Consider the following 143,686-nt stretch of genomic DNA (forward strand, 5'->3'; position numbering starts at 1 on the left):
AGTGTAGCAATATAAGATGGGTTTCTTTTACAAGCCCTCAGGGTTTTTTCTTCCCTCCTGTGATTTTCATGTTACTGTATATTTCTTCTTGTTTTTGTTTTATTAAATGCAAAAATAAAGAAAATAAAGAAAACAAAGAAAACAGAAAATGTCATCCTTTGAAATAAATACTGGAACACTATGTCATATGCACTCACCATTAAATGGTATGGGTAATTATTAGCAGACCAATGTACATTTGATAATATAATGATTTAGTTGGTCTAGTCCAAATAATTTTTGAGGAATTCAGAGAAATGCAAAACTTTTTTCAACCGACCCTAGTCTCCCCTATATTATCACTCACATAACCTTTATTAGACTAATAAAAGCCCCAAATTAAAAGGGGGTGTTTATTGTAATTACCGTGTCATCAAAACAGTCTGATATATTTAACAAAAAATGTATAATAATTTATAGTCATATTTATAAAAAGCCTGACATCTTAAATAAAGGAGCACAATTTGTATTTTTAAAAACTAAAATCACTGAAAAAAAACTAAGGACTGTAGAATAATGCTCCTTGGTTGTTGCAATATTTTGGCCAAAGCCTTTACTTTAAGTATGTAAGTTGTACAAAACGACCAGCGGAGGGCGCTACTTGACCACAGTTTTGAAATGAGACGTGTTGCTTTTTCGCCCAGGCATGAACCTGAAAACAATGCTGGCAACTGTTTGGGGCAGGAACACAAATCTGGCAGCACTCAACGAAAACAAAAGTGGCTAATCATCCAACTTCCCCACACTTTAGAAGATCAATAGGTGTTAAAAAGCTAAACCCGCAGACTAAGTTTACTTCTCAGAGGCGATAAGAGAGAGAGCTGCAAACAGCTGCTGTGGATTACCTGAACAGATACGGTGGTAAAAAAAAAAAGTTAACGAGATTATCCAGAAAATCCCTTTAATCTTTTTTTGTTTCATCAGACATGCATTTGAGTTTATGAAGACTAAATTTTATTCTTTTTTTTTCTTTTTTTTGATTACTCAACAAAATCATAATCTAATTTTTATTATTTTATGATCAAATTTGTTGAGATAACCAATTCCAAGTGCTTTAGACTATTTTCTTGCATGACTTCTGCAATGTGTACCATTGTTTATAATGGTGAGTATTCAGTGACCACCTCGCTGTGGTATTTTTAATTTCCTATATGGAATATCTATAATGTCCCAGCAGGCACTTGGAGGATTTTTATTTGAGAACAAAGGTGACATGTCCGGATTTGAAATCAGGGATCCGGAGAAGACGGGAAAAGAATAGAGAAGAGGAGGAGGAGGGGGGGGTCATTTATCAAGGGCCCCTACGGCTTGCAGCCATCGTGGGCCCTCCACCAAAATGTAGACCGACGTCACCGCTTCCGCCCTGCACCCCCTCCTCCTCCTCCTCCTCCTCCTCCTCCCTCTCCCTCCCCCGGCGTCGTTGGAGCAGCTCGACTCGCCTGCAATCCAACATGGAGTAGAGAGAGATGGGGCTCTAGCGGGGCCACCCCTCGGTAACAACAGCGACGACGCGCTTTTTTTTTTACGCACAACTGGAACCGGAGTCGTCGGAGAAAACATGCGCCTTAGGACTTAAAAACCAAGTGTGTGTGCCTTGCGTGTCTGTGTGTGTGTGAGAGAGCGTGTGTGTGTGTGTGTGTTTGGGGAGGTGGTGGGGGGGAGCGAAGCGAAGAGAAGAGCTGGATTCGGCTACTAAACTGTCCGTATAGAGGGGCTACTTCACCTCCTGAAGGCGATGGGGGGATTAAAGTTCTAGAGGAGAGCAGCGTTTTGCGATCCAGGAGGAACTGGGTGGCTCCGGAGGGGGGGAAAGTGAGGAAAAAGAAGACGGAGGAGGAACAGCCAGTCGAGGGCAAAGCCAAAGAGCCGACACTCGCACAAAGGCGCAGGGGGGATTTATGCGGAATTGGAGACAGAATCGGAGGAGCCGCGGCGAAAGAATGACGAGCGAAAAGTATGCAACCGCCGCGGTACATTACCTGAGGTGAAACGAGAAAATGATAGAAGAAACACACCCAAACGAGTAAGTACAAATGTTTCTTTCCGTCTTTTTTCTCGCTTTCCCTGCGCCTACAAGTTGGAGATAATTAGAGCAACTTGGTGGAATGTGCAGCCTTAAACTCCCCGCACAAAGCTGGTTTCTTGTGCGGTTTTTTTTTTTGCATGTTTTTATTGCGTGAACTCGATAGGATTTGGTGCTTGAAGAATGCATTGACACTGCTCGTAGCAGAGGGGTTTTTTCGGGCCCCCACCTTGGTTGTAGACTAGTCTTGAGAGGGCGAGAGAGAAAGAAGAGGAGTAAGAGGAGGAGGGGAATAAGCGTGGGTGGATCGGAAACATTTTCTGAAAGGATCTGAAGCGAGAGAGCAGGCCCTGTTGCAGCGTAACTTAGAAACTCAAACACGCCCCGAAGTTACACCTTTTCTAAACACACAAACAGCGGCGAGCCTCACGCACCTCTTGTTTGTGCCTCGTCGAGCCCGACGGCGCTTACAGAGGCTGTTTGGCCTCGTTATTTGGCCACATCTGTATGTTTGCTTCCAACCGAAGGGGGAAGTCTCACAGGATATGAGATATCCGATATGCCTCATCCGCCATCTCTTTCTCAATCGCCCTCATTTGCATAGCCTACCGCGCTCCATTCATAAAAAAATACCGATTGTAAACGACGACTTGCGCTGGAAAAAAAAAAAAAAAAAAAATACGCGTCCGTGTCTCTTCGAGTCGAGCTCTTGTGTTTGACAGACAACCCGCTGGTCGGGCTGTTGCGTCTTGCGAAATGTTGCCAATATAGAGCCGTACAATGTGTAGGCCCACAGACCTGTTTATACGGCACCCATAGGCCTATATGGAAGCGCTGGAAGCTTAAAATTAGCTTTACCGAGAAGAAACTGTAGCTTAATGTGAGCTACAAGGCAGGTGGAGGGGCGCGTATAGCTCCTATGTGAGGGTTATTGTTAAAACCAACACAAATATTATACGCGTTTTTAAATTCTAAGTGTTTTTAAATGCAAGTACATTTAAGGCTTAAATGGAAATGTGTGACGCACGACCATTTAAATTATTATTAGCCTGTATCGACGGCTTCTCTGTGTCAGACTACTCGGGGCTGTGCTCGGTATGCCCGCCTCGCGGAGGAGCTCAGTCGGCGGGGGTGGAAGGGCGAAGGGCACCGTAGGGGATGTTTGCGCTGCTGTGGCGTGACGCCGGCTCATTCATAAAAGCCCTCTAACCTTCAGCGCGTCCCCATTCATGCCTGCTGGCCGCACTCGGCTCTGCGAAGCCAGCGTCTCAGGGACAGACAGACAGACAGACAGGGACGGGAGACAGGGGCTGAAACCGACCCCTCAGTCTGAATGTAATGCTAATAGGCCCCACACGAGACGCAAACTGGGGGCCAGCCGCCCGCAACCACGTAGAGACTGCAGCGTTAGGACTAGCTTGTCTTTTCAACTTTTGAAATTGTTCAGACGTTCTCAGTGTTCCTTCCTGAGAGCAGTTCTATCGTTCTGTCCTTCCTCTGAGTCATGTATTAGTAATAATAGTAATAATAATTCAGTAGTGCAATACACAGGTACACTGTTGGGCTGCAAAATTCATTGAAATTTTTATCAAAATCGCAACATGGCTGTCTGCAATTTTCAAATTACAGGAGGTGCAATATTTGTTACAGGCAAAATGCATGTAAGAAAACTTAAATTAATGAGTGTTGTGAGGCAGAGATGTCTTGTCCTACAAAACAGATTCACAGATACAGATTCCTGCAAAAACATCACACCATAGTCATTTAAACATGTTTTTCAATCATAATAAGAATAATTATGTAAATATCATCATTATGTTACAGTATCAGGTAAAATAATCAGAATCGCTCTGGTACACTGGTATCATTACTGCATTTATACTTTTCCTTTAACCAGCCTATACTCTTATTTATATTACTTGCATCCTTACACACTTATCCACCATCTCAGCATTATTGTTATTTTTACACTATTATTTTTACCACTGTTGTGTATTTTGTTGTTTACATGTTTTTGCACCTTGTATTTGTTTTTCTATTTTGTTACATATAATGTGTAATGCACATAGTTTTTCACATACTTACATACTTTTTACATACGTATGATTTCTCTTTCTGTTCTTATAATTTCTATATGCTTGTATATACTTATATTCTTGAATGGGAGCAACTTGTAAAGCAAACAGTTTCCCTCCCATGAATTTTTTACTGCCTTTCACTTCTGGGTGAGGAAACTTTTATGATGATGTCCTGGGTAAATTGGACCATGGTCATGACATTCTCGAAGTATTGCAAGTTTTTTTTTCTTTCGTGTTGCAAGAATTCAGTAAAAATATGCTTCCATGGATCTGCCAAACACATTTGTGACCATTAAAACTATATAAAAGTCAAACTGTGCTAATGCTGTCTAGGCTTTTTATTTGCTAGCAATTAATTTTAGATGCGTGGATTAAAAGGAAATGGAAACAAAGCTTAATTGTGTGACAATCATAAAAGAGTATTGGAAAAATATGCACATGTAGGCCATTGAAAGCAATTGTCATGTCTCCAAGTAAATTACCCAGTCTCATTCAGACCATTGCATTTTAGTAACCAACAGTTATTTACTTTGAAACTTTTATCAAACCTTCACTCTTCTGCAAATTGTAGTTTAGCCGGTGCTAATGCTGTTATTTTGGGTATAACTTACATTTAATGAATGCTAATGCTAATATAGAGCTCCACAATGCTTGACTGACAGACATCAACTTATCTATTGATTCTCATTGGCCAACTAATATCCCGACTGGGCTGTCCTAACACTGCCAACAGCCAATTAGTGTATTAATGTCTAAATATGAATGTATTTAAAAGTATCATCTATTATTGGCCTGCTTGTTTCATGTCACATAGCTAGGTTAGTTAACAGTTGAAAGCATGATTGCTTTGCAGAAGATATTTCTTAGCTTATTGAACTGTGTTGTTTTAAAACTTTGAGTTAGGCCTGCTGTACGCTCGTAATGGTAAAAGACAACTTGACGTAATGTTTACAAGTGGTATACAGTGGTCAGTAGCCTATCAGGGATAGATGCTAATATTTTAAGCACATGCGCCAAGGGCTGTGTATTGGCAAGAATCTGGTGATACAGTATGTATGACATTAAGGGGGCGGGTATAATTTGGCGGCCACAGGAGGTCACCTACACAGAATATTTGATGGCCACAGAGAAACTTATTGCGGCCATGGGTCACATAGTGCCATGATTAATGTCAAACTCTGGTCCGTATAGGTGAATTTATGTAAATGTAAGCTGTAAAATTCTATTGGTAACCCTTTGCTGCTACTATGCTGCGTCATTCAAACATGTTTATTGTCTTATTACCGGAGAGAACTGAATCAATGTGCAGCTATCTGCTAGTTTGTGTGTTGTGGTTTTCTTATGGGAAATAAAAGCCTGTAATGGGATTAAGGCAGTGTGAGGAGATAAAAGACACACCTTTCTGCCTTTTGTGTCATGTTAAAAGGTGCAGCGGCATAGTTTTTCTTCTGATTGTGAAGCTTGTGTCAAACGTTAGATATTTCACCACCTGTCTTATTTATTGTGGGGTTAATTGTATGGCTGTTGTTTTATAGGTGGACTTTTTTACTGCGTGCTGGAGATTGAGTCACATGCATTTGAATGGCTCACCTCCTCAATGGAGCAATCAGACGTGATGTGTCCGTTTCCCTATCAGCAGGCGATGTGATGTGAGGCACGCACACATATGTTGTGTTTGTGAGGACCTGCTGTTTACTACATGTCCTAAACTAAACTAAAACCATAGCCGTCATGTCCTCAATTTGGAGGATGTGCGTCTTTACCCCGTCCTTCTGAGGACATTTATTACCTTTTTATGTAAGATCTCTCCTGCAGACACACACACACACACACGCATATCCTGTAGAGTCACAACACAGGCAGAGGATGTATTGATCCGGTGTGTGCTGCCTGCTGCTGCAGGGTCAGCATGTGCACAGTCAGTATTGGACAGGAGATGCCCACTGACATTCAGCTAAGGTCAACGTAGCAACGAAATATAATCCATCCCTGAACAAAAAGCACTCATCAACTGGCAAACACAGCAGTGAGGAGTTAGCAGGTCTGCATGTTCCCTCAGCAGGACTGTTCTGTTCTCACACATATTTTCTACGTTAGCAGCATTTGATATTGAGACTATAATAAACTTGACAGGAGTGGAATTTTTGTGACACTGGAAAAGTTGATCACCAATGCACTGCATACTTTGCAGAACATTTTGTAATAAATTCTAAATCTTGTGGAATAGATTTCGTATTTTGTTAAAGGAATAATCCAGCCCGTGTGTGCTGAAATTAATTTGCTTTTCCTTTGCTTTGTCTCTTATCATCATGAACCCAGGTGTTGCGTTCATCTGTTAGTGTAGAAAGGTTGATCACAAAAAGGGTGAAAGACTCTGAAGTCCCCCTGACTTGCAATGCAACATGTGTTGGAGCTGCATTGCATTCTGGTCTATTGAGGCTGCAAGTGTGTAGAAAATGGTCCTTGTGACTGTCTCCTTTGCGATTATTCTGAGGGACTGACCATGAAACCTGACATTTCCTGATGATGTTTCAGACTGCTGAAATATTTCCTAATGTCAGACGCTATTTGTAGCTAGCTGACATGTGTTTTATGTGTACAGCGTTGGCATATACTGTAAAAAGAGTACATAAATACAACTATTCATGAGACAGTGGAAACAGAAACTAAGAGGTGCTTTGTTAGTAGCTTGCACACACTTTTGTACCAGGTTTTAGGTCAAATGAACACAATTTCAAAAATGGCACAAAAAAGAAACATGACACAGAAATGAGTAATATATAACATGTTAGCTACAAAACAGACACAGCGTTTTTTGCAAGTATTATCTTAAAGATCCAGTGTGTGCGATTTACAGTGTTTTATTGGCAAAATATGGTAGAAATGACTATAAGTTAAGTGTGTCTACAGTAGCTTTGAACAGACAAACCAAGCTCTAACTCTAAATACAACCTTTCCCATTTTTTGTGAGTTTTGCAGCCATCATATGCTCTCCTCATGCTCGGGAGGGTAGGGTGAGGCAAGGTGCTTGCAATCTGCAAGCTCACCGCAGTGATCTATAGAGTGGATATATCTGGATAAGTCCACGTGATGATGTATAGGGAACCACAGCATATTGCGGGTAACGCGGCACGCACACAAGGAGAATATTGACACATAACACGTGTCCGCAAATGAACTTCCTTTGCAGAACTCTTTGCGTTTTCTCTCTTTCTCGCTGTACTCCTGCTCCACACACGCGCACACACACACACACAAACAGACACATCATGTGGAACAGATCCTTGTTCACAGTATTTCCTGTGTTTTACAGAGCAGCTCATCACTGGTTGCTATCCGGAGCCTTTATATAATGGCCTGAGCTGTTTATATCTGGAGGCCAAACAATGGACCCAGATTGTTTGCCTGTGTTTTTTTTTTTTTTTTTTTTTTTTTTACTAATCTCTGCTCATCAGCTGACTGGATGACCAAGATTATAATAGCTTGAGTTTTCATTCACTTCATTCAGGGTGTTTTTCCGTCGTCACACGAAGTATACAACAGTCCAGCGTGCTGGTTATTGAAGACACAAATTCTTTTCAGCTGTTCAGTCAATGAACTCCGTGAACTTTCTCTTCTTCGGTAACCAGGGTGCTCTGGCTGATTATCCTTCCTGATCTGTATAAAAACAGATGAGATGGCCAATAGCCTTTTTGATATAACTTATTCTCCACAGCCAGTTTTTCTCACATAACACCTTGAAAGGACAGGAGATCATTTTGTTGGACATTTTTGAAACTTCTTGTTCAGAATATTTACTGCAACATAGAGGTCAGTCTCATTCCTCCCCTGTCCTGGTTTATGTTAAATCACTCTTATACAGCAGAACTTTGGTGATCACACCTACACAAAATGCCCCACTTTCCAACAATGCTCTCATATGTAAAGCAGAAACTTACAGCAATTTTAAGTAATGTCAGATGGACACTGGATGTTTTCAAGATAAGATCAAATTAAAACTATTCCTACATCTCATAATGGAGAGGGACCACATGCTATTTAAAACTAACCACAAATAGCACCAGGAAACGTTACAGCCCATCATGTGTAGCGGTAAATATATCGGCATATTTAGACCAGGGAAACCCTAAGAGAACAGACTTCCTAGTGTTCATCATGCAAATCATTTTCAGTTGGTTTGATGTCCTGGAGCTGGACCACAGGCCGTCCAATTACAAGATAAACCCCTGACATATGACAGTTTATGTAAACGAAGGCTACCTGATCAAACACACCGAAGTTGAGGTTGACGGATGCCAATTACAGATGCAAAGAGCATTAGAAATTATAAAACCCTTCATCACTTCCGTTTGACCTGAAGCGGTAAGGCTAACGTTGTATAAGAGGATATGAGGCATTATAGAGGGTCTTGGTTGGCTTTTCAGTTGCTTTTAAGAGGTTTAGAACCAATCTGCTTACTTTCATCACCGTAATTGAGATGGAGGGCCTGCTGAATCACCCTACAGGGCAAATATGTTGTATATTTACCATACTAAATCATGAAATGATGTAATCAGATTAATTAAACAAGTAATAGTTGAAGCTGAAATGCTGGCATCTCCATTGTCAATGCTACAGCCAGCACATGCTCCTTTTGAAATGTCCTTTCTGGTAAGGAACGTCTGTTTTTGTTTCACATTGCATGTTTATTGAGTTAAAACTCAATCCAATTTTGTACAGTGCCAAATCAAGTTATCTCAGAGCACTTTTCAAATAGAGCAGGTCTAGAAGGTACTCTTTGTGAACCCAATTGTTCTCATCATGAGCGAGAACTGAGGCGACTGTGTTGAGCAAAAACTTCCTTTTAACAGGTCAGAAACCTCGAGCTGATCAAGGCTGTTTATTAAGGGCGGGGGAAGAGAACTGATGCACAGTGTTCACTGAATAAGTTAGTATCTGTTTGTGAGTCGTAAGAAATCATTAATGAACTTTTAGAAGGAGTAGATATTTATAAAGTTTAAAATGAGCATTTTTAATGGCGTCTGACAGGCAGTAAGGCAGGCAGGCAGTCACTGAACTCCACCTCTAGAGTGTGTATTTTCAGAGCGTTTGTGGGATAACAGGCTTATCTTTATGTTGACAGACAACTGACAGTTATAAACAGCTGATCAGCTTACAGTATAGAAGTGTTTGTTGTGTACCAGCCTGAGTTTCGAGTCTGGGGATGAGGGTTGGGGAAGAACAACTCTGCAATACTCAGTTGGATAACATGTTTGACCTGCAACACAATTGGGCGCTGATCATAATTGCTTTTGGACATATTGCAGTATCCAGATTTCTTTGTCCATATAGTTAGTCATATATTATTAGACTTGATTCAGTGTCCATTTTTGGTCTCATATTTTGAAATATTTTGGATTATTGAGCATATAGCAAGTTTTATCTGTACCGCAAAGCTCAGAACAAGAAAATGTTTTTCATTTATTTTAAAATTGTAAAACTATGGTGACCCTGTTTTGCTCCCATGGAAACTGATAATCATGAATAGATCTGAACGTGCATTGTGATTGGTCGGTTGTGTATGGGATGTTGTCCTCTGCATATTAGTGACCTCTCTGTCATGTCGGCTGACACGCTTGCACTCTGTCACACCGGCAGCGTGCGTCTTGTGCTGCCTGGACATGTGAGCGCTGCATGTAACTACAGCTGATTGACAGAAAGCCGATCAAACTTCCCCCCGGGATCCTCCGGCGTCAATACTTGTGAATGAACTTGCATCACCCCACCACTCTCTGTTTCTCTGTGTTACATTCCTACATTGAAATTAAAACATGAATGAAAGCCGTTTACAGTTTGAAGATTAACTTTACAGCATCATTAGCCAATTCCTCATGTTGTAGCTGACTAACATTTAACAAAAATGCAAAACCTTTACATAATTCAACTTAATTTGGCAGAATTCTGCACTATAAAAATCCAACATAGTGGCTACCACACATTTTTGCCCACACTTCTGATCATTTCCAACTTTTTGATCCTTCCTTGCACAAATCAGAATTGCACTGAAATACATCTATAAAAGTCCAGATTTTAAGTTGTCCACACAGATGGACTGTAATAAATCATTTTTATGCATTTATAGTACATAATTTATGTGAAGAAATTGTGTGTTCTCAACCTCAAATCCATAGGTGTTTCATTAACTATACTGTTTGCAACAAGTCCTGGACCTTTCAGAATAAAAGGGAAAAATAAAATCCATTATTAAGTTGTTTAATGAATTTTGTAATCGGTAAGTGTTGAAAAAAGCAAGGCCTTAATACGGCTAATAGTCTAAAGCAGGCCAGTTGAAGACCCAGGGCCTAAACAATAGTGCAGAAATCCAGAGATATTAAATCATAAGAATGACACTAAAGAGAAAATCAGCTTAATCATAGCTGCAACCAATACATGGTTGGTATTTTCACTTGATTAACAACACTACATGTGGCATTTCTGTTGTTGCTGATACATCGATCTTCATTGATATACTGATTAAATGTTCAGCAGTACAATATTATATCATCATCTTTAAGATATACCTTTATTTCTTTTTTTTCTGTGAAACCCTGTCAGCATCAAAAGTTCAAACCAGTAATAAAATCATCATGGTGGTGAAGCACCTTTCAGCTACTTCCTGGTTGCTGTGTGTGTGTGTGTGTGGAGCTCCACAGAGAGAGGCGGACCCTGTGCGTGGGTGCGTGTGTGTGGTTCTGTTGATCAGGCAGAGGTGCGGCCAGTCATTCCTTATCAGAGGAAGTATAGCCGCCCTTATCACACATGGCTGGGCTGCCCTCACTGGCCCTTTTATCTGTCACACATTAGCTGGATTCCAGACCTGATAACCAGACCACTTCCCAGCCCCCTTTACTGTTTTATTGCAATACTGTTACTCACAGTCCAGGTCAGGTATTTGTGGGTCCAGCTCACTAAGTCGCACTCCTATTACTCTCAGAGTACATTTTTAAGGTATTGCAAATGTTATAGCTATAATTTTGTGGTGTTTTGACAGTAATAAGGACAAGATGTGGATGCTGACGTGGTTTACAGGCAAATAAAATGAATGCAGGGAAGTTAAGAGTTCATTGATGGTGCACCAGTGTGGCTTGGCAGGGAATCTACAGGTGTGTACTCCACCCACAGCTCATTTCCTTATTATGATAGAGACTTGTTTGCAAGGTGTGGGCCAGGCATAGAAATAGAAAGTATAGAATGGATGCTTCAAACACAGCAGCGTTGCAATAACAATATGAAGGGTAGAAACCAAGAAGACCTTTGCAAATTTGTGTGATGAAGAATAGTTAGATAAAGAGGCAGTAATTAATTCCATTATACAGTAGCCCTGAATATTCACAGCCCTGAAAACCCCTGAATATTCACAGTCTTAAATTCTGGCTAGCTTAAAGCAGCTTTAATCAAAATTTTAGATTAGCAATGGATCGCATGATACGTATTTGTGAAAGCGGTCACTTGTAATGATATCTATACTATTATATATCTATCTGCAGCGAGCTGAATGAAACTGTTTGCATACCAGGCTGCTGAATATGGCGCTGTAAGTGATTGCCACGATATTTGCTGTACTGTAACTTAATCTTTATATCAGTGCATTGAATGGCACCTACACTTGCAGCAGGAGCTTGTGAGTCATGGTAGGAGGAAGTCAGCTGGCAGTAAATCAGAAACACGGCCTAAAGACACATTCACAAGTAGCTGATGAGCAACAGCTAACAGTATATTGTTGTACAGCTTAAGAGGTCGTGTAAAGTGATTGGCTGGAAACGGCAGCATAGAGCCTGAAAGGAGACACGCCCTGCACCTTTGGCCTGATGGCTACAGCTCATATTAAATAATAAAAAGGATGTGATGCATGAATTACCTACTCTTTCCTTATCAGCGAGGTGTTGACTTCCACCCTATCTTCCTTCGAAACTGAGTCATCACTCTGCTTTTGAGACAACACCTTCATCATTACATCCTCATCCCACCTAGAAGAGACTTTGAAAAGTGCTTGCGACCCTTGACATATAACACAGTGTGAGTACAACTGTAAATCACTTTTATGTCAAATATTAGGCAACCATGGAAAAAGTGTGTATAAAGTTAAAGATGGTAGATGTAAATTCCACATAAATAGGTGATTATAAATAGTGTATCTCCCACCTTTTCTTAAAGTGGGCATCACAGTCCTTTTTCAGCATCACTGCCTCGTGCCACATTCGTGCGGACAGAATTAGATTCACAGCTCCCAAATGTATGTGTGTGTCTGTGTGTATTTGTGCCAGAATGTGTGGTCACTCCCAAGTGTATTAAAGTAGCGCGTTGCTGCTGGTTGTGGCCGTCTGTGTGTTCCAACCACAGATTATAGGGCCTGTCGGCAGACTGGGGCTCTGAACGCAGGTCACAAGACAGCCCAAAATGTGACAAGTTCATCACAGAGAGCTGATAGCCGGTATCGTGTATCTTAAAGCGCTTGTGCTTATATAGCACAGAATTTGGTGTTATTTCTGTATGTGGGCGGACGGGATGTGTGGTTCCGTATGTGAACGTGTCGTAAATGTGTTTGAGCCATGTTGAACTGCTGTGGTACAAGCTTCAGTTTCGATATCCCCACTAAGCATTTTTCAGTGTCAGAGCTGCTCTCTCGTTTATAATTTCATTGTGCAAAAATACTGTACAATCATTGGCACAAACCCTACATACAACTCTGACTTCACACAGGAATACAATGTCTGTTTAGTGGTCTCTCGTTACAGTATTTGTTGTGAGATAAGAATAAGTGGTTAGCAAACCTTACTAACGCCAGCATCATCCAAACACAGTACAAACACACACAAGCAAGATTATTTGAAGATGAGGTCAAATGTCTGAATAAGTTGCCCCATTTTTGATCATTAGCCAGTTTATAACCTGTTCAAACCTACTTATTTGAACGTTAAACTACAAAACTGGTGCAAATCCATTGTTATCCAGAAAGGTGCTACTTTAGCATGTTGCTACCAGCTATTTCAGCCACTGTAAATGCACCAGTCTAACACCTAAAAGTAGTCAACTGTGACTACATAAGATAAAATCACTTAATTAAGCTACCAGAGGCCTCGCTGACCTTTCTTATTCAATATAGCCATTGTAGCCACTAGCTAGCTGCTGTAACGTAATGATATTTTTGAAGGGCACAGTGGAAGTTATCATCACTCTGTTTCCGTCCACAAAAATGCCACAGGTTTTTCCATTAGATTAGATTTTATTATGCTGACACTTTTGTTCGACAAGATTCAACAAACGAACACCACTTTTATGATTTTTGAAGTGTAAATGCAATCGCCAGAGGTAAAAAAAAACTGTTAGCCACTTGTTAGCAGCTGCTTCTTTTTAAGATGCGTAAAAGCTTCAAATTTCTTGAGCTTGGATGTTTACTGATGTGGGTTTTTTTTATCTCATAGAACAAAAAATCCATTGACCACCTGCTGATTTTAGGACCAGAGGTGCAAAAATGCTAACTCATTTCCAGGTTTGAGAGCTCATTCCTGCAGCACTCTGTAGGAATAAAAATAGATCCTTGATGTGCTATTTTCAACTTCTATTATTTACTTTGTTGCCATTCAAGTTTCCCATGTGGCTAAGAAGAACCTGAGTGACTTATTTTCCTCCGCCCATTGTGGTTTGACATGACACATGAAATAATACCTGCCTACAAACTGCACCATTGAAGAATCAGTCTTTATTCAGTCTCTAATGTCGTAATGTAATGTAAATTGGTTAAAAATCACAAAAAGGCAGGTTTTGTCTGTTGTGTCTTTAACGCTCCAAACACACGTAATGTTTAAATATGAGTGCGTGCGCGATTGCGTGTGTGTTTACATGAAACCACAGACCCTGTGGGTGAATCTGTAGGTGCTTATCTGCACGAGCTGTTTGTCTGCCGTCACCCAGTCAGTCAGTCTGTCATTCAGTCAGTTTTATGAATGTGTGTGGGTGGGAGCTGGTGAACCAGTTTTGCCACCTGTGTGTGTGTGTGTGTGTGTGTGTGTGTGTGTGTGTGTGTGTGTGTGTATTTGTGCATGAGTGTGTGTATGTACATCAGATCCCTGGGACTGTCTGTAAGCTAATTATATAACAACACCTCTCTCATTTACTCCCACTCTGCCTTTCTATGTTTCTCTTTCCCTCTTCATCCCTCTCTCTCTCTCTCACACACACACACACACACACAAACACAGTGCAGCATCGATGGCATACACAGAGGTACATCCTGTTTTTGTCAGATCATTCATGAGGATTGTGACCGTGTTCATTGTGTCCCTGTGAGGGTGGTGGCTGTCATGCTAATGCTTGAGAATGTCTTGTATTTTACCATTCAGTCTCCGTCGTATTGTCTCATGTTAGAAGCGCTGACGACTCTATTGACTGCAGAGGGAGTTTTTGTCATGTATTGTGTTGTACAGCCCTGCAGACTACACTCTAGCTGTATTATCCGTCCATTTGCAAATCGTGCGCCTGATCACAACTCCAGTCGGCTGGTTTCTCATCTACTGCATCTGTGTGTAGTTGGAATAAGATTACTTCTGTTCAGATGACAAAGGTGTGACGTGAGGATATGACCAGGGATGCAACTTATGATGTTTTTTACATTATCAGTTCATCTGTTTTTGTTTTGTTTTTTATCATAAAAAGTCAGAAAATGGTGAAAAATGCCACCGCCGTCAAGCTACAAGAAACAAATCTGTATTGTCTTTGAAGTAATAGGATATTTCAGATTAAATTAATGACAATTGGTGAACCACATTGCATATTTCTATGATCATTTGAAACAGGTAAATGGCACATCATCGCATTTTTGTAATTTTTCTTGAAAAATTACATTTTTTTTATAGTTACAGGGAAAGATGGGAGATTTTAGAAAAGGGAGCGGGGGTGAAATTAATCACAATTACATATTTGTTATTATATAATATTATATACTAGGCCACCAGTACCTGGATAAGGGACTTTTTGGACAAATAATCACAGGGTTACCCCAGGACAATGTTTAGTTTAAAACTTGCTGATTGTGACTTACCTTGTCTCACTATCAGTGTGATTATCAGATGACAGCCACCACATTCATGACCTACATGGCACTTGTGTGAAATATGTTTTTCTTATGTTTGTATGTGAGGCATCTGTCCTCCACCGTAAAACACTGCAGGAAACCTTGAATAAGTTATCAGAATTGTAAACGATTAAGTTCCTGGTGGTCAAGTATTTGATTAATCAGAATTTTTGTCTAGGAAGTTTTGAGTACCACCAAAGAAAATAGAACTCCAGGCTACATTTACATGAAGAGTCAGAAAAAGAAAAAAGCCCACTTAAAGAAATCACTGCCAGTTTAAGTGTATGCTATATTTAGACTATTTTCTTTGTTTTGCCTTGCTGTCAGAAAGCCTTTTAAGAGGACAAACTGATGTTATGTAAGCCAGATATCACAGTCTCGCTCAACCAGACTCCTTTGGCAAAAACATTAATTTTACTTCACAGAACACAGGAGTAGCTGGTCTGCCGCATCCTTGATCTGCTGTTGTTTGTGTTATTATGTGACTTCAGTGAATCCAAACAAATCTAGTAAAACACCAAAGTCACACAATAACACAAACTTACAAACAAATCGAGGCAACAGAAGTCCAGCACCTCCCACGTTTTGTGAGGTTAAATTACTGATTTCGCCAATGGAGTCTGGTTGCTTTGCAGACTGCAATATTTAGCGTGCATAACGGCGGTTTCACGTAGGAAAAGCCTGTCTGACGGCAAAGTAAAGCGGTGAAAATATTCTGAATGTGGTGTACACTGAAACTGTTGTTGTCATGTTTTTTGTTTGTTTGTTTGTTTGTTTGTTTGTTTTGTTTACTTAGGCCTTTAATGGCTGCCAAAATACATTTGTTGCTGACCTGGTCCACAGCAGTACCACCTATTGTGGGTAATACACTGACTATGGCTAGGTAACTCATACAACCCCCATTTCAAATAATCCAGACTATTCCTTTAAAGAGTGTGTGTGTGTTTTTCGTGCTGACTTGTCCTGTCCTGGTACAACACCTCCCACCTCAGCACAGCAAGGACCAGGCAAAGTCGTGACTTGAGACGCCCTCAAACATTCTGCCACTGTGTGAATCCAGCTCTATAATAAACTGCTGTGGCATTAACGCACTCTCCGACTCCTGCCAGAAAAATTAAAGCTAGTTAGAATTTATGTGAATTATTCACAAGTTGAGGCCAGGATAAAATAGTAGTTGTTGTCTGAGGAAGATTTTTTTGTTGCCTGAATATTTTTTATTGCATGGAAAATATTTATGTGGCTTAAATATACATTTTCACCTTCCAACCTGGTAGCTTCTCTGAGTGCTGTAAAAGCATTTGCCATACATAGTTTTATGTTTGTTGCTGTAGATTTTGCACATCTATTGTAGGCGTAGCGGTGGCTTATTCTTTATATTAATACTAAGATCTAACACCCCACGTTTTGATATTATCTGGTAGATATAAAATCTATGTACATCTTCTTTGGTTCAACCGGGGAAAATAGTGACATTATGCATGATAGAAATAAAACTGGACCATACTGTAACAAATCATCATTTTGTCAATTTATTGATCTAACTAATTACCCACATGATAAAGTGTAAGCAGTCAGAATGTGGCGTGTAGTGGAAATTTTCTGCAACCAAACATGTTTGCTGAGGTGCTCTTAAATGTTGATTGAAATCTCCAATGCTTTCATTATCAGCTGACACGTTTACTGGCATCACTCACAGTCCTGTCGAAGTGAAGTATGTAGCTGATGCAAAGTATTTTGAAGTACGGTTACATGGAAATGAGATACAGCATCTAGTTGGTTAAAAACAAATGTACAGGAAACTATGTTGGTGGCATTTTAGATCTGGTAACACTTAGATTTTATCATACATACTTCTAATCATTGCAGAATGATCACAAACCTTTGCTTTGTAGGTGCTGGAAAAAGTAACAGGCGTGCATCAACTTCTCATGTCAGTCAGTTAGCTGGTTTCATCTGCAGTGTGATGGAGGCTCCTCTCTGACCACAGACGCAGAAAGAGTAGAACTTAATTTTAACTTTGTGTTTTTTTTCCCAGCATTCATTTAAAAGCTTGTTTTTACCTTGAAAAGCTGCTGCCCCTGAAATGATTTCACTTGGCTGAATTTCTGTGAAGTTTTCACTTCAAAGGTCCATTGTGGAAGATTAACGGGGATTTATTCAGCAGAATATAGTGAAAATAAGAGTCGTTGTGTTTTCATATGTTACAATGAGTCCTTTATATCTACAGATAGTGCGGGTCCTCACACCACATGGTTCTAGATGCACCTTTTCACATGTAGTTTGAGTTTCACAGCTGCTGTAGGTTCTCTTACAATAGTGATGTCACAATCCCCAAATTTTGACTTTGATACCAAATCCCAGTTTAGTATCACAATGCTGTCTACCAAAACAATACTTGAGACTGAAACGATAGTTTGATACTCGATACCTAACAGTTCAGAATTCAGAAACAGAACGTCCTTATGGGTCATTAACCTTGGATGTACAGCACCCTGCTGCAAAAGCACAAGACCCACAGAATGAACAAAATACATCTACAATGAAATCTGAACTATTTCATTTTAATTTCATACACATGCTAATCAGTGGTTCTATTTATTGGGTCAAATATGAATATATTTCATATTAAAGACCTGCCATGCACAGTGCGTGCCTATGTGCCGGGGACAGAGTGGAGCTTCACACCAGATTCTGTTCTGATCGAATGAACTTTGCTTTGGCTTTGGCTATGGACCTATAACAAATACCATAATAATACCACACCATTTTTAGTTTAAAAAAATTAGACTATATTATAAAAACGATATACTGTGCAACATTATCCTATAATGATGTAAAAAAAAAAAAAAAAGGATGTAGATTAGCTACCTAGCTAGCTAGCATTTTACTAGCATAAGCTAACTTAAGATGTAAATTATACGTTGCTTTTTGCTTAACTTACCTTGGAGCACAGAGTGAAAAGGGGCACGACGTTGGAAGGATCAATTATCACACCATTACTTTTCTTTTCTGTATAATGAGTATATAACAAGTTGGAATGAAATTATGTTTTTTTTTAAGTTTGACACATCCATATATGAGTGTTTACATTTCCATTATCATTCTAATATTTTTTCCTCTCTCTCTCTCTCTCTCTTTTCAGTGACAGCTACATCGTGCGTGTAAAAGCGGTGGTGATGACGCGGGACGACTCGAGTGGTGGCTGGCTGGCCCAGGATGGCGGGGCTCTGAGCAGGGTCGGGGTGTGCCGCCTCCTGCCACCAGAGCTGGCACCCGTGCCGGCCTCCAGCTTCTCTCAGTTCCTCATACGGGGTGAGCGGCTGCGGGACAAACAGGTAAAAGAAAAAAACACACACAAACATCAACAAAAGCACATCAAAGTTCCTGTAAGGATAAGATATGGAAAATATGGCTGACGTGTGTGTCGCGTAAACAGGTGATCCTGGACTGTCCGCTGAGGAAGGACCTCGTGTACACCATAGCAACGCCCACGTTTCACCATTGGAGGGTGGAAGACAGGAAGTGTGGCCTGACCTTCCAGAGTCCAGCTGATGCCAGAGCGTTCGACAGGGGGGTACGGAAAGCCATCGAGGACCTGGCTGAAGGTACAAAGTGCCACAGTGCAACTATCCAAAAATTTACACCGTCCCATTATAGATAAATCAGGGATAATAAAGTCCCAGTGGACCAGATGCTGCTGACTTTCTAAGCAAGACCTGGTTAGAGGGTTAGGACAATGTCATGAGGTCCTAGTTATGACTAAAACATCACTCATGTCCCTCCAAATGTGTACAGTTAATGATATAATATGAAGAGAGATGTTGCACATAAAGATGAGAACACTCAACAAATTAACAAATAAGATGTTCACTAATCATTGCATTATACAATCCACTAGTATAATTACTGAATGAAGGAGAAACATGGAACTTATGAAGTTATGAAGCTTTGATAAGCATGCAAGAGAGGGTAGGCACTGAGATGCATGCATGAGAATCAAATACTACAGCTCTGAAATCTGTTTCCTAAATGTTGGTTATGAACCATAAAGTTATCAGAGCGCCTGACAAGGTAACTACATGTTGATTTAAATAAATGTTTTGGGTCACAGAGTAATGTAAGGTTACAATCTGGATTCTGACTGAAAGCAACAACGTGGAATTTATAGATTCATGAGCCTAATATGAGGTTTTTCTGGCCTGAGTGCTGGCTGACAGGACGCCCAGATGTTCCTGGTATCTTTAATATCCCCTTGGCCTCTGTCAGTTTGCCCCCGAAGTCCATCTCCTGTGCGCTGTCGGTGAACGAGGTGACAGTGAAGCAAAGTGCTGGATCCTTGAATTAAAAGCTGCTCCTGTTTTCTCACCTCGTAGGCTCAACCACCTCCTCTACAGCACTCCAGAATGAGGGCGAGCTGGGTGACGATGACGTCTTTACTGTAAGCACGTTTCCCTACATTCATTTTCTATTTTACTTCAACAAAGCTCGTTGTAACTGTGACACATTCTCATCTATGTGCTGTCTGCTAACAAAATCAGGTGTCAAAAGTAGTCTGAATGACATTAACATTAACACTCGGCAAAGTGGGTAATTTTCTGACGGGATCAAAATTCATGTGATTGGTTGTCTCCAGGTTGTTGCTTCTGGGTATTAGAGGACGTTTGCATAAAGTTGAACTCTTTTGAACTTTCTCAGGTTGGGAACATTTTGAGTTTGACTCACAATGGGCTGCATCAAGATGTTATTTGAAGGTTGGGTTTGCAATGAATGACATTCTTCTGTGCGAGGCGCTGTGTTAGTGATGGCTTAATAAAATCCAGGAAAGCCAATTAACAGATCCATGACAACTCTCAAATACACAGACTTCCTGGATGAGATTTCATATCTAACTGCTACCTTAAAGCAAAACTGCGTGGGACTTTGTGTGGCTTACACCCTCAGGCAAAATCCAAACTTTTTACAAAGTGTTTTGTGCACGATGCACTAAATAATAATCCATCTAAATAAGTATTTCAACTCAGGATCTGTTTCCTGTCACGCCTACCTGCCACAGCCCACTGAATATGAGTGTTGTTTGTGTGTCAGGGCCTCTCTACCTTAAGTTAGCAAGAGGGACCCCTCCCCCTCTGTAACCTGACACCAGGAGCAGCAGGCAGGGTCACAAGGTCACTTCCTGTATCCCACCACCTCGCTCTCTCCTGATGACCCCCCCCCCACCTTCTCCTCACCCCTACTCTCCAGTTGAAAAAGAGAGTCGCCACCAAACTAGCAGCTAGCAGCTGTTTCCCAGCTTAGTGCAGGGCCGTTGATTTACGAGAGGAAGTGCCTCGTGGTTCATCTTTGACTTGAGCTGTCTGTAAGGGCCAAGACTAATAGGTGCTCTGCTGGGAGTGTACAGCCACCACAGAGACGCATACAAACACATGAGGAGGGGCGGAGGGAGGCTACAGCGCTGTCAGAGGGTGGAGCAATCCCTGAAATGGAGCATCGGGTTTTTAGGAAAGTTAAAGCATTCAGAGCAACAAATCCAAGACGGTTTCTTGTTATTGTTGCTCAAAAAGTTGCCAGATTCACTCAAAATAAGACCCAGCTGCTCACTTTCACTTCAGATTAAGTCCTGCACAAGCTCTTAATAAAACAAATTGTGACATAGCCTTTATATTTCTACTTTTGCCTCGTTTCAAACTGATTAATTTAATACAAACTGTTATGGTGTATGAGTTCTAGTGGCTCTGACACACCAAGAAATAGCACCAACAAAAGATAACTGGAGAAATATTTTGTGTTGTCTCATCATAGCTGCTTTTAAAATGCTTTTTAACACAGCAGACCTGCACATACATTCTTTTCCTAACTAACCTGTAGCCCGTATTTGTAATCCAAAAACCACAGAGGAAAGGCAAGGCAAAATCTAGCCTACCATTTTTCCTGAGTCTATGTTTAAACGTCTCATTATATGTGTCTGATAAAGCACTGTTAAGTTTACCTTCACACTGATGCAGTCAGTGAAAGGTGCTCTGCTTGTGGAAGTAAGAAAATAGACAGGGTTGTCAGGTCTGTGGGTTTCCTGTGGAACTGGGCGACATTTGTTGTTTTTTGGCCATGGGTTGAATTCTTTGTGCGCTCGTTGGGTGGACTTATTTGAATGCAAATTACATTGATATATGTTATAAAGAAACTGCATACTTTAAATGAAATAATGTATTCAACCCAAGCCCAGTGCACATATGATGTGCCTAATGCTCATCACACACTGGTGTCACTTTTATTGGCTAGTTTTGATCTGCCATTTGGTGGGTTTTGTGACACAGACCTGGCAACCCTGAAAATAACACAGTAAAATAATTAGTAAAAACATATTAAAGGATGAAATCAATGATCCACAAGGTTGAGGCAAGGTTTGTCAGTTAGCCTTCTTCACTATAGATGTGCTATTCAAGACGAAACCCAACTGGTCCCAACAAAGTATTGGGTTTTAAGATTGGCTTTGGATTTTAAAATGTAGCTTGTAGAGTGTCAATCATTGGCTTATATACATGTAAAACAAGTAGCAAAAGGCATTGCAGCGTTGTACACATTTGTTTAGTTCAATAAAGCTAAAATGTACCTTTTGGTCTCAGTTCAAGATCTAATTTGGCCAGTCATGCCTCAAAGACAAGTATGCATCTGGCCTTGAGTTTTAGGCCTGTACAGAGCTCTGATCTTCTCTGACTGCCTCCACCACTGTTTTAACATAAACCCTCAACTAGTGCAAACTGTGCAGGACACAGTGGAAACAGTCTGGGGGATGATCGGCAACAGGTACTCAATAAGCCAAGCAAAGCCAAGACTGTCGGCTCGGTGTGTCATGACCCATCTGGAGTTATGACTCAACTAGTGTACTGCCTGTTTGGAACACCTATCTGTTCAGAGCGGGCCATTTGCTTTGGCCTCAGAAGTGCCGCTTGCATAGTTGCAGATCAACTTTATACTCAATGCTGCACTCCCTTGAGTCTGCAGTAATGCACACGCCATATGTGAAATCGATTGGATGAACAGTTCTCGAGAAATGTGAAGGACAGCCATACACAGAGACAAACCAAAATTCCTTCCTTAATAGTTACATCATGCTGCTACAGTACCACCTGGCCACATGGCTATTCATGCATCATATATACACATATCCACCAAATATGCTTGTGATAGCAGAAAGCAATCAGAAGATATAAATTTTTTTGTATTATAAGTCTTGCCAACAGCATTTGAGCAAACATTTAGGGCTAGCTGTAGCAAAATTGTATGGAGTATCAAAAGTCAGATAAAAATAACTTTTTCCGGCTTGGTCCAGAGATGTTCTGTATTAAATTTCGTGACAATTGCTTAAAATTTGTGCAGCCAGTAGTTAAAAACACAATTTCTACAAAATTCAAAACGGAAGCAAGTGAGTCTAGATGCTAATGGCATATCTTGTATCGACAGATTCATCTCAACCCACAAACTTTGTTTCGGAAGTGTACTGTTTAAAAGTTACAGGCCAAGAGTATTTTTTATATATGGCCAAATTGCAGCAATTCAACATTGCACTCCTGTGTGTCTTCAGCAGTACATCCGCCAAGTGAGAAGTCGATCAGAAGAACAGCTCCCAAAATATGCAAAGGACAGAAGGACAGACAGACAATCCTTCTTTTATAGTTAGATTATGGTTAGATATGGGTATGAATAATTACTAGCTAAATTAGCTTTTTTGCTGACAATGTCCATTTTGTCTGTATGTCTTTGTCTTGGCATTTCTTCTGTCCTACACCTGATGGTCACAGTCCTCAATCCTCTTCAGAGAAATGACAAAAGAGAACAAACAGTAAAATGTCTTTTAAACAAGCATCAGACTGTCAAATTTAACATTAATAATAGCCTTAAAATCACGTGTCCATAACTATGGGATACATTGATGGGTTCAGTGCTGCATGCTTAGCCTGTGCTAATGACCTTTCCTAAAGTTAGCGGTGGCGGCAGAGTTTGCGAGGCGGGCAGTCGTGGACAGGGGGAAATGCTGCAGCAGATTTACAGCCTTTGGGGGGACGGGGGAGGATGGTGGGGGCGCGGCGGAGCTGGGGAGAGCTAGAATGGACATGCTTCCCTAAATTATTCCTCGTTTGCCAAACCTAAACTTAACCCAACCCTTCCTCTGTCCCTCCCTTCAGCACGTCTCCTCTCTGTCTCTATTTTGGCTCATTCACAACAGGGGGAGTGAAAGCTATTGAAGCAATTCTGGGCTCATCCCAGGAGAGCGAGACGGGCCTGTTGAAGGATGAGTCCTCCCGAGCTTTGAGTCGGGACATGTTTTGTGTCAGAAAATAACTTGAAATGCCCTCTGTCCAGCCTTGGGGCCAGAATATAGAGAGGGAGGATGTCCAGAAATATAAACTCTCCCCCTCAACTCCTCTCTGTTGCTCCATCCTCCTGTGCAGTTTGAGCTTGCAGCAGAAAGTCTGGTCTGTGTTTTGAATTAGTTGCAGCCGTGGAGGCCAGAGTCGGACTGGTTTTAAACCGTATCGGCTCCTCCCCCCGGTAATGTCTTCTCCAGGGGGGCGGGGCCCGGAGCGGAGGCAGCATGTTATGTTATTTTTGGCTGGCTGCTCTGAGGGCTTTGTAAGAAAGCTGGGGGAAATTCTCAGCATGGCGGTATCCATGTGGGGAGCAGGATATAATAGGGATGGCTTCAGCAGACAGACAGACAGACAGACAGACAGACAGACAGACAGACAGACACACACCAGATCTGGGTCATATAACTCCAGCAAATAATTCACAGCTTTGATTTTAGGTGCGATGGAGTGCCAGATTTTGACACATGGGGTCAATTTCAAAAACTTTGTGAAAACTTTGTTAGGATTTCCGGAATGATATGTTACCCGACGGCGATCCAAGTTTATACTGCAAGAAATATAGTTTGGATTTGATTGTAGGTTGGACAGCAAGTGACAAAAACATCAAAGCATTTGAAAATGATTAGGGGAAAAAAGACACAGCAATTTTATAGATGTTGGTCTGTCAGTTGGTCGGTCAGTCAGTCCTCCACTTTGGTCCAGACTGAGATTTCTATGGCTGCCCCCAACTTCAGATTTTCCTGGCCCAGTCCTCAGACAGGCTTCCATTGATCTCAGACTGTATCCCAGTCTATTAGGACCGCTAACTGAGCTAACTAGCTAATGGCAGCTACAGCACGGTTAACAGCAGTGTGCCATTGACTACAGTGTTACAAGAGGAAGGGTCCGTGTTGCAACAGTCCGATGGGCAACAGTCTAGTTGACTATTAGGGGCAGCTCTAAAATTTCTCAACACATATCGGATGAGATGTCTTGGAAACTGGTGCAGACATTCATTGATTAATCCTACACTGACTTATGTGATTCCCTGTAGATCCACCATGAAGTTGACTGTTGTGGTCAGAAACTGTTTGATTATATTGTCGTGAAATGTATTGGAAACATTCATGACCCCCTCAGGATGAATTGTAATCACACTGGTGATCCCTTAACTTTTCATCTGGTTCTATCATAGAAATGCCTAAAATATGTTATCTATTTTGTTGAGTTGAGTACCTACATTAGGCCAGACGTGTCCAACAATGTTCAAACCCAAAGAAATCTGTAATTTTATTTAAGGTAACGGTGCATTTCCTCGCTAACTGGTAGTTGCTATAACTTTTTAGAAACCACAGGATTCGTCTGATGCATCAGAGAATGAGGAAGGAAGTCTGCATAACTCAACGTAACATGAATTATATTACCATGATTTCTGCCTGAGTCTTTTTAGATAGATTTTTATCCACAGTAGTGGTTAACAATGAAGACAACCAGCCCCATAATCCCATGCTACCTCATGTCATCCTCAAAATACTACACTTGTTATTGTTTTAATGTGAGAGAGACCCCTAGTGGCAGAACTTACATTGTGTGTTTACGATGTCAATATGTCCAACAATTTGCCATGAGCCTTTGCTTGCTAAAAGGCTCTGTTGCCATGCTAGTGTTAGCATTGTGCCTAAGTGCAGCCTCACAGAGCTGTCAGAACGGCTGTGGGGTCTTGTTTCATCATACCGTACATTTCAAGCAATCTGGGGTTCAGTATCTTGCTCAAGGACACTTCAACATGTGTGCACGAGGACAGGAGTTCGAACCACCTATCCTGCCATTCATAGCCAATCTCCTCAGCTACCCCCTTCTGAGGCATGTATTTCTGGGAAGAAAGAACTGGGAGGATTTGAATATCTGGAATCAATCTTCTCATCTATTTTGTGCTTGTCAGGTGGAATTGTTTTGTTTTTTTTCATGGAAACAGAAAATCACAGAAATCTCATAGCTACTGCGAGCTGCTGGCAGAAGATGACCATGCAAAATTCAGCCCCGGCCAAAATTTTCTTTGGCGGACAAGCTTGTTGACCTTTGATACGAGTTTCTAAGGCTCTGTTGACTTCTGGCGACTAACCATGTGAAGCTCAAAACAAAATTGAGTTTTGTCATCACCGAGTTATGAAAGACCTTGCGAACACCGCATTTCCTTTGCATATGATTAATAAAAAATAGTCTACTCATCGCTACCTTTAGATACTGAAAGAGAAACTGTCCGGCATCACTGGCTTCAAAAAGATCAAGCCAGCTCACACAAAAACACCTGCACCCTTTTCACAGGGTCAAACACATCATGGATGTTTCTGTCCATAGAGGCACACATGATGAGACAGGAGTCGTCATGACCTGCATATCAGCTGGTACACTGTGATACCCCACAGGGGCTGCAGGCCCCCAGCATGCATGTCTGAAATCTGTCTGTCTGAGCACTACACGGCAGCGGCCCGACTGTCTAGTGTCTGGCCAAGGTTTGAGTTGGAGTGGAGCCCTGACAGCCTTTAGCGGAAAGGGGACAGGATACTGTTCACACACACACACACACACACACACACAGTGGTGGAAAAGAGAGAAGGAAAGGTGGAATGTGTAGAAAGTGAGATTGAGGGAAGGAGGACAGGTTGTTGGGGGGGGGGGGGGGGGGGGGGAGAGTGAAGAAGAGGGAGAGAGGAGGGAAGGGAGAGGCCACAAAGGGTGATACTGTTTGTGCAGAAAACTGGCTTCTTAATATCAAGTCGAAGCATGAAACGTCCTTCTCCAACCTGCTGAAGGATATTGTCTGTGTTAAGTGGATTTAAAACATGTAGGTGCCATTTACTTCATGGTAATATAAAAACTTGTCACAGAATCAACGCTTTAAGCCAAAGTTCAACAATATTTTTAACTATAGAAGGTGATTTCTGAAGAAACTGCCAGCGTGAATGCTGGCTGTTGAAAATCGGAGGATAAACTGTATTGCTGGCTTGAAAATTTGAATCATATTTGAATGTGTGTTGAAAGGCTGTCGCTTAAGGTAGTAATGCTTTCAGTAGTCACACCTGATGATTGATTTATCATTCAAGTCTTGTTTCATCTTGTTCCAACTTCTCTAATGTGAGCATTTACTGCCTTTCTATTATTATGTCATTGTAAATTCAATATTTTTGCGATTCAGCCCTAACACATCAGTCCTGCAGTACAATCATACCTTAATGAAGTTTTGATCATTTTTTGTTGAAATGATCATTTTTAAGATTGTAGTTTGTCCTGCTGCTTAGTCTTTTGTGCTGTTCTAAGGTGTTGATATTATATAATGTATTATCAATTACGGTACATCAGTGAGGATAAACTACATATTGTTGCTGGGTCAGATGAAGTCCATCACAGGCCTGATTTCACATAAACACAGTAGACACCAAGCCTCCTCAAATGCCAATTTTATTGACATCAGTTGACTCATGCATCCTCACGGTAACCTTATTAACTAGAAGCGTTAGAAACAACTGAAATCATCATCGTTTTTTCCACCTATGTATAGCTAATTATGTTTTAAATGATCAATGTGTAGGATTTAGTGGTATCTAGTGGTGAACTTGCAGATCACAGTGCACCTCACCACAGCTTCCCCTTTCGAGCGTGTAGGAGAAAGTACAGACACTGCAAACCTCGTGCAAAATGCAAAAGGCCATATCTAGAGCCAGTGTTTGTTTGTTTTTTTCATTTTGGGCTACTGTAGAAATATGACGGTGCAACATGGCACACCTCTGAAGTACCCACTGCCTCTATAGATATACAGGGGTCATTCTAAGGTAATGAAAACACAGTGATGAGTCTTTGAGGGTGATTATACACCAATAAAAAACATACTTATGAATCTTATATTCCATCTCTGCCATATTCTGTTAAAAATCTCCCGAAATCTTGGACACACTCTCAGTCTAAGCCTAATTTTGGCTTTGATGATTACGCCCATCCTTTCTGACTGATGCTGATGTTTTATAGCAGATGTTCTCAATAAAAGTTGGACTCGCATGCGGTGATCCACCATGGCTCAAAAAATAGAGCTCATGCTTCCTGTTTTCCCAATCAGAGCTGCGTGAGGCTTCCTGTTTTTGTTTGTCCAATCATGGCGTCCTCTCGCCCTAACTATTTGTTTGGCATATCCAATCAGAGTGCAGCTTTCAGCCTGCATCCTGTGTTTGTTTGTCCCCTCAGAACACCACAGACAGCTCATCCAACTCCTCCCAGAAGCTGGAGAGCTCTCTGCAGCCGCTCGAGTCCTCGCCCCTTCCGCAGAGACACAAGTGCGTGCTGGGACATCGCCATGACCTCCACGACCCCTACCGGCTCTCAGACCACTACTTCTTGGACCAGGTGAGACAATGTTGAGTCTAGTTAAAACGCCAAGAGCGCGGACGTCAAGATGCTTTTCCCAAGTTGGCATATTCTGATTCTAAAGATGGACAAAAGTTCAGATGAAACTGTTGTCATTAGGGCGTAATGGTAAATACAGAGATGGGAAAACTGTGAATTTTTCTTACTGTGGTACCAAAGATACATATTCCTGCAGGATCGTGGTTCACCATAACTGCCTTAATGTTAGCGTTTTTTTTAACTTAATTGAAGCATAAGTGTAGGATAGTATGAGTGCTGCTAATACCGGAATTGCTTTGTTTCGTGTTTGGACTCCATACCATGTTGTGTGATCTAAAAACTTAGCAGTAAGTTGTCACTGTGGCAGTAAATGTACAGTGCAGGTTACAGTGTGTCACTTAATAAACTCTGTAGCTTCTCAGTACTAGGAAAAGTCTTGTTGATTTTTCCCAAGTGCTGGAAAAGTGACTTGGTCAGCCCCAAAGTAAGCTGAACAGGACAGGCTAATGTTAAGCGAATGCTAACGCTAGCATTGTAAATTTACCTGTGCGTTAGCTCCAGTGCATTTGTATCTCTTTCAGAGGCCTTGAACTGCAGCATCTTTTTTTGGAGAAGTTGTAAAATAAATCCATGATGAAAAATAACACTGAATGTCTTATCTTGTATAAGATATATAAAATAAGACATTATTTATTATTTAAATATAACTATTTATTTACTCTTTTTCCATCTTAAAAATAGTTGTTGTTGTTAACATGTTGTTAGCTGTACACTGGCAATCCCAAGATGCCTTGGGTTGAGCTTGTCAACCAATCAGAAGCTAGTTTCCTGATCTGTGTGTGGGTGTATTAATAAATCCATGTGCTGATCTGAACATATGACGGTAATCGTTACAGCCCTAAGTTTAAACAGCTTGTTTCCCTTCACTGATTGATACAATTGATTTGAAAATAGGTGAGTTTTCTCTCAGTCTTATTTTAAAGAGGTGGATAAACTGAGTTTACTGGTTGTGGTGACTTTTAAATAAAATTCATGGTTGTTGTTTATTGTTGTGTCTTAAGTTTCATTGTTTCTTTCTTTCTCCTCAGCCGTTGTCTCGGCTTCCCCGTCATGTCACCTTCCAGGAGGACGAGGAGATCGTCCGCATCAACCCTCGGGAACGCAGCTGGGAGCGAACCACAGAGCGTCACGGACGGCAGTCAGATCGCCCCTGGCTCACGGGCTACGAGGACTACCGCCACGCCACTGTGCGTGATAAGTTCATCCAAATGGACGACTCTGAGCCCTACGTCCACTTTGCAAAGACGGAGGCACAGAAGCACGACTACACCTACCCGCTGGCACCGGCCCTGTCGCCCTCAGACTCTGACCCCGCCCTCGGACCCTTGGTCACTAAGGGCCATGGCGGCTCATATCGCCAAGGCTTCTCCTCTGTGGTCTCCTCCCAGCCCCGTTCCTTCCTCCCGAGCTCCCCCCCATCCACCAACGGGGGGAAGGGGAGGAAGGAGGATGGGGTGGAGCGGGCTCAGTGCGAGCACTGTGGCGAGGCCTTTTACATGTCCGACAACCGGAGAGGCCGGTGCCAGGATGCGCCGGACCCTGTGCGGGCGTGCATCCGGCGGGTGAGCTGCATGTGGCTAGCGGACACCATGCTCTACCACTGCATGTCAGACCCGGAGGGGGACTATTCGGACCCCTGCTCCTGTGACGGGGGCGAGGGCAGCGGCGGAGGCCGGCTCGGCTCGCGCTGGTTAGCCCTGCTCGGCTTGTCACTGGTGGCGCCCTGCCTCTGCCTCTACCCGCCTCTCCACGCTTGCCACCGGGCGGGGCTCAGGTGCGGCTGCTGCGGGGGCCGACACAAGGCCATGAGCTGAGCTGAAGCCTCACAAACCTAAATCCAACGCAAGCACAGGGAAAGGGAAGGACGGGGGAATACACAGAGGGGACAGGTGGTCACTGCGGCTCGCTCTCTTGCCTTGGTTCTCTGGGTTTCTCTACAAATTCCAGACACTGAAATAAGCCAAAAAAAAAACAGTTGGTGCATTTTCTGAACGGCCTGGGAAGATAAGCTCCCCCTTACGGCAGACAGTTCTCTCAGCTCTCCACGTGGCCATTTCATGCTCTGTTTCTAGTGAGAGAGCACTCTTTTTCAGGGGGCCTTTTTTTTATAGCTGACCTATATGTCATGTATCACATATGCAGGTACTTTATACTTTGTACACTGACTTGGCGTCAAAGAACTTGAATTGTTTCTTTGTTCTATTTTTTTCTCTCCTTTGATGTACGCGTGGCCATTTTGTTTATATTCTATTCCAATATCAGGCCCGCTCAGCTCTACTCTACAAGAGAAATCAGACACTACACCTCTTTGCGTGTGTGTGTGTGTGTGTGTGAGTGTGTGTTATGTGTGTGTTTGGATGGTATATGTGCATGCTTACAATGTGCGCTGAGGCCTTTCGTTGTCTGTATTGCAGCTTATTGTAAAGCTCGTGTATATAGTCTACATAGCTCTCCACCATCGCCATCTTCTTTGTTCACTGAAACAAACGTGGTACTCATCTTCATCTTCTTCTAATAGCCCAAAGATTCGTGTTTTTGTCCTATTTATTTTCTCACTGAATTGATCTACCAGCAAAAAGGGTGCTGGGCTGTGATTTACTCACTCAATGAGACGGTGCTTCAAGTCAATGCTATGATGCTCTAGCACCCGTCTCCCTGCTCCTATTACGTTAATTCAAATAGTGCCTAAACAATCACCTAAACCAGGAACCCATCCAGACTTACAATTCCAGACAGTTTTTTGGCTTATTTTACCGAAGCGGTGTGAGATTCAAAGGCTCTGATTTCCTCATTTTGTGCAGAACCTCAGTCAGCAGTCTGTGTCACGTCAAGGACTGAAAAATCAATCAGAGATGCCGTTAAAAATCGGTGCCCATTATGCCTTAAAATGTGGAGCATCGCTCCAAACTTCACCCCCGTCCCTCTGAAGATGTCTGCTATGATGAAACATGTGAGCAAGGTTACAGCTCAAAGCAATCAGCCTCACCACATAACTCTTTTAAACTTAGTTTAAACTATTTTTGTAAAGGAAAGTAACTCTTGAAAAGGTTCTCATCAAGGGTGTAAACTAAGGACTCCAGTTTGCTTGCGATGTACAATCAGCTCCCCTCTTAAAGTCCCCCACCCCCTCCTCCAGTGGAGCCCACCAGTCACATGTATGGACGAGCAAAATCATTACTATGATTTGAACGGTTCAGTGAATGAAATTAGTGTTGAAGAACTGTGATGAAATGATTTTGTCCAGTCACCCCACAGAAATGTACATTTTAAAATCAAATATAGGTATTAAAATCCTGTTACTAGTGAAAATTAGGATCAAAGCTCTTCTTTTTCAGCAAAAATCATAATAATGGATAACTTCTGACATCTACAGTGTCACTTCAGCAATGTACTGAGTCTGATTTCACACTTGTAAAAAATTATGAGTTGTAAAAGGGATCATCTGAAATTTTTGGAAAAATTTTGCTTGCTTGCCAGTGGTATGAAGCTAACCTAAAACCAGGTAGCAGTTAGCCTTAGCCTAGACTAGCCTATCTTAGTTTAGTTTGGCTCTGTCCAAAGGTAACAGAATCCACCTACTCGCACCTTTCCAGCTCACTGACATTTTACATCTTGTTGGTTTTAATCCATAGAAAAAGTTAAAAATGACGAAGTTTTGCGGGGTGTTATTTACTGGACTATTTCTTGACCAGGTGTGATGACTTCCAGGAATCTCCACTGGTTAGAAAATGTTTTAACTATTTTTAGAGATTAACCAACTATTAAATTAATCACTAAGTATTTTGATAATTGGTTAATCATTTTGAGTCCGTGCTTGAGGAAAAAATGTCCAAATTCTCTGATTTCAGCTTCTCAAATCTGAATATTTTCTGCTTTCTTTAGTCCTCTATGACAATAAACTGAATATCTTTGGGTTGTGGAAAAAACATTTGAGGACGTCACCTTTGATCATGATTTTTCACCATTTTATGACATTTTGTGGACCAAACAACTAATCAGTTTATCAAAAAAATAATCATCAGATTAATCAGTAATGAAAATAATCATTAGTTGCAGCTCTACTTTCTTTTTCTTTACCTTTGGACACAGTGCCAGGCTTGAATAAGATTATTTCCCAAATTGTCAAACTGTTCCTTTAAGGCCAAAATATTTTTTTTGTAAATTAGTGATTCACATGAGCGGCAGTTGGCTGAAGCCACAGTTGCATACATGTGACTGGTGCACACTATTCCTCCCTCTATCCTAATGCTTTTTTTTTTCTTCCATGCCAGATTTGGTACATCATCACACCAACAAAGAATAACAACAGATGTTACAACTCGACTGAATAAAAAAAGAAACAATTAAAGTCCGGTCATTCAGGGCCATGGAGGGCGTGGTGATGTACAAACTCAGGCCCTGGAGGAAAACAAAATCGCCGTCCTCACCTGCCCGTGTCGCCTGCTGTTTGAGTGACACTTCAGCCAGCCAATCACGCCCCTCACACCGACAGCACAACACTAAACTGACGGCCGCTCGGGTGCTTTAAGCTTTGTCGAAGCCTGGTTAAATGGCAGCATTGGGGATGCGACCAGGAACACAATAAGCTTTTAAAAAATACAAAATAATAATAAAAAAAACAAAACAACGTAGGACATCAGTGGGGTGCCACTGGGAAAGAACGGGAGTCTGAAAAACAGCTGAAATCCTGGAAACAAACATCCATCCCTGATTGTTTTGCCAAGGAAATGTCACTTACTGTAGTCGAAATGCAGAATGCCTGAGGATGTCCTCTTCTCCTTTTTCCTTCCCTGGTTGTGTCTGTTTCATACATCCTGTCCTGTGTACCAGTACGAGCGTCCTTGATGTGCGTGTGTGTTTATCCCACATCCTTTTCCCCTATCCTGCTCCTTGATCCAAAGCTACTGGGATCAGCTGAATATGCTATCACAAACTAACATCCAGTATAATCAGATCCTTCGATGATGTGTCAGGGACGGGGCCAATCAGATTGGAAAGAGAGAGTGTGTGTGCGTGTGTGTGAGCGTTAAATCTTTTCTGTCTGTCTTGTCTGGTGTTTGAGTGTGTTCTCACATGTCAGAGCCATTTACAAGTGCCTGAATGCATCCTCTTTATCTCCTTGTGTATTTAAATTGAGAAATTTAAAGAAATGACTCCCTGTAATGAATTAGACCCATTTTTTACGCTTAGTATTTTTACCTCTGTAAAAAAAAAAGAGCAAAAATTATATTATATATATCAAGTGTATGTTGTACATTTTTATTTCTATTTTGTTTTTTTAAAATAACTGTTTCTAACATGTACGATGGATGTAGCTCTTGCTTTTGAGAAGGAACAGGAAGTACTTTGTAGATACTGAAGGGTGGCCAGGTCTGTGAGAAAACTAAAGTGAAATGTGTGTCTTACCTTCCGCCTCCAATAAAATGAGAGAAAACAGTGAAACCACACGCAAAAGTCTGCTGCTTAATTTTACTCTCGGATTGAAGGTGCTTCCCCATGAATATATACAGTAAAGCAAAACAGGCTCATGCTCAAACAAACCACAGCGTATCTGTGTGTGTGTGTGTGTGTGTGTGTGTGTGTGTGTGTCATAATTTACCGTCATGTTCCTGCCATTTGAGTGATGTATTCTATCAGTGAATCAAATCCAATTTTCAGCTCATCAGAGGAACAGAATCCACCAAAAGACTGCTGTAAATGGACAATAATAAGAAAAATAAAAATGTAAGAAATCATAAAAAAAAAAGGAATTTACAGAGGGGGGAAAACTGTATTAAAACTTAAGCAAGGCTGGAAAAAACACGGATAAGAGCCCACACTCATGCTAGCACCTCTGTGAGGCTGCACTAACTTTCTTAAGCTAAATGCTAACATGCTCACAGTGATTATGCTAAAATACAGTAAAGTGACCACACGTCACTATTTTCCGGTAACAGTCCCTATTTTAAACTGTGTGTTAAAGGCAGACCACAAAGTGAAAGCAAAAAAAAACAAAGCAGCAGAGTCTATAGGTTGACGTGTCAGTTGCATTCTGCTTACATTCGACCAGCAGAGGGGGCTGCTCGCTATAGCAGCTTCATATCACTCTTCTTCTACTACAAACTACTTGCTTGGTCTAGTTTTAGAGAAAACTGCTTTGGGAAAACTTGGTATATACCGGTGCTTCCCAAACCATGGTGCTGTTTAATTTACTGACACGGTTAACTTATGTAGTTAGTACCTAATTTTGTCAGTTAGTCTGCACTGCCTGTCTGGATACGAGCGCTGCCATGTTGCACTGGTGATGTCTTTTGGCGGCAGAGTCTGCGCAGTAGAGGTCAGCGTTAGCGATGTGCTTTCAACTTCCTGCCAACTCAATCGCGAGCAGGTCTCAGCTGTCAATCATGGCACGAAACCATGTTTTTACAACATTAAATAACAAATTAATATGAAACTGATGAGAAAATCGAACACTTGAACAAACATCAGTGTGATAAGAACCACCTAAAATGAAAGAAACCATCATTGTTGACTTGCTGGTGGTGAGAAGTCAGGGCAGGGGTCAACAAGTCAGTGGGACTCGTCCTCAGAGGAACAAAAATGTCAAAATTTCATCTAAATTTTGCATTTTCACACGACTAAAAGCTTAACATCAATCAACCTGCAGCTGAAGAAATCTAACAAGATAGCTGTTTTAGGTACAATGCATTGCATTTTTAAGGGGCACTTTATTGTCTAAAATGGTTTATTTAAAGTAGTGGTCTTCAATAGGGGGTCTGCAACCACTAGGGGGCCCTTAGAGTTACTGCAGGGAGGGTCATCAAATTATTGTTTGAAATTACGTCTGAAAATACACATTAACATGAATCCAACAAATTATTAGCAAAGATAAATATTTGCATATTTGTGCTAACCTACTAAATCACTGTGCGACACCTGATTAGCAGTGCATTATTGAAACATTGGCCAATTAGCTGTTTTATTCCAAGTATACAGACACTCTTGTGAGCCACAATTGATCATTTCGTAACTTCACTATCAAGAGACTCTGGCAGTCCCTCCACCTCAGAAACAGCCAGCATAAGTACAGATGGTGAGGCTAACGCATGCTAACGTTAGCCATGCCACAACTGCTGCTGACATAGCAGCTACAGGTAAACAACAACAAGAGAAGATTCAAAAATATTCAATGCAGTATGTAGTAGGGGGTCCTTGCTCCATCTCTCCATTAGCTAAGGGGCCCATGGCCTGAAAAACATTGACGACCCCTGATTTTAAGTATATTTTCAACAAGAGCAGACTGATAACCAATAGTGTGAAACAGTTTTTTAAACAAATACAGAGTTTTTAGAGAGACATAAAATTGCGAGAGAGAAAGGGTAGGCCTGACGTTTGTTAAAAACCTCTCCAGTTTGGTGCACAAAACCTCTTAGCAAAGTATTTAATGAAAGGAAACACAAAGAAAATAAGCTCAGCCTGTTTCATTCTCTTCAAGATGTCTTTCCCCTGCTGCCTCCCTCCACAGCGGGAACATGTGATAGCCATCGAGGACGTCGAGCTGTTTCACTCAGGATGTCTCTGGAAAAGCATGTGGGCGATAATGATGGAGCGCGAGAGAGGGGAGGAGGAGGAGGGAGAAAAGAGAAGAAAAAGAAGGTCCCTGAGGGCTTTTGGGGGCCTGCTAAGCAGCTCAACGGCTGCAAACAGCATCACAGTCCACATGTGCAAACATTTAAGATATCTGCTCGTGTAATGGGGTCAGCGTGGCCCCTCTCTGGGTGCACAGAGCCCCGGCGCTCACTTCCCACTGAAGTTTACAGGAACGGGTGGCTTGTCCCGCACCAGTGCTGTGGTCTCATGTCCAAAGATAGCCAGAATTTTCATGTTTCACTCCGTACGACTGAGATTGTGTTCTACATTTGCGCCTAGCGAGCCTTACTTTTGCAACATTTCAGCCTGTTGTGGTTCTCCACCAAGTCTAAATTGCCTGATAAACCCACGTTGAACTGAGATGTTGCAGAAGTAAAGATTACAGGGAGCCAGATAATTGTTTAAGCATTGCCTGACCGAGTTCAAACCCTGCACCTGAGGATAAGCCAAGAAGAAAACTTCCCTCTACTCCCACCCTGTGGAAAATGTCTTCGCTGATAAGGATTGTGCAAAAACGTCTTAAAATCAGCGGGGCCATTCCACCGAATCGGTGCCTTTTCCCTCTCCGGGACAATACATGCATAAATATGCATGAAAAGTATCTGTATAAGACATTATTTTATCATGTAAACTGTCCTGCACTTTGTCCTAATTATAATTTGAAGACACATCATGTAAAACCTTTAAAAAAAACTACCCAGAAAACTGAAAATATAGGATTTCATCCCATATCAGGCCAATATCAGCAGACCAATATCAGACTGACTAGAGTACATATAAAATCTACATTTGGGTGAGACTGTAAAGAGAAAAGTTAAGATTTTTATCTGACAAGAAATTTTTGAACTAAAATAAATGTAGTGGGGAAAAAAGTACAATAAATCTTTCTGAGTGGTAGTAAAGATCATTTTGAAAGCCTCAAGCAAAGCACCAGTCCCTTCAAGCTGCATGAGAGTAAAATATTTTAGTAAATGTCCTCTGTCACTTCCTGGTGATGCGTCTGTTTGTGCTCCGATGGGGAGGAAACTTCAAACGGCGCTTCAGAGGTAACAGTTCAGGGTTAAGAGGGAAGTGGCAAGAGTCGAGGGATTAAAATGGAACACGGACCGGAAGAGTCTGGGTGAGATCTTTATTTCAGGCACGGAAAGAGAGCCTCTTCCTCTGGTGGCGCCAGTCCTCTGCCACTGTTCCATTTCCTCTTCCTCCTCCTGGTCTGTGTGCAGAGGCTCCGTCACCTTCGTACCTCCATCCTCCCCTCTGGTAGCAGTTTATCTGTCAGCACATCTCATCCCACCTCCAGCTCCCTGCACAAGACTTCCAGTGCAAAGGTTGTTCTAACAATTGATCAGCTGATTGCAAATATAATCAATCAATTCTGTCATTTTTCACGCAGACGTGTGGTTGATGGTTTGAAAATGTTTTTTTTTCTTTGTTCTACTTAAACCTATAATAAACTCAATATATTTGGGTTTTGGACTGATGGTTGGACAAAAAAAAGGCAGATTTGAGGCCACACTGAGCTCAAGGAAGTTGTGATTTTCTGCATTTGTCACTGCTTTCTGATGTTTGTGGCCCAAATGATTAATTAATTATCAAGGAAATAATTGGCAGGTTAATAGATAACAAAACACAAACCCTCAGAATTTCTAGGAGATATGCCTTTAAAAAAATAGCATTTTATTCAACTTTTAAGTGGCAAAACTTAAAATACACATCATATCAACCAAACTGTCAAACATTATTCCACTGTGTTCCAAACTGAAGTACACTCACTTTGGTTTGATATCACGATTTCCAGAGTAAAAATCTGTAATGATATCAAACCTTTGCTTTGTAAACACTAACAACACAACAAAACAAACTTTACTTTTTATGCTGATGATGACAGTGACAAAGTACATGCTGCTACACACACTATTATACAGTGATGCACTTCTTAGTCACTAAGGCAGCTCCTAAACAGATAAAGGTAAAAGCTAACATCACCAACCTAACTCAGTGACATCCGTTAGCAAGATCTATCTTGAGTTTGCTAACATTAGCTTGTGTTAGTCACCGTAAGTTACTGGTCACACCAGGCTAAGTTAAGCTTTAGCAGTAAAACACCTGGGTGTGTTAAGTTGAGCAACAGTGTTTTTTATTGTTCATCAATTTCACTGTTTATTCTAAGAGAAGGACTGTGGCATTTCTTCTTTTAAAGGTGACAGTCTCACTTTAAATTGTGAAGATGAACAGGAAATTTTTGGACAGATACTGTTAGATGACACAGCTTTTTGCGGTAGCTGATTTTTCTGTTTATCATTCAACCTTTTTTTCTTTTTATCAGTTTGTTCTTTTCAGACCAAAAGATGATTGACAGGTGACTGACTGGCATGTCAACATGTATTATGTCACACAGGGTGTGTATATTTTTGTATTTCTAACTGACTAAACTTACTTAGGTCCACTACCTTGGTTCTTCTAGAGCTTTCGTTTGACACATGCAAGCTCAGTAGATACCTCAGGTTGTTTTATTAAACTATCAAGAATGAACTTTTGACTATTATCTTTTAAAACAAAACAAAAGGGAAGTCCTAAAGGTGCTACAGATGAAAACATGACAGCCGCTGAGACAACAGGACCATGCAGTACAGTTGAAAGCTGAGGAGAAATGCTGTAAGTGGAAGTTTTTGTGAAACTACAAAGTCATGAATGATGAACTTTCATGCTTAATTTGTCAGATAGCTAGCTGGTGGTGGCTGCATAAATCAAAATTAGATTCTTTAAATACACAAATTAAAAATAAGAACTGAAAACAGCATGTACACTGGATTTTTTCCTCATATTTTCAAGGTGACTGGAAATGATTGTTCAAGTTACAAATGCAAACTGTAAACCTGAGAAGATAATGATTTTGATAAGTTATTAATTAAACAGTTTTGAGTATTATTTTTCAAGCAAATAATAATTAGCTCTAGTTTTTCATATGCGAGAAGTTACAGTTGAGTGTCTTTGGGGTTTGGGTTGTTGGACTTTTGAAAAGGGCCTCTGAAGATTTGTGACTTTTACTCATCTTTGATTTTACTTTTTGCAGACTAAACAATAAATCAACTAGTTGAGGAATAAATCAATTATGACAACAATTGTTAGCGACAGGCCCACTGTGAAACGACTGATTCATGAAACAGGCTTATTTAATTATATATTTAGTCAAACCCAGCCATACATACTCAGGGTTGTTCAAATAACTTTATAAAACAGGCCCCAGTTTTGTCAAAAAATAACCTGCCAGACAAACATCCTTATAAATCACTTTTCTTTATTTAAATCAGCGTTAGGCAGTTATGCTATGAACAACACAGGAAAATAAAAACAAAAAACAGTGACAAAAAGAAAAGACATTAAAACAAGAGAGATCCAGTTAACATTAACTGCACTTGGCACTGGATAAACGTTCATGGAAAGAGGAAAAAAAAAAAAATATACACATTTATCATACTCAAAATAGAAGTGCCTCCAGTAATCATTAAGTCGACCGTTGGGAGTGAAAGACTGGAGAACTTCAATACGGTCTCGCCAGTATTTCAACATCCAGAAAATACCGTTTCATTTACCCAGTTTAGCTGTGCTCTGCGCCCAGATTCAAGCCCGTCTCATCGTCAGCCTGCGACTGCCTCCGTGCTGTGGTGGATCTGAAGGAATACGACGGGTGAGGTGCTGTCCGTAATAACGCTACAACTGCTCACACCCGTTCATTCAGCTGGAGATTTACACCGAGAGGGGAGGCAGAGGCGAAGCCGCATGATGAGGAACAAATAGCATCACTCCCCCTTACCCCGAAAAAAATCCACAAACCCCAAAGTACCGTCACACACCCGATGTCAAGCTCAGGGGCTTTTCTTTGTGTTATTTGTCCCTTTTATAAATCAACCATCAATTCTTCATAAAAACATGGAGGAACTTCTGTTACCACAATACACTCCATTTACAATGGTAGTAGTGCACAGCAACAAAAGAAAAAGTAAATGGAAAAAAAAAAATAAAGATATAAATTGAACTCATACATCCAACAGAAAAAGGAAAAGCAAAAAAAAAGTAATCCCTCTCCCAGAAAAGAAAACTCATGATATCTTTATAAAAACCGACATAAAAATGTGATCAGTTCTCGCTCACCTGGAACAGATGCTGAAAGCGGCCCGTGGCTGTTTGTGGTGGACCCTGATTGTGATATTACACACGCTTACGAGTTGCTTTAGAAACTTTGCATCAATTTACCCCCTCTGTGGGTTTAATCGGGGGAGGAAACTAAACTTTCCGCAGCGTTTACCTGCCGAATTTCATTCACGACAAACCTACGTGCAGGTAAACATGCAGAGCTTGACATTACCGCCCTGGTTTTAAATGTTAACCCTTCAACTCGTAGTTTAAGTAAAGGAGAGGTTTCAGTGTGAATCTGCGAAGATAGAATTGGTTCTCGGGGCTTGCGAGGAAAAGTGTGAGCCAATCCCAAACCAGGAGAGAAGAGAGGCAGAGAGGAGAGAGGAGGAGGAGGAGAGCGGGGAGGTGACGGCTCGATTCCCTCTGATGTTTGAGGAGAATCAAGAGCCGAAAGACAAGAAGAAGAGGGATAAATAGATATATACTCTGCAATGTGGGCGAAGGGGAAATGTGTGTATGCCGTGTATGTGCGTGTTTGTGTGTTTGTATGTGTGTCTGTGTGTGTGTGTGTGTGTGTGTGTGTGTGTGCGTGTGGTCTGTCCGTCCAGTGCTTTATCTGACGGTGACTCCGAGTTTTTCCAGCACGCGGACTCCTTTCTCCTGGTACTCCTCCCGGGTCAGCCAGAAGTTGTCCTTGTCCTTCATGATGTCGGCCAGCACGGCTCCGCCCAGGAACACCATGTGCTTTCGCCTGGGAGGATCCTCGATACGGATCTTAAATTTCTACAAGACAAGGGGACACAAAGGCGTATAAGAGGGCCGCATGTAACAAAGACACATCCTGTATTCGACTTGTCTCAAAGTGTTGTTTTTCTCAACTCGGCTATGATAAAGATCTGACTGTTTTTCTAATCAGTGTGAACTTCATTCTGCACAGTTTCAGTCTGGACTACTTGGAGATCTGTATCGAAATTTGATCCAAAAGACTAAACCTAGTCAGGGTTTCCGCAGGGTTCATCAATTCCAAGTGTGTAGGAGAATCTGCGCAAAACTCGCACGTAACGCAAAAGTCCACATCTCGAGTCAGTGTTTGGTTTGTCTGTTCTGGTGGTGCAACGTTGCAAGTGTCTGCAGAACAGCTCATTCTGAAGTGACAAAAACACTTCAGGTTTATTTTCAGGTGATCATACACCAATGAAAACATACTGAAGTTACAATAATTAATCAAACATGAGCTGATTATTAAATTAATCAGCATTTTGATAATCTATTGATCGGTTTTAAGCCATTTTTTAAAAAGAAAAAAAACATTCATAGCCTGTGACATTTAAGGACATCATCTTGGGCTTTGGGAAACATTGATAGTAAATCTTCCCCATTTTGTGACATTTTATGGACCAAACAATAATCAACTATGAAAATAATCATCAGTTGCAGCCCTAAAGCTTATTTATGGATACTGTATTCCATTTCTGCCATATTTTGCCAATAAATCCCCCTAAATCTTACACACTGGACCTTTAATACACAAACATACCAGCCTAAATATGGCAGTATGATGGAAAACAACAAAGATGAAAAGGTTTTTTCATCATTATATTTTTAAATTACTTCCTGGCTGTATATAACAATGACATAATGAAATGAATTTGACCTGGAACCAGATAAGTGGCAGAAAATGGATGGATGGAATAACTAATTCAATTTCATTGAAGTTTTTGCTAAAAACATCACTACAAAGAGACAATGAGCTTCCTCGTCGCAGTAGTGACTGTTTGCCACAGGTCTAATGCTGCCAACTCAAACACCACATAAAAAGGACTGAACCGCCTCCTGCATCAACAACCAACTGTTGAAATAATCCCACTTCTAATTTATGGGTGTATAATGTCTCTCAACAGCCTGCAATGGCACACAAAAACTTTTTAATACCTTCTATGACCTGTTTTTTTTTTTTTGAGGTAAGTAAATTAAATGTTTAAAGGCTTTGGAAGACCAGCAGATACCCTACTAGCGTTTGTACATTCAAATCAATATTTGTAACTGCTGCCAAAGCAAACTAGAGAACAACTGTCATAATTTTGGTGCCTAAGGCATCTTGGCTCAACCAGCGTCGGCACCAGTACATAGCATGAAAACTAAACAGCTGTAGGGACTGATATTTGGAGCACCACCTAAAGCTCAACACTTGAAATGTGGTAACACAACTGAAGTGTGACACGGACAACCAAAAAGTGAACAAAAATGCATCTTTTTTTGATTTTCTAATTTGCATGTACAATACATTTTAATTGCATCTTAATAATGGTTATGAGAATGTTATAGTATATGTAATATTTTAACATTAAACTTTTCGGCCACATGAGGGCATAACAAACTGTAAACACAATACTGATGTAAAGTGTACAGCAAACATTTACCAATTTAAACATCCAGCAGCTACAGAGTACTATTAGCATTTATTTGGAGTCATTTTTTGGTGGTGAATATTGAGTCCAACATTTACTCTCCTTAAGCTCTGTTTTGGTCTCTACCTACTCCTGAGGGAAATATGTGAAGACAGCTGCTCGACACAAATTAGAGCAGTGACAGTGAACCAAAACAGTATGATTTGGCTGACACAATTAATTTAAAGATGCTAAAAGGCTCAGAAAAGCTGCAGAATAACATTTCTGTTAATTCTCTGTGGGTTTATTACTACAAATATCACGTTACTCACCGTTTCAATGTTTGTTATTCTAAAAATACTGATTAGTGCAACTTTAAAGTGATAGTCCACTCAAAATCAGCTTGAAAAGTGGCTTTAATTCATGTCAGTTACTGCTGACTTTGATGCTGACAAGTTTTGAAGATTTATCAAGTATCAAAACATTAACACAAACTTCTCAAACCACTCCTGCCGCACAATCCACTTCCCTGCTCTCTGTCTGTATGCTCAGTATGTTCCAAACACTCATATTTTCACCAAATAGGGCCAAAGACACAGCTTCTGTTTGTTGCTCACGTGACTAGCTGTCTAAACGCAGTCGCAAGCAACAAACAAACAGCTAAAGATGCTAGCTACAAACGGAGGTGGTGTATTAGGCCGTATTTTGACTGTTTGGAAGATCAGACGGAGTATTTGGAACAGCAGATACCTGGAATATGCAACAGGAATGGTTTAAGAAATATGTTTTGATATCTCTTTCCCCTAGCTGTGAAATGTTTTCAACAGTGGAATCTATTGTAATTGACATGAATTCAAGGAGACCACAGCCACTACTCTCTATGAAAGAGTAAACTACATACTTTAACAGCCATCTTTGAAGCCAACACAGCTCAGTATTTGGTATAAAAAAAAAAAATAAATGTATACTTTTATGCTGCTTTTCAAGAACGATACAGGAATAAAACTCTCATTCACTATATGTGAAAACTTCCTTTCCAAAAAGAAGATAAACACTCTAAGAAAGCGGCTGCAGTTGTGGGCAGAAAAGTAAAGCACATAATGACTTGCTTTTAAACGTATGAGTCATCTGAGGACCTTTGTTTACACAATAGTTCTGTGTAAAATCATCTTGTGTCTTTGGAATACTGACTTGGAAATGAGACGTAGTGATATTTTTCCAAAACAAATATTTATCATGGGGAAGTGAACCCCACATATGTTGCTATTAAAGTGTTCTGTTTGAGTTAAATGAGTGTCTGTTGACCTCTGGCACCACCTGGTGGTGGTCTGTGTACCCTGCACCAGTCTCAGACATCACATAATGATCAACTTAAGAGCTGCAACAATACACTGATTATTCATTCAGCATTTTTAGTATTTTTTTAAGAAAACAAAAAGCCAAAATTCTCTGATTTCAGCTTTTTAAATGTGAATATACCTGGTTTCTTTACTCCTTTATGACAATAAAATGAATATCTTTAGTTTAGGGATGTCAGCATGAGCTTAGGGAAACACTGTTAGACATTTTCCTCCATTTTCTGACTTTTTATAAACCAAACAACTAATTTATTAATCAAAAAAATAATCAACAGATTAATCAACAATGAAAATAATTGTTAGTTGCAGTCCTAATCAAATTTGCTCCTCGACCTTGCAGATGTGTTCAAGGCAGACATGGTTCAAGTAGAGAAGTGCTCATAATATTCTACTGTGAACTCCCAGTGTGTGGGATTTAAGATCGTCAGGACAAAGGAGATACTGTCAGATGTCAGTCACCGTTCACATACTAAACTGACTCAAATGTGTTCCCTGTGGTTGCTGCACCTTTACTGCTTTCTCCACATGTGGGAAACCCCACCCAGGCCAACTTAAACAAACCCAGGGAATCAGCTGGAAATGGTAATTCACACAAACTGAAAGGCCTGATGCAATAAAGACAGACTTTAGCTCATCTGAACCTTCAGAGGACTCCTACACTTTTTTAAGATTACATTGGTCAGTCAAGCCTGCAACAATTATTTTAATTACCAATAAATCTGTTGATTATTTTCTCTATAATCAATTCTTTTTTTGGTTTACATAATGTCAGAAAATGGTGATAAAATGTCAGTCAAGGTTTCCCAAAGCCCAAGATGACATCTTGTTTCTTCCACAACTCAAAGATTTTCAGTTTTCTGTCAGAAAAAAACAGAAAATATTCACTTTTAAAAAGCTATAATGGAGGAATTTTGACTTTTTTTCCTGAAAAAAAAAAAAAAACTGATAAATTGATTATCAAAATAGTTGGTGATTAATTTAATAAATCATTAACTGCTGCAGCTCTGGTCACAGTCCAATTGACACTGACCAAGTTTCAACTTGAGCTTAAATTAATGGTGTATGACCTGGTTTCCCTGTAAACCACATACAAACATTTTTTAGCGCAGAGTCCTTCCATATTGCTCTTCACATAGTCAACAGCGTAAATATAAATGAGGCACTGATATCTCACCGAAAGTTTGTCCACATCTCCCTTGAGCACACGCTCCAGGTACAGCTGCTTGAGTTCCCTCTCCAGTCGTGAAGGCAGACCTGGGTACATGGTGGATCCTCCTGATAGCACGATGTGTTTGTAGAACTCAGGCCTGACGACGACAGAAAGAAGGTGAGAACAGGAAGAGACCCAACAACATGCAGATGGGAAGGGAAGAAGAAACAGCTGGCTTCCTTCCATATTTTACCATGTTAAGATAAATAGTACTTTTCAACAGCTATATACTATTAACCCTGTATTAATGTGATTGGATATGATTGCTATCATTATTGTCTGGCCAGGCTCAGGTTAAACTCTTTGCAAAACATGCATAAATACATAGAGAGAATGAAAGGCATAGAAAATTGCTTTGCCATCCGGGGTAAAAAATGGCATACAACACGGTGCTGGAAAGACGTAAGGTCCCATTCAGGGTAAGTAAATTATGTGGTATCAGCTCAGTACATTGGAATTACATACTTGCCAATACGATACCAGGATTTTTGGCCAGCACAGGAGGCATTTTCCGATATTAGTACCAGAACAGCTCTTGTGTCAAGTCCACAAATGTTGAAAATTTGCTTTAAAGACTCTGCAGATTTAAATCCCTCCATGAATTCTACAAAATAGATCATTCAACTCCAATAGCAAGGCATAAATAATGATAGATTGGGTTTCCAAGCCTACACTTTCTTGGATATTTCTACTCTTTTACATGCCCAAAGATCAATTTTCATACTTTCCATACAAAACTCTGGTGTGCAAGAAATATCTAGTTTGATGTCCAAAACACTTTATTGCGTCAGTGGGAGCTCTGCTGGGCCGACACCACCATTTTGCATATCTCAGTCTGCGTGCGTGTGCTGCGACTTGTTAATGTTGCGTGTTAATGTGTGCCAGAGCAGGAACACTCTGAGTGAAGTACACATTGATGTATCTGTGCGCTTTCCTTAGCCTCACCTGGTGTCTATATCGGCTGCCTGGATGGTGTTGAAGAGGAGCTCGGCCACTCCGACACCCTCCACGTTGATGAGGTGGGGCTGGAACAGAGCCTCCGGGGCCTCAAACCGCTCTCCTCCCACCTTGATCACACGACCATCTGGCAGCTGGAGATGTGTAGGAGGGGTGAGATGAAAAGAGAAGGAAAAAAGAAAATCTGACACCACTGAAGAGGTAGGATTTAATGTATGACTCAACGGAGAGTCATAAATCTAAGAAATGTAAGAATCAAGAGTGATACTGTTCAATGGTTGTTTGTGATGTATGAAAGGAAGTGAGAACTCTGTAAACCTTTTTAAAAGAAAGATTTGTGTGTGCTTGCTGCAGTTTGAAAATAAAGTCCTACAAGACTGTAGAGTGTAGGCTCCAAACTGAGTGGAGTGAACGTGTGTGTGCCTATAAAAAGGCTTCATTCAGCCGAGGGCAGTGGGAGGAAGTGGAGCCCAGCCACCGCCGCAAAGTGGCTGCACAGGAAATGATGTAACGCACAGTTCAGGGCCCTTCGGCCACAGTTACATTGCCCTCCTTGTTTCGGCACACTCGCGCACACAAAACGATACTTACACATACATGTTCACACACCTACACGCACAAAGTCGCCTACACTAACCCAAACACTCATGGTCAGTGAGCTCTGAGACACAACATGTGCTCGCTAAGGCGTGCAGGAACACAGACTTTCAGGACCTGCGTTTAGATTCTGTGGTTCCCTCTGCGGGGAAAAGGGCCTTGGAAAGAAAAGCAAGCCTGGTTAAAGGAGCGCTGCACCCCCATATGTGTGAGTCCCAGAGAAAACAGTTAGTCAGCAGCACTGCCCTGTCCTGAAGCAGCCAACAGAGCCAACGACGGGCATGTGGTAGTCTACTTAGCTCGGTGAAGAAACAGATTTAGTTACCCCATTAGTTTTGATTACTTCAAAATACTGCCACTTTTGAATAACAAATCCTTTGAGAGGGATTCTTTCTACAATGCTATTTTAAGCGGAAATGTGAAACTTGTGCGCATGTGGTGTGCATAAAAAGAAATTATTTTAAAGTAAATAAAACAAAAAGGAGAATCCCAAGGGCTGGAAAGATTTGCTATTTTGGCACCCTCCCCCCCAACCCCACCAAAAAAAACACAAACAGCCAGCTGCTTAATTTTTGAGTAAATTTTCTTTGAGTGGTTAATTGCACATTTGTATCCCCCAAATAAAAACATTCTTTGTCTTTTTCATCCTTCTCTTGAGCTCATGTCTCTCATTTAGCTCATTTTTCTGTTTCTTTAATAAGACATGTTCTTTTTATTATTGTTTTACAGCCTTTTTATTGGACAAGTCACTGGGAGAGATGTTGGACCTTATTAAAATTGCAGAAATTCTCTCTTACATCCTCTCTCTTTGGATCTTTATTTGGATGTGTGTGTTATCTATTACTGTGTTCCTCTTTTATATCCAATTCCTGTTTTTCCTCCATTTGATGCCAACTGAGCTGAGTGAATACTGCACAAAATGTCCATGTGAGGGCAGCAACCTGTTTTAAGGCAGGATACACACACTGGCTACTGTGTCTGAACACCTAATTAAATGACAGCCACAAAAACCAGGTTACATAATAAGCTCAGCAGCAGTTAAACAAGGTTGTGAAACAACTCACACAAACAGGTACAAAAAGCCACATCCTAAACTTCCTCTTTAAGTATTAATAGAGTGACTGCACCAACAACCTGCGCGCTGACGTGTAGGGATGCCTCAGTGAGGAAATTTTCCCATTGGTTAATAAACTCATGACAACACCGGTGTTACCGATAACACCAGACATTTTACAAGAGAAGATATTCATTGATGAAGCTAAGTTTCTGTAACCTCACAGCATCTTTAGATCTTCCCCTTACTTTGAACAAACAATGCTTAGAAGTTTGGTTCATTATTACATTTGGAGCTGCCAGATCTATCAAAGCTCCTGTTAGCTCCTTGTCAAGGCAAGTTTGGTTTAGCCAAAATAGCCTTACTGCAGTTTTGACTAATTAGCACTACCTAACGCCTTAATGGTGATGTATTGGACAACAGAATGGTCACTTTAATGTCTTGAGTACACTCCAAACGGGTGTTAGGTGATGCTAGGGCACCATATAATTGCCCTTCCAGCAGATTTAAGTCTGTACAGCCATATCCAGTCAAGCAACCACATACCAGGCTGTGATTAGCCTAGAGGGTTATGTTTGAAATCTGCCTCTGGCTGCACAGAGTAGACACTTTCAGTTCATAATTGTAGTGTCCGTCTTCAGATGAAGTAGGCTATTGATAACATGCTTAGACGGTGGGGGGGTGGCAAGTACTGTAATTACTGTATGTGGTAAGTATAATATAATCATATTTTTTAAGTCTACAGGCATACATAAATGAAAGTAGTTGTATTGTGTTGAAAACTAAAACATGAGTATCTACCGTGTATGATTCCACCAGCACGGTGGTCTCCAGCGCCAGCTTCTGCTCCTGCTCGATGTTGTATCCCACGTAGCACAGCTTCTCCTTCATCATGCGCACCGTCTCAAAGTCTGCAGAGTGGTTGAAGGCGTAACCCCTCAACAACAACAACTGTACCCAGACAAGAAGAAAGAGGACAGGGGAGGGGGAAGGAAAAAGCAGGAAGAAGGTAAAGAAGATCAGAAAACGTTATTCTTTAGAGTGATTTACTGAAATCACTTGATAGGTTTATTTAAGAGGAACGAGAGGTACTGCTACTCAAAATTAAGACCTTGTTACTTCCTTTTGCAAAGATGATGAGTGCTTGCTTCCTAAAAGTCAAGATGACTCCAGCAAACAAGTTTGGATTATGATTATAACCCATTTTAGGAGACTGAACTTATGATATGGTATTTAAATCAGTCAAAATGACATATTCATACAGTATATACTCTCATAACACACTGCCTTGTTTACACTGCTAGTTTTTATTGTGCGCTTTTTTACTCTGTCTCACAGTGAGAGACTGTCTCATACCTTGATGAGGTAGCGGGTGATGTCCCTGCCTGCAATGTCCAGGCGTCTTGTCAGGTGGGGCAGGCTGAAGCCCTCATACACTGGACAGATGTGCGTCACACCATCACCAGAGTCGACCACCACACCAGTCAGAAGGCCTAAAACACACAAACACAAAGGTGTGTACACACACACACACACACACACACACACACACACACACACACACACACACACACAACAGTTAATGATCTACACTTCGACCAATATAGGTGTGTTTTATCCAGTGTGTGCTTTGGGCTACTGATTGTTCCCCTTGTTGACACACAAAACCTAAAAAGATAACACATGTAATGTAACAATTAACTGCTAATAAGTGCTCACAAGTTGGTAATACATTCAGAGACAAAATGGTAGAGCAGTACACAGACCTCGTGCAGGGCTGTGTGTTCAAAATAGACTTTTTGTTGGCGAGTTCACCTGATAGTGCTTGAAACACCACACAGGCAGACTTTAACACACCAAAACACTTCAAACAAGGTCAGGAAATCATGTCTGTCATTGGAACATTGTGAGGTGATGTTCATGTGACTGTCTAGACTTTCTGACAAGAAATTCATACTGGTATCCAAGTATCCTCATAAAACAAATCTTTGCACAAAGTATTTGACAAAGGTTAAAGTTAAATGCTGCCAGACAAAGCTATTTCCACTAATGAAATGCCTTCTGGGGTGCCTTCATAGCTCAACTGGTGGAGCATGTGCCCAAAGTACTGAGGCTAAGTCCTCTGCACTGGCCATGCATTTGATCCCCTTTTGCTGCATGTCACCCTCCCGCTCCATCTCCCCTTTTCCTGTCCTAAGTTCAGCTGTACTATCAATTAAAGGCATAAAAGACCCAAAAAGTCTGCTGTCTCTGGGCTAGTGAATTACACAATATTAACCTGTTAGAGCAAATCTAAGTTGTAAGTGAGAGGTTTGATACAGAAACTGTGGAAATCAATAGCATGCTGCAAGCATCTTGCGACCATGTCCACTTACCTTGGGCATACAGTGTCAGCACGGCCTGAATAGCAATGTAGACTCCCGCAAACTGATAGGTCTCAAACATCACCTGCAGGAGAGGCCAGGCAGACAGTTAAGTATAATTGTTTGTTGATGAAAACAAACAAATATAGTACATCTCAGTGAATTACTGGTGCAACATCCATCAGTGACTACATATAACAGCATATACACAACATATAACAGCCGTTATTCCAAAAAGGACAAAATTCCTGCTAAGCCGTTTACATTACAATGGAAATTAATATTACACTAATATTCCTGTTTGCATGCAGACATGCATACTCCAATTATGGAAAAGTGGGATGGCTGGAGCTGCTTAAACCATATTTCTTCTTTGCATAAATAAATACATTTTAAAAACTGCACTTTTTAGAATTTTTCCACCAAAAGCAGATTAGCTCCACTGTGTGTACGCAGCATTCCTCTTTCATTTGTTCAAACACCTTTGCGATATTGGCACATATGAAAAACACAAATCTTTCATGTTAAAAATTCCAAGTAAAGCATGCATCTCTACCCCAGCCTTGCAAACTGTGGCCTTGTTGGTTTGTTTACAACACACAGAGCTGACCGCTCAGAATATGCAAAAGGATTATAGTGTCTACTTGACCTGTATCAAATAAATACTGTCATATTCTGAATAATAATGGAAAATTAGTGTGCATGTAAACACAGTCAGTGATAAAGAGTAGAAAAGATCTTCTGACCTACAGTAAAAAGGCATAAATCTGTCCTCTTTTCTTTTCCTCTAACCCAATTCCAAAAATAACCTCCAAGCTGAACACATGCATGAAATAAATCTCAACATGTTAAATATGTTAACAGACCTCAATTATTTTTTCGCGGTTCTTGGTGGGGTTCATGGGCGGCTCGGTCAGCAGGATCTTGCAGTTGCGGGAGTCAATGTTGAGCTTCTCTGGCCCGAAGGTGTAGTCCCACAGGTGCTTCATGTCATCCCAGTTCCTGACAATGCCGTTCTCCATGGGGTAGTTGACCTCCAGCATGGAGCGCAGCTCGCTGGCCTCGTCCCCTACCATCAGGTCCTGTGGGGAGAGGTCAAAGGTCAACACAGATAAATATTCAGAAGCTCTGCAGTGTAGCCCTCCATGTCTGAAGCCCAGTTTGGACAATTCAGAGCCACTGGGAGTAGGAGGGAGCACTGAGTATTGGTTTAGGGCAATAAAAGTCATTTAAACGTGCCCCGTTGGCCTGTTGGTCTCATAAAATCAGATTAACTGGATCATCAAGCTTTCACTCGCCTTGAGACAAGTCATCTGTCAGATGACGACAGATGCATTCACGTCCTAACCCAAAATAGTTTTTGGTTTAAAATTCAGTTACCCAGCATGCACAACAAGCCATTATTTTCCATGCATCTACACCTGGAAACACTTGTGACTCCCTCTAGCTACAGTAAACCACTTGTTTTAGTACCATTCAACTAGCTGCATGCAAGGCAGCCTGGCAATGTAAACAACTGCTGGGTTAGAGCTCAGTGTTAGCCACACAGTCAAGCATCTCACGTTCCATTTGGAGACATCAAAAGCCCACTGAAGGCAGCCATTTTATGGGTTCATCCTGTGTGCTTTGGCATTAACAAAGTACCAGTCACAGGCATTGCCTCCATGTGGTCTCAATAAAAAAAAAGTAAAAAGAAAAACAGAAAAACAGATGTGCTTCCCTCTCAAACTTTCAGCTGTCTGCCATGCTTCCTCGACTTGGGACACTTCCTTTGCACTTGTAAAGGTGAAACACTCACAGATACTGAGGCAAAGACTCTGAACTGGACATTCCAACAGTAAGGTAAACAGATCTGTGATGCATATATACATAACGTTTATCATCTAGCACTGAGCATTTTAGCTGCAGCTGACGTTTTAAGTTCTTTTAGCTGAAAATGGCTGTGATTATTTCAGTCCTTAAATAGCAGCAGGATGGGGGGGGGCTGTAGCTGTCAGGATGCACCAGCAGATCAGAGGCTCTGGGAATGGAATCGGTCCAAAATCTCTTTTAGCACTCCATCGATAACAGCTGGCCTATGATTCATCACAGCCATTTCTGCAACACTTTCAGCCTGGAGAGAGGAGTGCATTAACATAAGGGCTGTACATCTCCCTGCCTCTCATTTGGCCAACAACACTCAAACTCAACAGCAAAAATTAACAAACTAGTATGGATGTAAAAAATGGAATCACCGTGTGAGTAAAAACAGATTAAGGAAAACAAATAAAGAAAACACACTGGACAAAATAAAGAAAAAAAAATATTGAAAACAAAATTAAGAGAGCTTAATTTTGGGTTGAGATCAAAACATGACACAACTCTCCGGAGCAGGCAAGAACAGGAGGCACACACCAACCTGAACTTACCATCTTCTGGGCATTCTACTTCATCGTTGGGGAACAAAACATGTAGGAAGAGGAAGGTAGATATTTAAAAAAAAGAAAAAAGAAAAAAAGATGGCTAAACAAAAGAATTCGAAAGAACGGGAGAAAGACAGAGATAGGATGCATGCCAAAATAAAATAGGAAACTCTTTGATATTTAGACCTCTGACACCAAATCAACTGATCCTTACCTAAATTGCAGTATCTATTCAAAGATTTCATATTTTTAGGAATGCACTGGAGAAAGAGTTATTTGTACAAAACGGATGTCTAAAAGGTAGAGCTTGTGATTAGATGATTGATTTCAAAACTGAATGGTAAGGTGCGATTTCATATCTTTCATTGTCATGCTCATTTCCAGATTATATTTTCATTTTATCACTGGTTTCCATTGTCCTTCAAATAAAGACTTGCCATGGTCAAACTGAACAATCTTTCCAGGAACACCAGGTGGACCTGTCCTTACCTTGATCTCAATGTTTCCCACTTTTGCTGTCGAGCGAATGATGGGCCTCCCAACAAGCGCAGGGAAGATGTGCTCTGGGAAGTTGGAGCCTGCATAGCCGCACTTGACAAACTAAGAGAGTGAAACAAGAAAACCAGAGCACAGAGGAAGTGATGAGGAAATGCATTTAAGTCCAGAGGAGATAAACTGTACTATAAAGAGACAACGTCACGGTCATCCTGCTGATAACAGGGGGTTTAACTGGCATTTAGACTGAGATAAAAATGTAACCGCCAACGCTACAATCCCAGAACCTCTGTGTGTATGTGTGAACATCTGTGGCCAGTGCCTTCTTTAGCCTCTGAAAAAATGATAGAAAATCTTAGGTTAAATGTTTTTAATGATGATCTACACCTTTTTAATCAATAACAATAAACATATAATTATGGTTCATTTCATCTTTTGGTGCATTTATCAATCCCTCAAATCAGGGTGCAAAATTAATTTTTGATCCTCCATCTACCAGCCACCTGCATATTTTTAAAAGTAGTTGGCTGGTGTTGATTTTGTGCCCTTGCTAAAAACTTGAAAATATTTAAAAGGTTTAAAATCCCCAGATGTTAATATGACACTGACAAAAATCAAACACTGCAATATTTCTTAAGTAAAGTACTATGATATGTCTATATGAATAATGTCACAGTATTTTCAGATTTTTTATTTTTTTTTGGCCATAAAGACAATCATTAGCAATATTCAGCCATAAAGGCCAAGCAGGTCGAGTCACTTACTATTCATTACACAGAGCGGCAAACAGTTACATGAGCTCAGTGAACTGAATCACTCAACTGTATTATAGTATTTAAGACCAGGAAAAGAAAGCATCTAAGCTGTATAACAGTATCACAATAAGTAAAATGCCAGAAAATGTCTTGTCTCAGATTAAAATACTGTTATCAGGTTAACATTTTGTTCAACTTTAACACATCTTCTGCATACAAGTTGTGATCCTGCAACACACACTTGAACAATTCCTCTGCAATAACATTAGTTTTAATGTTGCTGTTAAGTGTAGAGCCGCAACTAATGATTAACTACATTATCAATTCATCTTTCTATTATTTTCTCAATTAATTGTTTAGTGGTTTGAGCCATTAAATGTAAGAACATGAATAATGACCAGTGTTTTCAAAGGTCCAAAGTGATGTCCTCAAATTGTTGTTTTTTTCCACAACAAAAAGATGTTCAGTTAAATATCACAGAGGAATAAAAAATTACATTGACATTTATTTTAAAAATGACTCAAAAATTATTCAATTACCAAAATAGTCTGCGATTAATTTCATAGTTGATTAATAATTGATTAACTGTTGCAGCTCTAGTAAAGTGTATGCCTGTTATCAAAACATTATATACACACTCACATAATGGTTTAGTGTTCACAGTTGCCATAGTTGTATGCCAGATTCTTCTACGTGTTTACTATGTGTCACTACCTCAATTTATATAAAAATTACAGAAAATGCATTTTTTGACAGTGTCAATGGTTAAATTCAAAGATGATCCACCACACAATATTTACCTAATTAAAGTTAACTTTTAGAACCAGTTCACACAGCTCACTACTGCCATGTCTCTAATCTGGTTGAAGATAAGTTCACAGAAGCAGTTCTCCTTCCACAGTCAATTTTAATGAGGGATTGTGATTTATACCAATAAACCAAAATATTCAGAGTTTAAATTGATTTTTGCAGCTGCATGAGCTTGTAGAGTTGAGCTGTCAGACCTTACAGCGGCCTAGGAAGTAAAACAGCACACATCAGTGCTTTGAAAATGTGCTAGTGACATATGTGGCTGTGGTTCAGTCTCTTCTCACTTCCTCTTGATTTCTTCGTTCAACCCTGACACAGGGCAGATTTTTTTTTTCTGGCTTCGCATAATGCTCTTGAAAAAGACACATCTCAAAAAAGCCTCATTAGTCAGTGACGTGCTGAGCCAACATCCTCTTTGTGTGCTGTGAGGTTAGACAGGAAGTCGCCGCGATACAAATCTGCAGTGTTACCTGTGTGAAATGACCACGTCTGAGTCCAAAACTATTATCACAGGTCAGCAAAATGTATGATATATGCTAGATGGGATAGAAACTGCTCATACTATCTAAAAACCACAGCAGCTTGGAAATCTCCTAAATTCACCAGCTTAATGGACTACTGAAGTACCTCTTAATACATAAATCTTAATACACACCCACAATTTATTAATGTAGCTATCTGTCAACCCGTCAAAATTGGAGATGTGTAAAAATAACAGCTGAGTAAGGATGAATGTATTAGTGAGCAAGGTATGCGATGTGGTATTATAAAGGCCCAAAGACCTTACTACCGGCTAGTTATGTGACATTTCTATCCGGGAAGTTGGTGCTAGCTTCTGTACAGGAAAACATAAAGGTGGTTCCTCAATGAACCTGTCTGACACGGCCTAGCTAACGTTACACCTCACTAACCGACATTTGGGATCAGTGCAAAAGTCCATCTACTGTGTTTGAAAGTTAAATCAAATATACAACGTGAATGACTCTGCAAATTCCGCACCGTTTGCAAAACAAATCACTGAAATGACCGACGCAGCTGCCAGACAGTAAAGCAGACAGCCAGCTGTTGGATGCTAGCAAGGAGCTAGCAGGTTAGCTAGATGCCTTAGCTTAGTAGCCGCTGACAGCAAATGAGCAGTTATTCTTCTGCCTTAATTTGAGGGTTTATGTCGGTATGAGAGCTACAGCCAGAGCTGCGTGCTCAGCTTTTATCCTGACATTTACACCCGCTCAACGTGCTGTTTCCGTGTCGGGTCTGGATGAATGAAAATTAGCTGGCTAACAGGCTAGCTAGCTACCCACCCAGTTAACGCTAGCAGCTAACAGCCCCACTTCCTGTTTCAGCAAATCGGTCGACATAACGGCGCCGTCTAAAGCAAGCTATGGGTTCATAGCATGCCAAACCGAAACGCTAAACTTACCCCGGTCCCATTGTCACAGACCACCACTTTCCTTCCCTGGCTGTCCATTATGTAAAAGCCCAGTTGCCGCTGAACCTCCCTCAACTTTCTTCGGCAAGCCGGAAGGAAGACACACCAACCCGGCCGATAGGAGGAAGGGAAGGGTGCTCATCCGGTGCGAGACAGAGCAGAGTTGTTCAAATGACAGGTACTCCCTCCAAGATACATGATCAGCCTCTAAACACTTACGTCAAGGGATAAATTTCTTAATTATAAGACATCCACTGACTTGTTGCATTGCTATGAATAAAGTTATTTAAAATTCTGGCTAAGTCAGCATGCAACACCTAAAATAAGTGCAGTGTCTCTGTGTAAGGCTTCCCATCTAGCTGTAAATTTTTATTTTTATTTCCTGAATAGTCAGAATCTTTAACTTGTTCTTACTGATGGGCAAATCCCAGAATATTATTAATCAGTTAATTGATAAATGAGTTTATAAAGCTAATGCAAAAACTAAACTACTCAATAAGATCTTCTTATTTTCTTTGGTCTCTTTTGTTATCTAACACCTCTTTCCCAATAGAATAGGCCACATAACTCATTCAGCTGTAATATCCAACATATTGTTGGTAAAAAAAAAAAAAAAATGCATTATAGGCCTACTGTGTATGTGTGTCTGTGTGCTCCATAACTACTAACTAGCATGCACTGTGACCTGTCTTAACTACCTTATGCAACTGGAGAAAGATGATCATGCAAAGCATTTCTGTGTTAGTTTGAGAAATTAGATAGGTTGCCAAATCTATGCGTGATGAAAAAGATGTTTAATGTTAAAATATGCCATAAAGGAAGTGTGTTGCATTATATAATGCAACATAATAATAAAAATAATTAGTTTTTCCCTCTTACATAAATTTTAAACAGAACACTACAATTTGATTTTCTCAGATGGTTAATGGTGTAAAATTCTAAAAATTCATGATTGGCTAAGTGCACAATAATAAATATGACGGTGTGTAAAACACAATCAGATGTGTGTTGGTGCTGGAATAATGGCATTGCAGGGACAAAAGATTAAGACGAACCAAAACAACAATGAATGTAAGAGGCATCCTGAAACAGTTTCAGTTGTTTTATTTTCAACTGTTTTTTGCACAGTTTCACATCTGCTAAGTGAAATGACTCTACACAGGCTGTGAAAAAATACTGTTTGTTGTGGGGGGAAGCAGGTTAAAACGGGAATCAAAAGCCAAATAATCAGCTTTACTGACTGACAGTCTACAACCATAAAATAAAAAGAGAAGAAATTTCAACTTTTAACATCAGAAAGAAAAATATTCTTTCATATATCACACATCTTCATGAAGGCAACTTTTGTTTTACTCAGGCCTTGTGAGACCATCCATCTCTCACATCACTTATGTATATGATAACATTTGAAAATTTACATTAAAATAAGCTTATGTGTTTTGTAATTAAAAAAAAAACACATAATACAGCATAATTCATGCTAATGAGTATCTATAGTGAATAAATATGTTTATGGGTAAGTTTAAACTAAAATAAACCACCAGCACTTTAAGAAGAGTAATACTTCATGTAAAACAAACAAGACTAACACCACAGACCTGCTTTTTTCAGATTATTATACATTGAAATCAATACTTGAGTTGATACATATGAGACTATTCTGCCTCTGTACTGACAGTGGGCTCAATGTTTTAGGCCGAAGACTAAAAATAACCAGCAGGTGGAGTATTTTGACTTAGGCAGAAGATCAACTCATTATTATAGAGTCCACAAGTCTCTTGTTTTCTTATGGCCCCGCATACCAATGCAGTATTTAAATCCCGTGTTATAGATGATAGGTTAACCATTTAGTGTAAATGTGTGCAGAAATCACAGATCACTGTGATTCTGGGGAAGAGCATTCTTTGGGTACGAGGATGCTTTTGAACATGAGGACCTTGGCATGCATGAAAGATAGGGTGGGCAGTCCAGATATCACCCTGACAGCCTCCGCGCTCAGCTCTTCATCCTGCTGAGATTTCCTGATGAAAAACACATACATGCAGAGTGACGTTTTTAAAAAGCAGGATGCATAGAGAAGACAAGCACATTCATTTAATTAATACCGTAAAAGAAGCTTGTATGTGATTTTCATTATTATTTCACTGTATGACTGTTTTAAAAATGATAGGTAGCACTGTATTGGAAAGGGTATGCATAAAAAGTGCATTATTACCATGTCATGACACCTGACATGAACATGAAGGAGTCCTTATGAATGTTTATGACTTGTGCAATTTACTGTCACTCGGTCAAGTATGTCATTTTTAATGCAAGGTTGATATTGTTTGAGATGTCTTTGTTATGACAACTTGACATTGTTAAACTCAGAGACGGATGATGGCCAGTTTGACAACAGGGAATACAGTACCAAGGTGGTTTTCTTACTGGGTTTGGCTCCTGGCATCCTGGGGCTGAGTCAGCTAATTAGGCACCTAGCTCCACAGCTAATCAATTTAACTAGCTAACATCAGCTACAGATAACAGCAGACAGTGGTTAGTCCACTATAACACCAAGTAAACTAGCTAACTGCTATCTGTCTGTCAGCTAACGCTATAAGCTAAATCACCTTGGTACTGTACCCTGTCATCAAACTGGCCTTATAACATTCAATGATACCTTTATGAAAAGTCCAAATGGTACTGCTTTGCTTCAAGTCCAGGAAATTTATTCATGACACAAAAGTATTTGACAGTGAAATAAAACTTAATGACATCTTTATGACAAATCCAAAATGTACCTTTTTACTTGAAGTCAAGGAAAATATTCATGACACTCTTACGTGGTAAAGAGTTTCCTTAAGACTGATAATGACAAGTCACATTGTCGTAAGAGACATCTCAAATTATGTCAACCTTGCATTAAAGATTATGCAATTGACCAAATACCACTTACAACAGTCAAAACATTCAAAAAGAAAGACTCCTTCTTGGTCCTGCTCAGGTGTTATTAAACGGTTATGTCAGTGTAATGACAGTCTTATGCACACCCCAAATGGTAATAAAATAAACATAAAAGGTACATGGATGTATCGACTGAGCTGACCTGGCTGAAGAGATGGTTTTGTCTGCAGTGGACATCAGGCGATTCAAGGTGTCCTCCATGTGGCTACTGTTGACACTGGTTTCCACTTTGCTGATGGTCAACTCATACAGCTCACGATCAACTCCTTTACATGTGAGTGTGTGTAACAAACACACATCAAACATTTTTAACAAAAAGGATGAAGCACTAATCGGTTGTCAAGAGAACTTACTACATTTTTCAACAGTGTACTGATTTGCTCGATGTTGCTCTAGTAGTGGTATTATGTTTGAGCAGTGGCTGTTTCAGATAACAGAAACCTCATGAATGACAATAAAATTGTACAGTTTCACATGCTGACCTGGAGGAGGACTGTTGCTACGGCTGCTGCTGCTGTTGCTGCTGTAGGATCTGCTCTCCTCCTCATGACCAAAATAATCCAAGTTGAGAGCAGAGCAGCCTGTGCTAACAAGGGGAGACAGCGGCTGAGGATTGTTGTCGGGCGGGAAGCGGCAGGGGAGCTTGATTTCTAATTCATAAAAGGAGAATGAGCATCTGCTTCTGACTGATGTTTTCTCCTTTTACTGAGGCAGAGGGAAGACTGAGAGAGTGACAGATACAGCAAACAAAGCTCAGCAAGGCAATGCAAAGCTGCTGTTTTCCCAGCAAGAGGTCACTGAAACAACCTTCACAGGGAAATAACATGACTCAGGTCTCACATGGTCCAAATAGCCTCAGTATGTTTTGGTTTGTTAGCTGAAGTAACATGTTATAATCAGATTTCATTTTTATATTTGCTTATATAACACTTGAGTTTGATTTTGTTGTGAAAGTCAAATAAGAAGTCTGGTATTGTAACAGAACAGTTGAAACTGGAAAACATTTAAACCTTTTAAGATGTTACAATATTGGGTCTGCATAAGACTGTAATTACACTGTCATAACCATGTCATGACGCCTCTCGTGAACAGAAAGAAGTCTTTATGAATGCTTATGACTCTTGTCAAGAATCATTCAATCAATTATGTCACTTGTTAAAACATAAAGCTAATCGGTCTCTTAAAGATTGATAATGTCAAATCATCATGACAAAGACAGTGACAGGTTATTCCATCTTGATTAATGTCAGGTTGTTATGACAGAGACATCTCAAACAATCTCAACTTTGCATTAAAAGTGACATAATTGACCTACTGACACTTGTGTGAATGACAACAGTCATGAAGACGCCATGCTCATTACAGGGGTTATTAAATTGTGATGACAGTGTAATGACAGTCTTATGCACGCCCCTCTAAATTAAAGGTTATGAAATATTTAATTTTACTTTATTATTAATACTTTCAATTATCTTGTGTCATAACAAATGTTTGCTGTCCCAAGCTAGACTCTGCTGAAAATTACAACTTTAAAGGGTGGACGTAGCGGTTTTATATTTTATATGTGAGAAAAACAAATCCAACCAAGCTGTGCAGTTGTTTGAATACTCCCAACTTTGCATTCAACCACAGAGAAGAGTGATACAGCTTCCAACGAGAGAGGGAAGCTGAGGGAAGAGAAGCAAAACCGAGCAGAAAGGATCAACTGATTTATTTCAGTATTTACAAGGATTTCCTACAAGTCCTTATTGCAGTGCATTATATCTGGATTTGAGCAGTAAACCTGAAGAAAAAAAAAAGATTTCTGTCAACAAACTATAGGTCCAGAGAGAATTTCACCATTTGAAAAAAAGTACTTTTTGTTTTAGAAAAGAATTGCTGGCATAAAGGCACAACTCATTATGAAATACTGTAACTGCAGTTACAGAAAAGTTGTTGTACAAACACTTTTGATTGGTAATGAAATATTGACAAGTGGATTTCAGGTATGATTTTGAAGTGCTTTGGAAATAAACACTCCTCTACCCTATTCAGCATGCTCATACAGTATATGCATCAGTCAGTGCACAGGGAGTATAAACAAGACAAACAATGAAAGCAGCATAAAGTGACAGCAGTAATCATGACTGCAGTCTTACGTTCAGCTCTGTCACCATTGTTCTCCTGTTTTAAATGTGAAATCATGTCTAACATTCATAAATTCTTTCTATTATGAAAACAATCCTCTAAACATGTTACCATCATCGCAGAATAAATCAAAAACCTTAAGACAGATTTCATATAACCAACAACATGAAAAATAAACGACAGTATTTTACATGAAGTGCATATTATTTAGTGTTAATGGCTGATTGCAGGGGTTGTTCCTACAGTAAGTGTGTTTTGACCCTTTTGGTGCACCTTCTACAGCGTATACACTGCCCTCTGCTGTGCATACTTTACTACTACAATACTGCTCTGTTAACTGATGTCATCTAAATACTGAACATTTGCCTTGTTTGGGTTGTTGTGTATGGATAGATGAAAAAGTCCAAACTGAAACCGAACTGAAAATAAACAAACTTGTAAAACACGGAAACAGAAAACAAAACATTTTTAAGCCAGGGTTTTACTGTTGAATTTAAATGTTAATGTTGTCTTTATCAGTTATTTCTAGAAGACACTGAGATGATTTGAGCCCACAAGTGTAGTTTCCATTTGACAACAGACTATGTGTTATCTTGCATGCTAAGAAACCAGAGCTAAAAATCAAACCTGGCAGCATGCTCACAAATCTACAGTGCAGCGCCAAATATGGAACTGACAGTACACACAGCTTGTAATACAAAAGCGACTTTTACCAATTACTTTTTTTCTTTTTAAATGAACAAGTTGTCCTTGTGAGCAGTACTTATACTACAAAGCTTCTTTCATTAAAGAAATTCTTTTTGTGTGTTACTGCAGAAAAGAAATTGTCATGCTGTTAAGATTGTTGTCTAATGCAATGTCAGATCATGGCAAATTTATATTGGATTCAACTTTTTTTTTTTTACCAGCAGTATCTTATCTTCAACAACAAAATAGTTTTAAAAGATTTTTAAAGAAAAATCTGTGAGGAAAACAAATAAACATTAATTTGTGGGATTTGCAGTTGATGTCTTTTTTTCTGGTCTTTTTTTTTTTGTTGACTGTCTGTCATTAATTGACAAATCCATGCACGAAGCTTTATCACCTCCATGAATTATATATAACACCTTCTATTTACAGTAATTTCACGCATGATTTTAACAATCATTTTTGGAATTTAAGTTTCACAATGATTCCAAAACAAATCCTTTCTGTGCAAACACTGATCTAAACACTACTGAACTGTGCCTGATTCTTCTTAAATATTTTTTTTTTTCCTGAGCAATAATAATTCTGATTGTTTTTGTTTATCAAAACTAACATAACTGAGGGCGGCATAAAATCCTTTGCAAACAAATATGAACAAATACATACTTTCCATCACTTTAGAGTCAAATAAAGCCAGAAATTGGATGACGCTGTCAAATTTATAGGCTTAATTTAAGAAGTGTAATATAGTCATGCACAGGGCAAAAAGTATACTAGATTTTTAACACTGGACGAGTTAGAAGTTCAAACTCCACAGTGGCCACAAATAAATAAAACTAAAAAATGTTCTTTGGATAAAAACATCCATTAAATCAACATGGCACATATTATGATCTTGCTCTCCAAGTTCACAGATATTCAGTTCAGTGTTTAGTGTTTTGCAAATATAACATTATTTCAGCAATAAACTTAATTTTTTTTATGTTGTAGTTTGAAAAACAACTTCAGAATCATCATGTAGCACAATAACAGTATGCACACTTTTCAATCAGACATTTTCAGAAGCTTTCACAATAGTTTTCAGCAACTTTTACGCACATCAGGTGTTACCACTTCAAAATGGACACCGCAATGTTCCCCCATGACAACTGGGACTGATAAATACTGAGATAAATTCTTTGTAAAAGGTGGCAGCAGGTAAAGGTGAGACACCAGAATAGCTGAAGGAGGGAGAAACGGGAAGCCAGTACAGTGTTTCCCCTTTTGTTGTTCTGGAACAATTGTGACTAGCAAGTATTTTTTCTGTTTGTTTGCACATCTGGCTGACTTTGAGTCCCAGTTTTGGGTCTGTTGGATCTCAGATCTCTAAAAGTTTTCTTGTTTGGACAAAGCATAATAAGAACAACATGATTTCTGAACACTGGGTCTATTCTGTGACATTTATGGGAGGAAATTCATTTAAATCACGAAATACTGCTGAATGAATAGAGAGGAAACACAGCGTAAAATAAAGGAAGCAGAACATGCCCTGGAGGAAGTGAGGAGGAGTCCAGAGTAAACTCTCAAAAGGTTTTGGCTCATTAAAGGAAGCCAGGTAGGGGATGGCTGATACTGGGGTCTACTTGCGACCCCAGAAGTGAGGGGCTCGGCGAGGGGACATACCGTCCTGAGAGCTGCTAAGGCCACGGCTGCTCCAGTCCAGCTGGCTATGGGGGAGCACCTCCTACACAGAATCATAATACAAACATATCTTTAGTAATATCCAGTAATGGCTGTTCCCCACACAGTAACTCTGGTCTCTTGTTCTTCTATTACAGATGTTATAAGTCAAATCAAATTAAAAGTACTAACTTGCCTGCATTGAATGTGTTGAGGGGTTCGGTGTGTCCCGGGGCCCTGGAGGTGCCTGTGCTGTGACCGCTGTGTGTCCTGGAGAAGAGACAGCTGGCACAGAGTCTTTGGTGGGCTCTAGCATTCCCTGGTGAGTCAGTAAAAATGTCATAGAAATTCAAAAATTAACATTTGAAGCATGATCTGTTTTAGTTGTTTTTCAGTTGTTATTAATAGAAACAGTCTCAAAATGACCACAAACACAAAACTAACTGATGGAAGGGGAGGCGGTGATAGAAAATGAGTGCAGTGCACCTATGTGAAGCAGTGCAAAATACATGGCATACCTGGTATTTAAAGCCATGGTGCACAGAAAGATGCTTCAGCATATTGCTGCTGTTCCCACTCTTACTGGACATGATCATTTACAGACACTAGAACTGTCACTGTTTCATCTTTCTTTGTGAAATGTAGCCACATTTTTTCCTCTCCATCATTCTTTGCACAAGTTTCCAGCAGCGTAGATGCTTTAATTTGATGTCATTATTTTGCAGTGCACAAACGCCAGAAAAACATTCCCGGCAACTAGAACCAGTTCTCAATTCCCATCCCTACTATGGACTGTCGAGACTGAGTTCACTCACCAGGCTGGATGCAAAAGCAGGTACAGCCACTGGCTGCTTCTTCATGCCAATGAACACCTTTCAAAAGAAAAAGACAGAGCTAAAAAAAAGCCTTAAAGTAAAACTGACTTTAACCTAAAGCAGCTAATCGTTTCTCCTATTTTAATTCAGAAAATACAAATCAAGCACAGTGATCTGCCCTTCAACTCACTTTGAGGGATGTTGCCCTTTAAGACATAATGATGCAGTATTAAATTAATTAATCAGTTACTGGTGAAGATGTTGTTTTTGGTCAAACTCACAATGTTCTTTGTGTCCACACCAAGGCACCTGAGCAGAGTCCTGTTTGTGTGGGAACCTCCCCACTGAAACTGGAGGCCAACTGCACTGTGGAGGTCCTGATGTGGCCCCCACATCCCCAGCTGAATCCTAATAAAATGATCAGAAAATGACAAAGCGACATTTAGGGAGGGAGGGAAACACTGCTTGTGGTAGGCAGAACTGCTAGTTTGGAAACAGCAAAGCTCTTATGTGAATCTAGATCTCTCCTGGCTTTTAAAGAAGAGTGTCACTACTGAGAACAGTGATACTGAGCAGCCCATGTTCAGAACTAAGCTGAATGAGAACCAACCAAAAACATGCAAAACCTTTTTAGCCAAAATGTGTCATTTATTGATTTAATTTTCAATCCAGACTTGTGTTTGCTGAGCTGAAAAAAAATGAATAAAGACTATTCCGTACCAATGTGCTGGTTCACATCAATATGTTGTTCAATTTGTTTTTCGTTTGTAACGCTGGAGGCAAATGAAACTGTTTGTGGCTCAGATGTTGCTGTGCTGTTTTTGCACAACATTCACAGTCATTGTCGGTGCTGTAATACGTTTTTCTTTGGATTTTCTGTTGCTAAATTTTAAAACCAATGGAAACCCAAATCCACAGTAGCCTTCTAACTGTGTAATTTATGCTCTGACATACATATTACTTAATCATCCAACAAGTACAGAATTAGAACATACATTATCATGTATGTTCTTGTACAATTTTCTGATACTGGGTTTGAATTTGGCAGGCTTACACTCAGGCATTTATCTAAATTACTCAATTAATTCTGTGCACCTATCAAGAAAGATCTCTGATGTCAGTTGTCCAAACAGAACCTGAATCTGCTCCCACTACATCAATCTACACCAACTCAACGGTGAACTACAGCTGTTATATCACTCCAGACTCAACTCACAAAAACAGTAATGTTACCTCGCAGAACATGGCGTTGCTGGTCTACTGCAGTGAGTAACATTAGTCTGGATTTGAACTTAAGTGTTAAAACACCAAAGACGCCCAAGAACACAAACAAACTAACCAATAGAGACAGCAGCTGACCAGCAACTCCATGTGCTAGTAGGTAAAATGAAATAAAATTTTCATAGGGTCACTTGTCATACTGCCTACCCAGTTCTCTTTCTATTAATTCAAATTCTACTTGTGTTCCTTCCTCACAGAAACGCATCACTTCTGTATTGTGCTGGTAATGTTGTCCTCACCACTGAGATTTAGGACAGAGTTCTGGTATGTCATCCTCCTCACGCTCTGGGAGGCGTCGGCCGTGGAGCAGAGCACCGAGGCTGAGCACCTCCTCCTCCTCACCCTCCACAGGTGGGACCTCTACCTCAGGAAAGCTGGTCAGGAGAAGCTGCTGGACACGGCAGGAAAGTGATGCCTAGACAAAAGGAGAAAGAAAATGGTTCATTTAAATTTAAATAATTTAAATCAAATCAAAAACTATTTTAAATCAAATATTCAAAAGAGAACTTCTGATCAACTTCAGGCTTCTGCGGTTGTCATGTTATGGCCAGTGAAGTACTTTAAATATTTAGCAGACATGTATGGATCCACTTTTTTTTGGTTCCATACTGATTCTATATCTGAATTTGGATATCTGCCAATTCCAAATATAGAATACCAGTGCACTTTTTTCTTCATTTTCTTTTAATCATTATTATCATTACTATTATGCTTATTAATAACAGCCGTAGTAGTAGTAGTACAGCTGAAAATGAACTTCAGTCTGGAAAGCTTGTTTTGTTTGTTTAATGGTGTCCTTCAGTCCTGACAGGCTGCACAAAAAAGGAATATATAAAGGGTAAGCCATGATAAGACACAAAATTATTTGACTATTTCTGGAAACAATTGACAAAGTATTCTCTGTGGCCACTAGTGAAATGTCTCCCACCTGAGAGCTGTTCCTCCTGGAACCCCCAAATTGCCCTGCCCTGTCCTGCACTTCCTCAGCACTCCCGTCAGTCTGCAGGCTGCTGACTTGCCCTCTAATCTGTGTCCAAATTCTTCCCACCTCCTGATCCCTCTGGTCCTTGAACTCCGCCCACGCCCCCTCGCCATCCTCATGCGTGGGTGCCGAGCAGAAATCTGCAAAGCTGTCGCTGGGTGGGAGGTTTCCCAGAATCTGCACCCCTGCATCAGCTGTTTGGTCCCTGTGATGCTCAAAACTACAGTCTTTGAAGTCTGCAAAATTTCCAGATTGTGAGGGGTTGGAGGTAGCCGAAGTTTCCTGAGTCGCAGATTGGTCGCAATAATGAAAATCTTTCTCTGCATTGCTGCTGTTGACAAAAGCGTCAGATTTGCTGTACCCTCCCAGTTCTTCTTCCTCGTCATCAGTCTGGTCCCAGTCTGTCTGATCCCCTGATGCAAGTGATGAGACATTTGGTTCCAAATCCGCAGATGGGCCCTCAAACGATAAATCATCACAGAAGGATGCCATGTCTTCTGAAGCAGACTCATATGCACTGAACATTTGGGGGATGGTAGAAATTCTCTTTTCTTGGTCTTCTCTGTCTTCTTCTGACTCTCCGTCCTCCTGCACCTCTGTGGTTTGTAAAGAATTATAACTCCTGCACCTCTGACTGTCCCCAGACTCCCCCTCCTGCCTAGAATGAAGCTCTTCAGACGGAAAATCCAAAGCTGCTGCAGCTTCCTGAGGCTGATGGTGGTCCTGAGATGGTAGCACAGGGGCTTCATCTCTTTTCTCACAGTGCTTGACCTTAGTGCAAACTTTGTCTTTCACCTTATGAGGTTTTGGCTCTGAGTCCATAACAACCTCATGTCCTTGTTCACCCAATCTGTTGGAAGCGTTTGTCCCTGCCGCTCTGCCATCCCATTGCTCTGTGTTGCTCATGGGAGTGAAGCCACAGCACCAGGGATGTGCTGTCTGCTCTGTAAACACAGTGAAATCAGCAAACCCCATTTCTTCCCTCGGGGAGCATACACCCACTGCAGAGGCTGCTTGGGTCCCAGAGTTGTGGTCAGAGTAGCCGTTTGTGAGGTGCACATGTGAATCAGCATTATAATCCTGTCCTTCCCTGCTGGACCCCGAGTTCACAGCAGACGTGGGTTGGGATTGTTTGACTGGGTGATTAAAGCTGCCATTGGGTTGATGGGTGGCTGGCTTTAAGGTGGGAGAAGGTTGTCTGAGGCTGGGTGGTGAATTAGTGGAAACAGCAGAGCCAAGAGAGAATCCAAACTCGTCCTCTTCTGATCCCGCCTCCCCGTCACTGTCATCATCCAGTGGAGGGGGGGAGGAGGAGTGCAAGGGCATGATGTCTGGTTCCATGGGTTCTCCTAGCAGGACCTGAAGGCCTCATGCACCTGAGAGAGGAAAGTGACATGAACAGGAAAAAGAGCATTACAAACAACAGCTTTTTGGGAATCAGAGAAAATGTTTCAATGTTATGTTGATGTCTTCTCTTGGAAGAGAACTCTAGGACTTTAATTTTATCTACAGCCCTTTTGAGACATACTTGTGATATCAGGCTAAAATAAACTTCAACTTGACTTGACTTGGAGTGTGTAAAGAGAGACAGATTATGAGACAATGGATCCCAGGGCACAGACCAGCCACATTATCTCTTCTACATAGTAGTGAGACGGACAGACACTCTGGTTATTTTGAATATTTCTGTAGCTGTTTGACATCTCTTTGTAGTCATTTTGCACCTTTTTGTGGTAATTTAATGTCTCTTTATAGTTGTTTTGCATCTTCCTGTAGTTTGGTGTCTCCTTATGGTAATCTTGTGTCTCTCTGAAGTTGTTTTCTGCTTTTCTTTATGTCTTTGTTTCTTTCTGTAGCTTATTTTGTGCTTATTTTACTTCTTTTTGTAGTTATTTTGTTTCTCTTTCTGGTCATTTTGGGTCTTTCATGGTTAGTTTGTGTCTCTTTGTGATTATTTTGTGTATTTTATGGTTGTTTTGAGTGTCTTTGTGGTGTCTCTTTGAATAACATTTTGCAGGTGAAGCCCAGGAGCCCCTTGATCCCCCCAGGGCCTGTACCCAGTAGGCATCCATGGATACCACTGTTAGAATGAATTTTGCTTTTGTCTCAAATTTTAGGAGAACATACAAAGAGAATGATAAAGGAAGTCTTTGTAATATTATTTATTTGGGTTTGCTTATTTTTCAGGTATTTAATGTACTGGTAGATTGCATTTCAGATTTATTCTGCCCCAACAACAAACTTGCAAGCTGAGGTCCTCAAACATTAACCATCTGGCTTTTCCCATAACTAGATTATAGACTCACGGCCAAAAAAGCTTAAACTGGAGAGCACTACACTGAAGAGAAAGTACTTGCATGCCAAAGTACTATTATTTTTAACCTTCTTTCTTTATTGTTTTACATCAACAAGCCATTCATCTCACTGCATCCATCTGGAGATAGATACAGAATAGATCCCTGGCCTGGAAACAGGCCATCTGTGGCAGGAGTTTCATCCCCTTGTCATAGCCTCTCTTAACAAAACAAACAGGTAACTGTCGTGTGTAGGAGCTTAATGTGTAGCTATGTGTTTAGAAATGTGAATGTATGTATTTCATATTGTTCAACTGTAGTGTATAATATATTTACATACCTGTGTATTTATTTTAGAGCTGTTCTATACAGACTGTGGCAACACATTTCCTTGGAAAATGACAATAAAGAATCCATTTATTTATCTATCTATTAGTGTAGAAGTACTTGAGATCAGTCTTCATCTCAAGACCCTTTTAAAAGGGTCTCCAAAGTGACTGCATTTTTACTTTTACTTTTTTAACTTAAATATTATTTCTTGTTTGGTTTCAAGGAGGACTCAGAATTTTATTTCAAGACCAAAACTGCAGAAGTATCACTAACTTGCCTGTGTACCTTTTTTGTCTTCTTTGTTGTTGTTTCTCACACTTGCTTTGGCAATGTAAACATTTGCTTCCCATGCCAATAAAGCTCACTTGGATTGAACTGAATTGATCTGAACTGAGATGTGACAGCACTTGGTCTTGTCTTGGTCTCAATACAGTCTAGTCAGTCCATCTTTCGAGTTATCACATTATAGAGTTTATGATTTCATTTAATTATATTGTTTTATTCTCTTTATTTATGTATTTTTCATGAGAAGCACTTTGTAATGTTGTCTTTGATGGATTCTACGCAAACTTGATTATTATCATATTTCAAGTACCAGTGCATCTGACAAAGTTTGAACTTCTCCTAAAAGCAAACATACAAGTATAAGTTGGTTATAAACTGATATTCCTCCAGGGAAAAGGCGAGGCCCTGCTGTTATGGTTCAGTTGAAACAGACAGCTGAGTGTGTTAAAATAGAGGAACCTGCATACATGATTGTTCTGCACATTAGGATCTTTTGAAAAAAAAATCTGAACTTCTGAAATTTATTGCACAATTGCATTCTTCCCCCTTTCTGTGCCTTTTAAAAAATAGTTGTCAAACGATAACATCTAATTAAGATATCACCAGTTCTGTAACTATCCTGGTCCTGATCCTGTCGTGGAAAAAGTGTCCCGTACTGTCTGCAGTCAGTCACCTGATACAGGAAACATTATCCGCAGCTTTGTGCTACTTTAGATGAACAGTTCAAACCAAGTCCAAAGCCTGCAGCAGCCACTTCAGGATCGTGGATTAGTGCCTGACTGTATTAAACCTCCAACATAAACACACAACAACTGCTCCCTGACTGAAATCAACATCCCTTCTAATTATTTTTACATAATAAAGCAGTATGATTATTTGGCTTTGTGGTCGGTACAGCTAAAACAAGCACCAATGTCCTGCCATTTTCTCTTATTCCTGGACAGACAGGTGTAATGCCATGACACGGACATTTAAATGTGAACCAATGCAAACATAAGCGATTAATAAAGTGAAAACACTCGCAAAAGAGGCTATCTGTTTATTCATAATTAACTGTACGTTAGGTTTAAAATACAGTGCAAAAACCTACATCCCAAATCTCATTCGGCTATCTTGTTACAACACAGAAACTGATTAGCTTACCTTCCCACCAGCTAGCTAGTGCAGCCACTACTTAGCTTAACGTTAGCTATCAGTCAAAAGCAGCCAAGCGTTGACATGCTATATAACTGGGGCTAGCAGCTAGCTAGAAACACAAAGTGACAGTTTTTCTATTTACCAACACCCGTTCACGTTGTCTTCTCGTCACTTCTTGTCTATCAATGCCGCAGCCGTGCTCTCCATCCTCTATCATCACCATTCTCCCTCTGTATTGAAATGGGACGTCTGAAAAAAAAGAGAAGAGATCTCACTATGTCCCGTTTCTAGGTACTGTAAAACCCTGAAGGGGACTAGCAGTTGGAAAGATCATCCGAATCTGTTTTGCTGACTGGAAAGTGACTCCTCTTTCAAATAGACGATCTTTGATGTTCAAAGTGCGGTCAAAGGAACCATATGGTTCCTCCTACTGGACAGACTTGATCCTACACCTCTCTTTTTCTGAGCTTAAAACCCTTTATTTTGCGTCTTTATTGTTATGATTCAAATTTTTCATAGCTGTCAGTAATATTAGTATAGTAGCGAGATATTATAGCATTGTTGTCTGTTTAATTTTAATTTTATTTTTTGTTTTAAATTTTAATTGGTTAGTTTTCTTTTTTTCTTAAGTCTACTTTCCATTTTTATTTCTGTTTACTAGAATGTTTTCACACCTAGTTCTGTTTTAGTTAGCCAGAATAACCTTGTATAGTAATAGTAATGGTATATTCCATTTTGTCACACAGGAACATTTAATGCACTATTTAGTAATCTGCATGTGCATGTTACAGTATCTGTGCTGCTACAACCCTGTAGTTTATTTTAGGCTGACATACAGTAAATAAGTAATTAATATGGCTGCCTGTGACTATGGTAGTAGAATGTTCCTCCCCAAACTTATATGTATCCTGCTTGGGATGCAGAGAAAAAAACATTCAGATGATTAGTTGGTGTAGTTGATATTTAACAAGCACGTAAGAGGGTTACAAAATTAATTTACAAGAATAAATGAGTTTGTGTGAGATGGTTGTACCATAATAACACAAGTGAATTTTTTCACTGGATTGTTGCATATTTACTACTTAAAGGTGTGTAAGAATTACAGGGATTTATTTGCAGATTCTGGCAGAAACTGAATGTAACACTCATTAGTATGTTTTCATTAGTGTATAATCACTCGGAAATAAGAAGATGTGTTTTTGTTACCTTAAAATTAGCCGTTTATATCTAGAGGGTGTGGCTCCTCTTCCATGGAGGCCACCACGTTGAACTGCCAGATTCTACAGAAGCCCAAAGCAGACAAACTAAACACCAGCTCTAGATATGAGCTTTTGGCAAGTTTTGCAGCCACTGTAGGTTCTCCTACACACTAGGAAGGGGAGGGAGAGGCAATATATTTGCATCTACAAGCTCACTGCTAGATGCCACTAAATCCTACACACTGGTCCTTTAAAGTCTAAAAGTGTCACAAAAAGCTATATATCATTACAAAACTGAAAATTTTATTCAACAAAGAAGTGCACGGTCACAGTCACAGAAATTTAACAGGTACATACTCACTTTAAAACATTCTAAAAACATTTGCTGCATCTCAGGTTCTGATCATTCAACACAGAACAGAAAACATTTTCAGCTGTAATAATTTTTCTTCTTCCTCTTCATTCTGTTTTTGGGACAGTGTGGGCAAACCTGATCTGTCCAGCCCTCTGAATCTCCAACTACATTTCTAATAAATAATAAATGACTAAAGTTAAAAAAAAAAATGTCAGTTCAGTCTGATGATCAAGCAAAAGGCTACTCAAAAGCATGGGGTTTCATGGCTTTATGGATCTTCATATGGAGTTTAAGAGTAGAAGCTAAGTGAAAATTTTTACCACAAACAAAGCACTCAATTGACTTCTTCCCTTTGATCACCATCTTACCACAGGTTTTGAGATGATAGCTGTGGGCAACCATTTTACCACATGATTTGCAAAAATAGGGTTTCTCTCCTGTGTGCTTCCTCAAGTGAACATTGAGATTTGAACTTTGAGCAAATGATTTCCTACAGTAACAACACCTGTGTGGCTTTTCACCTGTGTGAATTCTTAAATGCACGACCAGACTGCCCCTGCGAGCAAACTCCTTGTGACATTCAGAGCATTTAAAGGGCTTCACTCCCATGTGAATCTCATCCATGTGCCTGAGCAGATCAATGTCCTTTTTAAACTGCTGACCACAGACTCGACAGTCTTTACTACTCTTTTGGGCTGGTTCCTGCTCCATAAAAGCAGCAGCTTCACTGTGACTGGGACCGCAAGAGGATGAGCCGTCGATCCCATTGCATTTATCATCATTCGGTGTCACTGGTTTGGTGCTGACAGTCTGGAACAGCTGGCAGTCTGTCCGAGTGGTTACGTCTGATTCAGCAATTCTGACGTCTACATCCGCAGAAGGCTCATCCTTCAGGTGTGGGATAACACACAGATCCATTTGCTCCTCTTTGACCCACTGAGAGTCATGTGTCTCATTTGTCCTCACAGTGGGTAGCTGGTCTGGCTGCTTGGGAAGCAAAATTTCTTCAGAGACTGACCGGATGTCTAAAAGACAGAGAAGGCATGTGCTAGATAACCCGATAAATAACCCAGCAATAACACAAATACACTGGTACCACCCTTATGAATCATAAATAATTACAAACACATTTTTCAGATATCACTGTGGGCTCACAATTCAGCAGTTAGTGCTTACTACTAATTAATCTTCTTACTAACATGTATAACTGGAAAACGGGAGCTTTATTGTTGTTTATTGTCTTTATTATTTTGTTTTGGCCATAAGTGTTGAAATCCAGCAAGCCTTGTGTTAAGACTGTAATATCTGTGAGCTAGACAATGTGACTTCTGTCACCAGCTTTTAATGATTTGGGGGTTTTTTTCACACAAATACCATCATACACCATATACCCTGGTGAAATGTCAAGAGAGTATGAATGTATGAAAAAAACAAGCCTAACACCTAATGATAGACCCTTTCTCACAATGATATTAATTAAAGTCTTGTTCCAGTAAAGTCTTTCCAGTGAGCCAACATCATGTCTGACCTGAATGAAACAAACCTTAATTGGTGTCATTAGTAACACCTGTGATAAAGGTCTGTTCTGGCTCCTGCGTTTATCAGACTAAAGTTAGACAAACCTGCTCTCCATAGTGAGACTTGAGGTTTTAAAAGTGTTAGCTGCTCCAGCTGTTTTTTCAGCTGGATGACTTCTCTCTTGCAGCGGACAGCTTCATCATGATACTCTAATATCGTCTTTTCAACAAGTCCAAAGATTTCCTCAGCAGCCGCGGCCAGTCGCTCGCTGACCAGCAGTCTGAGCGTCTGCGTGTCCGCCATGATGAAGCAGCGGGTTTATCGATAAATGTGGAAAGGTGGATGATGGACTCTGAACTGAAGACTTAAATTAACCGGGAACTGAAAGCAACACTGTTTATAAGCATGAATTGCAGAAGAAGGGACGAGAACGTGGGTTCTTCGTCTTGTTGTTTCACGACGGTTGTTTGAGCAGTTTAATGGTGCATTACTGCCACCTTCAGCTCCGGAGTGTGGACCAGACAGTTTACCATCTAAATCCATTCACAATAATAAAATACCTAACATTCATCTTATATGCATCATATCCAGTGGTGGACAAAGTACTCAACCCCAGTACTTGAGTCAAAGTATAGATACTCCTGGTCAAATGTTACTCAACTACAAGTGAAAGTTGCTCAGTCAAAATTTTACTTGAGTTAATGTACTAGAGTTCTTGCTTTTAAAAATACTTAAGTATTCAAAAGTACATGTTTTTAAAAATACTTAAGTATTCAAAGGTACAACTTACAAAAGTAATTTTCCAATACATGTTGTATTGTTTTCATGATGCATTTACAGAACCTTGTAACTCTCTGAAACCATCTAATGACGCACTGATGCTTGTAGAATCACTCTGCTACACAAAACCTATAGAAACACTTATAAAAACTTCAGTATAGAAATACAATCAAAAACAAAAAGGACAGCTATTGTCATTTTCTGATGTAACTGTATTAAAATCATCACATAAAAGCAGACTGAAGTTAACTCTAAGGAGTTCTCCAAGTCCAGGTTAAATAACTGAGATTTCTTTCTGTCTTCAGAGGCAGTATATATACATGAATTATGTGGTATTTTTCATCCCGACAAAAAGAATCCAACTTTAAAAGCTACCTGGAATAATGAATAATTATAATAACATCTTGAGATTTAATTTAGTCTTTCTCCTGCCATCACCATTACCACTTTTTGTTTGAATGACAGAGGGAGAGCTCGCTTGTTCTTGTTACAGAGAGCGCCTGGATGACGTTTTTCCACTTTTACATCAGTCCCATTTGAGAGGAGCTACTGTGATTGGTTTCTTTCTGTGATGAACACAGCATGTGACCAACTGCATTTTAGAAAAGAAAAAACAGCAACAGCTGACTTCAAAGCTCAGTCAAAAAGTAACAACAACCCTCCTAGAAATGTAGTGGAGTCAAAAGTACAATGTTTGTCTTTGAAATGTAGCGGAGTGAAAGTAATAAGTTTCCAAAAAAACAAATACTCAAGTAAAGTACAGATACTCAAAAAATGTACTTAAGTACAGTACTCAAGTAAATGCACTTCACTACTGTCCACCACTGATCATATCCTAAGAAAATACCTTATATCCCTTCAGGAGAACGTGGGTTCATGCCAGTGGCGTAACGAGTCAGCACCAGGCCCTGATGCAAGATAATCAAACCCTACCAATCACAATCAAACATTAAAAATATGTAGTTTACCAAATTTATAGATATTTTTATGATCTTTTGGACATATATTATTACAGATTGTAATCATTTGTAAATATCTGATGCTGGGATTATGACAGATTTTCAAATATTAGTTCCATTTTGTATTAGAGAAGCAACTAACTAACTTTAGGAATTAACACTACGATTGCCTTCTCTTTGGGAACATTATCGTTAACTACTGTTAGCTAATACTCCTATTAGCTAGTTAGTAAGTTAGCTAATACTAATAACAATAATCTATAATTACCAGCTTCTCATGGGTGATACCATTACAAAACATATCAGTAGTGAAATAAGCAGTAAACACCATGTCTGAACATTTCTTGCTTCGAAAGTGCAGTGAGCAAGGGCAGTCTAAAAAAATGGATTCAGTAAGGCTGAGTATGTGCTGTCATAAACCTAAAGAACCAATCACATTAATCAAGGAGGTAGCGCTAATACATATCATTAGCAGCAATGCCCAGCCCACAGGAGAAGCAGGCCAGCTAGGCTCCTTGCCACTATGGAAACAGGCGTGGATTTGACTTGGAAATAACTGGGGGTAATGGGTCAGTTGTGGATCTCAGTTTTGCAGGCGAGGGTTTGTAAAACTGGACCAGTTTAAGACTCAGACTGAGGGAACTAGATAACCGCAGCTACAGCACAGTTAGCCGGAGAGCACTGGTAACTTAAGTGAGAGAAAAGGTTCATGTCGCAACAACGAGATTTTGGGCTGTTTATCTGTGACTCATGAAATTGTGGTTGACTAAGATGTTTCTCACTGACTAACAGTTTAGTCGACTACAGTAGCCTCAGTTCCTGATCAGCTGTCTGTTGTACCTTTGGTGAAGTTCTTGTGTCTTAGTTCCAAAGCTTGAATGGCTCCAATGGACCAGTTTCAACATCATCTCTGCACGCCATCTTCGTACTGCCTGCACCACCTGACTGCTGCCATGGCATGGACGAGAACAACAAGCTGCAAAGTGAATCTTGGTGAGATTTTCTGGACATGTTTGTCATCAGACAGAGGCGAGACAGAGAAATTAGGTCACTGTTAGAGCAGATTAGGCAGTGTGTGTCCATCATCACACAACAGGAATTATATATTGCCTATGTGTCTGTGTTTGTGTGTGTTTTTAGCACAACGAATAAGCTGGGGGAACTATAAATTCAAATCAACTTATTAGCAACACCTGACTTTCAGTCACTGACTTTCTCATATACAATGCAGCACAAATGAGATTTCCTTCAGCAACACTAAAAAAGAAAGCTGATAAAAGTCAATCCAAATCATCAAAGTCAAGACCAAAATTGATCGTATGTCTATTTTATAAATGAGGCCTAAATGTAACTTTAAACAGACATGTTCATATTTGACATGTATCAAACAAGCCAATCTCATTGTATCACAGTCACAAAGCTCACTGAAGCATGCACTGCTACGCCCTGCAAAACCACACCCATCCGGGTGAAACACCCTTGTGGAAATGTTCACAGTTGTTGTGGGCAGCATGGTGGCTCAGTGGTTAACATTGTGGCCTCACAGGAAACTCCTGGCTTTGACTTGAAGCTCTGTTTCTTTCTGTGAGGACTTGCTCTGGAGCAGGTGCTCTGGTTTCCTCCCATGTTCCCAAACCATGCAGTTTAGGTTGACTGAAAATAATTACCTTTCTTGTCAGTCTTGTACTTCAGCAGTTGTACAACAAGGCAAGGCAACTTTATTTATATAACACCATTCAGACACGAAGCAATTCAAGGTGTACAAACTGCAACTGTCTGGACTTTTAAATTCACTAAATCTTATAAACTGACAGGAATGTGATTCATAGCAAAATTCAAAAATAAATAAAAATGGATTTAAAAAATGTCTCCCACCATAGAGTAAGGTTCATATTTTTTCCAAAGTTGTGTCTCATGGTGCTGCCCTCCACATACAAATGCTGTGTAGAGGGCAGTCACAATCAATCAGTCAGACATCAATAATAAATAAATCAAACTGTCAATAAACGCTAAACAAACAAAATCACTGTCTGTCTGTGTCATGATTTCTATATAAGAAAGAGCAACCACTAATATGTTTTTCTTCATATCTGTCTTTTAATGCTAGGAATTATCATCATGTATATAATACAAAATGCAGAATTGGTTGATAATCTCCAAACTGCCAAACTGATGGATCAGCTGCAAAAATTAAAAAGAAAAGAAATATAATTTATAATATATAATATAATATAATTTCCAGACCAAATAAAATATTGTCAACAGTACAGAAAAATGAAATCTGTAAAAAAATAAATAAATAGTGCTGGAACATAAAGGTAAACACAATTTTAAAAAAAAACAAAAAAACAAGAATGAGCACCAATACGAAAAAAAAGCCCAATTGTAAAGGCTTTGAATTTTCATTACATTAGAACTGGATAAATAACTGGAATATTTGCATTTCCTGAAGAAAATGCATGTGATCGCTGCATCTGCTGCTCCACTTAACCACTGAGATATTTATCCAACCACTACACTGATAACTGGCGGTGTTATTCTGCAAACTTGAACCACTTTAAATTTACATCAACGAGTTAACAAATAGACCATCTCTAAATTATAACATTTGAAAACATATTTGATGTCACATGCACATATTTTCTCTCATAAAGTGTTAATTTTTTTTTTTCTTTCAACTACTGTCCTTGTAGTTTCTCACTGATGTGTCTTTTCCATGACTCATGAACCTCCTCGGCCACAGGTTGTACAGCGAAAAGATTTGTTTGTGCCTCGTGTCCCTGTGCACAATTTAAGATGATGGCTGCTGGCAAACCTCTTGCCACATTTTGTACAAAAATACGTTTTCTCTCCACTATGCTGTCTCATGTAAACTATACAATTAAGAGTTCTGGGAAAATGTTTTGTCACAGAAAGCACAACTGAAGGGTCTTTCACCCGTGTGAACTCTTGCGTGCAGAAAGAGCTGGTGTTTTTGATTAAACTCCTTGTTGCATTCAAAGCATTTAAAGGCCTTCTCCTCGTGGTGATTCTCATCTACATTACCCTTTTCTGGTTTGATTTTGCTCTCATTCTGCATTTTACAGAATTTGAAATGATTGCTTATGGAAAAACCTTTCCTACATCTAGCACAAAAGTATGGTTTTTCTCCAGTATGCAACCGCATGTAAGCAACACGACTAGAGTTTTGAGAGAATGTTTTACCACAGAATCACAACTGAAGGGCTTTTCACCTGTGTGAATTCTTACATGCAGAATTAGCTGGTATCTCTGTTCAAACTCCTTGTTACACTCCAGACATTTGAAGGCTTTCTGTCCTTTGTGACTCTTGTATACATGCCATATGAGAAAAGAGTCTTTCTTGAAACTTTTACCACAAAAACGGCAAGACTTTTCTTCCCTTGGAGGCTGTTCCAGCTCCACAACGACTTCAATGCTATAACTCTGACGAGGCGACGATGAACCATCACCTTCAATGGTTACATTACATTCTTCATCTATGCTTTCATTTACACTCACTGCTCTAGCAGTGGAAGATGGGAGCAGCTCACAGTTTGTGGTTGGTTCTGATTTGGGAAATTTGACTTCAGCATTGTTGGAAACATCAGCCTCCATGTCTGGACTGATAGACTGATCCACTGGCTCCTCTTTGACCTGTGGCTGCTGTTGGATCTGCGTTTCCTCCAGAACAGGACTCTGCTCCACCTTAATGTCACACTGCTGCAATGAAGGGATCAGCTGCACAGGGACCGGCTGGGTGTCTGAAAGACAGAGACGACATCTGCTGTCAACTTTCACACATGTGGAAGCTTGAACCTCCAGCACACACTCACAGAAAATTGACTTTTTAACCAAGTAGGAGACATATTGATTCCAGCAGTTAAAACTTTTGAGACTAAAGATTATAACCTGACCAATACAGGATTTCTGAGGCCAATACGGATATTTATATTAGACCATTCAAGAAGTCCTGATGCATTTAGGGCTGCAAGTTATTTTCATAGTTGATTAATCTGTTGATTTTTTTTTTTTTTATTAATTGAGTTGTTTGGTCTATAAAATGTCAAAAATTGTGAAAAATGTAATTTTAGTGTTTCTACAATTCAAGGTAACGTCCTCAAATGTCTCCTTTTTGTCTGAATTTTAATTTTTTCTTCTGCAATTACGATATCATTTTGAGTAACTGTGCAGTCCTAGTTAAGATGCAGACTATACAACTGCAACTCCCCGCCTCTCCATCCATATTTACTGTCTGTCTCGATACTTTCAACTGTCCAATAAAACAAAACTATCAACAACTATCCTTAAAAAAATCTCAGTGTGTTTGTAGTGAAAAAAGCAGCCAGTGCTTCTCAGGTCTTACTTTCAGAGGAGTGAGAATCCAGTTGTACATACTTGATCCTGCCACTTTCTGAATCCTGCAAGACAGAACAGACACATCATGATAATGAGGTTTCAACTGTGATTTAACCAAATCACTATTAGAAACAGCGGTATGAAATTGGACCAAATAGGCCTAGTTTAGGGTTTAACTAACAGATATTTTCACAGTTGACTAATCTACAGATAATTTTCTTGATTCACAGTTTAATTGTTTGGTCCCTAAAATGTCAGAAAATAGTGGGAAAAAAATGCTTTTTAGATTAAGCCTAAAGAAAGAAGGAAATATTCACAATGCAAAGGTTTGGTATTATTCAGTATTCTTGCAAAATAACAATAATGAAAAATAATTAATCATTCATCAAAAAGCTACAGATAAATGTTGATTAATATAATTAAAATGGCAATTAAAATAGCTTACATAAAGCAACATACCTACAGTGTACTGTGTTACTCTGACATAGTCTTGACCTCTTCTCTCGACTTCAGAGCTGCAATGATTAATCTGAATCAATTTTAAATTGATTGTTAAATTAATCTGTGACTATTTTGATAATTAATGAATTTGTTTGAGTAATTTTCTTAAGTTCTGGGAAACACTTATCAACATTTTCACCATTTTCTGACATTTTAAAAACTAGCAATTATGAATCAATTAATTGAAAAACAATCAATAGATTAATCAACTGTTAAAATAATAGTTGCAACCCTGCTTGACTTATTAAATAATTTTGATGCTCCTGAAATTTGGTTGATCTGTCACCTGTTTCAGGATGTTAAGAAAATAATTTAGGCCTATGTCTGACTATGGAATGGCATGTGATGAAAAACTAAAGATTCTGCAAGTCACTATAATGAGACACTTTATCAGAATAATGATTCAGTACCTCGGGGTAAATAAAGACCCCATATCTTCAAGTAAGGACTTAATATCTCAAAATAACGATTTAGTGTGCCAAATTAATGACTTTCCCACTGTCATTATTTTGAGAATGTTTCATTAATTTTGACATACTCGTTATTTTGAGAAACATTTCAATATAATCTTTTTTCCCCATCACATTGACGGAAATTGGCTGACACAACATAGCTGTCAATATTTTATCATTTTGTCACTATCATGAACGCTTTTTCCGAAAATAATCTGTCTTTGCACCCGTGTTAGTCATTCCCGTTTATTTTGTTTTGTACATAATATAGTCTATAGAGTAAATATGCTCTTTTGGACAAATATGATGAGTAGCGACACTCACCTGCGTTACATTTGCTTGTAACGTACACGGGGACATGCGAACGGACGGGACAGCTGTCGGCTTCAGACAGCGGCGTATCGTCTCGGTCCTCAGATGCCCGTTAACTCTGTAGTCCTCGGGAACAAAATGCTCCGAGCAAACATTACATCTCATCAGCTCGTCCGCCAGGCTTCGCTTTATTCCTGCATGTCTTCACGGCGCAGGGTTGAAGCATAGTGTCACAAACTGTCTCATCTTAAAACTGTCTGCAAACGTCAGGCCTCCAGCTCACTGCTCACACTACTGTCCTCCACGTGCTTCAAGTTTGTCAAAACAATCACTGCCCACGAACCCTACTTCCGTGTAACGTAAACTGCGTCAGCGTCTACATGCGCCCACAGAAAAAGTAGTCCCAAACTACAAGTGTGATCCAGCTGCAGAAAGTGTATTTGACTATTTTCCTTGGATTTTAGTGGGAAAACTGAATATTACCCAATAATAACGAGTGACTGACTGCTGTCAAATGATTTATTGTTACATCCCATAAGTTAGCATAATGAAAAGCTCTTTTCACACAGTAAATGAACGTAAGGCTTGTGAGTGTAAATCAGTAGGCTTAAATCATGCTTTGTCATTATTATTAGAGCTGTAACAATTAATCAATTCATACTCAATGATTAAATTAATCACTAGCCATCTATAAAACAAGATGTGAGGATGTCACCTTGGGCTTTGGGGAACACTGATCAACATTTTTCACATTTTCTGACATTTTATTGGCAAACAACTATTAATCGATTATTCGAGAAGATAATTGACTATGAAAATAATCATGAGTTGCAGGACTAATTATTATCCGTAGTTTTTTTTTTATGGAGATGCAAGACAAAACTTACAGGAGGATGGGAGTCAGAAAAAAAGGCGCAATTACATATTTTCTGCTCCCTCAGCACCATGGATTTATCAATGCACAGCACAGTTAGACTACTGATATTTGGTTGGGGCCATAGTCAGATGAAGTATCAGTGATTCAGGCAGACTACACTGACATATTCAACTAAACAATCTCTGTACCCCTGCACTTTCTGTGTGATCGTACCAGCCTCCCTGGCGCTACCACCTGTCTGTGTCTACAGTAAACCACAACTGAAGTGGTCTCTTGTGGTGTCTCATTGTGGTTGACCACAAGTCAATAGTGTTAATCATAGCACCTGGAATCAGATAATAATCTTACTTCAGGTGTTAAAACAGCCAGCTACTCATGCTGCTCTTTGATAATTTGTCTCTTGGAGTGAAAAGCTTCATCCTGACTCTACTGTCTGTTCAAAAAATCCAAAGATTTTCTTAGTAATAGCTACCAGTCACTCATTAACCAGCAGTCTGTGACCTTCAAATGAAGAAATGAACTCCATAAAGTTCACTAAACTGTAGTTTCCACTCAACTGGAAAGCCCCCCAAAATTGGATTTGCAACTTGGAAAGCCAGATGAACCTCACCAATCCTGACCTCAGAACCAATGATGGCTGCCCTCTTTATTAAGACTTCTGTCTTTATTTACATCTCATTAAAACAGTCGTACACACAGGACAGTCCGAGTTCCATCTGTGGACGTGTTGCAAGTGTTTATATGTGCAAAATACTTTGAGATGTGTTGCTATCAACAGGTATGGCTTATAATGGCTTGGCTTGTGCAAAAACAACTTTCCTGGTGACGTCTATCTTGATTTTCCAACTTGCTTGCTTTTTAAAATCTTCTGACTTTCTTACTGGACTCGGGTGTAGCATGCTTTCAGTTTAACTTCACAACACAGAGGGTAACATTTTACCAGCGCCCCCTGCTGCCACGGATGGTTTGCTTTACATCCACAAACACAAAGTACACAATATGAAACAAAAAGTCATTTGTACATTTTCATTCTTTACAATATTTTATTGTTGTTTTGTTAACAAAGTGTGAAATTTCCAAAACCTCAGAACAAGAAAGGGGAAAACATGGAAGTAGTGAGGAGAGAGGAACTGTACAGACAGATCCGTCCTTTTAAGTTGGCAACAAAACCAAAAGGACAAGTATGGTCTTGTTATCCAAGAGTGTACCATGTCAGAACATAAGAAATAAAGGCAGGGGATGGTGATCATCTTTTTTGCTTTTCTGTGAATAAATACCTTGGTATTTTACTGCTTTACTGTCCATGTGCTGTTTGATAACTTGCTGTTGTAACATAAAAATTTCCCACTTTTGGACTCAACATACAGATATCTATCTAACTATCTCTATCTATCTATCTTAGATTCACATCTAACTTTTGAAGACACAATCTCAAGTTATATGTAACCACAATGAGGCCATTTGAGTTTATTTGCTCGTCCACCATAAATGGAAAAATACATTTTCTCCAGATGATATTAGTCAAATCATAACTCTAACAGCCCTATATTTGAAATTTGCAAATATATTGCTCTTCGTCAGATTATAGATGAAACAGGCGGTTCCTAAATACTGAATGCACATTTATGTACTTAATTTTGGTGAAAATATTGCACGCTTTGTCTGAAGCGTGCAGATAGTGAAGTTCAGTCGGTTAACATGGGTGCTGAAGGGAAGCTGACAGCACTTCATTGCACTTCCACCTCCAGCTTGTCTCTCGTGTTATTCAGCTAAATTTCAACAAATTTACAAGTATACTGCATTAATGAGATTACAAACAGACCATTTGTAAATAAAAACATTAAAAACTGTAGTTTTCTCATACCACTTCAGGTTTTTTCTCATCCAATTCCTGTTCTTGCTGTTTCTCACTCATGTGTCGCTTCCAGGACTCGTGAACCTCTAAATGCACCTTCAGGTCTGATTCTGTTTGAAAGGTACGGCCACATTTTGTGCAGCGAAAGGGCTTTTTTGTTTTTTTCTTTTGTTTCCGTTTGCACGCTTTAAGATGATGGCTAGTGACAAAGCTCTTGCAACACTTTGTACAAAAATATGGCTTTTCTCCAGTGTGCTGTCTCATGTGAATAATTCGAGCATTGTTCAGCTTGAATGTTTTGTCACAGAAATCACAACTGAAGGGTCTTTCATTGGAGTGAACTCTCGTATGCTGAACGAGCTGGTGCTTTTGCTTAAATCTCTTGTTGCATTCAAAGCATTTATAGGCCTTCTCTAGTTGATTCTCATCTACGTCCCCCTCCTCTGGTGTGATTTTGCTCTCATTCCCTTTACAAAATTTCAAATGACGGCTCTCGGAAAAACTTTTCCCACATTTCTTACAAAAATATGGCTTCTCTCCAGTATGCATCCTCATGTGAACAGTACGACTGGAGTTTTGAGAGAATGTTTTACCACAGAAATCACAACTGAAGGGCTTTTCACCTGTGTGAATTCTTACATGCAGAATTAGCTGGTATCTCTGTTCAAACTCCTTGTTACACTCCAGACATTTGAAGGCTTTCTGTCCTTTGTGACTCTTGTATACATGCCGTATGAGAAATGAGTCTTTCTTGAAACTTTTACCACAAAAACGGCAAGACTTTTCTTCCCTTGGAGGCTGTTCCAGCTCCACAACGACTTCAATGCTATAACTCTGACGAGGCGACGATGAACCATCACCTTCAATGGTTACATTACATTCTTCACCTATACTTTCGTTTACACTCACTGCTCCAGCAGTGGAAGATGGGAGCAGCTCACAGTTCGTGGTTGGTTCTGATTTGGGAAATTTGACTTCAGCATTGTTGGAAACATCAGCCTCCACGTCTGGACTGATAGACTGATCCACTGGCTCCTCTTTGACCTGTGGCTGCTGTTGGATCTGCGTTTCCTCCAGAACAGGACTCTGCTCCACCTTAATGTCACACTGCTGCAATGAAGGGATCAGCTGCACAGGGACCGGCTGGGTGTCTGAAAGACAGAGACGACATCTGCTGTCAACTTTCACACATGTGGAAGCTTGAACCTCCAGCACACAGAAAATGGACTTTTTAACCAAGTAGGAGACATATTGATAGCTGAGATTATAGCCAGACCGGTAAGGATGATACAGATATTAAAATTTAAGAAATTTAAAAAATCTGTGAATGATGTATCAGCCAGTGTTCTTTACACAACCCATAACATAAGCAAGATTTTTTGATAAGATTCTGTTCTATATTTTGTAAACAATTGTAACCAAGAAATGTAGCAGGCCACACATTTTACAGTTGCAGAATAAACCAAAATGCTATAATTTATACCTTATGTCAGCGACAAAAGGTATTTTTGCCACTCAAAAAAGGCCAACCTAAAAAAAAAGATCAATATCAGTTTAAGTGTGTGCTATTTTTAGAATATTTTCACTGCTTTGCTTTGTTGTCAGACAGCCTTTTCTGACAGGAAACCACCATGATATAACCCAGACATCGCTCACTCTGAACCATCTATCAGTAATTTTACCTTGCAGGACACGAGAGTTGCTGGTCTGTTGTGTAACTTCAGTGAACTTTGAAACACTAAAGTTAACAACACAAATAAACTTACAGGCAGCAGTAGACCAGCAACCCCTATGTTCTGCAAGGTAAAGATGATTGATTTTGCCTATAGAGTTTGGTTGAATTGGAGAAAGCAACAGTTCGTATCATGGCAAAGTCAAGGGGCGAAAATATTCTAAATATAGCACACACTTGAACTGAGATTGATTTTTTTTTCTTTTGGCAGACCTTTCATTTTAAGTGGCTAAAATACCTTTTGTTGCTGGCAATGAACAAGCAGCAGTAATTATAGTTCAAAAGTGCAAACAGTCGAAGTTATCTTCGATATGCTAGATGCAACAAAACTGAAAAGCTGATTCTAAACAAGTCGCATTCGTCATCTGTCACAATGACAGCAAGTGGACTATTAGGATGAAATAAGTGGATTGGACACATTGTCTCAATCAGCAAGAGAGGAAGGAAAGAAAATCTGGATGTATTTTACCAAATTTCTGGGCAAAAATGTGTGTAACTCTTACTAATATGAAGCTCCTCTTGACAGTCCACAGGCTGCTGAGAGCCTGTTGTTGGCCCCACCATGACAAACCATTGAGTTGCAGGGAGAAAGAATGATGTGTCACCCAGAGGGGGCTGGCTGACATCCCCCTTTCGCCTCCTATGGAACATATAAAGAAAACAAATAACGCTCACGACTTATTAGTTAAGATATAATGCAACCACCATTTGGTGAGGTATGACAGTAAATCAAAGAAGGTTACCTTTCCTTTCTTTTAGGAGCTTCTAAATTGAACAATGAAGGAGCAAAGTCTGGATTTTTTGGATCCATGGACGGCTTCCCTGTAATGAAATCTTCAGTCATTAAAAGGTTTTTGTTCAGTCATAGAGTAAAGTAAATGTCATATCACAGATACAATCAGTGTTTCCTCTGTGATCATTTAGCAGCGGTGCATCACTAACTGAAACATATGTAGAAACATTGTAATTTATCCTTATTGAATTTCTAACAAAATTAAGTGTAATCTGGATGCTTTAGAAGTAATGATTATATAATTATTAAATTGGAATCTGAATGTTATGTATAATTAAGACACAAACAACAGTTATAGGGCTGAAACTACCAGTTATTTTCAGTAGATTAACTGGGTGTTTATTTTCTCGATTAATCAGTCAATAATTTTTTGGTCCATAAAAAGTTAGAAAATGGTGAAAAATGTTGATCAGTGTTTCCAAGCACCAAATGTGACATCATTAAACGTCTTGTGTTTCCCACAACCCAAAGAAGAATAAAGAAACCAAAAAATATTCACAGTCACATTTAAGAACCAGAAATAAGAGCATTTTGACCATTTTTCTTAAAAAAAAAAAGTGTCAGGTCTGACACAACACTATAACTATTCCCCAAAGCACCACAGCTGTATTAAAATTACAGAGAAAACGCTGATAATATTATTCTATGCCCCATTCATTCATAAATACTGTGATGATAAAGCTAAAGGTCCGTTTGTAAAAGCAACAAATGCCCAAACAATATTGGAAAAATTATTGACTAATGTTGCTTACTTAATAATCTTTATATATTGTATTTTTTTTCTTCTCTTTTATATCAAATTGCTTTTACTGAATAACAAAACCTCATGTACAATCTCTTAACTGAATACTTTTTAAACATTTATTCTACATTTTTTGTCATATCTGAATTCTCTGGCACATCGTCTTGAATTTGACTTATAACAATAAAGTTTTAAGGGAAAATGTTTGTTTACATGCTACCTCTGCTAATGCGCTAATGTTGCTAACATTGGTCAATGGTGGTTGCCTTTAGCCGACTGAGTATGCAAGCATTGTGGTTGTTGTTGTAACTAATTTATCGTGTATGGATCACATCACTGATTTTGCCTCTGAGTGTGATAAACTGTGGAGAAAACCTTGCCTGAGATGAAATGATCACTGCAAATACGAGCGTTACTGATGAGCTCATCGGTCCAGTCAGTCCGTTTAATGGCTTCCAACCATAAACGTCTTCGTTCAGCGTCAAAGGGCGTCCTCGGCCTCGGTATTCTATAGAAACGACGACCATTTGCTGTTTCATATCTATTCTTACATCCAGCGACACGGCAAGACATTTTTTAACTTATTTCGGTTCCCCTCCACTTGTTCCTGCTGATTTTTTCCCCCAACAAAACACCGCCGATGTACCCTACTTCCGGGTAACGTAAAAATGCGTCAGCGTCTACATGCGCCCACACACAAAGTAGTCCCAAACTACAGTTGTGATTCAGCTGTAGAAATTGTCTTTCTCTGTTTTATCTGGGTTTTAGTGGGAAAACGGAAAATTCCCCAATAACGAGTGAGTGAAACAAAATTTACTTGTGAAAATTACTTGTGAAAACTGTAAGAATAAGGTTATTTCCAGACTAAAATGCAGAAAATATATAATATCAGACAAATCAAATGACGGGTAAAATACAGTATAAACAGGGAAAAAAATCTGCTGTGAACAGGTTGTATAAAAGAGAATTAACTCACATCAAAGTTAATGATACAGACAAATTTCAGTCTGTCAATGTAAGCTACTTAGCATGACCACTGACGAGAAGCTCATAAAAGTTACTAATAAAATAAACCCAGATTTTGAAAAAAGTAAATTTAGCGGTAAAGTTAAGTTACATGTATGTTATGCATATTTTCAAAATCAGTAATTTTACCTCACAGAACACAGGAGTTGCTGGTTTAACACTGTCTTGATCGATTTGTTCAGTTTGTTTGTGTTATTTTGTGGTTTCTATCTTTTAAACGGTTGATTAGGATTTACCAAATTCACAGAATAACACAAACAACTGTGGAGATGGAGGCAACAGTAGACCAGCAACTCCAGTGTTCTGCAAGGTCAAATTACTGTTTTGCCAGTGGAGTCTGGTTGAGAGAGAGAGTAAGTGATATTTGGCTTAAATAAAGGTGGTTTCCCTGGAAATATTGTCTGACAGCAAAGTAACATAACAAAAAAAAATCTAAAAACAGCATACTGATATATATATATATTTTTGGTGGGTCTTTTTTTAAGTGGCTAAAGTACATTTTGGTCTTGACCCTGTCCACAACCTGACATTGCTTAGCTCCTGCTATGTCAACCACCGTTTACTGTAGGACATACACTGAGTACCAATGACTCTTTAAAATGGTTACTGTAGCCTTCTTGACCTCATTTAAGATAAGGCAATTGCCCTCTTAGATGTCCCTGTGGTAGATAAAACATGATAAAGTACCCTTTACCCAGTGTGCAAGAAAGCATGATGCAGTTCCATATAGGCTGCCCTACATACCTTTAAATGGATAAAATCTTCTTTTTCATCATCTTCTTTTTCTTCTTCTTTTTTTTTATTTGCACGTGCAGCAGCAGAGCCGTCTGATGAGGGGGCATGACAGTTGGCAGTTCCTTCTGTTTCATTATAAAGTTGTTGTACACAGTTGGAGAGAGTGGCCTCCAGCGTCTCTGTGAGCTCCACTTCTTCCTCTTTGATCTGCAGGAATAATTGATCTTGGCTCTGCCGCGGCTCCATGTTGGGATTCCTCTCCTGCTGAGAGGGAATCTCTTCTGAGACTTCGGGGGCATCTGTTAAACATGAAAAAACATTTACTGGCTCAGATTTACTCAAGATCTGGAATAGAAATATGCCATGTTCTTCTCAGTCAGTCATCCTTCACCTTCTAATGTTTTCTTCTTTTGGTTTGAAGCATTGAAAGTATATTTTTCAAAAGCTGAACTTTTGACTTCCCTTCTTTTTTCAAGAATTAGTTTTTCTTTAAGGTTATGAAGATATTTTCAGTTTGGATATGAGATTTGGACTAGTTATAGTCTGATCTGCCTTCTGTATACCCCTTTTGACAATCTCATTGATTAAAAAATAACTATTTTTCTGTTGTCTATTTGTCTCATTTTAAGGATGTCTTTGGCGGATGTCTTTTTTTTTTCTCAGTGTTTCAGATTGTGACTCTGGTAAAAAGATGTTTTTGCTTTATATCGTGAATTTGATGAAGGCCCATCACCTAAATGTTGTATCTGTCAGGAACTCAGTGCTGACAGAGGGCAGAAATTCAACTCTTTCTTTTGCATGATTTCATTTTCCTTCACACGCGTCTACCAGGTGTGCATGAAACCCCTTGCCAGATGCCACTGTCCTGCTTTGCTATTTATGTCTACAAATGTCATGAAATAAAAATAAAAAAATAACACATCTGGGAGGTAGAAAAAGTGAATCTGTACCACTTTATATATTTTTGGGTGTTTTTTCTGTAACAATGCCTGACATTCAAGCTCATGGTTTGGACTGAACAAAGAAACTAGCAGCTGCAGAGAGCTGGACGAGGGGATACAGAGAGTGAATACCTCCTCACAGGTCTCCCCTCGTCCAGCTCTCTGCAGCTGCAGGATGTGACCCATTGACCGGAAAATCTTGTCCCGGAATCTGTGATAATTTTCTCCACCAAACCAGTGACAAACACCCTGAGCATTTCAGACATGCTAGAGGATGTGAGGAGGAGGAGGAGGAGGAGGAGGAGGAGGAGGAGGAGGAAGAGGAGGAGGAGGAGGAGGAGGAGGAGGAAGAAGAGGAAGGACAGTCACGTGTGTCAAACTTAACTAAAGGCTCTGTGAGGTTGACAGTTAGGGAGAGGAGTCTATCTACCTGCACTTAGGTGAAGCAAAATGATGTAAGGCAGATGTAATACCCCATGAAGAAGAATTTTGGTGTTGCATTTAAGGCCCGTCAGAATTAAGAAGCAAAATAAATCCTGGAATTGCACATACTCAGCATAGAAAAAGTCTGCCACTATCATCACCTGCCCCTTCCTCCTCCTCCACCTTCTCCTCTTATCCTGATTCACCTCACCATTATTATGTTATTCTCCCGTTATTCATCATATATGTTTTCTTTAAACTATGAATGTGTCCATACAGTAAATTCATTAAACTAATCATTTGAAGTCTAATAGGTTTAACAGGGACGTCTGGGTGAATATGCAGTGTTGATCATCAGAGCACAAAAACAGTTCCAAGATGAGAAGTTTATTGGTTTGCAAAGTAGCTGTTTTTACAAAAGCATAAAGAGAAAAAAAAACATTTGGAGAGGTCTAACACAATGGAAGAATGTACTGTCTTCATCTAAACACTGGTCCAGTGCATATTCTCAATGGGACACAAAATTAGGGTCATCTCAGGATATTTTGGGGGAATTTGCAACATGTTGTAAATGCAAGTGCTCCTGTTTCAGCCAACAGAGGGGGCCATCATGACGCTTGTTCACATGAAGGCCTTTCAGAGGCACAAAGTCAACAGCCAACACCCCTGGTGACCCTCAGACTTGGTACATCCCAGAAAACACTCAGATCAAAATGATGGTTAACCTTGTTTTGCATTTAAAAGAAAAGAATCTTTGATCAAGTACTCATTTCACACATTTCCTCATGTCATACAGAAAAGTACAATATGTAATACTTGTACGTCAGAAACACTTTCATCATAACAAAAAAAAAACCCTTTTCAAGATGCCTTCATATAAACAGCGTAAAATATTACTTTACCAATACAGTAGGTCGGACTTTACCACACACAACCCTGCTGGTTACACTGTAATAAATAGAAATGATAATGATTGTACAACCACACAATACGTTAGCAACAGATCAGCCTACTTCTACTCAGAGGACACTTCATACCAGAAATGGACATCATGATGAACAGTCATGTAGGTTTTAGCACTTTTAGAAAGTCATTGTGTTTTTCTACTTGTTAAAATTATGTGGGGGGAAAAAACAACTTTATTTAGATACTTAAGTCCATATTCTTGCTTTGTGCATCCTAAAGTTCAAAGATTAAGAAGATAATTTGGTAAGTACTAAACTGGAGTCCTAGGCTATGATGGTGAACAGGTCAAAGGAAAATAAAAATGCATCTACATGGGGACATCTGCCCTTGGAACACGCCTGATACAGAAGATGGAAAAAAAAAGAGCATGCTTAACTGTAGCAAAAAAAACTGGCAATATAACACCTCGATCTTTCATGTATACAAAATGCCAGGTACTATCTTACATGCACAACAAAATGCTTTCTGCTTGTAACTCAGCTTGGTGTTCCTCATGTAAAAACGAAGCCAGAGAGGCCACGTTCATAAATATGTACATCCAAAGTCCAAAAGCAGGGGGAACATACAGACCTGGGTCAAATAACGATTTTTCATCAGACACCCTCGATTTTTAAACGAGGATGGATGTCGGGAGGTTTATTTTTAATCCGAAATAACCAAGGTGAATATCAACAGTATTTACACCTGGGTATTTATCATCAGATTACAATCAGGAAGAGATTAACATTCAGTTTTCGGTTGCATTTTAAAAGGGTTGAAGAACAATTAAATTAATGGTTGAGAGCAAGGATTTCCCAGGATTGTTCTTCAATAGATGTGGGATCATTAGGAGATCAGGAACTGGGACCTGTTGTATTTAAAGGGATAGTTTGGATTATTTGATACGTGGTTGCATTAAGTAGCATAGTTAAGTGTATTACCTACAGTGGATGCTGGTCTGCATGCCCCAAACTAGTACAAGCAGCAGGAGTACTGGTGTGAGCACAACAAAAGGTATTTTAGTTACAAAAAAGAAAAAAATTAGCATTGTTTAAGTGTATGCTATATTTAGAATATTTTCACCACTCTGCCCTGACATCAGACAGCCTTTTCTGACAGGAAACCACAGTGATTTAAGCCAAATATGAGTCTCTCCAAGCCAACCAAACTCTATAGGCAAAATCAGTCATTTTACTTTACAGAAGACGGTAGTTGCTGGTCTACTCTTGCCTGGAACTGTTAGTTTGTTTGTGTTATTGTGTGACATTGGTGAATCTGAACTAACCTATTAAAACACCAAAGTCACAACATAACACAAACTAACTAACAGATCAAGCAACAACAAGTCCCATGTCCTGTAATATAAAATTAATTACACCTATGGAGTTTGGCTGCTTTGAAGACAGCAATATTTGGTTTTTATAATGGTGATTTTCCCACCAGAAAAGGTTGTTTGACTGCAAAATTACACCTTGAAATTATTCTACATATAGTGCACATTTTAACTGATAGAATTTTTTTAAGGGGGACCTTTTTATGTGGCTAAAATACCTTCTGTTGCTGACGCAGGACATTGCTTAGCTTCCATGCTTGTGACCCTCTCTGCTTCTCCAAAATGGGGTCATGCCATCTACTGTAGCTAATACACTAACTGTTGATAAATGCCTTATACAACCCCACTTCAGATAACCTAAACTATCCTTTTAACAGCATATTTCAGGAAGAAACACAATACATGTTGAGGTTTTCTAAGCACATGTACCAGAACTGTATTTTTTTTGGAATACTAAGCAGTTGTGAATCCCTTAAATGGACACAAACACCTTTTTTTTTTTTTTTTTTTTTTTTTTTTTTAAAGTGCACCAGTACCAAATAAGTAAGCTCAAGTACCATCAGCTCATCATGTACCTGCACCACATCCAACTGTGCAGAAAACCTAAATCACACTGTGCTCGTACGCGGCTGAAAAACCCACAACGGTCCCATAAACAATTTGCTGATGCAGAGTTAAAGACACACACAGCTAAACTCCCTGCACAAACACCCACACATACACCCACACACACAAAATGCTCCCTGGTTCGAGCCCTTTAATTCAGGAAGTCTTGAATTGCTCATCTCCCTCCCCCATAATTCCTAGCAACAGCACTGCCGCTGTCGATGCTGCCAGCTTGGCCCCCGTGTGCGACAGCTGAGGAGCCAAAAAACATGAGCCTGTATTACTTGTTAACACAAATCTTGCTTCCACATCCATGAAACACACAGTCATTTTCTTTACATGGTGTATATTAACATGTTATTACAGGAAACTTAGAGTTACAAATGGATGTCACCAGTTAATAGAAAGAACACAAAAACAGTATCCAAAAAACACACCCTGTCAACACAATTACACATTATTTGTACATTATTTGTTCTGTCCTGTAAAGTAACACTGGAGTAATGATGCATCGCACTGGCTCACTTCCTCTCAAAATACACTTGACTGCCCTCTCATACCAAACTGTACTCATTTCCTGTTTGTGTCCCAAATAAACCAGCAGCCGCCAAGCGAAAACGAGGAACTGAGGAGGAAGACTCCATCTGACCATCCAGGAGAAAACAAGTTCTGCTCTGTTGCAGTCAGTCAGAGCAGTGACCTTATTGCTACGTGAAAGGACATAACAAATACTCAGTGCATGCATGTACGGAACGCAACCTCTGCTGCACGCAGCTGCAGCCCACTGTGCTCGGACAGTAATGAGATGTCGAACAAAGAGGTTTCCTCAAAGTTTGCTTAGAAATCTAAAGGAAGCTTCATTAGTGTGAGCATCAATTATCCAGTGCCCTGCGGTGAAGTCAGTGCAACCGCTCTGCACAGATGTCATGGCTTATACTTCAAATTCACAGCAGCAAGAGGTGATGGGAAACCTTCATTAGCTTGTTAGGCTCAAGTGTGAAAATGCAAAAAATCCTAATGGTACTTATGTGCTACTCTTTGCTTCCTCACTGTGTGGAGCTGCTCAAAAAGTGGATCTGAACCATGAAACAGCATTAAGAGCATGCATTTAATTTTCTGTTTGATATGAACGGCAACATCTGTCTCCAGAGACGATCAAAGCTTCTCCAACCTGGCTCAAGTTTTCATTTATTTATGACTTTCTCATAACTCACCTTTGGGGGAATTATAAGTTATAAACAATCACTTTCTTCATGTCTATTAAATATTTTACCAATGTTTCATAGATCATATAATTATAAACCATTAATAGGAACAACTTTGATTTCTGATCTTCCTGCAGAACAACACTAACTTTGTCTTTTTGTTTTTAGACTACATTGCCCGGTGAATGAGAGAAATAAAACAATGCTGGGTTTTGTGTAAATACAGCCGAAGTGAACCTTCTTCCTGCTGCTGTGTCCTCAGTCTGATCTGCCTATGTGTGTGTGTGTGTGTGTGTGCATCTCTCTCTGCAGCTCTCACAAACAGAGAGCAGAGGAGAGAGATGGAGAATGCCACCTAACTGAGAATGATGTAACTACATTTTTATAGAGTCCTGACCTCAAAACCTGCATGCTGTTACTGGCTGGGGGCTACACACCTCCGCTAAACAGGCCAAGGAACACCCTCAATGCAGCAAAATAATGAGAAAATAAGGAAACCCAGGTAGAGGGCAGGGTCTCTGCAGATATAGACACCACCACACTCTTTCACTGGGTCAAAATGATGATTGACAGGGATTAGTTTTATAAAGTGTCAATTTGCACCCGGGTGAGAATAGGTACACAGCAGCTATTCGGCATTTCACACCTGACCCCCTTAGTATAGCTATAAATAGGGACAAACTTGCTGCCAAGAAGAGGGTGCAGTGAGTAAATGGGTTTTAGTCAAGTGTGAAATTAGAAGTTAGTGTTTAGACTTCAGAGACTCATTATTACTCCTTTTTTAAATTATTATTTTCAGTTTTCAGTCGCAGATTAGTTAGGTTTAGACTTCAAAACTACTTGGTTTGGTTTAGGAAAAGACCATGGTTTGTATCTGCCATGTGTAAATAGTCATTCTGGCTATTTACATCCCGGGTGCAAAAAATATCATTGGCTACGAACACCTGGGTGTTTGTCTCTGCCATGCTAGGCTAAATACAACCTGGTGTAAATAGCTACATAGACTATTGGACCCTGGGTGCAAATAGCATCTGCCTCATTTTTATTAGGGTATATACTTTTTGGGGGAAAATCCTGCATAGTATGCCTTTAATGATTTATTTTTTTATTACTGCCAAACAGGAGTTTTTCACAACATGGCAACACAAAAGTTGTTCTTATTAATGACTTAAAATTGCTCTATAAAGTAAAATATGTATTATTCGTTGATAAAACCATCAATTACAACTTATAAACCCTTTATTACACTAGGAAGAGGTACCCAGGGATTTATGCATTAAATGCTTACCTAGTTCTACTATAAGTGTTCAAGTGATACTGAAGGAAGTGTAAACAGAGCAATTTAAGTCATAATGCTATTACTAATACTGTGAAATCTGCTTTGAGGATGACCTCTACTATTACTGTGTATTTATTACAATTTCCTTTCTGCCTCAGTAAAGAAGAAGACACCCCACGGAGAATGGTTATAGAGACAAAACTATGTAATGCATTTAAGACACAACTGTATTCGTTAGACTTGCTGGCTGTGTTAAACAAGGATGTGACCACTTTCCACCCCTATCTGCCTCAGAGCGGACAAGACGCTGACGTGGAATGATTGAGGAAACACTAACGCCATAAAACACGTAAGACAAACTGTAGGACTGAAAATGGACTATAACAGCACCAGCCATACCACCAAAAAAAAACCTGTGACATTAAGTAATAATTTTGTGCATCACTATACAGTATCTTCTATGCTACTATAGAAACATGAATACTATACATTCAAAATACCACCAGGATCTTAATCTGCTTCCAAACAACTGACTGACTGTCGAATGCGACTGAAGATTTGGGATTTCATTTTGAGTTTAGTTCAACACCTGCACACTTTGACAGCACAGTCTTCCCTAAATATTTACTGAAGCGAGTGTTTGTTTGTTTTTTAATTAGAACAAGTTGCATATTGGTTTAGTGTACAATTCCGATGAGATTTGCATGACAAAAAATGTGTCTGTGAGTGTGACAGCAGACAGCAAAGTCCAATTTCCAAGCTTTAATAAAAAGCGATTTCTTCACTCGCCACACAGGACTTTCTATCTACAAGAAAACGAGCTGCACTGATCTCTAAATGCGCTGTCACACGCAGTGTACAGTGTGGGACCGATACATGTTGTCATGATATAATCCTCATTTTGGGGTATTTAGGTCGGTGAGACTGCAGCATGTTTCCATGACGACTGGGATAAACCCAAGGGAGGGCAGGGGAGTGCCTTACGGAGTTGGAGATACATCAGCACAGAGAAAACAGGGTGTAACACTGTGCTCTATTGTGGTCAGATGATTGAGTTTTAAATGAGAGCTGCAACAATCAATACACACCCAGCTGGCTGGAGTGAAATCTTGAAGTGTCAAACAACCTGCAACATTTTACTCGAAACCAGTTTCATCTAAGAGGAAAAATTATGCTTCTGCCCTTGTGGAATTTGTCAAGGCTCAGATTCAAATCTTAAAGGAGAAATATGTAATATATTTGCTGTAATAAATCATAAAATGACCATGACACGTCATCAGAGATTAAGGAAACATGCTGAGTTAAACGCTACAGGCAATATGTTCGCCTTTGAAATATCCATTCCAGACTGGAACAACTATTTTTGTTTGCCCGTTTCACGTTATTAGAGTTCAAATTAATGCCAAATGTTTGACGAATTGGTTAGTGTGTGTTGAGGAGTCGTAAGAAATCATTACTAATCTTTTAGAAGGCGTAAATATGTAGAACGGTTAAATTGAACAATTTTTTAATGGAGTTTGGCAGGCAGTCACTGACCTCTAACTCCAGATTGTATTTTTGAAGAAGCTTCACATTGACAAACAATTGCCAGTTAATATATAGAATTAAAAAACATTTTAACATAACGTCTATAGCTCCAACTTGCTATTTGGACATGAGTCCTCATTTTTGAATGCTGGGGTCTTACAATATAGGTCCTTTAACACTGCTCTGGTCCAATACTGCTGAATATTACAGCATATTTGCCACTGTTGTTGGGTCAGAACATTTTTTGATATACTATGATTTTTTTCAACTTGATCAACATGCTTTTTCCAGTTTATCCAAAAGGTTTGTTTTGCAGAATTTGGAGATTTTTACCCCCAAGCAACAGTTTACTTTCATATCAGCTGCTAGGTGCCAGACATTTTTCCTGAGTAGCTGGTTTCTACAACATCGGTTATTTTCCAACCCTTGTAGGTACCCCACACCTGCCTCTATCTCAGCATCCCTAAAGGATTCACCATAAAAAAAGGAATGTGCTATTAATAAGCCGTGTGATCCCTGATCTGACAAAACTGGGGCTACAAAGAGGAAAAAACCTGAAAATGGAGCAAACACATTCACGCTAAAAAGCATCATCCTATCAGATCCTGGTTCAATAGAAAGGAATGAAGAGAAGTGAATGAAATGTAGCAGAAGATCTCTAACTTGTCACCGCCGGAGCTGTTTTTCCAGTTGCTATGCTGCTGCAGTGTTGCACGATGGGTTATGGATGATGACGTAACAGGCGCGTTATGTGTGCATGGTCATCTGTAATCAAGTCCTTGCTTCGCACGTGACTTGCAGAGCAGGAACAGAGGGAAGTTAGCCGAGCTTGGTGATCTGTAGGTCTCCTTGTATCCGTACTGTGTCGATAGAGGGCAAAGATTTTACTTTGTGATAAAAGTCAAAGAGCTGGTGTCCGTCCACGAATATCCGGAACCTCTGGTGCTCGCAGTGGATCTCAATCTGCAGGGAGGGACAGAAAAGACGGAGAGAAAGGCAGGAAAACAGAAAGAGGGAGGAAAAGAGAAGATCAGATGACACAAACCATTAATGATGCGAGTTGAGATTAAGTAAAGTGCATTTGCCATTATAATCAGTCCATAAGAAGCAGAACCATTAGCACTGGAGCATCAAAGTGCTTAAAGGAATAGTTTGACATCTCACTAATTAACTCATTACATTTATGTTTGTTGGATCTGTACAAAAACCAAAGTGTAGAAATGACAACAGCTGTCTCCCCTTGTTTCCTTGTTTCTTTTTGCTAAGCTAATAGGCTGTTGGCTGTAGCATTAACAAGCAGTTATTGATCTTCAAACAAATAAGCTTATTTCTCCAGAATGGCGAACTACTCCTTTATAAATCTTTTTCACCTTAAAGCTAGCATAGGTATTTCAGAAACATGTTTTGTTACATTTGTTGAAATTGTCTTTACATCCCATTATTTGTCCCAGAGTGCAATTTGTGTTGCAGCAAGCATAAAAAAAAACACATGGGTAAACATATAAACAGACATACAATATTACACAGACACATATGGCAGTTCACGTAAGCCTGTGCACAGGGTGGTTTGGAGACAGGCATCACTCAAGTTCCACAGGAGCAGATCAACATGTGTCCACCACCCCACATGGCCTGAAACAATGCAGTGAGCATCAAAATATTGTCAAATATTTCCTAACAACATAAGTATTATCAATGTAATATACATATTTACTGTTTCTGTCATTGCCATCACTACAAATATAATATATATTGTCACTGGTACTGCAACGTTATCATTTTCACTACAAATAATAAATACTGTAGCTGTCACCGAATTATCAAATCAACTCAACTCATTTGGTCTGGTTAAGAATATTCAGCCAACTGTTGTCCTCCACTGTGTGTCCAGCACACTCCTTTACATTTGCCATTATGTGAGGTGATGATTTAAGGATGCTAACCTATTCTGCTGTTACATTTATAGTGAGCCAATTGAAAAATAAAGGTGAATTCACGCCAAGCATTTTTTCAAACCGTGCAGCAGCTACACAGAAGTGAAAAGAATAAAATACACTTCTGTTCTACACAAAGAACAGATATCTTGATCCTTAGCTGCTAAATGTTCCGCTAGGTTCACTAGTTGCTAACGTTGCCTGTGGCTTGGGGCTGGGCAGGTGGTGTGCTGTGGGTTTCTTTCACTGGAAACAGCAGCCTGCTGCAGCTGAAAGGCTCTGAGCTGTAGACCTTTCACATGACAGTCATTTTTTTGTCACTGTACAAATATTGATTAGTGCAGCTGTAAATGTATAAGTTGGACCCCCTCCCCCGATCAATGAACAAGACAGAGAAAGACAAAGTGCAGTGGTGATCGAGAGTGAATGAAATGAGGGAGTTATCTTCTTGTTTTGACGGTCATGTGCAGTCATGTACAGCAGAAGCGATCCTCAGTCTGCTCTGCCTGTGTGTTAGTGTGTGTGTCACTCTCCCTGCAGCTCTCACAGACAGAGAGCAGAGGAAAGAGAGAGAGAGACAATGATGCAACCACGAGTGCCGACCTCAAAACCTACTTGCCGTTATTGGCTGTGGACTACACACCAGGTAGTTGCCCTGAAACATATCAAATATAACCAGAGATTAGAAAAGGGGTTTTGCAGACCACCAGACACTGCTAGAGGATCGTAAATGTTGACAAAGTCTATATATATTTTTCTTTCTTTCTTTCTTTCTTTCTTTCTTTCTTTCTTTATGGTGGTGGTGGGATGGTGTTCTTGCATAGCAAGCCTTTAACTAAATACAGGAAACAATTACTAAACTAATTACCAAATTTTCTGGGTTGGATGAGAAGGGTGTTCAAATTTGATCAGCTAATCCTGCTTGCAGAGTCTATTACATAACAAGTACAATTCACAGTCTGGACTAATGCTTAATATCCGCTGTTTTGTTAGGTCTTTTAACGAGCACAAAACCACCAAACTAAATTTAAGTCCATGTCATTTTTGCTTACAAAGCCTTGGCTCCCTTGCAGCTGCACACCGAACCTCAACAAACCAAATGCAAAAATGCAACAGTGTAGACATGTCTCTGTGAGGTTTGGATCAAACAAAAAACAAATTGTAGGTGCGATCCCACTTCCTGAGGTCGATCTGTTTCCATGAACCCAACCAGCCGTCCTGCTCTGAAACCGCAGCACATCATGTGTCTATCCGCATGCCTCCAAATTTATGAGGCAGCTTGTTGGGAGCAATGTGCACGACAGCCTTAATCTCCATCCCCCAGCTTTTGGCTGAGTCATGACTGTGCTGACCTGCTTGGTCATGCTCCGACCACAAACAATGACACTTTATCAGCGAGCTGATGTTACATAACATAACGCAGGGATCACCTCTAAAAATAAGCCAAAACATGACAGCTGTTGTGTCTCCTTTTTTAGTAGAAATAAAGGTAAAAACTGAGGAGTAGAATTCTCTTGCTCACTTTTGGACTAAAACACGTCGTCATATATTTTTAGTCGGACACCGTATGTGTAACTCCTGTGCATATTCAGAATTATTAGAGCGGAACATGATTACAAAGCTAACAAGTCCTCTGGTCTTAGGAGAATTACTCATCATGCATATGTGCTGCTGCTCAACCCCCATTTCATCCAACATATAAACAGCTGATGCTGCTCCTAATGCAGTTCACAGACCACCGCACAGTACACAGCATGTATTATTTACAGAAGATGGACATGATGTAGCGTGGAAAGCATTTCCTGTTTGTCTTCTTTTTATACTGCAAAGGAAATGATCATTTCTGATGTAACATGATTATGTCTCTCAATGTTGACTGCCTGTAATGCTGATGACAGAAGAAAAATTCCATGCAAAAACATTTTCAACATGTAAAAGTAAAATATAATAAAGTTTTTGCACATCTTAGCTCATTTACTATGAATGGCATATACATTACAATATTGCTATGGGTGAAACTGAATTATTTGCAGTACCGATTCATTTTTGGGTGTCAGAATATGGTTAAAAATGCTCATCACAGTTTTCCAGAGCCCAAAACTCAAAAATATTCAAGTTGCAGAGAAAAGTACATGAGTGGGCGCTGACATTTGGTCTGTGAGATTTTTCTGTTTTTTTTTTTTTTTGTCAGAGTAGGTAAAAAATGTTGAAAACAAGTTTGAACCAATATGTGTTTGAATATTTTTCTGTCAATCAACTGCTTAACTAAAGGTTTCAGCATTAATTATCGCTACTCATCTTCTTCAATGGAACTATCTGAGATTGACGCCTACTTCACACAGAGACCGGACAGGTGTCTGGAAGTGTGAAAGTAAGCATCTTTTGTTTTATTTTTCATGCACACATAGATGCAACACTATGAATGACTTTGAGGAAACATTTCCAAAACGCATGCTCGACCCCGCTTTGTTTACTCTCCACGTTCTTGCACCGTCTCTTTAGACCCTTCCGTCTTGTGTTTGGTAATTGTTTAGTTTAGTCTTGGCATTGTATGTTGTCCTTTTGCACCTTATGTTGACTGCCGTGTTTGCACTGCTTTCAATGTCGCACTACTGGCCTCAACACAGCTATGAAAACATTTGGCCTCCTGACACAAAATGAAACCTTGTATGAACAAGTTCTTTTCAAGCATACTTTAGCCTTAAAGGGTATTTTCGGTATTTTGCCAAGCTGGACCCTATTTTCCCATGGTTTTGTGTCTAAGTGACTAATAGGAACAACAGTTTTTGAAATTGGTCCAGTACTGAGCAAGAGCAGCCGGGGGAAGTAAGACTGAGCTACAACGTAATCCCTCCAGGCAACTGCGCATCATCAAAGTACGTCTACCAAAAGTGCTTTTTTGCCACTGACAGGCTCAGATTATTATCATGTGTCTGGATTCATTATGGAAATGATCACTACAAACACAGACCTTTTTGTTAAAGAGTAAGACACTTTTTGTTTGACCAGGAACTGTTTTATTGCTCTCACCAAACTTCCATTGGAGAAATAGTAATTATATCACCGTAAAATACACACAGCGAATTCATAATCACCAGCTCTAGCTGTCTGGTCAAAATAAACGCTTAAATCGCCATGGTAGATGCGAAAATATTCTGGGTATACACGCCGTTTCTCCTCGCTGTTTTGCAGCTGTCCAACCACCCTCTCGCTACTCTCACACACAACAAATTTAAGGTTTCTTTCCACCAAACCAGACTTAGCGAGCAGTGGAAAGATGAGCAAGGATGTTTTTGCTGAGATCCATTTTGTTTCTGTCATGTTTAAATGACAACGATAAAATTACTGTTTCTGTAAAGGGACTCTGGTGGGTTTTGCAAAAGCAATAACGCAGCTGTATTCATGCTCTGTATGAATTCTTTCCATAGTGTTGTCACACACTTAAAATAACAATCTGAGCCTGTCAGTGGCAAAAACAAGCTCTTCTGTAGCCAATATGGATTACAATGCAGTGTTTCACAACTCACAGCTGTGTTGCTTAATACTGGACCAAAAATTGTTGTCCACATTACTGACTTGGACACATGGAAAAAAACTCAGCCAAAAACACGTGACATAATAAATCAGTAAAAATTATTAATTAGTCTGAGGATTTGATGGTTACATTACCTTTTAAACATATATTATCTTGAATGTAAATCAGTGGATCTCATTTTCATAATTCTAAGGATATGATGATTCCCTATGACACAGCTTTACAACACATGTGCCTTTTAAACGATATTGTGTGGGCTGTTAAAGTCATTACCACCCATTTCTGCTGTAAAAATGTTAGAACTTGCTGTGCTCTCCCTCTCCATGCATGTGCATCACTTTCACAATGTACCAAACAAATATGAACACACCTTCTGAGCAGCTTCACCTTTGTTTTTAGAGATACTATTTTTCCCTCCTGAGACCGATACCTGAACTCTGCGTATCAGAAAATACTGAGTATTAATCCAACACTAGAGTTAGAGAATTCTATATATAATTTAAAAAAATAACTGTATACTCTACACAAAGAATGACTGTCACAGAACATGACTCTGCCATCCTGGGAAAAAATGGTATACAGGACATTGTTGGGAAGAAGCAGATTCCCGTTTTGGGGTTAATAAATTCCTTGTTATTGGATCGGTGCATAGACTTGCAAACTCACGATACCAGAATTTTGAAAAGAGCTGGTTTCAGTAATATGGTTTCACCTGGGACTCTTACTGTGAGGCTGTGTCTTTAGAGCCGGCAATAAAATGATAGAAATAAAAACCAAATAGGACCCAGGTTAACTGTAACCATGATAATAAAGAACAGATCTGGAGGAGGATGATGCCAGAGGAAAAGACAGCATCCCACGATCTTCATGAAAACTAGAACCAACAAAGACTCAACCTGAATCCTCCAACAAACATGCAGCACTGGAGTCATCTGGTATGTGAATCTGTCATGAGTATAAAAAAAAGGGATCTTTACCCTAAAAGGCTGATCAGGGATGAAGGGAAAGTAGGCGGTTGACGCCTCCTCCCCCACCCATTTCCCGGAGACGCGGGCGCTGCGCAGAAACTGCCGGTCGGTGAAGCGGGCGGTGAGTTTCAGGGCCACATCATAGGGGGGCTCCTCCTTCTCTGAATCACGGCCGCAGGTCAGGCTCACGTCGAAGCTGAGGGGGGTGAAAGGAAACGGAGGATTGAGGAGTCAGACCAGCAGCATATGAGTCCCACAACTAATCTGGGATAAGTCATAATGCAGAATTCTGCTGCTGCTGTGTAAAACCAACCCAATTGTGTGTTAATTATGCATAATCCCCAACCATTCCCCCTCCCCTGAATCTGTGCTGTTTACTACAGCTGTCACAATAGTAGAATTTTAAACTTTGATCAACACTAATACAGTGGAAACCTCTTATAGTGACTACATCCATCCTGGTCAGATTTATCATTATAAGCATACATATGAAATTTAGTTTACTCTAGTTCCGCTTCTGCATCTCATTGGCTTGTTTTTGGCCGTTTGTCATAAGCTAACTGGAGACAGCAATTTTCCATTGATGATTTAAACGTGCACGCAGCAGCAGCCTCAGGTAACCAGCTGGAAGCAGACGGGCTACCACGAGATGAAGTATCATGGGAGTAAAGTTTAAAAAAAAAAAGGATCAGCTAGGTTAAATTAGTTTGTTTCCCCCCATGTATGAAAAAGACTCAAAATGAAAACTGTAAATAATCATTACTTTAAGAGGTTTCCACTGTTCCACAACAAATCTACTTTAAACAGCTTTCAGTACAATGGCAAAAACAAAAAAATAGGATAATTTTCTGCTTTTAATTTAAAGCTACATGAAACTTTTCATTTTAGGTTGGGTTTGGAGGCCTTTGTAGACAAAAGCAGTTCCACCATTTTCCCAAAACATAATGCCAAAAATATATTATTGAAATAAAAATCTACTCCCGATTTCTTTTAACTGGCTAACATACTATTCACTATAACTTTGTCTAGAAGACTGTAACACAGCCTAGTTTCAACTGATTTCACAGAGAGATACTGACCCGTGGGCAGACATTAAGAACAACTATACAGAAATCTTCTTGCTGATGGTCTCATTAACTCACATATATAGATCATAAAGAGGCATCAGTAATAAATTGAGACCAGTTAAAAACTCTTTGTAGTAGCTTTAATGTCCTGCACACAATACTGGTGCAGAAAAAGCCACTGAACCCTGTCTGGTTTTGCTTCGAGCCAAATTTCAGGCAGGAGGTCTTGAATGAGCTCTTAGATCTTTTTTTTCCAGCTTTGGTACTTTTAATGTTATAATTAATTGGTACTGTATCGTTTTAAAGATGTGGTGCTGAAAAAGCATTGATACATTTTACAACTTTATTGTTTAGACACAAACACTAACACTAATTTCACTGACACTCGCTTCAAATTAAACCATATACTGCAAACACCCACCGTATATTGACCTGGCTATCCGTCTGCGCCTATTCACCATATTCACACGGTGGCCATTTTCTTCTGACGTCACGTTTAGGCTGTTGTGTTCCAGGTTGCAAGTTGTTTAAACACAGGGACTATGACAATTCTCCTTGATTGACAATAGATAATAAAAATCCAGAGGAACACTGGATTAAACAACATAGCTGATAACCCACTGACAACTGTAGCCAAGCTAACCGTTTGACAGTGTTACATGATAGAACAATTTAAGCATAAATGAATTCTGAAATATCAACGCACATTTATTTAAACCTGAAAGTAAAACACACTGGATGTAATCAAGCTTGCAACGTAGCGTTAGCTAGATCACCTGACCTCAGAAATGTTCTGGTTCAGTCAGTAATGTTACGTGACATTTTGCCCACTGGAAGACATATTTTTTGGTTCCAACAGAAAGGTTAAAAGGACTTCAGCAGTGTGTATTTTGTGTGGCGGTAACATTAGCTATGAAGTGGCTGAATGCTAAATTTGCTGTTGTCTCGCAGCAGTTAATGGGTTATCAAATATGTTGGTTAAGCTTGAAATATTTCCCCTAATATTTTCTCTTTCCATTGCCTTTTCAGTTGCTGATCAATGAGGAAGCTGTGAAATTATGTCGATTTGTCAGATTCCCTCTCTTTATATGACTTACAACGTGACGTCAGAGGAAAATGGCAGCCATGTGAATATGGTGAAAAGACATGCAAGTTGAATGCACGCATGTCTTCCTGTCTTCTAATGCATTTGTCTTATAAAATCATGAGTCCAGAATTATTCTCATTCAACCCGCTCAGCCATTGCTAAGTTGCTTGACTGGCAGGTGAATAACACAAAATGTGAAACAGTCACATCAACTCAGCAAATACGATGCTACAAAATGCTTTCCAAGGACGTGATACCTTCTATCGTAGCCTCAGTAAACCCAAAAATATTCAATAAACTAGAAAAGAGACCATTATCTAGCTAACATTAGCTTAGCCTAGGGTTTCATCTGGCAAAATTTATCCATCTCCTTCCAGTGGAACACCACGCAACCTTACTTCAGAAAATTTATGAACTGTTGTCAGTGGTAAAATATTTTTGATCCTGTTTAAATTGGGCCAAGAATTTCACACATTCATCAGTTTAAAAAGATAATTCTACAAGTCAAGAACATAGCCGTTTGTCATTAAATCACGTAAGTATCAGACTGTGTAGACACACACTATACAGTCGCGTAAGTGATGTCATGACTTTCTCCTTCCAAACGCAAACGTTAGCCACCGAGGCTACGATGCCTGTATGTTTTCATACAGGAATGCAGCCACACAAACATTGATTCTTACTCTGTCTTTGTCCTCCCAGCTGATAAAAAGATGGGGAGTCACTGATGAAACACTTCAGGTAAGATAACTTTACAGAGGCCAGTGCTTTTGGTGTTGATTTTGTAACATGAGAACTGTAGTTAACATAAAACTAAACGCCAACAAACCTACCACAGATTACAATGTTCTTATCTTGTGAAACTATCATTTAAATTGACAAACATGTGCAATCCAAGGCACAATTCAGACAGGATCAAAAATTATTTGTCTCTTCCCATAGACTACCATTCATGTTTTTCCTGTGAAGAATGGAGGACACTTGAATCCTCAAGAACCTAAATCGACAAGCGGCATCTGAATTGTTCCAAATCCAAACCAGTACCCAACCCCATGGAAAACAGCTGTGTGTTTGGAGCCCTTGGAGCAGCTCTGTGGGCCGGGACGTTCACATGAACTTTGCCATGAAAACAGTGCCAGCAGCAGCAGTCTCTGAACATGATGAGGTCATGGGGAGGTTTTCTTCCAAGTTTGACACAAGTTTCCATGTAGGGTAAGGACACACCCAAAACAAGTCTGCTCCACTGGCTCTTCTTTTTTCTTTTTTTCTCCCCCCTTCTTTCCCCCCCATTTTCTTCTCCCTACTGGTGGGGGAACGCCCTGTCTCTGCATACTTAAAGAGCCACCATTCTCTCTGGCTGCCCACGCGTAAAGTGTGTCCTGGAGTGGCTGTGCAAGTCTGACTGGAACAAAATGCTCACCCCTGTGCATTAAAATGGGTTTAACTGTGTTGAGATAAAGCCGGGCTGCAGATAAGGTGTGCGTGCATGCATTGTTAAAGTGTTATCTTACCTGTCTGGCTCCAGGTCGACAATGCCCATCACTATGATCTTCTTCCCTGGCCGCATGCCGCCCCGGATGCGCCCGCTGAATGGCACCGTCTATGCAAAGTACAGCAAATTTATTAAAGCGCAGCCCGGAGCGGGAATCAAACAAGAAGACTTAAGAGGCATCTTTCATACCAGGAGACGAGATAAATCCTCCTTGTCAGGTGAGATGAGGCCGGGGTTCCCCAGCGAGTCGTTCAGGTGGTCATCCTCCACATTCTTCAACACCAGTGACAAAAGACACAGGATGCACACTGTCATTTACCAACCCTGTCAGGTAGGATATAACCCGGCCTGCCTGGCCAGCATGAGTGAGGCTGCAGGCCTGTGTAATGACACACACTGTGTGGCCTTGCATGCATGCGGCTCTCCTCTACAATGACGAGGTGGCAGCAGCAGACCTGTCATGTTGTTATCCTGGGAGCCATGTGAGATTACAAATAAGCCTCATGACAAAAACTTGCACCTGCGATGTAAATGCGCACATTCAGAGCTGAGCGGCCTAGGTGATCACACACACACACACACTCACACACACACACAAACACACACAGATACATTTCAGCTCCAACATATTGGATTTCCTCCCCCGGCTGCCACACACTGAAAGAGGAGTCGCCTGAATGCGCTGCGCACGGCGGCTCCGCATTTACAATAAACCGGCGGATAATCCACATAACGGTGCGCTCAAACCAACACACGCAGGCCGGGATGCACAGAAAATACACGGCGACACATCCAAACCCCCCCTGCCCCGGCTCCCGTGAAGAAAAATACTCACTATTCCGTCCTTTTCCGCTGCCTGCACCGCCATCTTGAGCAGAAGAGCATAGGATGCTTATTATCGGAGCAGAGGCAGCCCTGCCTGCCTGCCGGGGAGTGTGTCAGCGTCGTGGCACTGACTCAGGAGGAGGATATTCCTGTTCCTGCTCCTGCTCCTATTCCTGGGTCTCTCTCACACAGAGCACCTAGCAGGAGCTCTGCTCCTCTGTCTGTCTGCCTGTCTGTCTCACGGTCTGTCCGTCTCCAATGGGTGGATATCTGCTGACGTATGCTTTATAATAATTACAGACTAAAAGCTTTAATCCCCGTCTGTTGGAGAAGGCTAATCAGACAGATTTTCCTCAACCCTTCACCCAATTAGGCAACGCGCTCTTTTGGGCTTTTTTTTTTTATTATTTCTAGATTGGAGCAGAAATACAGCTCATGAAACTCAGATGAAACATGTTTAGTGCTGCACTGTTCAGTTTAAATGTGACACAGTGGATCCCTGGCCTAATTGTCCGAAGTGTCAATACTTTTAAATGATTAAACAACGCTGTTATGTGCCTGTGAGGCCGCAGAGAGCTATAAATAGAGCCGTTTCTGCTCGGTTGTAATTGCTTTTCAGTGAATGAACTGCAGACTCACAATGTGTCCCTGTCATTGACTTTTACACAAGAACCCCCCCTCTCTGTACTGTGTCCATTCCTGTGCATGCAAACATCCCCTCCCTCCATCTGTGATTGTGTCTCAGGCTGAGTTTAACTGAAGCATTCTGCCCCCCTGTGGACATTTGAGGACATTACAAGCTGCAGCAACATGTCAAAGTATAACCATGAACTCCAAATAATCTCTTTTTTTAATCTGAAGAGGAATGCAAAAACATGAGGAATGCTAATGATAACAAGAAGAACAAAAAGACAAGGTGTACATACATATTTACATTAATTGTAAGGCCTTATAAATGAGCAAAGTCCTGATGGTTTGCTGATTTGTCAAACTTTTTAGTGTTTCAAAATACAGTTTCTTTTCATTCTTGAACTGATGAATTTTGGATTCCTTACAGACCATTTGCATTTATGGATATAAAACTTTCATATAAAATTAAAAGATTTAAAATAAAAAACAATGGCTAAAACTATTAAAATACTATAATTTTACATACTAAGAAATACATGTCTTTTGTAAATTAATCTCAGTCCCACATAACAAACCACAAACATTTTTCATCAGTCCAGAAAAAAATAACATGAATGCATTCATAAAATAAATGTACTAATATATCTGTGTCAGTATTGCAGAGAACACTGGCTTTAGAATTTCTATATCTTTTTCAGAAAGTGGTTTGTTTGGTAGATTAAATTAATGAAATTAAATTAATTTTATTGTTGACAAAATATTTTGTTTTACTTTTGTACTTTCAATAAATTTTTAAGTCAATAAATTTGAATCAAAGCCTCTGTCAAATAACAAAAGACTTTACATAAAGAAAACAAATAAACAACTAAACCAATAAAACAGTTAGCCAAATCTCTGTACCTAGATTTAAAAGCATATTGGCTTGATATAAATGTCCAATTTAATTTCCCCCCAGCAGTGAGCAAATTGTTTTACAGCAAGCCACAAGACCATAAAAGATTATAAAAAATCCCCCAAATGTGCCGTACAGTACACAGTGAATCAATAAAAAGCTATTAACAGGCAGTTAATGGTCGTGTTCAATTACACCAGTTTTCCCTCACATGAATCATTATGGGTGCCGCAGCAACAAACACAACATCCAAACTACACAATAGACATCACCGATGCTTGTTTGTCTTAATCATCTCCAAGCAGATGAAAATACTTTAATATAAAAACAAAAAATAACACACTTATCAATTGTGAAAATTTGTTTCCTCTTCCATCTTTCTGTTCAGTTTTTTTTATTATCTCATATCTCACCCTCAGTCATCTGAGGAGGGAGTTTTTTGTTGTTTTTTTGGTCTTTGTAAGGAGCTTTTGGGTTGGCAGGGTCAGGGACAACAGACCCGAATAAACACACATGTTATCAGTGATACTAATTAAGATTCTGTCCCATTCAGGTCAGAGTCGTGGTAATTAGTATCACTGGTAACACCTGTGTTTCATATTACTATGTGAAAAAAGGCCTGTGAGTCCTATTTAAACAATATGTGATATCATTTATCACGGCCTTTGTGCACAGGAGCCACACGTTTCCTCTCCCTGATTGGTCTGGATCTCTCAGAATCATAATGAGTCTACATGTGGTGTTTGCCTGTGTCAAGTCTTTAAATCTACGCTGTGTGTGTCTGCCATATTGAGGCTGACAACAGAGTTATTTTGTTCATAATGATTTTAGGGGGGTGTTTTTTTAAGCAGCACTTACAGGCATGTTATGGGCCCCAGATGCTAGCAAAGCATTTGATTCACCACGAAGGTACAAAGTTTTTCTTCAAGTTTGAGGTAAATTTTTTGCACCATTAACCATTTCAGCCTGAACTAAAGAATGTAAATGTTTAAATCAGTCGTGGTAGATACCTAACATCATGCTAAGCTCAGTATTCAAGTAAATTAGTTGCTTTCCTCCTTTGAACACCAGTGATTAAAGTCTTTATAAAATCTTTTCTGTTATGCAGCGATGAGTCTTTTGTTTTGTGCTTCCATCTTGTGGTTTCCCTGGGAACTTCAACATGATCTCAAACTTCATGTAGACTAATAATCCTCACACCATTTGTTCATGAATCTTCTTTGCAGAGTCTTGACGAAAGGATGGAAGGGTGGGAGAGTGTCACCTCTCTGAAGATGAGCCAGGCTGATCCATCGTCATACCTCAGGGAAGTGAAGGAGAAATGCAGCCAAACAAGACCCGAGGCAACAGACGCATAACGCTGAAGGTGAAGGACCTTCGCTAAGTGAGATGACTCAGACTATCAGTCACTCCTCCAGGCATGTTGATTACACTGCAACAAATGATCAGATCAAGTTATTGTATAAATCAGTGGTTCCAAGCCTTTTTCCTTAAAGGAAGTTTGGGTGATTTGTTTTGGGTGATTTGCCGAAATCTGCATAGCTTGTGACTTTGCTACCTTCCAACTGGACATGAGGTAGCACTTGGCCCACTTGACAGACTCCCCTACTTTGTTCACATTTCAGAAAAGAGTCTCTCTTGCAGTGTTTGGAAAAGTAGAGCCAATCAAAATGTGGGACATGGTCTCAATATGTGAGATGTTGAACGAGAGGTAAAAATGCTATGCAGTCCCACACAGAGGGACACCTGGTCATCCTTATCTGTCCTTATCCTGTGAGGTTTCTTTTACTTTATATCTTTACTAATAATCTAAACTAACAATTTCTTTTAGTTGTCTTCACAAGGTTGAATGAAATGCCGTCATATAGTCCTACTGTATATTTGTTTAAATAGTCTTCTAACACCTCTTAAAATCAAGAAGACCTTGTGACCCCCAGAGACGCTTTGGTGACCCCTAGTGGGGGGTGGGGGCTCAGGTTGTGAACCAGTGGTATAAAATATCTACAGCAAATTTATATAATTGTTTCCTGGTTAGTTTCACTTCCATAAAGAGTAAATTACACGACGGCACAAAACATTAAAAATCACACCAAATGGATGTATTAGCAATATCATTAATTCTGCAAATTATTTATTTGAATGAAATAAAAATTAAAATGCTGAACCCCATCACTGCAAGATAAATAGTAGTAGTAATAATAATAATAATAATAATAATTATAAACTTTAGTCAACCCACAAATTCATTCACTTGAGGATTAAAGTAGAGTTAGAGAAGCATGAGTAATAAATATATTAATCTTAACACATTAATAAAACTGTGTATGCTGAAAATGTCGAGATAAACAATTCTGTCAAAGCCTCAGTGTATAAATCTTTAAATGCTATATGATGAAGCTTGCAGGTATAAATGCTAACTGCACTGTAACCCAGATTAAGATGTTAGTACTAAAGAAAACTGAGATAATCAGTGGCCACAATTTTCTTGAGTTCATAAACTCAAAAGTTGGAGGTTATCGGAGCTTAAACATGTGGAGTTAGTGTTAGATGTACTCTTTTATTACAGTGAAATTAAAATGATCGATTAAGCCAACAATAATATTTCAGTCACTGCAATTCAGGATTATTATTCACTCCTCTCATTGCAATAACTTAACAGAACTGAGTACATTTTAAGTATAAATACACATGATTACATTTTTAATAAATAATAATAAATAATAAACTTGTGGGTTTCCTTTTTATCAAGTCACTGTTACACTTTTTATCTAATGTGATGTAACAGTTTATTAATGATTTATAAAATGTTTACAACCTAATTATATCATTTATGAGGGCAGTCTGCTCTAATTGCTTGGTTGTTGGTCCAACATCAGTCTAAAAAGTCCAACAGACAGCGCATCTCTCCATCTCTCCATCTCTCCATCCCTCTCTCTCCCTCCCTCTCTGTCTCTGTCTCCCCCTGCATTGCTCCAGCCGGCTGTCCGGTCCGCCCTTCTCCCTCCCTGCTGCCATGGCCGCGGAGGCTGCCGGTCGGGATGATGCGACGGCCGGTCCTGCAGACTGCACGGAGATGGAGGAGCGGGTAAGATGCTTTTGGGATGTTTTCGGATGCTCTCTTTGCGGAAACGTGCGGGATCGCGGCTTGACAGCAGGCCTCTCCGGTCCCCGCATGACGCGCCGCTGCTGCCGCAGCAAGATGGAGAGGAAACTCTGCAGGACGGACACCGCCGCAGCAACCGGTTCTGTTGCTTGGTTATGAGGCAATATTCAGCTCGACAGTGAGGTTTAGAGGGACGCTTTATCGTTAAAACAGAGAGAGAGAGAGAGAGAGAGAAGGGAGGGAGAGAGGGAGCGCCGCGCACCGCGCTGCCGCCGCTGCTGCAGAGCTCACATCGTGTGACGCGCAGATGTGAAAGGCAGAAGTGAAAGTGCAGCAGCTGGTCGCTCGATGGATGTAGGCTACCGAGGCTCGGCTTACAAACAGCCCGACTGTGTCCAGTTTGCGTCTCACTCGTCGCGTCGTTTGCTTTCCGTGCTGAATCCGGAGAGATTTGAGCGCCTGTCAAACCCGTTTTCTTCCGCTTGGCGGTGACGCAAGTTGGCAACAACTTGGCAGGCAAAGGTAGGAATTATTCTTGATCAACAGAGCAGAGCCGAGAATGAATGAAAAGAGAGGCTTTGTTGGGCTTGTTGAGGTTTTTGTCAGAGGAGAGTGTCAAACAGAGGAGCCTGCAGAGGCACAACGTGGTGTTTTCTCCAATTATAGCTTCATCATCGAAACTGCAACTCAACGCTCTTTATATTAGGGGAGATCAGGGACGATTGCAACATTACCGTTTGCAATCATCACTTATGACTCTCTAGAAGTGTTTGGTCGTAGCTGGATCAGCAGAGATCCTGCCTTCTGCCTGTATTTCTCATTGTTTTGCTGTGCTTGGGACACTTTACCAACCCAAAACGTCTGTATTTGATGTCTGGGCAATGAGATGCAACAATGAACTATATTTCTGGTGTGTATACCAACAGCTCAGATGAATCCTTTTGTTTCTACCATTAAACTTACCATTAAACTGTCTACTCGTGACCCATACAGAGTCGTTCAGAATATTTCCTTGAATGTAAAGATCAAGGGACAGTTGTAACATTGAAAATACATTCAATTTCACTAATTAACTTTTGCTTGTTGTCATAATATTCTGAAATATTCATTCTCTCAATATTTGAACGAGACAGCAAGAATGGAACAATTTGAATACAAAACTGCAGCTATCTTTAAAAACTATTTTTAGTCATACTTGAGTATGTGAACGCCACTTATACAACTTTATTGACCTCACAACTGCTTGTATGTGATGAAAAGAGCAATACAAGTCTGAATTTTGGGTACCCTTCAGTGCCTCGTTTATGTTGAAAAATACTGTTGTGTGGTCTGTTCTGTTGCAGCCGTCCCCACCCTATCAGCCATGACAGGGTATTGTGTGTCAGCAAGACACAATAGCCCAGACGCATGCTAACCATGCTGCTTAGAAGTCAACAAATTAAGTTGATTAATTCATGCAAAAGATCCCGACAGTGTAACAAAAATACAACCCATGGAAAAATAACTTTCATACCTCTAAAACAAGTTTTTTTGTGAGTATTATCACTCTAGCATGTTGCTAATTGCAGGAATAAGTTGCAACCGACCCCTGTTGCTACTGTTCCAGGTCCACCCTAATGATTTTCTAACAATCCTGTACTTGGATTAAATAATCAGTTAAATCACCAGTTACCAGAGCTCACAAGTGATGTCTTCAGATGGTTTTTTGAAGATTACAGACAATAAATCCCCAAATATTATGAGGAATCAAGTTAATCTGACAACTTGTGAAACTGTAATATCAAATATTAGATTTTGTTCAAAATACCTGCAAAAACACATTTTTTTAGATTTTAGATGTAGCTCTGAATGTAGTCACCCGTTGTGAGATAAGGGTGTGTGTGTGTGTGTGTGTGTGTGTGTGTGTGTGTGTGTGCGTGTGTGTGTGTGCGTGTTTATGCGTGTGTGTTAGGTGGGTGTTCTTCTAAGGAAAGCATCCGTTCTCCACCTGCCGGCGAGTGAACTGAACCTGTTCTTCCACTTTGCATTGACTTGGCTGAGATGTTTGTGTCAGCTGATGTTCACATGCTCTTTAGTTGTTGTCCTCAGTCCGTGGACTCACTCATCAGCTGCTCCTCATCCTTTCCACTTCTCCCTTTTTGCCTCCACTTTCTCTCAGGGTGAGTGTTTGCTGCTCAGATTGCTGCTTTATCCTCCATCAGGTCTCAGCTGTGTGTGTTTTCCTGCGGGACAGGTTATCTGTTTTTTTTTTCGAGCGTTATCACAGATGCCACAGATAAATCTTAACTGATCTCTAAAATGATCATAACCTCCAGTGACCGTTGGATAATTCATGCAGAACGAGGGTGAGGTCTGTCTGGATGTATGTTTTGCAGATGTAGGCTACAGTGCCAAAGGTGAGGTCGACCAAATGCGTCAGATTACGCAATCTCCCTAATCTCCTCACTGGAAAATGAGAGACGTTGGATTAAAGGAGGGAGTTAGTTGGAGACCGGGGGAAACCCGTGAAAGAAGGCTGTTATTAGAGATTACTGGGCAAAGGATTGTTTTACGACCCAAATACTTTGTTTGCTTGACAAGATGCAAAGAAACCACCAGGAATATCAGAAAATCAGAGAGCTGCTCCCGTGTGATGTTGTGCCAGAAGTGAGATTCATCTTGGACGTTTGGGTTAAGGGGTAAACTACATTTTCTACCCGCTCACATTCTTGAGAAAATACTAATCTGGTCGCCTCCCTGATTTGCATTTTTCTGTCAGCTGCTCGCAGTAAAGCCTTTTTAAACCCACCACCACTCCAGCTGATGGAGCTGCAAACTTCTGCACAGGAATAAAACTTAGTCAGGAGGCAAATGTTCTTGAATTGCGGCTGAATTTATTGTTTCTCAGAAAGATTTTCACGAAGGTTTTGTTGTAGTCGTCAGTGCCAAGCCACAATTTATTTTCTGCAGCTAACATTTATTTTCATTATTGATTAATCTGCAGATATTTTCATGATAAATCGATGCCTTCAAATTGCATCTTTTGTCCAACTAACTGTCTAAAACCCAAAGACTCTTCATTTACTATCATGAATGACAAAGAGACAGCAAAATTAAGAAGCTGGAAACAGCAAATGTTTGAAATTTGTGATTGAAAAATGACTGAAACAATGAATCTGTTTTCGAAGTGGTTGGCAACTTATCTCCTTTCGATCAGCTTATCAACTAATTGTTGCAGCTGTACTCTGATCTTTAAGTGTTCTTTCCCCTGAATTGTTTCACTGCTTAAATGCACCTTACATTTGAGGGATGGGCAGTACATTAATATTATATTGATATCATAATTTGGGACTAGATATCATCTTAGATTTTCGATATCGATGTCTTGATAAAGCAGAAGTGTTGCCTCTACTTCTCTTTAAAGGCTGCATTACAGTAAAGTGATGTAATTGTCTGATCTTACCAAACTGTCTTGGTGTTAATTTACCTTTACTGTCATTTGTAGTCATTATATCTGCATTATGAATGATTAAATATCAAAAATCCAACTCTATAAATACTTTGCGAAAGCACCAATACATTCCAACAATATTGTTGCATGTTATTTTAGAGAAATTGTGCACATAAAGATATAAATCACACATTGCAGCTTGAAAATGTAGAAATATTAATTGTAAGTCATATTGCCCAGCCCTTATTTTGAGTTATTTTTTTGATTTGATGTCACATTACACCAGTCTTTGATTAATTTTCGGTACAGCAAAAATAAGAAGTGCCTGAGGATGTGAATGTGCTCAATATGTCCATTTTTAATTTTTAAAGTTTTATTTTGGATTTAAGGAAAAAGTATTTTACCTAACCCATTTAGGTTAAAGTAAAATACTTACATGCATTAAAATCAGTGCTCGACAATATAACAAAACCAGCCAGATATAGTGAAAAAAACAGGAGAAATCGTCTGAGTTAAGAGATTTGTATTGAATGATACAGTACATTTGTCTGGTGTTTTGGGTATGATCGTGGCAACATGTTATTAAAAATGCACATTCTTGTCTAACAGGTTGTTTAACTTGGGATTTGTGCATTTTAACAGTTAATTTATTATGTATGGTAGGTTGTTTCCATGTGGGATTACAAAGGGGAAAGGAAATTCCCTCCAAATTCCTTGTATGCGTAAAAAATACTTGGCCAATAAAGGTGATTCTGCCTCTGGTCGAGGTAAATGTCTCTGTGATATAACATCAGGTGTAAAAATTTGTGGCATTAGTGGCAAAACAAAGAGAGAGACCAGACAGCTTTGCCCTTCTTATGTGCCTAATTGCTATTTCAGTCAGGGCTGTACTGTAATGAAAGAGACAAAAACAGACTGCAGCAAGTGAAAAGAAGCCAGTAAAGTGCTCTTTAGGGAAGCTTTCTGTTCAACACCATAAAACCACGTGATTTTTTACAAACGGCTGCAGAAAACGTGATTTATTATCTGGGAGAAATATGCATTTACAGTGAGTGAGAGGAAGTGAAAAAGAAAGGGAGAAACTAGACAAGACTGTAGAATAATAAAAGCGCCTCAGTGGCTAAAAAAAAACGTGCAGCAAGTTTGAGGATGCATTTTAGGTGCAACTTTCTGTTCAGCTCTAAAAAAAGCACAACAGGAAGCAGACGCTGAGGAGATGCAGTGGCGGTATCGTCTCATGACTGTGCAGCAGTTGACTTTGGTTGAATTTATTGAAGAGATCACAGAAGGTCAGTTGAGTATATTTTACTATATTATGATTGCAAAGTCATAAAATGTTTTATGGCTGTGGTGGATGAATGGATTTAACTCTCACCAGGAGAATGGGGTTTGACAGCAAGGGTCTAAATAGTCTATGTGGCTATTTACACCCTTGCTGGGTGCAAATAGGAGGCTGCTGTTGGCTACAGACACCTGGGTGCACGCCTCCACCATTCTAGGGCATATACAACATGGATATGCATAATAGGAATACCTATCCCTATTATGCATATGCATGATGTGTGATCACATGACTTGTCAGGTGACCACCATTAGATGTATGTATATACAGAGGTGTGTCTCCTCTTGTTATTCATGTCTGATGAAGGGCTGGGGAACGAAACGTCACATGTGGTGATACAATTAGAAACGCTATAAGAAGCAACGTCTGGTGTACAGACTTAATTTTATACTTTTAAATTAGGGCTGCACCATATGTTAAATCATATTGCTATTATTTTGACAGATGATTGCAATATGATTCACGATTAGCGGGAATTATCATTTTTGCAACACAATTTTCTTTTTCACTGAGAAGAACTATTACAATCTACATCTGGAGAACAAGATTTGTCAGCCAGGGCATCTCTGCAAAACTATATTGTTCTATGGCTGTTTTGTCAAACATCTTTCCTTTTTTTTCCTGGGTGCAAATAGCGTTGTTGGCTACTGACACTTTGGTGCTACAGCATCTACCTTTTAATTTTATCTGTGACATATTTTGGTCAAGCTTACATTATTTAACAGCTGTTTTCTCATATAAGAGCTTACTTCTTGGAGGAAGAGTGTGTGATCGAAATGCTGCAATATATTAATGTGATCTTGCAAACAATATATCATGGTCAGTGGCAGAAAACAGCCTCTTTCTTTAAGGCCACATGCTATACAGCCCTGCAGGTCTTAAAAGCAGCTCAACAGACAAGAGCCCCTTCTAATGTATAAAGCCTAAGTGTTATCAGAAACCTTCATAATAGATGTGCATATGTGATTATGATTTCTGCACATTCAGTAGATAATGGAAGAGGGATGAAGTGCATCAGCTCATATTGTATTCCTGTGCTGTTATACGATAGAGAGGGATTTCTCTCTTCAGCCCCATCCTTGTGTCACATTTTCTCAGGGTCTTTTTTGTGAAATCTGAAAATGATCAGTACATATGTGCAGACAGACTGTCATGAAGATTGTTCGTGCTGTTTAACAAAGTTTTGTCCTCTCTTTCAGCTGCAGGAGGTGAATATGAAGGCTGATCTGGAGGCTTCTCTGCCTGCTGGACAGGAGGATTACGCAATCCGGTGCCGAGATGTGTGCAGGTCGTACGGCAAACTGAAAGTCCTCAGCAACCTGGACCTGACTGTACCACAAGGACAAATGTGAGTGAAGTTAGTCAACTCTAATCTGTCACCATGGCTGTGACTTCAGACTGTTTTTCTTTTTTCTCTTTATCTGTTCTTATGCTTGATCATCTTTTCCTGGACTGAACTGTGCTATTTTACACACAGTCTGGAAATCAGGCAAACAATTCAAGTAGAAGTACAGATACTTGTGTAAAAAAAGACTCTGGTAAAAGTAGAAGTACTGATTCAACTTATTTACACAAATAAAAGTGAAAAAGTACAGGCTCTGGAATGTATTCAAAGTATAAAAGTAAAAAGGCTACATTTATCCCAGCTGTATAATCTAACTGAACCTCACCTTTTCTCCACAGTAGTCTCCCCCTCTGTCTGCTTCTTGTTACGTCTTTTATGTCATTTTCTTCTTGTTGTGTGTTTTTTTTTATCTTGTTATGTAATTTTTCATCTCGTTATGTCACTTTTCATCTCGTTACATCTTTTTTTGTTTTGTCATTTTTCATCTTATGTCTATTTCTTTGTTTTGTTAGGACTTTTAAGTTGTTTTTCCTTTGTTAAGTGTTTTTTGTCTTTTTGTCTTTTTTGTCTTGTTACGTCTTTTACGTCATTTTTTGTCTTGTTAGGCCTTTTAAGACATTTTTTCATCTTAATATGTCTTTACATCATTTTTCATCATCCCTTTTACTTCTGTTATGTGGTTTTCGCCTTGTTACATCTGTCATGTGCTGTATGCACTGATGTCTTTTCTTATTGTCCTGTCCATTTTTGTTGGGATGCAAACTAAAAATAATCAATAATGCAAATGCATTAAAACTAAAGTAAGGGGGCTATTTTGAAAACTTACAGAGTAGAAAGTACAGATAGTTGAGTTAAAATGTAGGAAGTACGGGTAAAAAGTTGACAATAAATGCTCAAGTGAAGTACAGATACCTGAATACTCCACTGAAGTATTTCCCATGTCTGTTAATAAGACATGCTGTAAGTTTAAAGCTTTACACCTCCACTTCTTCCCTTGTAGCACCACAATGGACCAAGTCAGTAGTTGTAGTCTCAACTTGCACATGAGGCTAGTGTTCTCAGCTGAAGTGTCCAGGACATGGCTGGACGAGTTTACTTGCCTCATCAACTGTCACATATCTGCTGACTGATCTAAATCTTAATTTCCTGCGGGACAGAAAGCCCAAAGGGCAGCGAGAGGAATGTTTTTTGAGGGTTGTAGATGCTATTGCAAAAAAAATGTACAGTATGTTATCACAGTTTGGACTGAAAGTCATGTTTTCTACTTTGAAGTCCAGCTTTAAGTTCCTAGAAGAACTGACATTCATGTCATGTAGTTGTCTGTCATCCGTCTCTGTCGTTTTTTTTTTGCACGTGAGCTTCATGAGAGGAGATTTATGTAGGTTAACATGTTACAGGATCACTTTTCTTACACATAGCCGTGTTCCTGAAATGACAAAGTAGATAAAGAAGATTAAAGAAAAAACAGGATCCTTGAGTCAAAAATAGTTTAGGTTCTTTAACAATTTCTTCCTGAGCAGCACACGTGCACAGAAACCAGACAAACACAACAGGCTGCTTTCTCACTTTACTAAAAGGCTGGAAATGCAGTCAGTGACATAGCTGATATAGTGTTACACCTGGAATGTGTACAGAGAAAGTGGCAGTGTTGGTCAAAAGTATCATGTGTATGATGATTTGTTAAATACAAACGCAATAAGAATTTTACAGTAGGGCCCTTTTACCAAGTTTTTTGTTGTTGTTGTTTAGAGGATGGTTTCTTTCTAAAGCTTTTCCAGTTTGTCAGTTTTAATCACACGTGAAGGAATCTATCAAAGAAGCACAAGTACAAGTTGGCACATTGTTACCATTGTTGGGATTGTTTAAAGAAGGTAGGAACTGAAGGCAGGCATCAAAAAGTAATAACTTCTGTAATTTTTTGAGGGCTGAACAAGGGAGTGATGATTAATAATCTTTCTGTTTTCTTCCTGCTCCAACCGTAATATGTAAACAGTGATATGGAGCCTGATTAGAGATTTTAAAATAATCCCTGCATCTTCAATTAGATGTTCTAGGTGAAACAATTCAGACAGAGAGTAGATATAGAAACTGTTTTGTTTACCAACGTATTTTTATGAATGTAGTGCATTATGGTATCTTGTAAATGTCTTCTGTTTTGTGTTGTTTGACAGTAACTTACTCACAAGCCTCTTAACAGGCCTGTGTGTAAGTTACAGCATCCTATGTGCTGTGGATGTGTTACGCTACCCGTAGTCATTGTTGGTTATCATCTTGTAATCTTTAAGTGCTTACCTAGACAATATCTACTCTCTTTAAGCTCCTTCCACGCCCCTTCTTCCACGGTCCACTAGTTTCCATTCAGTTCACCTTCATAATGACTGAACATGTTAGCTACAGCTGTGACTGTGTGTTTATCTCAAAGCTCTTGATTCTGTCTTACAGTTATGGACTTTTGGGGCCGAGCGGATGTGGGAAGACCACACTTCTGAAATGCATCGTGGGAACTCTGAAAATCTCGCGGGGTCACATCACCGTGCTGGGGAAGCCGCCCGCGTTCCCTGGCCACGCCGTGCCAGGAAAGATGGTCGGGTACATGCCGCAGGTAAACGCCACATCTTAACATTTATACTTCACGCATTAAACGGTAAATTTGTGCGTTTTACAGGCACACAAACCATGTCGCCATGTATTTAACCTCAAAACCAGATTCCCAGTCAAATGTCTTGCAGCTCTCTGTCCAATTACTCTGTCACTCAGCCTCACAGTGACGCCTAAATTTCTCTGATGAAGGTTTTTAAGCACTTGTGCTTTTTAGAGAAAATTCTTACCCTAACAGTCACGTCGATGAACTGCTCATTACAGCTGTAAGTAGCAAACTAAGTGCTTTGCTTAGGGGAGACTTTAATTTAGCCTCTGCTGCGGTGGCTGACCTGTACCTGAGTGTCTCATTACTGTCGGACTGGATATACGATGAGGCTGATAACACGCATGGCATGTGTCCTCCTGTCAGTAACCTGTAGTGTCACAGTGGTCCCTGTAGGAAGTGATCTGTGACCCAAAGAGGAGGAAATGTGACACCCTGTCTGTTCCCCAGGGCACAGATGACGTGCACCGCTGAGGTGAAGTTGCCTTGTGTTGTCTGATGCCACAATGTAGAGAAATTCATTGACTTGCATCTTTTGACAGGCAATGTATAGTATACTCTACTCATTTGTTGTTACAGAAAAATGTGTACATGAGCATTATTTAAGCCCGCAAGCCTCCTATTTTTTCAAGAAATGTGGGCAGAAATCCTTTCAGTGATGGAAAAAATGCAAAGAAAATGCAATGTCAAAATAAGTCAAAGGTCTCTGCGTAAGTGCTTAGAAGGCAACAGTGCAGATCTGCAGGATAAATATTGGAGACTGTTGAATTTTGAAAGCCACCATTAAACATTTCTTCAGATTCACACTCTCCTTTAGTTATTCTGTGGTCAAACTGTTTTTGACTTACCAATGTTGGGGTGTATTTCATTTAGGTAAAGTTCTTGGCTAAAATATCCCAAAAAATAAGGCTGTTTGAAGAAAGGCTCACGCCACACTGAATACCTGGCATGAAAATAAATTAATATTTGAATTTAGTATAATATTTGATTATTTTTTTTAAACACTGAAACTACTCTGAATAGCTGCGCTGACAATAAATGAATATTTGAATTATGTAGAATATTTGAATATTAGTTAAAAAGCCAAAGCCACGCTGAACAGCTGATATGAAAATCCAAGAATGTTAGAATTATGTAGAAAATTTTGAATGTTTGTTAGAAAGATGAAAGAACTAAATCTGAAGAAAGAAAGGTAACAATTTTACATGAAGCAACTGAAACTTTGAATTTATTGACCGGTAAAAAAAAACTGCAGTCTAAAATGTCCAAGGTGGACACAGAAAGACACAGACAGACAGAGAGACACAGACAGACATGCAGAGCAACAGAGAGAGACAGACAGACAGACTTTTTAAACTGATAATTTCAAACACCTTGACCTGCTTCAGGTGTAATTGTCTCTCTATGAGGTTTTAACTGCTAAGAACTCAGGCTGGTGAAATTGACCAATCGCCTGTGTGTTACAGAACATTCAAATTTGAATACTAAGAGGACCTAACTGCTGTTGGTTAAATCAGCCAATCGCCTGTGAGCAACAGCACATTCAATTCTAGGCAGACAGAGACAGAGAGACAGAGATAGACGAACAGTCTTTTTAAACTGTTAGTCATTTCAAACCTGGAACTGCTTCAGGTGCAATTGTCTCAGCATGAGGTTTTCACTCAGGTCCTCACAGTATTCAAATTTGAATGTTCTGTAACACGCAGGTGATTGGTCGATTTCAGCCTAACGGCTGTTGATTAAATCAGCCAATTGCCTATGAGCAACAGCACATTCGATTCTAGACAGACAGAGAGACAGACAGGTATGGAGAGTGGCAGACAGAGATAGACAGACAGTCTTTTTAAACTGTTAGTCATTTCAAACCTTGAGCTGCTTCAAGTCTAATTGTCTCTGCATGAGGTTTTAAGAACTCAGGTCCTCTTAGTATTCAAATTTGAATGTTCTGTAACACACAGGCGATTGGTCAATTTCAGCCTAACTGCTGTTGATTAAATCAGCCAATTGCCTGCAAGCAACCAGACATTCAATTTCAAATACTCCAAACAAAGGCAAAAATTGAGAAAACGTACCACTCAAACTCCAGCCGTTTAACAAACAACCGTAATTGCTAGAGCTAAAAACGGGATACGGTGAGCGAGAGGACGAGATGGCGAACGCGATGGTGCAAATTTTATTTCTGTAGTGTGAAAAATGAGGCTGGTAGGGCGATGGAAAAAACAGGGACCATCTGCTTTCTTCCAGAAATGTTGGGCTCTCGCTTAACATGGGAGCGAATGGGGCAGCCGGTTCGACTTGGCGCCCTTTCAGACCCCGCTCAGCCCAAACCGTTTGTCCGTTGGCTTCGGTGGTCACACCTCTGCGACCGGCACGGCTTTTCCTACAAAATGATGTAAAATTTGTGTATGTAGAGTGAACGGTGTGGCCATAGCGGTGAGTTAAAGAGAAAATTTCTGGATGATTTTGTAGCCGCTCTCCACTCTAGCGATGACATCACCCACTCTAGCTCTAACGACCACATGCAATACACACCCATTATAAAGTCTGAGAAGAGATGAAAATTTCATATTTTTTAAACTGCTGCTGTGGAAAAACTAAAAGAGATATCGAAAATCTGAATTAGTCACTGAAAGTCCACGTGATTGTTAGCGTTTGAGAGTTGAGCGAGTTTGAAGGATTTTCTCATTGACTTCCATTATAACAAAGTTTCAGAAAACGGTGAATAATTTTTAAAGTTTGAATGGGATTATGAAGTTGAAACAAACATAAAAAGTCAGCGAAATGTTGAATATTTTCCAGTTTGAATGGAGTTTCTAGCTCAAAGTATGAATCGGTAGTCAACGTTTGAAAAAAGGTGAAATTTTGAGATTTTTGAAGATTCCATAATTCATTTTCAATGGGAAAGCCGTTCGGAAAAAACCTGGAATATCTCGGAAAGTTTTGAATGTGACGGCTTGAAATATACATTCGGCTGTCGTAAAAATTCAGATGAACGTTGTGCCTTGAAATGGTTTGAATCGGTTGAAGTTTGTGGAAGAAGAAGCATTACAAAGCTTTTTTTGAATGGGATTTAATAGGAATGGGAATTTTAACGTGGAATATTTCGGAAAATATGAATGTTATGGAAAATTGAAGAGGTTTCCCACCGAGTCATAATAAATCTGAATAAGTTGAAATTTGAATGGTTTGAATCGGTTGAAGTATGCTGAAGTTATAGGACTTTGAAAATCGCGGCGGAAGAATAATAATAAGATTAAAGAATTTTGGTAGTAGAAGAACAAAGGGTTTGAATGCTTTCAGCATTCACACCCAATTACTAGCATCCAGCTCGGTGCTCTCATTGTTTAGTTGGCCAACATTAGTTCAACATTACCCCAGCCTGCAGGAGTAGCCACGATAGCAACATGCAAGGGCCAAATTCAACAGGATAACCCACAAAATAGACACCAAAACAACATAAAACATGGCAAAACTTACACATTAGTGTTTTAAGTCAGGTCACAGACAACCAGTATTGATCTGTGATAGAGAACAGGCACAGCCCTACTTAATAAAGCAGTCCTGCAGAGTAATTTGCACACACATCATAAAAAGAAAAAAGTTTTTAGTTTTAGCACACTTCTATCAAATATGAGTTACAACACCTCTCTTTTGTGTTCTTTTTGTGTCAAACTTTGTGTTCGTAGGAGCTGGCGTTGTACAACGAGTTCACCATCAGCGACACGTTGATCTTCTATGGTCGAATCCACGGCCTGACGTCGAAGGAAACCCAGGCACGTATGGAGTTCCTCATCGACTTCCTGGATCTACCTCAGAAACAGAGTCTGGTCCGAAATCTCAGGTAAAACCGCATGCTGTGAACGCAGGTCCATTTTAATTGTGTCATCATATAATATTTTACACTTGAAGCTGTTTGTGGACCCTCTCACCTAATGTAGGACACTAATGTAACTATTTTCCTTTGAATGATGCAGAGAGGTAAACTTAGTGAAACACATACAGTGATAGATGTTGGATTCAGGTGTAGCTCTCAGTGTGATGAACTGAAGCTAAGTTTATGAAGTAATTGTTTATTTTACAGCTGTCTACAGATGTGGACTTTGACACCCAAATTGCCTGACTTAATGTGCACACACAGATAAACATAATCCCTCTCTCCGCCACAGGTTGTAAACCCAGTGCTCATAAAACAAAATGACTTTATTATGTATTATTAGATGTGAATATTCTCACCATTATGCTTGCAAATTTTATGCATTTTCTTATCATTAGTAATTAAGAAGACACAAAAGGCACATCTTTTTTATTTGAAGCACCAACAATTTTAACAAACAGGATGATTAAATGGTAAGGCTGTTGCTCCAAACAGCTGCTCTTTTTCCGTTTGTCTTTATTCAACAAATGACGCTGCCAAATATAACAACGCCAAATGTGGTGCTTCCAGACTAACAAGGCAGACCGAACCAAACTGAGAGAAAACTGGTGAGCTCTGGAGAAATGGTACATGAAACCTTCATTATCCATCAGTTAATGAATTTTCAGTTGGTTAAATTTTTAACGGCAATTAATTCATTAATCATTAACATCAATACTGGCTGCTGGATTTAACTGAAGCCAGTGTCAGACTTGCTCAATCATCATAAAAATAGGCCTGTTTTTTTTTAAACCATTTAGCAGGTTTTTTCTGTCAGTCCAGCATTAAAGGAACAGTTCACTCCTGAATCAAAAATACATATTTTGGTATGAGTTGCTGAGTTTCGGAGATATCGTCATTGAGTTCTCTCCAGTATAACAGGACTAAATGGCACAAGATAAACAAATACAAATACATTTGCAAAATTCAAAAGTCATGACCCAGTTACTCAAGATTATCCACAAACCTTGTTGAGAGCAGTTTCATGTAGCAACTACTTGTAGTTTCAGTGGATTGGAAAGGAGTTCTGGTAGATTCTACTGCAGGAAGAAAATAGTTCCTACATGAAACTGCTCACAACAATGTCTGTTGATTATTTTGAGCAACTGGGTCATGATTTCTGCAAAGAGACATTGGTTTCTTTGCAACTCATACCAAAACAGTATAGAGGGATAAATAGTGCTACAGGCCAGAGGAAAAATAGGTATTTTTGATTTGGGATGAACTGTCCCTTTAATATATGCAGTGACACTATGATAGTTGTGTTTTTAAAAAGTCTGTAGTCTGTGTGATGATTTTCTTAAAAAAAAAACATTTTAATATTTAACATTTTAACCAACATTTTACCTCAGTAACACTCCTCTGTCACAGTAATTTAAGTATTTTGGATAAACTCACATTAAACATAAAAAGTCATCATGCACTAGTAGGCTAATAGACTAAAATAACATTTGGTTTTGTCAGTCGTCAGTTATAAGTCAGTGTGTGTACTCAGTGCCCTCACAGTCTCAGTCCATCCAGTCTGGCAGCACAGGACTGCATGCTTTTATACTGCCATTAAGGCAAAGGTACACTGGGTTTCTTCATTTGAGGAAGCAGTTTATATAGTACCCTAGTGTAGTACCCTATATGAATAGAGTATATTGCTGTACACTGTGCATGTATTGTGTAAAGAAGTTCCCCTCTGTGCTGTAAATGTTTTATTTCATGCATACTTCCTCAGTGACTGTGACTGTCAGTCTACTTCAGCCTCACCCCTGCTTACATCACAAATCAAACATCTGAGCTTTAACCTTTGTTCATTGTCCCATTGCCACACATGATCATATCTGTAGAACCTCGTTTGATCGGTTCTCTGTAACTTTCTGCCGCTGAGATTCTCCTCATTCTTCTGTCAGTTTGTACTGCAGCTACTCTGTTTTAGAAGAAAAAAACTTTCTCCTCAGCTGAACTTCCACCATCAGCTGCTCACATTCGGATCCTCTCCGCAGAGGATCCGACAGCCTTGTTCTCAAGCCATAAAAGGAAACAATCAAGCGAGGCAAATTAAAAATAGAGTGCTTGGCATTTCACCAAATATTTCTACTTTTTAAAGTTATTTTTGAAAATGTGACTTTATTCATCATCTTGATTCCTGGCCGTAAGATGAGAGAGAAAACTGACAATATTGTTGCAATCACTGAGGCACTGATAGAGATCAGTAATAATGGTTTATAGCCCTTTTATGTCCTGCAGCTATAGGAGGAAGCACAATCAACATCTCTTGTTTCAGTTCTTTATTCACATCCCTGATTCGTTACAAAGACCCCTCTGTTCTCGAAGAGGCCCCTCGAACCAGCGTTCATTAGCACTTCATGTAATATTTATGTCATGTGGTGTAACAGCCTGTCATGTTACTGAGCTGCAACTCAAACTCCTACTGGCAGTTTCAACACGTTTTTCTTTCCCACAAACAAAACACAGTGCAAAACGCAATTACAGCCTCTCAAATTCTTCTTTGCACAAATCTTTTTGCTACGGTTGCCTCTCAGAATATGGTACAAAACACGTTCATACAGTATCAAGAATGGAGAAAAGTTGCACAAGTGTAGAATGTATTCTCACAAATACACTTTTTTTTCCCACATATCTGAGTAAAGGATCATGGTTTGGGTTAAAATGATCACTCTCACATGATCTTTTGCGAATCTGGGGTTCTCTTCTAGATGCAACATGGCTCTGCAGGTGCACAAATCACTTTTGCTCCACATTTAAGATATGAGATATGTGGTGCAAAACAGAGAGCGCATGCTGAAGTGTTTCAGTGAAAAGCGGCATTTGTGACCTTTATCAGAAGATTCAAGCAGTTGTACTTACTGACTTGTGTTTGTGCTGTAAAATATTGAGGCAAAAAGTGTATTTGTGAAAATATATTCTACATGTGTGCAATTTTCTCAGTGAAATCACATTTTTTGATACGGCTATGTGAATGTGTTTTCCACCATATTCACTGCAGCAACTCTAATAAAAAACACGAGTGTATGACTTTCTTAATTTGTGATTTGTGTCGTAGGATTTGTGGACCTGCAGTGAAGAATTTGACTTGCTGTAATTCCTGTGTTTTGTTTATGGGGTGGAAAAAAGCATTTTTTTTTTGTGACCTCAAATGTTCTGATACACGTGTGACTCTATAACTACAAATTGTATTGTCACAGATAAGTCTCGCTCCAAAAATACCTTCATAAAACTGCTTTATTACAGACTGTGCATGTTGGAGTTATATTGAAGATTTGCTGTGTTCATAGCTTCTCCTGACTTGTTCTGCTGCAGCTTTGTGTGACACACAGGTTGTTGAAACTTTTCACAATACATAATATGAAAGATATTCCTGGTATGAATAAACACCCCATGTAGCACACTTACTCATCCTTTGTTTCTGCTTCATCTTATTCTTCATTTTTGCTTTTAATACAACATAGAACTAATCAGCTAATTTGTGACACATTAAAAAGTGTCACACTCTTTTTAGATCATATGAATGAATAGTTTTTCAACTTGTCAAAGGCCTTTTCCTCCCAGCTTCCCTCGCTCAGGTCCTGTTGTTTTCCTCCGTGTTGTCAGGCAGGTTTGTCTTGCAGGTTTCCTCACCACCTCCCTCAGGAGTGAGCGGCATGCATAGAGGCAAGGTGGATCACCACTTACGAAACCATTAGGAATGTGGGAGAAGATTCACCTCTGTTGCTCTTTGGCTCTTTTTTGTTTCCTCACCTGTTTCCTGTGTGTGTGTGTGTGTCTGTGTGTGTGTGTTACAGTGGAGGTCAGAGGCGCCGGGTGTCTCTGGGAGCGGCTCTGCTTCAGAATCCAGAGCTGCTCATCCTGGATGAACCGACAGTCGGAGTGGACCCTGTGCTCAGGGCCAAGTATGTCATGCTCACACACACACACACACACACACACACACACACACACACACACACACACACACACACAAACACACACATGCACACTCATGGCCATTTTTCCTAAGGTGGCTGTTCACCAACTCTTGTCATCCCCATACAAACGTTCACTCATCCTCTAATAAAATGAAAATTAAATCAGTTTACATACGTTTACAGATTATATTCAGTTAGTAGTGAAAAATAAAATATCAAGATTTTAATATCCCCAGTATGTAGTAGTGAAGTGTTTCTACTTTTTCATGTTCGTGGCATTCGTGACCTACAACATAATAGTTGTTTACTTGCTAACACATAAATAAAACGTTACATTTTCTGCCAGCTATCTAAAGCATTAATCAAACATTACATTGTTTCCTAGCGACCTAAAAAGTTAACAAAGTGATTGCCAACTAGTTAAAACATTGACAAGATAGTACATTGTTTGCTAGTTAGCTAAAGCATTAACAAAATATTAAATTGTTTACTAACTACCTAGGTTAGATAGCCTTGTCAGCCTACTCATGATGGCTTAGCAGAGAGGCTTAAACCATGATATAATTGTATTACAAAATTAATTCTTGTTTTTTTTTTTAAGCTTTATTTCTTACAATAGATTAATAATGCTACCAACTTTTGAACTGATCTAAGTTTCTAACTTGGACACATGGTGGCTAGGGGTGTGCCATATCATATCGTTCATGATATATTGTTATTATTTTTGTCATGATAGGAAAAAAATCATATCGTGATAATGGCAACATTATAGTAATATACATTCATATCATGATAATAGTAATGTCACAATGGAAGAGTTAGTTCCACTAAGGGAAGTGACTTCAGTAGTGTGGAAGACGTTTGGTTAAACATCAGATATACAACAAACCACAGTCACATGTGAGTAGTGCAAGAAGGCTGTAACAACAACAAGGGGGCAACACAACAAACTAATTTCACCATGTTGAGCAGAAGCACTTTTCATTTATTTTGTCATATTGTCAAGAGTACCCTGAATACCCTGAAATGTTTTGATATTATTTTAGAGCTAACACAGAATGGTGACTTCAATATTTATTAACTGGACAAGATTTTGTGTGGACAAACTACACTAATATTTAACCATATGTTCTGGTGAAAAATCTGTAAACCTTTTGGAAAGCATACTGGCCTCCCCCGGCCTGTTGGTCCAGTCTCATTGTGTAATAGCACCACAAAGCCTCATCAGATCAGACGGTTGGCAGGCGAACTGCTGCTGGCGAAGCTGTGAGCTTTTTCAGACTACGATTATAGGAGAAATCTCTTAACAAGCGGGTCAAGCGTTATGTAATTTGTTTGGTTTCTTTGGTCTCCTTTCTAGGATCTGGCAACATCTGGTGGAGATTGTGAAGACGGGGAAAGTGTCTGTCATCATCACCACACACTACATAGAGGAGGCCAGGCAAGCCAATGTGGTGAGATAATTCATACGTACATGGACAAACACAAACAGAGTGAACCCGCATGTATGTACATGAACACACAAGGACAAATCAAGCAAAATACACACTCATGAGTACTGCCGCAAATCAATAGAACAAAGCATCCACACACATGTTTCGCCCCCGTCATGGACAAACAATGACTCCATTGATATCTGCACTGCACATGTTAGTTTGAACTTTATTCTTTATTAGCTTTGACAAGAGGGACAAAAGCTCTCTTTGAATCAAAGTAAATGAAAAAAAAAAAGTTTTTTTTCATAGACTCTATAAAGTCTATTTAGAAGAGAAGTCTTTATTTTACATTTTACCAAAAAAACCAAACAATTTGCTTAAGATTTTAGTTCATTTCTTTATCGTTCATTTATCAGTTTCAAGGATAAGACAGGTGATTTTCTTTTTTTTTCTTATTCTGTATTTTTATCTTATTATGAATAAACCAACAATGAATTGAGCAATAACATTCCTGTTTACATAGTCCTGCTCATAGACAGTATAATAAATAGTGGATGGAGCATCTGTGATGTTGCCCACAGGTTTCTGAAGAGTAATGGTGAAGCTCACTGTGTGGTGGTTCAGGGTGTCACCATCTTGGCAGTGCCTGACTTTGCAAACTCCCGTCTAATCCAAAAATGGGCAAAGAGGTGGCGCGTTGGAGGCTGAGGTGGCCGAATTAAGTGGCCGAGTGTATAGCCACTAGTCACAGTACCCACCTGTCAATCAAAGTGGGTACGCCCTCTATCGCGCATAACTTTAAGCCTGAATATAATTTAAATGGGTGAGTTATAAGAAATATTCAACATCCCTGCAGTTGTTATGAATGGGGGACTAAGCTATAGAGACCGATTATTTTTTTTGCTGCAAACATGTTTATTTCTTAATTTTTCAGCCACAGAGGTTTCTGCTTGGTTCTGCTACGGTAAATATTCAAGAGGTCACCAAATGTGTATTAATCCTCTGCTGAAAATAGTCCCAAACAAATGCACAATTTACTCCTGTTTGAAGAACATTTGCTAAAATCTACAGTGCCTGACTATTTTGGAAAACTTTTTTTTAAAATGAAACAGTATATTTGTGACCTGTCAGCCTTATCCTTTAAGTGCAGTATGTTTTGATGATATTAACAGGTTTAATTTACACAGAGGAGTAATTAACAAGTTGTGCTGTTCACAAAAAACCCATAAAACTGAATTGCTAGAAAAATAATTACCTGAAAGAAGTGTATTGGCTCAAGAAGTTTATTGGCTAAAGATGTTTTCTGGCTAAATGACTGGTCTGGACATTGGACCCTTGCAGCTGGTGACTCAAGTCTGTGCTCAGAACTTTGCATAGTCTGAACCCCATCCAGCCAACATGCAAATACCGGTGTGTGTCAAGAAACAGAGAGAGACCTGACAGTAATGCAGGTGCACATATAAGATATCAGAGAAACTTTACTGACGTTGCCTGGTTTAATTTGTGCTCAAACAGTCAGAATCACGTCAATGTTCAAGAACAACAGAGCTTCACACAGTACAAAGGATATACAGTGAACCTATAGCCCAACATTTTTACAGAACATTTAACACCCATGTCAGCTTTACTGCTGGTCGAGCTAATGGTTGGCTCAGCATAAGTCCAGTCACTTCATGAGTTCACTCTTTGTTTCACCAGTAATCGTATTAATATGTAAAATCCATAAAACAGACTGCTTTATTAGAGTAAGTTTGTTCTGTAGATTAGTCTACAACAAGCCACATTTTTGTTTAAATTTGCTAATTAGCTTTCCCCTGAGAGTTAGACGGATCAATATCACTCTCCGCTTTCCCCCAGTTAGTCACCAAAAGAGGTAAAATGTGACTCTCAGAAACACTAACTCTTACATGTTCTTTGCTGGCTTGCAGCGTTAGCCACTGGTTAGCCCACAGTGTTTGAGGGTATGTGACGTCACAACCCCAAAATGTTCTTGTTCTCATGGGAGTTGCTGGTCTACCTCTGCCTTGATCGGTTAATTTTGTTTGTAATGTTTTGTAATGTGTCTTAGAGAACTGCTAACTGAGAGAATTTCATCAGTCTCAGTTTCAGTGGAGAATCTGTTGTCCCATGATTGTTTAAGTGCTGTTTAAGAGGCTTTTCAAGGCTGCTAAGAGTCTGAATAAAGGACTAATGACTTGAACAGTCTGATGTCAAGACAAAAGACATTTTCTCTTGATGACTTAAAGAGAAAAAAACAGTATCTGGATCACTCTTGAAATACCCCACGCTACTTGAATTCCTGTGTGAATTCCTATGTCGACTTGTGTAAGTAGTTTCCAGATTTCGGCATAACCTACACTTTTTCTCAAGCTGCGCAACAATGAGGTCCAAGGTCATTTAGGCGTCTCGCTGTTGCAGCTACATGTAAACACAGAGCCAGAAACTCTCCCCTAAAACCAGTCTGACCGCTCGGCCAGCTCTGTCTCCACTGAGGGTTTAGTGATTGGTGGGACGCAGTCTGAGGTAGAATGAGATGATTTACTTATTTGTTTCTCTTGAGGCCTTGACAGAAGTATGTCAGGTGAGGTAGGACACAGTGCAACAATGCATCACTCTACTGCCAAGGAATGAACTTTGCATGGTCATGTCAACATGTTCTGTTGTTTTTGTTTCATCAGTTTCTCTTGGTGTGCTTGATAGATACTCACATGGTAACTGCAAATTTTGTTTATACGCGATTGACGGACTTAAGTTTAATGGGATACGTTTGTCTCACACACATTTGACAGAAATTAAACATTGACATATGAGGATGGATGACAGGGCAAGTCCCCAAAAACTCCAGCAGTATATACAGCCAATTTGTATGTATTTGGTAATAAATAAGGTCTGCACAACTGAGCAAGAGCAGTAGAAAGAGAAAGACAAGATAAAGGAACAACAGAAAATCTAAATTTCTGAAATATATATATATATATATACATATGTGTATATATATATATATATATATATATATATATATATATATATATATATATATATATATATATACATATATATATTTTAAACTAGAAGATGTGAGAACTAGCAGATTTTTTCTGAATGTGGAGGGGTGCTGAAGTCACCCTTCTTAAGTCCCGCCCCTTTTTGGACTGTGACAATTGAGCAAGCTACATACCTAGCGAAACCTCTGTCAACTTCCTCCTTTCCTGCTTCCTGTTCTTAGATGTGCTATGTGCTCGGCTTGTCTATGTTGAAAAGAAACCGCATTTTGAAGATGGTTAGAAAGATGACTTGTGTTAGCAAAATGCATGCTAACTAGTGAGCTAATGATTGATGCATGCTATCAATCATTAGCTAGGTAGTATACAAAGGGCATGCTAACAAGCTAGCTAGCATGCATTTTGCTAACATTAGCTATCAGGTGTAACTAACTAGCTCGTATAGATTAGCTACATTGATAGCTATAGATTTTCTACTGAGCAAAATGCAAGCTAATAAGCTCACTAACAAGTTAAATTGTAAATTAGCTAGCATTTTGCTAACATTGGCTTACTTACAATGTGACTATTTGTCATTTTTGCAGCATAAGCATATCTCAGTACAGGGAACAGGAAAAGAGAACAATATATTCCATTAATTAGGCTTTAATTGAACAAATATTCCCCTGTCATCTCTGCAGGTCGGTCTCATGAGGAATGGCCGTTTGCTGGCTGAAGGTCCTCCAGAGGCAGTCATGAAGCAGCACAGTGCAACAGTGAGTACTCTTTAAAAGCTGTCATGGGATGTCTGAACACGCAGGGGTGCTGGTTGTCTGGGAGGCTGTTCCTGGGACAACAAAGCAAGGGTATTTTATGTCATAAACAGAGGTGATTCAAGGCGCTATAAAATCAGTGTTACATAAAAGATATAAAGCAGATTAAGAGACATTAATTAGAGACTAATAAGAATGCATTTTCCCATGTCTCATTATAAAATGCATCAACAACTAAAAACAAAGTGAATCCTTATGGCTGTCTGTATAAACACTGAATATCGGTTGTCTCATCTTGTTTCACCCACATTATCTTCTGCTGCAGACCCTGGAGCACGCCTTCCTGCAGCTGTGTGAGACGTCTGACCAGACCGGCTCTAAACGCGGGTCCAGTCCGCAGGGCGGGCCGCTGGAGAACAGCCAATCATTCGAGAGCGGACGTGATGAGAGTCGGCCAATTCTCGGGGTCGGACCAGGAGCTGCAGAGGAAGTTCCCAAATATTCAGGTACCTTTGTTAATCATGCAATACAGGCCTTATCACGTCCCTGAAATGTCTTCAATTCAATGTGAGACGAAGGACAAAACAAAATCAAATTCTGTCATCTGTAACATTTGCTGGTCTGCTAATTTTAGAAACCTGGACACATTTGCACAAAGTACTTGAAATTTCAAACTTAAGCTTTTTCCCTCGAGCAAAATATTTCCGAAAGCTGAAGGGTGCACTTTGGCAGGGAGACAACCGAAGAGGCTTGATGCAGCACTCCTCTCACAGTAGTTACTGTCATAACACATGTTCACTTCAGTTACCATGGTTACGCTTTACTTATCATCATCCTTTAATGTTAAATGGCAGCATTATTGTCACTGTTAGATAACTTCTCTAAAATGGACAAAAGTGAGAATATAATAAAAAAAAATAAAGCCAGACTGAGATGTCGTTCTCCTCAAAGATAAATGGAAAACACAAGCACATAATCCAAAGTAAATGTAACCTAACCACAACAAATACACACAAACAGGTATGGTAAGAAGTAGCTGACAAAAGCAATGACACAAACTCTTTGTGAATTAATGAATAAATGTTAAACTATTATTGTGACAACACTGAAGAGGTTACAAGGGTTTGACAGCCAAACGTTGACAGGAGTCAACGAAAACTGGTGAATTTCAATAAAACAATATAGCTAACCTTGATATATGGCACAAACTTATATTAATGTTTGGCTAGCTAGTAGCTAAAGGCCTACTAGAAACACTTAAAGATGAAAGGGTGATCATGGTGACAGATATATTAGTGACATGGGAGATATGTAAATATTGAGCGATTTGTTTGTTGTGTGTGTTCAGCGGACTGGAAGGTGCGAGCCAGACACATGCTGCCGAAGTGGAGAAACATCACCGCCCTCATGATCAAAACTATGGTGCGGATGAAGAGGATGCCGGGGTATGTGTAGTTACTGACATTTAAAATCGATGTCTAGCAATTAATAGCAGAAGTTATGAAGCATTTCTGACTGTTTCTATGACTCTCCCCTGTGTACGCAGCTCGTTGTGTTTCCAGTTCCTGCTGCCTGTCATCCAGGTCTCTTTGATCTGTTTGTGTATCGGAGGAGATCCAAAGGGGATCCAGGTCGCTGTGGTGAACAACGAGACCTCCCCCTCTGCTTACAGCCAATCACTGCTCAGCTTCCTGGACAACTCCAGCGTGCACCAGGTATCTATCTGGTTTTGGCAGAAGTTGATATTAATACACACCAGGCACAATCTCCAAAGAGGAACTGGGTAGTTTCTGTGTTTGTATCTCACCTTTTTTATTTCTTTAGTTGCAGATATATTTACTGTAAAACTGTCAGCAGATTCAAATTTATTTTCTGTTGTCGATTCATTTTCGCACTTCATTCTTGCATGACAGATTGTCATTTCATACATCAATCAGATTGTTTGTTTTGTAGCTCACTGAATTGTCACAGAGCTCTGTTGTGTATCTGAAATGGTTCAGTCCTACAGAAAGGAAGTAAGCATCCTCTGTCTCAGTTGTTAGATTTAATTTGACCTAAAACAAGCAAGTTTCACTTCTGCTCAGAGCAGAACAAACTTTCAAAGACTTTCATGTTTTAGGAAATTAGTTTCTCTGTGACCGCGGATCACGAACTTTAAACTTACTGTATGACACATGGATACTGTAAAGTAGATTGTAATCAACACAGCTTTAGTTTTGTGGAGCAGACAGGAGTAAAAGCATGGAGCGATGTACAGCTGCTTTTAAGGCACTTAGAAAAGGCCCACCTAAAAAAATCAATATCATTTAAAGTGTACTGTATATGTAGAATATTTTCACCACTTTGCTGTCTGGATTCCGGCTGGAGTTACATTTGGCTTATATAATGGTGGGTTCCCATTGGAAAAGTCTGTTTGACAGCAAGGTAAAGGGGTGAAATAGCGTACACTTCCCCCGAAACTGGGTCTGTTGCTGCTTCTCCAAACTGGGAGCATACTGACCTCCCTCCACTTTTGTTAATAGACTGGCTATGAATAATCACGTCATATACAACCCCCCTTCAAAAAACTTTTTTCCTTTTGAGTAAATATCTTAAGAAATATTTCCCAAAACATCAAACCCCATACAGCTTCAGTGGAGCCTCAGCCACATCAGAAGGTTTGAATCTAGTGAATGGTGTATAAATTATGTCCATTCCTCCTATGTTCGTAGGTGCCCTTGTCCCATCAGGATGCTTTTGATGGGATCTATAACGGAGAGTACTGGGGTGTCATCGGTTTTGGCAAGAACTTCACCAGCTACCTGACAAAGAGGTAAGAGAATCAGACCGTTTCTGCACTTTCTATACCTCCAGTCGTCAGCTTGTCCATCATTTAATAACGAATCAATAAATGCCAAAAAAAAGGATACTACCTGCTGTAGGGACACTTTAAGCCAACATCAGCAAAATGTGTCTACATAAGTATGAGAACACAAAAAAGAACTCCTGCACTGGGGTCTCTGACTTGGACATACATGACTTTTTATGTCCTTGTCGTAGTTAAAAAAAGTCCACAAGTGAATGATACAATAAGACTCAGACAGGCCTTTACAGATGCTGATCTGCACATCTGTAGAACCTCCAAGCAGAGTCTAGTTTGGACAAAACTAATAGGCCTCTGTTTGGGAGTATATTCCAGCCCAAACTTTTGCAACTTTGAGCTCAGACTTGCGTTATGGATGACAACAAATCCATTTATAGCTTGAAAATAGCTTGAAGTTTTTACGTTCACACACTCACATAAGGTGCATTTTAGCTAAACATTGGTCGATGTGGTATAATGTGGTTATTCTGGGGAATAAAGTTGCTAATGTGGTCTTGAAACCTGTGGCTTTCAGAGTACAGAGTTTCAGAGTACAAATTGCAGTAAACTATGATGGCCTGGAGAGCACAATTCACTGCAGCTTAAGAAAACACATGCAAATAATACTGAGATGCTGCAAGTAACACAAACAAAAAGAGAAACTGTTTCCAGGGGACACTAAAAAGTGACAACTGGGACGTGCTTGTTGTTCCACCCAAAAAAACGGACAATTTAGCAGATTTCCCAACACCACTTACAGATAGCCAACTTAAGTAACTATAATGAGTCACAAACCAATGGCAACAACAAGCATGTCCCAGCCATCTTCATGTCTTTTGAGAATCACCTGGAAATGTTTTTTTTTTTTTTTTTGTCTGTGCTACTTGCAGAATTTCTGTGTTTGGTTGTTTTCTCTCTTTGCAGCATTTTCCCACCTGCTGCATGTGTTGTCAAATTGGTGCTTTGTCTATTAGTCTTTTGTTAATGCACAAATTCAATTTTCCATCAAGTCTGCATGTGAATGTAAAAAAAAACTCTCTTTGTGACAATATTTCAAAACTGAAGTGCCAGAAGCTTTACTCTGACCTGTCTCTCAACATGTCTGACATGATTTGACCCTTATTATGTGTCTCTATGTCCTCTACTCCCCCCTCGGGTGACACTTAACAAACAGCGTTGTTTTCCTTCCTCATTTGACTCCTCTGTGATTCTTTTTATACAAGTTTTAGACTGATGCTTATGATATTATGCACCTGCGGTGCCAGTGCTGATTGCAGAAGACGGTGTTTGTGTGCGTCAGTGGGACTTTGAGCAGTCATACAAAACCCACAAAAAAGCAGACTGACTCCATCAAAATGCCATTGTGACGCACAGACAGCATTCCAGCTGCAGAGCAGAGACAAACTCATCACACAAAGAAAGATGATAAACACACAGTTTTCTTGCTCAGTTTTGCTCAGGTCCTGGTTTTCCTTATATTCTTCATGTTATTTTGATCCCATAGGCACTCAAGAGTTGAGGCAAGATAGCCTGATATTGCTGTTTTACATAACTTCAAACTATACCAAATGCATAAATAAAGTCTGTCCAATTTATTACTTGTAGTTTCTGACTCTTGGAAAGCAGTATTAGCCTTATTTTTTCCTACAAGCATAAAAAAAGTAAAAATTGGGTGAATGGGTGAAGGATTTTATCATGGGACTCGATGCTCTCTGACCTGACTGAAGCTGAAAGTAAAAGAAAAATGAGGAAGTTGAATCTATTTTGAATTTCCTGAAATACAGAGGGAGAACTTATTTTTTTCTCGATACCTTTTTATCACCTGCTGCTTCTATTGCTTTGTGTCTCTATGTCTGTGGTACACATAAACACACACACAGAAATCAAACCACACCAACGCACACCTCAGATCTGCCATCATGTGAGGATGAGTCAACGCAGGAGACCAAAGGGCATGTGTTGTTGTTTGAGGTGTGAATCACTGCTCTGCACGCTGTGTGTTCTGTGTGTGTGTGTGTGTGTGTGTGTGTGTTTCCTGGGTAGACAGTCTGGTCCTTCCTGTCCCTACCACACCTGGCAGGTCACAGCTCAGCACCGACCAATCAAACGCTCATTCTTACTTAATCATGTGTCGCTCATGTGACACGCCTGCTCAAGAAAAACTGGTGTCTGCTCCCACTTCTTTGGGTCATGTGAAAATAATTTGAACTCTTTAATAAGAGTTAGATTCTGACTCATGCTCTAATAGACCACATGTGATTTCATACAGTGAAAAGTTTGCATTCATTCATTGTCTATTAATTATTGTGTGGACAAGGCATGATGGATAAGGAGTTCATATAAAGGAAGGAAACTGTAACTATTAATAGTTATTAATGGTCCACTGTGTAAGATTTTACAGGGATCTATTGGTTGAATGTGGCAGAAGTGGAATATAATATTCATAAGTATGTTTTCATTAGTGTTTAATCACCTGAAACGAAAAGAGCTGTGTCTTTTTGTTATCTTAGAATGAGTTGTTTATATCGACACAGAATCTGCGGTGTTGCACCACGAGGTTTCTACAGTAGCCCAGATTGGACAAATCAGACACTCTAGATAAGGTCTTTCTCCTTTTTCCAGAAGTTTCATGGCCACTGCAGGTTCCCCTACATCAGTGGTGCCCAACCCTGGTCCTCAGGGACCCCTGTCCTGCATGTTTTGGATGTTTCTCCGCTCCAACACACCTGATTCAAATGATCAGCTCATCATCAAGCCTCTGCAGAAGCCTGACAACAGCCTGATCATTTAAATCAGGTGTGTTGGAGCAGGGAAACATCTAAAACACGCAGGACAGGGGTCCCTGAGGACCAGGGTTGGGCACCACTGCCCTACATGCTTGGAGGAGGAGGTATTTGCAATCTGCAAGCTCCCCACTAGAAGCCACTAAATCCTACACACTAGTCTGATAAAGAAAAATTGCATTAGACAATGTTGAAAATAAAAAAAACACATCCATAAACTGTTTTAAATGAATATTAGTGTCATTTTTTTGACTGTTTTTATGACACTTTATAGTCAAAATGGTCAATTAATCAACAGATAGATTGATGTTAAAATCATTAGTAGCAGCCCTGCAGAGCTACAGGTTGTGATATTCCTATTGGTTAAACATAAAGAAGCTGATTTTAAAAACCACAGCTTCCCTGGCAAAAAGCCATTTGCCTGCAAGTACGTCTGCCTGCTTCCAGGCGTCTCACAAACACAAACACAGGAACACACTGTAGTTATTGCAAAGCTTGCACAAATGAGTGGAGCAAGGTAAGAAACAATGAAAATCTACATCCAGTGAAACTTCACCTCCTAAACAAAGTTAGATTTACTAAATTGCATGAAATATAACATCCTCAGTGCTGCAGGCTTCGCTTCATTTGTTTTCAGAGAAATAATGAGCCCAGCTAACCTTCCAAGTTTTCTTTAGATTAGTGATACCAGCCTGAAGCCACAGAGCTTTGTAAACCAGTTAGCTTGGCCACTAATTAGCTTGGCAGTCACAGTGTTGAATGAATGAATTTAAACCAAAAAGAGCGTTAGGGACTTTTTCAGATTATGACCATCTCCCTGATTTTTACAGGATGATCCAGCGGCAGGTTTCCAGAGAGATAGTTGATGGAGGATCAATACACGTCTGGCTGGACCTGACAAGTAAGATTCAAAGCCCTTCTCATAGTTAATTGTCTTTTTGCTGAAATGAGTCAATTTTATTACAAATGCATGGAGTAATTTACATACAATGCATGGCAATACATTTATTTCTGTGTCTATATCTTCAGTTATATTGTAGAATGGATTTTGTGGGATTCCTTCACAGAAAATTTGGCAGATTTTGGTCAAATCAAACACATGAAATTCTTCACATCTGCCTTATTTTTCATAAAATTGTGAGGAAAAATCATTAATGTGATTGTGAAATGTGTTGACATTACACACGGTCGTGATCTGCTGTGAATCTTTTTCTCTTTTTTTTTTTTGTCTAGATCGACAAATTGCCTTAATGCTGCAGAAGAAACTACACGAGGCCTTTCAGGTAGGAATGCCGTTTGCGTTCTGCAGTTTGCTTGGTCTGCTGGGGCCTCGTACAAATATTCAGATGTTGTCATTTTTCAAGGAGATACGATCAGAAATTCAACACGTCCAGAAAACACAAAGACGTCTGAGGATACACAAGATGTTACTGTTTACGCTGACACACGCAGTTCAGTTCAGGTCAGACTGTGTGCAGGAGACTGAAAAAATTCAGCAACATGACACACTTGTTTTGGCACACTTCAGCATCATCATACTTCTGATACTAATACTGATATTATACATTGATGTTCAAGGTACTAAACTGGTTCCTAATAGTATTAGACAAAACCAAACTTATCATATGCGTAAAGAAAGTTTGTTGGTTTTTATGCACAGTTTGGACATTAAATTCTCCTCATTTTCAACACTATATTTCTACATAATTTATAGATATTTTTCCTTTTTCAAAAGTTTTCTATTTTCTATTTGTTTCTTGAGTTTTGTTTAACTTTAGAGTATGAGTTGCAATCTGCCATTCAGCATCCTTGTGTTTTTTATTTGATTGTTAAACTTGTTAAAATCATTACTCTGTCCTCTGTTTGTAGGCTTTTGTGGAGAATAAGTTGGGCAGTATGTCGTACCTGGTCGCCCTGCCAATAAAGGTAAACAAGAAACCGCTTGTTGAATCATAACAGCAGAAATAAGTTATGGTAATAAAGAGCTAATGTTAATGGTGTGACCGTCATGTTGCAGTTTGAAGAGCCGATCTATGGCAGCCAAAACACAGACTTCACTACGTTTGTGACACCAGGAGCTGTGCTCAGGTCAGTGTGATGCAGGATGGTGGATGCAGTTTGAGGTTCAATACAGTAGAAGAAGAAGAAGAAGCTGAACCATGTCTTTTTATTGGCTCCCGACTCATCGCACATTTCATTTTGTTAAGTCACGTACGGCTTGATTAAAGAGGGACTGATAATCAGCTGTCTGAAGATGACCTTGTTTACCGACATACTACATGCCATTTAACTTCCAGTTTTGTCCTCCTCTTCCTCTTCCTCTTCCTCTCTGGTCCTCCAGTATCACCTTCTACCTGGCCGTGGGGCTGACAGCTCTGTCCTTTGTCCTGGAGAGGAAGGAGGGGCTTTTGGACAGATGCTGGGTCGCAGGTGAGCTGTGCTGCTACTGTGAAAAACAAACACAAAATGTATTAATTTATTCATTTATTTATTTAAATTGATCCCCATTAGCTAATGCCCATGACATCAGCTAGTCTTCCTGGGGTCCAAAAACTCATTTCCATTACTACTACTGTACTGTAGCACTGTACTGTGCTTCACCTGAGCCTTTCTTATCATCAGGTGCGCTTAAACTACAGGTTACATGAGTCTTTTTTTAAAGGAGAAATATGTAAATCCCACTGTCCCACATTGTAAGTTCATAAGCTGTTTATAACTCTGTCAGTTACCTGTCAATGTGAAGTTAAGCCAGTTATCTGAAAACAAAATCCCACTGCTCTGAAAATACACTCTCTGGAGAGACTGCCTGCCAAAGTCCATTAACACATTGCTCAGTTGAACTGCTATAAACACGTACACCCTCCAATTAATGATTTCTTACAACTCATAAACAGACATTAACCCATACAGCGAACATTCAGTATTAATTTGAACTCTAATAAACCTGAAACCGGCAAAGAAAAATAGACATTTTGGCCCAGGATAGAAACTTCAAAGGAGGACATCACAGCTGTAGTGTTGTTGTCAGAGTAGCAGATATTTTGGCTTAACATTTTTCCCTAATTTTTGAAGACATATCATGGTCAATTGCTGATTTAGTATAGTAAATATATTACATATTTCTCCTTTAAAATGATTGGTTATCTTTGTATTGGCTGTGAGAGCCTGGTGGTTATCAGTTATCATTTATCAGTTTCAGAGTCCAGATCAAATTCACATTTTGGCACATTTTAACTTTAAAGAAGGGAATTAATTTTTTTTTATGCAAGGAGACACCTGTAGGAAACATTTTGGATTTTGACATTTTTACTGAATAAAGGTTGTATAAAGTTATTCTGGTTGATTGGAGTTTGTTTGGATCATTTTAAAGGTAATACATTAAATGTTCGCTTTTAATCTGCAGATTCATTTAAATCCTTCAGTTGTAGGCAATAAGCCTTTGTGGTAGACATTTAATATAATAACGGGAGTTCAATCAGTGCATCATTGAAGTGTAATTTGAGACATGACCAACAGAGGGAGTAATATGATCAGAGGAGAATGTGTAGAAGACATGAAGCCGCAAACAGACACTGACAGAGTTGTTTTTTTCTTTCTGAATTATTGATTTCATTGCTTTAATTCAAAGCTATATGTTTATATTTATTAAACATTTACTTAAATTCTTTGCTGTAGTCATTCAGATCCTGATAAGATTGAATGAACCTTCATTAGCTGTGATTTACTTCTGATATCAGAGCTTGTAACTGAAAGATAATTAACTGTTTGTCTCTGGACCAGGTGTTAGCTCTCTGGAGACGATGCTGGCTCACCTCTTCTCTCAGCTGTTTGTCATCAGCGTTCAAATCATCCTGCTGCTGCTCTTCATCCTGCTGGTCTTCAAGGTTCGACAAACACAAGCACTCTTCAGATAAGATGAGACTTTATTGATTGAGAAAAGAGTCCCTGCAGCGGCACAAATAAGATCCGCAGGGAAGAAAGGGAAAATAAAGAATAAATAATAAAACAGCCGATAGGAATGTAGGACTGAAGAATTGATTACACAAACAAAACTGAGTGTTTCAATATTTTTAACCCTTCATTTTCACTTTAAAGTATCACAGACGCACAGATACACACATTCAGC

The 143,686-nt window shown here is 39.7% G+C and overlaps 8 protein-coding genes across 16 annotated transcripts in view; 2 read left to right on the forward strand and 6 right to left on the reverse strand.

Moving 5' to 3' along the window:
* The first annotated feature begins 1,382 nt into the window (after positions 1–1,382).
* Positions 1,383–33,504, forward strand: LOC146315670 (sprouty-related, EVH1 domain-containing protein 2-like). Its single transcript, XM_084735530.1, has 6 exons — positions 1,383–2,062; positions 18,393–18,585; positions 18,687–18,855; positions 19,624–19,688; positions 27,832–27,990; positions 29,079–33,504. Exons 1-6 carry the CDS (start codon positions 2,037–2,039, stop codon positions 29,862–29,864), a joined length of 1,398 nt encoding a protein of 465 aa, XP_084591656.1. The 5' UTR covers positions 1,383–2,036; the 3' UTR covers positions 29,865–33,504.
* Positions 33,505–38,957: 5,453 nt separating this feature from the next.
* LOC146315671 (actin-related protein 2-B-like) lies at positions 38,958–55,780 on the reverse strand. Of its 2 annotated transcripts, XM_084736583.1 has the most exons (10): positions 55,625–55,780; positions 52,634–52,744; positions 52,151–52,165; positions 50,609–50,824; positions 49,755–49,827; positions 48,736–48,872; positions 48,181–48,330; positions 45,717–45,862; positions 44,736–44,868; positions 38,958–40,599 (listed from the first exon to the last, which is right to left on the reverse strand). In XM_084736583.1, the coding sequence occupies exons 1-10, from the start codon at positions 55,670–55,672 to the stop codon at positions 40,429–40,431; spliced, it is 1,200 nt and encodes a 399-aa protein (XP_084592709.1). In that variant the 5' UTR covers positions 55,673–55,780; the 3' UTR covers positions 38,958–40,428. The 2 variants fall into 2 exon arrangements, with proteins under 2 accessions (XP_084592709.1, XP_084592710.1); XM_084736584.1 differs by lacking the exon at positions 52,151–52,165.
* A 1,708-nt stretch (positions 55,781–57,488) lies between these two features.
* On the reverse strand, positions 57,489–70,647 carry aftphb (aftiphilin b). 2 transcript variants are annotated; one of them, XM_084736503.1, is made up of 10 exons: positions 70,316–70,647; positions 66,074–67,503; positions 65,385–65,560; positions 64,146–64,272; positions 63,865–63,921; positions 63,246–63,368; positions 63,053–63,113; positions 59,059–59,157; positions 58,719–58,842; positions 57,489–57,654 (listed from the first exon to the last, which is right to left on the reverse strand). In XM_084736503.1, the coding sequence occupies exons 2-10, from the start codon at positions 67,466–67,468 to the stop codon at positions 57,510–57,512; spliced, it is 2,307 nt and encodes a 768-aa protein (XP_084592629.1). In that variant the 5' UTR covers positions 67,469–67,503; positions 70,316–70,647; the 3' UTR covers positions 57,489–57,509. The 2 variants fall into 2 exon arrangements, with proteins under 2 accessions (XP_084592629.1, XP_084592628.1); XM_084736502.1 differs by lacking the exons at positions 57,489–57,654; positions 58,719–58,842; positions 59,059–59,157 and having other exon boundaries at positions 62,070–63,113; positions 63,242–63,368; positions 70,316–70,643.
* A 1,260-nt stretch (positions 70,648–71,907) lies between these two features.
* LOC146315673 (uncharacterized) lies at positions 71,908–73,708 on the reverse strand. The gene is made up of 2 exons (XM_084736117.1): positions 73,350–73,708; positions 71,908–72,752 (listed from the first exon to the last, which is right to left on the reverse strand). Exons 1-2 carry the CDS (start codon positions 73,546–73,548, stop codon positions 71,968–71,970), a joined length of 984 nt encoding a protein of 327 aa, XP_084592243.1. The 5' UTR covers positions 73,549–73,708; the 3' UTR covers positions 71,908–71,967.
* Positions 73,709–77,722: 4,014 nt separating this feature from the next.
* Positions 77,723–80,774, reverse strand: LOC146315674 (uncharacterized). Its single transcript, XM_084736116.1, has 3 exons — positions 80,618–80,774; positions 79,348–79,402; positions 77,723–78,745 (listed from the first exon to the last, which is right to left on the reverse strand). Exons 1-3 carry the CDS (start codon positions 80,768–80,770, stop codon positions 78,087–78,089), a joined length of 867 nt encoding a protein of 288 aa, XP_084592242.1. The 5' UTR covers positions 80,771–80,774; the 3' UTR covers positions 77,723–78,086.
* Positions 80,775–82,505: 1,731 nt separating this feature from the next.
* LOC146315675 (uncharacterized) lies at positions 82,506–87,254 on the reverse strand. Its single transcript, XM_084736115.1, has 4 exons — positions 86,980–87,254; positions 85,813–85,886; positions 85,573–85,709; positions 82,506–84,488 (listed from the first exon to the last, which is right to left on the reverse strand). Exons 1-4 carry the CDS (start codon positions 87,175–87,177, stop codon positions 83,341–83,343), a joined length of 1,557 nt encoding a protein of 518 aa, XP_084592241.1. The 5' UTR covers positions 87,178–87,254; the 3' UTR covers positions 82,506–83,340.
* Positions 87,255–94,902: 7,648 nt separating this feature from the next.
* lgalslb (lectin, galactoside-binding-like b) lies at positions 94,903–108,190 on the reverse strand. 4 transcript variants are annotated; one of them, XM_084736097.1, is made up of 6 exons: positions 107,540–108,190; positions 106,897–106,986; positions 106,727–106,815; positions 103,071–103,257; positions 99,174–99,213; positions 97,447–97,587 (listed from the first exon to the last, which is right to left on the reverse strand). In XM_084736097.1, the coding sequence occupies exons 1-6, from the start codon at positions 107,573–107,575 to the stop codon at positions 97,583–97,585; spliced, it is 447 nt and encodes a 148-aa protein (XP_084592223.1). In that variant the 5' UTR covers positions 107,576–108,190; the 3' UTR covers positions 97,447–97,582. The 4 variants fall into 4 exon arrangements, with proteins under 4 accessions (XP_084592221.1, XP_084592222.1, XP_084592224.1 ...); XM_084736095.1 differs by lacking the exon at positions 99,174–99,213 and having other exon boundaries at positions 94,903–97,587; positions 107,540–108,178; XM_084736096.1 differs by lacking the exon at positions 99,174–99,213 and having other exon boundaries at positions 94,903–97,587; positions 106,897–106,980; positions 107,543–108,175.
* A 3,632-nt stretch (positions 108,191–111,822) lies between these two features.
* The window catches only part of abch1 (ATP-binding cassette, sub-family H, member 1), a 40,508-nt gene continuing 8,644 nt past the window's right edge, over positions 111,823–143,686 (forward strand). Inside the window, exons 1-17 of one of the 4 annotated variants that reach the window (XM_084736435.1) lie at positions 111,823–112,139; positions 118,129–118,277; positions 120,717–120,876; positions 124,605–124,759; positions 128,623–128,730; positions 130,106–130,199; positions 133,864–133,938; positions 134,261–134,441; positions 135,284–135,380; positions 135,482–135,650; positions 136,647–136,747; positions 140,391–140,461; positions 140,794–140,843; positions 141,430–141,486; positions 141,578–141,648; positions 141,902–141,990; positions 143,341–143,444. In XM_084736435.1, the coding sequence (XP_084592561.1) occupies positions 112,068–112,139; positions 118,129–118,277; positions 120,717–120,876; positions 124,605–124,759; positions 128,623–128,730; positions 130,106–130,199; positions 133,864–133,938; positions 134,261–134,441; positions 135,284–135,380; positions 135,482–135,650; positions 136,647–136,747; positions 140,391–140,461; positions 140,794–140,843; positions 141,430–141,486; positions 141,578–141,648; positions 141,902–141,990; positions 143,341–143,444 (1,803 nt within the window). In that variant the 5' untranslated portion in view covers positions 111,823–112,067. Of the gene's footprint in view, positions 112,140–112,464; positions 112,680–114,183; positions 114,317–114,618; positions 114,836–118,128; positions 118,278–120,716; positions 120,877–124,604; positions 124,760–128,622; positions 128,731–130,105; positions 130,200–133,863; positions 133,939–134,260; positions 134,442–135,283; positions 135,381–135,481; positions 135,651–136,646; positions 136,748–140,390; positions 140,462–140,793; positions 140,844–141,429; positions 141,487–141,577; positions 141,649–141,901; positions 141,991–143,340; positions 143,445–143,686 lie in introns of those variants that run through there. The other 3 variants (XM_084736438.1, XM_084736436.1, XM_084736437.1) reach the window with 3 other exon arrangements.

Source organism: Lutjanus erythropterus, chromosome 14 (assembly GCF_056507025.1).
Source record: "Lutjanus erythropterus isolate fLutEry1 chromosome 14, fLutEry1.hap2, whole genome shotgun sequence".
Lineage (NCBI taxonomy): Eukaryota > Metazoa > Chordata > Actinopteri > Lutjaniformes > Lutjanidae > Lutjanus > Lutjanus erythropterus.

Excerpts from the sequence above, each read along its gene's own strand:
- LOC146315674 (XM_084736116.1), bottom strand. The coding sequence starts at position 80,770 with ATGAGATGTAATGTTTGCTCGGAGCATTTTGTTCCCGAGGACTACAGA. Across the intron at positions 79,403-80,617 it reads TACAAGCAAATGTAACGCAG|GATTCAGAAAGTGGCAGGAT; the intron begins GTGAGTGTCGCT and ends TCTGTCTTGCAG. Across the intron at positions 78,746-79,347 it reads GGATTCTCACTCCTCTGAAA|ACACCCAGCCGGTCCCTGTG; the intron begins GTAAGACCTGAG and ends TCTGTCTTTCAG.
- LOC146315675 (XM_084736115.1), bottom strand. The coding sequence starts at position 87,177 with ATGTCTTGCCGTGTCGCTGGATGTAAGAATAGATATGAAACAGCAAAT. Across the intron at positions 85,887-86,979 it reads ATCATTTCATCTCAGGCAAG|CCGTCCATGGATCCAAAAAA; the intron begins GTTTTCTCCACA and ends ATTACAGGGAAG. Across the intron at positions 84,489-85,572 it reads TCAAGAGGAGCTTCATATTA|ACACCCAGCCGGTCCCTGTG; the intron begins GTAAGAGTTACA and ends TCTGTCTTTCAG.
- LOC146315673 (XM_084736117.1), bottom strand. The coding sequence starts at position 73,548 with ATGGCGGACACGCAGACGCTCAGACTGCTGGTCAGCGAGCGACTGGCC. Across the intron at positions 72,753-73,349 it reads AGTCTCACTATGGAGAGCAG|ACATCCGGTCAGTCTCTGAA; the intron begins GTTTGTCTAACT and ends TCTGTCTTTTAG.
- LOC146315671 (XM_084736583.1), bottom strand. The coding sequence starts at position 55,672 with ATGGACAGCCAGGGAAGGAAAGTGGTGGTCTGTGACAATGGGACCGGG. Across the intron at positions 49,828-50,608 it reads ACCGCGAAAAAATAATTGAG|GTGATGTTTGAGACCTATCA; the intron begins GTCTGTTAACAT and ends CCTCTCCTGCAG. Across the intron at positions 40,600-44,735 it reads GAGATGTGGACAAACTTTCG|AAATTTAAGATCCGTATCGA; the intron begins GTGAGATATCAG and ends CTTGTCTTGTAG.
- aftphb (XM_084736503.1), bottom strand. The coding sequence starts at position 67,468 with ATGGAACCAGACATCATGCCCTTGCACTCCTCCTCCCCCCCTCCACTG. Across the intron at positions 63,369-63,864 it reads CTGCTTTTGCATCCAGCCTG|GGAATGCTAGAGCCCACCAA; the intron begins GTGAGTGAACTC and ends CTGACTCACCAG. Across the intron at positions 63,114-63,245 it reads CCTCAACACATTCAATGCAG|GAGGTGCTCCCCCATAGCCA; the intron begins GCAAGTTAGTAC and ends GATTCTGTGTAG.
- lgalslb (XM_084736098.1), bottom strand. The coding sequence starts at position 107,169 with ATGACAGGTCTGCTGCTGCCACCTCGTCATTGTAGAGGAGAGCCGCAT. Across the intron at positions 106,981-107,100 it reads CATGCAAGGCCACACAGTGT|AATGTGGAGGATGACCACCT; the intron begins GTGTCATTACAC and ends CTGGTGTTGAAG. Across the intron at positions 106,816-106,896 it reads AGGATTTATCTCGTCTCCTG|ACGGTGCCATTCAGCGGGCG; the intron begins GTATGAAAGATG and ends TACTTTGCATAG.
- LOC146315670 (XM_084735530.1), top strand. The coding sequence starts at position 2,037 with ATGATAGAAGAAACACACCCAAACGA. Across the intron at positions 19,689-27,831 it reads GTGACGATGACGTCTTTACT|AACACCACAGACAGCTCATC; the intron begins GTAAGCACGTTT and ends TTGTCCCCTCAG. Across the intron at positions 27,991-29,078 it reads ACCACTACTTCTTGGACCAG|CCGTTGTCTCGGCTTCCCCG; the intron begins GTGAGACAATGT and ends CTTTCTCCTCAG.